The 134,784-nt window shown below is 41.7% G+C and overlaps 2 protein-coding genes across 2 annotated transcripts; one reads left to right on the top strand and one right to left on the bottom strand.

The window, feature by feature from the left end:
• The first annotated feature begins 26,348 nt into the window (after window positions 1–26,348).
• Window positions 26,349–59,423, top strand: CNOT10 (CCR4-NOT transcription complex subunit 10). The gene is made up of 19 exons (XM_048301243.1): window positions 26,349–26,533; window positions 32,103–32,194; window positions 34,851–35,012; window positions 35,519–35,669; window positions 36,673–36,818; window positions 38,257–38,343; window positions 39,050–39,133; window positions 39,872–39,989; window positions 40,859–41,008; window positions 42,627–42,829; window positions 45,425–45,546; window positions 46,157–46,333; window positions 48,949–49,029; window positions 53,731–53,844; window positions 55,194–55,324; window positions 56,096–56,131; window positions 56,233–56,360; window positions 57,598–57,673; window positions 59,133–59,423. The coding sequence occupies exons 1-19, from the start codon at window positions 26,512–26,514 to the stop codon at window positions 59,285–59,287; spliced, it is 2,235 nt and encodes a 744-aa protein (XP_048157200.1). The 5' UTR covers window positions 26,349–26,511; the 3' UTR covers window positions 59,288–59,423.
• An 8,210-nt stretch (window positions 59,424–67,633) lies between these two features.
• TRIM71 (tripartite motif containing 71) lies at window positions 67,634–124,270 on the bottom strand. The gene is made up of 4 exons (XM_048301229.1): window positions 123,173–124,270; window positions 82,587–82,754; window positions 72,999–73,133; window positions 67,634–70,342 (listed from the first exon to the last, which is right to left on the bottom strand). The coding sequence occupies exons 1-4, from the start codon at window positions 124,058–124,060 to the stop codon at window positions 68,891–68,893; spliced, it is 2,643 nt and encodes an 880-aa protein (XP_048157186.1). The 5' UTR covers window positions 124,061–124,270; the 3' UTR covers window positions 67,634–68,890.
• Between the last annotated feature and the right edge of the window lie 10,514 nt (window positions 124,271–134,784).

Here is a 134,784-nt window from a genome sequence, read left to right as displayed (position 1 = left end):
ATTAGCGACTTATGTGTGCCAGCAGTTTGTACTTTTATTTTTCTTGCTGCTGTGTTGATTTTATTTTTCCTGGAAAACACTAATTTTAAGTAGTATTTTTAAACAGGAAAAAAAAATCTGTTTTTTTTAGCCATGTGTTTCTCTTAACGGCTTTCTGTTGCTTTGCAACCCAAAAATATAGACATTTCTTTCACGTGCTTGTTGTTTTAGTAGCGATCGGATGTTGTAACATGTAGGTCACTATTCATGAAAGTGTATTTCGTTCAGGTTCTTCAGGTATAAAATAAGTGAAACCACGGTAGCCAAATGCTGAATTAGAGGTATCTGTCACAACAGATGCACAGTTATTGATCAGAAGTATGTTGTTGTGCACAGAATGTAGGTGCAGAAGACTGGCAAAGTTTTGGTGTTGATGCATTATCCGGTAAACAGGAACCACTGAATAGAGGAATGCTGCTGAAAAGCTGCCAAGAAAAAACACTTTCTGCATGACCCTGCAAGGCCTCCTTATGACCTGCTGCAAACTGCCCTCACCTATTATCTCTGGTATTTGTCACTGTTGGGTCAACTGATTTAAATTATGAAAATGACAGAAAAATTGGTTAATGGAATGGCTGAATAACACTTCCAATTTAGTGAGCTGAATCAGCTTGTGGAAAGTGTTTGACAAGTGGCCGAGCCCGTACAATAGGTGGGGAACAGAACTGACTAGAGAGTAAGGGGAGAAGAAAGGTAAAGTTTGATTTTGGAAAGAGTGGGATGGGAATGCCTTTTCAGTGACAGTAAACAGATCAGCTCAGCTGCAGGTTGAGCTGATGTTCTAAGAGAAAGGGAAAAACACACAAAGAGCCCCAACAGATTCTGGAATGCATTTCCTAAAAGAAACCACTTCTAAGAGTCCAAAGTTCAGCCACCTACTTCAATCAAAAGGGATAACATTGCTTTTAATATAGTATGAGAAATGGATTGCTATTTATCCTGGTGTATGGTTTTTAGATTTTTGTGAAACTTTTTTAAAAAGTGGAAAATCACAGAAATTTGATTAATTAGCTTTAAACACCTCACTTGCAGAGGCACTGAAAGTAACGAGAGTTTTAAACTACTTATGTTGCTTGTTATTTTAAATTATGTTCCTTATCATATTGTTCATATGTGAACTATATTCAATTGAGATATGTAAATAATATAACCCTTGGACATTTTTGAAACTAGAATATAGATGACAGAAGTAGTATTTAAATGTGTGAAAGTAGTAGAAAATAAAAGACTACAAGGAAAAATGATAATAAAAGCTTGTTGCTTCATGCTGCATTAGGAACATACTGATATTGAGCAAAGATGGTGCAATTTTCCTGCTTTTTTACTTTTATGGAGGCTAATGTTGCTATCTGGAAAAAAAAATCTGGTGATTATAAAACTAGCAAGGATTATTCACAGTGAAAGAGAGACCACCTCTTTTCTTTCTCCCCTCCTCCTTCCCCTGATATCCATTCATTCTGGAGTCTTTTTAAGGTGGCTTTCATTGCCTCATCCTCTTGCCGTGGAGGATTTTGCAGTGTACCTATGAAGGGATGTGTATAGTTAAAATTCCCTGAGGATTCACTTACCAGATTGTCACACATGAAGTTTTGATGATGGTTGTGTGATGTGTTTTTTCTACCTTTAGCAGAAGGCATCCCTCCCCCTCCTATTCTGCCCCTTCTGAATTTTATTTCTGTCTCAGGAGCTGCAGAGGAGAAAGTGAAAATGGAAATGCTTGGTCATCATACTCTCAGGTTAGGTTACAAAAAAATCAGGATGGAAGCAGAAACGTTGAGAGAAGCATGCCTTCATAAACTGCAGTGTGCTGATAGAGTATCTCAATTAAATTATTCATAGAGTTAGCTGTACAGCATGATAGTGATGCCTTGAGAGGTCTCCTAGAAACAGAAACTAGACAGGAGTAAAGGATTAAAAGAGGTATTTATTTGAAAGGCCTTCAGAGATACACCCTGGGGAGCCTGAAGCTATTCTCAAAATGGACCCCAAGATGCATCCCAGGTCACGAGTTCTTCACTCTTTTATAGGTTTGGTTCATTTGCATAGCAGGGTTAATTCTCCAATTAAAGCTTCAGTTTTCTCCACAGCTTACCCCCCTTTTCGAGGCTCTTTGGTTTATATTTTTGAGCTAGGACAGCCTTGGTGTCCTTGGAGAGCAGGCCCAGAGAGGCTTTGTTATGTCTACCTAGCACGAGAGAGCAGAAATTAACAGGCTACAAGAAACTTCGGAGTCACACACCAAGCAGTACAGAATTTGAAAAATATAAAGGTTAAAACCTAAGGCATCAATAGGAAGAGGAAATTTAGGAAAGCTGTAATGAAGCAACCGTAGGAAAGCAGGGGGGAAATCAGTAATACATTCTTTCCTTTCCTACCCTATGAAATAAGTTTCTGTCTAGCAAAATGATCTTGTGAATATATAGGAACAACCATTCCATGTAGCATTTTCCAAAATGTAGCTGTGAACAGGAATGGATGTCAATGATGCCTAGCAAACATAAAAGCCCCATTTTCTCCTACCTCATCCAACCTGTAGCTATTTAGCCAAGGACATGAAATATAAGGTCTTTCCTACCATCAAATTGTAAATTTTGAAGTAAACTTTAACTTTTTGATTTGATACTATGCTATACTCAGTGGCTGTTACACTTGCAGAGATAGGTATGACTATACAATACAAAGGTAATGAAGAAACAGGTCTGTCAACTATGATGAGAACATTTTTTCAGCTGACAATTGTTAGAACAGTTTTAACTGGAAACAGCACTGCCAACAGCTTAACTAGACACATGCTTAAGGGTAAACTGCAGCAGCATCTCACTGGTGAAATAATGTAATCTCCTAATACAGGCAAGGTCTCCATCCCTCTGTGAGCTGCCCTGGAGTGGTGCAGGCCCTGGGAGGGAGTCAGCTGTGTCAGCTGTGCTGTGCTGACCAAGGAGGCACCAACAGGGAAAGACACCTCCTGTGCACAGCTGGTTGGTGATCCCAGGAATGGAGTCTTGGTTTCTCTCACATTCTGTGCCTTTTCACTTTCTGATGTGTTTTGACTATGCTGTGCTTGTTCTTGACAGGGGGCTCCTTGTTGCCTGTCTCTCTTCACATAAAAACTTTTGTCTGAGTTAGCAGTGTATGAAATTCAAAAAGTAATGGTCCAGCTTCCCTGTCTGCATCTATTGTCAGTGGCCAAATACTGTAAAATTCGTTGCAAATTTAGAAGGCTTTTTTTTCATAAGCCTATGGAAATGAATTGTCGTAGTTCAATTACATTTAAAAAATGCATTTTGGGTTCTTAGAGAGACTTTTGCCTTTAAGGCAAAACTGGCTTCTTAGCAGTGTTGACCTTGTTGTTGAAATCAAAATTATAAAGGTCACTGTGCTCAATACATACTTGTAGTTTGCTGTGCAAAAAGCTTCCCTTTGAAAAGACAGAAATGAAGAAGCAGAATACATAAAATTTCCAAAAAGATGTTTTGTTGCCTTTGGCTGTAATGTATTTGAAAGTATAAAACAAAACCTTTAAAAGAGAAGGACTGGGTGATTTTTCATTATTTGCTGATCAGAATTTGTGTGCAGTTAATATTCAGAAAGCATTCATGAAGTTGGTAATGATTTCTGAACGTGGCTTTTTTCTCATATTAGCAGCCAGTCATCTGAAACTTAATCTTGAAAGTGAATTACTGATCTTGTTTACAACATTCAAGTTATTCTGTCAACAAATGAAAAAATACTGCATGGCTTCCCAGACTAGTTGGTTGCAATAGCACAATTTGCAAATGGATTACTTCAGCACAGAATTAATATTTTAATCTGTATGCTGAAATTTGTTAATATAAACTGTATAGATAGTACTTAAGAATGACGAACATGTCTCAGGAACCTTACTGGGATTAATCCATAAGAAATACTAGACTATGACCGGTTTTGTGAATCACATTTCTGTTTTCCATTTGACTAAGTATAAATCTCGTTATTCATCCAGTCATGGTTTGTGCTGATTGGTAATATAAGCTCTGCAGACCATGCAGCAATATACCACTTACTTCTAAATTTATTTTCAACATAGTGCCCTGTAAATTTTTAAGAATGTGCAGGGCTAACTAACTGTGAAGCAGTGTATTATGGTCTGCTACAAAGTAGACCAAAACTGTTTTATTTCACATAGACAATGTTTTATTTCTTTAATCTAAATTTGTTCCCAGAGCATCTTAAATGTATGTTTAAGTGCACCTTTAAATTTACTTGGAATCAGTGGGATTTAAAATGTGCTTTACATTTCTCATTGATGATTAAAAATATGTGCTTACTATGTATTTATAGGAGATAACTGTGGAGGGTCTGATCAGCCAAGATCTGAGTGCCCTTGTTTTCCATTGGGAGACCAGGTATATTCCCTCTCAAGGTGCATTCAGCTCTTTCAGGGCCATGTGGTGTAAGTACAATTGTTCCATTGGCTTGAGCAGGATAATTTCTTCAAAGAGAGAAATACCTTAGGTTGCTTGGTTTGTTTGTTTTGTTTTGTATGTTTGTTTGGTTGGTTCTTTAATACAATGCTGTTTATTCAGAAAAAATATACGTGAATGAATAATTTTTCAGATTACTGTAGAGGTAGTCAGCAGCAGGCACTTCCTTGTGTTTTATTTGCAATTCTGCTTTTTTGGTGAGTTCTTTACCACAGGGAACTGAATGACTGTTTCTCAAGTAGCTGTTTTTCTTTTTAGTGACTTTTTGGTTGCCAGATGGCATGGCTACTTGGATAGGCTAACATAAAACAAGGGTCTGTGTTTGTGGTGTGGTTGCTACTTCATTTATGTTGTCTCAAGGTATCTGTGAAGAATTTTGTGTTTGCTCTGTCTTCAGCAGGAATAATAACGTAAGATATCTTCCATTTACTGCAAAATAAGAGTGATAAATATGATTTCCTCATTTTTTCTCTTTCACAGCCTAGTCTTTGAAGCCCTACGGAGTTCAAAAATACATAAATGTACTTCCTTAAACTACTGGGTTAGAAATTACTATTTTAACTCAGTGGTATGTTGTTTCATATGTTGGAGGAGGATATTCTTTTCCATGTTACTCTTGCTGTGAATTATATCTTTGGTGAGGATGATGTCCTTTTCAATAAAATTGCCTGGTAAAATCACCCTCCTCCTCAGAACTGCATAAATGGATGACTTTGGTTAGTATAATCAAGTTATGAATGTATGACTAACCTGTACTGTACTCTCTGTGAATTGATAGAAAAACATAGCCCAAACAGAAAATAAACAAAGATTGGCAATATGAAGAACTGCCTTAGAATAGCCTTAAAATGTCTTAGGACGTCTAACAGAAAACCAAAACAAGTTATTAATATGATGAGAGGCGAAATACTGGCAATGAGACTTGAGAGTTCTTGCTTGAAAGCAAACCTAAAAGAAATAATATATTCAGTAAACAGAATTATGAAGGTTCTTTAGCATGGAAGGAGGCCTGATTGTTTGGGGGGGGTTTTGGCTTTTATTTAAGTCCTGGCGAGATCTATCCTTATGTTGTATTAAGAGATGTGATGCACAAAAACAATGAGCAGAACTGACTGCAGGGTGCCAAGAATATGTATTGTTGAGACACATTTTTAATATATAAGGCAACATATAAAGAATAGGGAGGGGGGTACCATGACATGAGTGGAGAACATCAGATCTCAGCATCAGGTATTTGTAGCTGTCCTTGAGATAAACAGAGCAATGGGACAGAGCTATCATGGCCCTTTGCCTGACTGGTTAAAAATAAACACTGTACACACTTCATATGCATCTCTCCCTTTAATGTGTGGGAGGAGAGAAAAATCCACACAGGAACAGATGCTCTGTTCTTGTCCCGTTCATGGCACCCTCCCAGATTCTTATCCCTGCCCTTTGCTCAGTGATGCTACACTCCAGGGAAAGGCCTCTGTTTAATTCTTAATCTCTGTATGATGGGAGCAGGTCTATGGATGTAGCTGAGGATTAACTGATTTTTTTTAATAAATTTATTTACTCATAAGAAAGGAATAAATCTTTCTTCTTGCAGATCATAAAAACAATTTCTCATTACTTTGGTAAGAATCCTGACAGGATAAAGAAAAAGGATCAAATCTTAATTCAGGGAAGTACTGTTCTATGAAACTGATGCACAGCAAGAATACCTGAATGAGTAAAAGTACCAAGGAAAGGAAAGAAAAATTCTTGGTTTATTCAACATTACATGTTTTCTAAGAAAATCAGGGGTTTTTCTTCCCCAAAAAGTTTATAGTTGTCTAGCCCTGTGTTTGTCATTGGGGGTTCCTGTGTTTGGTTTATTTTTTTTCTGTAAATTCTCTGCAAACTGCCAATGCAGCATCTATCTTTAAGATGAAAATTTGCTAACACTTGACTGTATGAATACAATTAAAGTATTTTAGCTAAGTACTCTGAAGGTTTCGAAATGAGTATTGATATTTATTGATGCAGTGTTCCATGTTTTGGAAAGAGATCAAGATCAGTTGAAGCATTTGTCTGGCTCACATCACATTAAATTCAGATTGCATCTGAAATCTCCAGTTGCTTTGTTTTGCCTTTGGACAGGCATTCAGAAGGTTAGTCAGGAATGTTAAGTCCATGTTGGATAGGTATATGGGCTCAGTGGGTGTGAGGCACATCGTGGGGCTAATTCTTCCCTTGACTTGAACTAAATCAAGTGAAACCCCTGTTAAGCCAGAGGAATTGCCACAAAGCAAAATGAGCATGAAAGGATAGTCAAGCACAGACCATTTCCTGCAGGCTGCTTCCTCGTATTCATTCATTTCTTCAATGTGTGAGGAACACAGAAGCCAGGTACAGTGGCAATAGGACATTAGGATGGCAGAATGGGAATGAGGAAGTACCACTGTCCTGCTTCCTTTGCTAAGCAAACATAGATCTTTTTAAGTACATAGTCTGATTTGAGATATGTGTTACAGATTTTCAAAATATGTGTTATAGTATAAATTACCTTAAGGTAAACGTTGTATGGTTTCTTATTGGGGTAAATACATATTGGCTGCATATTCAACTTCAGTAATATTTTGCTTCCTTTCATGAGAATAAATATGCATACACAGCTATGATGTGGTGATATTCAATAACTAAATGTAAATTTCTGCAGAAGGCCACACATTTAAAAGAAATAAAATCTTCATTTTAAATGTTTTTCAGTGTGTCCTTTCGCTTAAGCTACTTTCTTTCACAGCCCCTTTCTTACTCATCTATAAATCATGAATGCCCCTCATCCTCCCACCCACCAAGTCACTCTAGGCCATTAAGGTCCAGGAGCTTCTCATGTTGTGGCACTTTGGGACATGATTTATTGTCGTCAGTGTTAGGTAAATGGTTGGACACAGTGATCTTGGAAGTCTTTTCCCACAGAAGTGATTCTGTGATACTATGTTTCATTTGCTCTGTGATAAAGCTCTTCCTATGGTACCCCTGTGTTTCGGAGCCCTTTTATGCCCTCATATACTTTTTTAAGGTTTATGTTGATTTTGTGCTGGTCTTTCCTTCATGCTTGTGTCAGGATAGAATTCCTCTTGTCCCCAGTCCTAGACCCCTGCCCTTCCTGAATTCAGAAGAAGTGCTGATATGACAGTGAAGCACTCAGTGAGGTAAGTGGCAGACTTCCTGAAACTGTGTTCTCTGTGCAGTGTCTGTTAGTAGGAGTGACTTGCAGCAACAAATCTGCAGTGTGGAACAGAGCCAGAGAAACCATGAGGACTGAAAGATGTCCAGGTTACCTAAGCAAATTGGATTGTACAAGGGAAAGATTAGATTGTGAGAAACTAAGATAGACTGCTCTTAAAAAGTGCAGAACCATTGTCAAGTGTTCTGTCAATCTTTATTTCCTACTGTTTTAACTGCATTTCTTCCCTTCTCAGGCATCTCTTAGGAACTTGGTGATGGTGATGTCAGTTATCTGCCACTACTATATTAAGGAATTGTTTCTTCCTAAATGATAAGAAGTGATGTCATTCTCATAATAGAGTTGTCACTAAGCTTCAGAGTCATTGTAGTGACTCGTAGGGCTCAGCATTCCAGCAAAGCCGTCAGTGCAAACACTGAAAATCTTTTCAGTTTGCATGTCAAAGATTATCATAGACTTTGAGATGTATGGAAAAACTGGAGTCTGTTCTGTGGAAATTCTGCATTCCAGAAGGGCAAATCAGTACAGAGTTAGTGAGGAGAAAGAGCTTGGTGATCCATGGGATTAGAAGTGTACAGTATGAGACTAGGAGTGTAATTACACTACACAGGGAAGTATAGTATATAAATAATTGATCTAACCACCACTAAACTATCTCCAGAAGTGAATTAGTGCAGCCACGTTAGTTTGGCTCTGAATACAGGTTGAGGAGGATTGGCTGTCTTGGTGACAGGGCACATTGGCCTGAGAGGAATGTGCTAACCTCTCTGCACAGCTCTTGGGACCGGGGCATGCGGGTGTAGAATGTCTGCAGTGTCTGCACTGACTGGCCTGGTGTCACAGCCAGCTGGGACCTCTTCACATTGCATACCATGGTAGGAGAGATGTGCTGCAAAAGAGCTTGCCTCGATGAGCCAAGCTAAATGAGTATTAACAGATGATACGATTTCCTTCTCTGAATGTACCATCAGAGAGTTAAACCAAGGGGCTGTGTTAGTAGAAGAGCGTAAGTCATCAACTGACTAGGAATATACTGAGTCTAAAAATCAAAGAGAATTTTCTGTCGGGGGAGAGACACTTTGAGACTGCCGTCTGATCGAGTAGTTACAAAAGGGGCTTTGGTCAGTTTCCGAAAAAAATTAGGTGATACAACTGCAAGTGTAAGAGTTGAGTGCTTGCAGTGATTCTGGAGTTCCTTTTTAGTCCTATGTTCCTATGTCTCACAATTCTGTTCAAGCATCAGAGTCAACAATATGTCCTACTATTGAATCATCTGGGAAGAGCAGGGTCCTAATTATAACCTTGTGGAACAATATTCTGCTCTTACCTTTCATGTATCTCTTATCTACATTTATTTCAACTATATTTCAGTTAACACAGTTGAGGTGTTAGAGCAGTGGTTTTCCTGGTAGTCAGAGTATATAACTTTAAAAATGTGTAAGGGAATTAGGCTGCTTCAGTTGTAGTTAATGAAGCAACTTTGTTTTATTGTGATTATTTTTGAATAGCAGTGATAGAACCGGAGAGCTCTTGGCCAAATTTCTTGTAACAATATGCCAAACAATACACATTATGATTTCAGTCATTCTAGTCATGAGGACCTGAGAACTGCTGAATTCAGCCAAATGAAAAGTCTACCTAAGCTAGTTAGTAGATACTTATGGAAAAAATGTCTGGAGGCAGTCGTGCTTAGTGATTTTTCCATCATGTTCTTTGGGCCTTCAGTGACTAGGAGACTCTTTTGTTTAGTAGTTACTGCTGACCTACTGAATAGAACTGCTGAATCAATGAACTCATGATTCTTTTGATCCATGTACCATTTGTGCCTCTCAATATCTAATGAAAGTAAGTTTGGTTTATTATTACCAAAAAAAATGCATGCCTTCCAATATTTATATTGTGAAAACTAGTGAATAACTATTCCCAGCTCACCTTTTTAATAAAATTCATGATTTAGTACATTGCTCTCATTTCTTCTCTAGATATTTTTCTAATTCTATTATAACCTTTTTGATAATGGAATGACTGAAACTCCATATAGTATTCATGATGTGTCTGTGTCCTGAGTGTTTACAGGGCAGATTTTTTATGTTTTCTCTGTTAATTTTTAAATAAATCCCCGGTTTGTTTGTTCCTTTAAGCACCAGATATTTTCAGATTTCTTTCCTGGTGATACTGACAACCCATGTACATACATATACGTGTATTTTCTCTTCCCTTCTTGATGTGCATTGTGCTTAATGACACTGAATAGCCTCTGGCATTTTATCACCCATTCAGTATTGAACCACCTCCAAAGCTTTTCATAACCAGCCCTAGATTTCCTCAGCCTAATAGTTTTGTGTCATCTGATTTTTTTCCCTTTGTCTTATTATGGGTGTTCTTTTCCACATTGTTTATGAATATATTGAAGGCCGACATCTCTCAGTTGAACCTATGTTAGTGAATCCTGAAAGAGAATACAAGCAATATAAAATCTGACCTATAAAAATAATTCAGCCTTTTTTCTTCTTCCTAAAATGAATTTTACCATTTAAGTTTTATTATTTATTTATTACGTAAGTAGATTCACATTAATTCATGAAAGCAGTTCTGCTTTTCAAAGCATTTATAGGATAATGGAAATAGAAGACAACAGAAACTCACTGCTTTCTGTTAACTTAAATATCACAAGTGTTAACGTGAATGACTAACATTTTTATTTCATATTTCACTGCCTGGGATTCTGGCACATACTGACCTCAACATACAGTTGAGGGTGATTGTCAGGAAGGAACTATGTAAAAGAAACTGTTCTCTTTATTTTTTGAATGTTAGCATGTAAAGGTCGTCTTTGACTGTCTGCAATCTTCTATTGGCTTAATCCACTATACTTACTTATTAAGCTATGAATACCTGCAAATCCTTTAAAGGATTAACTGTATCTGCCTGCTAAGCTTTCCAAGGCAGTTAAAAATAACTGCAGGCTGATTCTACTGACACACTAAAAATTGGACCTGCTCTACATTTTGTGTTGTATTTGCTGCTGCTTTGACAGATGTGGTACAGTCTGGAGGTACTTAAACCTTCTATGAAGTTGGGTTGATCAAGTGCTCTCAATACCCCAGTTCTAACTAGGAGCTGTTTTCCCTTACAGCCCATAGAGGATCACCATTTGCTTTGTCTCGTGAAAAATGTCAGTGTCCAGGAACATACAAGGTAGAAAAAGAAATTCAGCTTAGTATCAATTCATGAAATGGAGGTGCCCTTCTCTGAAGAAAAGGCTGTGACTTACACAAGTGGTCTGCAGTCCTGTTTGATATGGTTTTTCTAGCTGCAGTCATTAACTTCAGAAAAGTCTCTTTTCCACATTTACGAAATTGTTATATTCTAATACAGTATGAGCATGTATGCTGGATGCTGCTAGGTATTATTAGGAAGGCAGCCAAAGAGATGAGATTCATCATAGTGGAAGCCTTACAGGGAATGCAGAGTTTCTCTCGATGCTCCAGAGAGTGCACAAGACAGCAGCACATTAAAATGTGTACTGACTACTTTTATTCCTGCTGGCTGTCAAGGAAGAAGGGTTGACCTTCACCACCTTCCTTGATCAAGGAAGTTAAATTGTGTACTATATAAAATGGAAACTTTGAGACAAGACTTTGCACTTTTCATTGTCTTTTGCCAGATATTTTCTCTTGGAAATCTTGTACTGGTAAAACAGAAATTCCTGGTTGCAAAAGGATATATACATGCTGGTGTTTTCTTTCTGTCAAAGGACAGAATGGGACAGTGATTCTTCGCTACAGTGATTCCTACCTTCCTTAACAGATTGCTTAGGTACCTGCACAAAAAAAGCAGAAGTTCAAGTGTGCATAACAGCTGAAACTGGTACTCGCACTTGTAAGAACTGAAGGAATGTAACATGGCATAAAGTTATTTTCCCCCCAAGTGATAGGCATCAGGCTAATTAATACTTAGCTGGGTGCATGAAACCTGCATTTGTTTCAAGCTAAAGGGGAATATTGAAAAACAAATGCAGTGAAATGTAGGTACTCAAAAGGGACAACTCTGTCAGCATTCCTTATAGTGAACTCCTGACTGTAAAGCAATATAAGGATATTGAATAATATGAACTTGGTTTGTGGCTTGCCAGCCATCTTGTCAGAATGTAAAGCACTGACACAAGTGCAGAAGGAATATTGGATTCATCAATGTGGATTCAGCCTTCAATCCCCAAAAATATTTTACACAGAAAGGCTGCTAGGATTCTTTAGCTTAGCTAGTTCAAGAGCTAAGTAGTTGCTGGTTAATTACTTAATTATTATGCTGTTTGGCAGTAGGAGGGCTGTAGATTTTCCTGCCCTTCTAAATATGTAAGCAAGCTGCACAACCCAAGCTGAAGGTTCTAGCTCGGACACAATAAGCAATATAACTCCATTAACATTAATATGTGCTAATTTATGTCTACAATACAGATTAAAATTTGTGCTGAGACAACTTCATACTGAACTATAACAGGAAATCACATTATCCTTTTACTATTTCTAGCTAAGGGAAGTCAACAAAAACTTGGGAGAGTTACATTTTAACCCCTTATTACAGTCAATGTCTGGCTGCATGTGGCCCTGGTCTGCCTGAGGAAGTGCCATGGGTGAGCAAATACATTGCTTGTGATACTTCAGTGTTCCTTAGAACTAATTGCAGAATTTCTACAGTGCCCTGTATTGTACTACTCAAGCAACAGACATACCAGGTAGATTGTATGGTTCTATTTATTTCAATACTAATTTTTCTAATTAGGCAAATATTGCTTAATGTTTGGTTTTATCTGAACTTCACAACGAACTGTCAAGTTAAATTTTACTCAACGCATATTTTTGGAGGGAGAAAATGGCCTTGTACAAATGCACTTCCTAACATAAACTATTTGGTGTTTTCTTGTGGAGAGAAAGTAGCATTCTCATGTTATAAAAGAGAAATCTTGTGGAACCCAAGCTTGTCAGATTTTTGCCAGAAACATGCTGGTTGCCTGCCAGCTCTCTACACATCCACTTGGCAGGTGACCCAGCCTTCCAAGAGCTGCAGCTGCCTCTGCGTCAGGGCTGGCAGCACTTGCAGGGCTGCAGGTTCCTGAGCAGGTGTCCAGATGGACTTTGTCCCAAAGGGTCCCCCGTCACCCTGGGGTGATGTGCTGCGCCTCCTGCCTCCTGGCAGGGCTGGAAGCTAAGGAACTTCCAGGCCTGGAAATGTTTTATCTTGTGCCAGCTTTTAGTAGTTCTTTAAGAAATTGTTTCATAAGTGGGCATCCTATTTCTGTCACTAAGGAAGGCCTTGTACCTTAAAACAGGGATGTGTGCTTTTAACACATCACTTTGTAGCAGGCCTGCTTCTGAGGAAGGTTCATGAAGAAATGACACAAAATGCAACAGCATGTCTAGAGGAATGTTGCTTTTCAAGTCGGAATTTGGCTTCTGACATAGCATTAGGTTTTGTTGAGGTTTTGTGCTTTCCTTTTATCTTAACGGACATTATTTTTTTTCCCTAATAATATCTAATCTTATTTGAGATTCAATCAGACATCAGCAATATCTTGTGGGCTAACATGTGATTTTTGAATCAGTTAAATATTCATGGTAGTTGATACAACCTTGGCATTAATAATGTGTTGTGAAAGAACTGTAAGAGTGAATAAAAGCTGCTAAGTTTTATGTTGGTGTGTACATGGTTATTGACCTTAGTAGTTTTTATCCTATCTTCTTAGGGCTGAGAAAAGTACAGTTAAACAGCATGGAGCAACTCTTTGTATAAAAGTGAGTGCCAGCTCAGGTTAATAAATAATAAAAGTATACAAAGCAATTTTTCTTTCTTTTCCTGATAATTCTTTAATATTTTACTGCATTTTGAATAGCTTGCTAGAAAACTTATCTTTCCTAATGGAGCTCTACTCCAAAAATAAATCAATTCCACAATAACAGGCAGGGTTGGAGAAGAACTACTTTTTCTGCTCCAGCTATTGCTTGTAGATTGCTACTAGATGCCATATAAATAAATAAATAAACAAATCTCAGCTTTATTGAAGCTAAATAATGATATTGAACGATACATGCAGATGTAATGAAGGACCTGTGATACACCAAATATTTTATAGACCATTGTCTGGAGATGACACCTCTTTTATGATTGCCCTCGAGGAAGTTTAATGAAGAATTTTTAATTAACATAATACAGTAGAGCATAAGAAAATCATGTAATTACTTTGGCAAATAGAAACAGTGATACTATAGAAGATGACATTCTGATAAAATTTGTCCAGCTTAGTAACTCTTTCAGCAAATTTTCTTAGTGATTTTACTTCATACCTTCATACTGCCCCACTAAAGGTAGTAAGCCCATTCCTGATGTTCCTACTGGGGTAGAGGAACAGTTTTAGAGTCTAGGTGGATAGTCTTTTGGCTTATACAATGTTATCTAACAGTGCAAGAACTGAAGGACCAAACACTGCCTTATTTAATGGAGCAACAGCCTGTCAAAATCAGTACAAAAGGCAGAAGCACTATAATTTAAAAAAAAAAAAAAAATTCCTCTCCTGTTTCTCAGCTAGTACAATACGTTGGAGTGGAGCTTAGTCTTGTGCATTTTCCAGATGCTTCCAAATAGCTGTCCAAAATGAAACCAAGCTGGATTGATTTGCCCCTGTGCTATTCCAGCTTTATGTGTATTGAAAGCACTGGGGGTCTGTTAATAATAAAATTAGAATGGAATAGAAATAACTCATACACACTGTTTCTTGCTGATGTGATGACAAGTAGTTTCTCTTTGATTTTATTACTCTCTTGCATTAGCCAATATAAAAATTTTGCCAACATGTTTTTCACAACACTTACAGATTATCAATAGCTGCCTAACTCCATTTCTGCTTACAAACTTAGTAGCAACATGCTTAAATAAAGCAGACTATGATGGTCACATCTTCAGCTACATCCTGGCATAGCTCCAACTGCATAGCTGTTGACTTCATGAGGATTTGGATATAAACTTAAAGTTAAGCCCATGCTTAACTGCTTTGTCAATCTGTCTCTCTCTCTCCCTGGTCCTACTGTCTTATAATGTCTCTGAAATTTAGCTCATGCTGACATATGAATGAATGTTCAGGTATTTCTGTACACTCTTTGTGTAGAGAAGCCATGTTTGATTTACTCTTGTTTCAAGCCTGAAGAAAAGACTGCATCCACTGTGACTTCCAGAGTGGGGTGTGTGTGTGTGTGTGTTATGATCCAGTTTCAAAGTTCTTAGAAATGCCTCTGCCCAAATTAAGGTGCAAACGAAACCATATGCCAGCGACAATAGTAAGGATTTTATTTAACAGTAAATATGAGAGAGAGGAAGAAAGAAAGAAGTAGAAGATAGGTGGGGGGACAGAAAGTGTGACAGGGACAGAATAAGGAAAAAAGCACCACTCCATGGATCCCAGCGACGTTCGTTGATCCTCTCCAGCTGGTCTCTTGGTGGTGAAGGTCCCCCCGGAAGGCACAGAGTCCCATGGGTGTACATGCTCAGGCTAGGCAGGCATGTCTGGCCATGTCCCCCTGGGGTGGGGTCAGTCTCTCACAGCAGACTCTGGGTCTGTTGCACCACATGCAGCCCTGTGGGGCCAAGCCTCTCACAGGAAAGTCCCGTGGATGTGGCCTGTGGGGTTGGGGGTTCCACAGCTGGGCCGGTTTGTGTAATCGGAGGATGGGTGTTTAGTGTCTCTCTCCAGAGGTTGCACCATGCACCCAAAATCTCCTCCTCCCCCTCGGTTGGGGGGAGTCTCTGTAAACCTGGCTTCTGTGAGCTGTGCTCTCCCCCACCCCAAACTCAACCGGGGATAGTTGCAGCTGGTAGCTTTGGCCTTTTGTGGATGCATACCTTTCCCTCAGCCTGAGATGACTGAACAATGTGTTTCCCTTTATCTAACCAGCAGTTTGACTTTCAGTTCAAAGTCCCACTCTTCAGGGAGGCTTCTTCGGCTGTAGCTTCTTTATAATGAGCAAAATTTTATATCAATGTTTGAGGTATGAACTATTTTCAGTCTCTGACTCTGTGTGTGTTTATCTGTTCTCTAAGACCACGTGTGGGCCTCTCATCCAACCAAAATTTCTGTAAGCAGGGAGGCTGCATTTCAGAATAAAACCTTCTTTGGGATTCGGTGCCAAAACTCATGCTCTTTGTAGCAGTTGTAAATTAAGTCCTCTTCTTTTTTTGGTTTTTGATTTAAATAATTTAGAGGTATCAATAACTTGATAAACACTTTTTTCATTGTATTTAAAAACATTTACAAAATACTACCTCAGTAATAGTAGCGAAGATTTAGAAAGTGAGTTGTAGAACAACTCCTATACAGCCCGAGATTATAATCTCATATACAAAACAAAAGGAAGTTATAATAAAATTATGACTGTAGCCAGTGGCTTCCATGAAGGGAGTAAGTTTTGCAAATAATTAATATGCTAAGAGATTTTACCAGAAGTGTAACCTTGTGATTATGTGATTTATGTGCGTTCTTCTCCAAAACAACATACCGCTACAATAAGGCTTAGTTGGGCATTTATACATGACCACATTAATGAATGACATTTAACTGTCTAGAGAGCTCTGGATATATTTAAACAAAAAGTTTTATAACTGCTTTAATTATTATGATAAATCAGTGCTGAGTGACAATATTGTCATAAATTAGAGGAAAAAAATATTTTATGCCCCCATTTCCTTAAGTTTTAGCTCCTAAAAACTTGGATGGCATGTCTATGTATGTCTTCATAGTTTAGTATTTGCTAGATATTCTGTAGTTTCCCCTGGCATATGTGTCCTGTAAGGCAAGGGACAACAGAATCAAGAAATAAACATCTGACCATGTCACAAATCCAATTAACGCTGACAAGGGCTAGTAAAGTCAAGTGAATAACAAAGCACTGCTGTCTGGAAGCAGCTTTGTAGACAGTAGGACACCAGCTGGACGAAGCAAAAGTACTTCAGGCATCTGAATTTTCTGCCTCCACTAAGACCATCTTATACCCCGGCGAGGTCACAGCGCTACAGCATTTTCAAGTGTCAGATCTCATCTCTTCACTGTTTCTAAGCGGCGGGGAGAAGGAGGGAAGCATTCCCCTCACAGAATGTAAAATATGTGCTAATGTCATTACAAGGTAATGCAGTGAAGCAGAAACTGCAGTTACCATTGCACATCCTCTCTTCAACCACCACCACAGCGCTGGGTTATGATAGAAACCTCCAGGAGATTTCAGTGCCACAATGCTCAGGCAGAAATCGTGGTGGTTTTCTAATCCTAGAACCTGTGCCTGTAAAAAGTAGCTTGCCTCATTCTAGCTCTTGACACATGTAGCTATCCTATGTCGCATTTAATGGAACTGAATGATTAAATGATTGCTTCACCAGTCTGCTGTGTTCATCCATGCTTGAGACTCAGCAATGTGGGGGAATTTCTCATCTGGAGTATAGCAGTATCAATCCAGAGACATTCGTTTGGCAAAGTTATTTTGGGTTTATCTTCAAAGGAGAATCCGTTCCCTGGCCGTCTGACTGGAAATTGAAATTCTTCACTGTGTGTTTCCAGATAGAAAGGAAATACGTGCTCCGTTTACTTTTTCCGTGCACCTCAAACAACACTGTGTTACCCTTGGAATCTTTTCTTGTGCTAAGCTATTTCCCTATCATGCAGTATCCTGAAGTAAAATGTTTTCCATTTACACTGGAGTAATGGAAGAAATCTTAGACCCATATACAATATTCAGTATTGCCACTGTTAATTGTCAACATTATTTGCAGCTCCCAATAGCCTACTTTTCTAGTAGCCAGAAGAGTCAAATACGTAGTTTATTAGCTTTAACATGTATGCTAAAACTAAAACAAACATCTATCCTCAACTTTGGGATGGAGGAAATAATGTTTGTTAGGAAACAACATGAGAATTGGGGCTAGCTCATATCTCACAGCTAGTTTGCAGCTGAAATTTCCCAGAACTTTTATAATCTTTCTATTTAATTGAAACTAAAATTACATTAACTTCAGCAAAATTTTCCAAAGGAAGATTTCTTTGGTTCAGAATGGGATTTCTGTGTTCTGGAAACCAGAAACAAATACACACAATGAGTCAGTGGTTAGGTTATTAAATTACTAGATTTAGAGCAGGAAACTGAAACTGTTTCCCCTCTTCTTATTCTATTCTATGCACTGCATCTTTTGAATCTTTTTCCAACCACAACTTAAAGAGATATTTGTTAATCTTGGAGTTAGTCCCATCTTTCTTGATACTGAGAATTTAGCATGGGATGAGATGGGTAAGTATAATGTCAGGATAGTCTCTGAAATCAGAAAAAGGAACAAGGAAGAATAAAAATATGTAGGATTGGTTCTACAGAAAATTAAAAATTAAATGTATCATCATGCTTGTACATTTTTCTAACTGCATTGAAACTTGATCTTCTTGCTACAACTTTGGACACAAATAGAATTTAGCAAATGGAGATATGCTGGAGAAGCAGCACAGGCATATGCTGACATATGATTACCATATGTCAGTCCACAGTGATTCTTGAGCTCCTGAGACATGTTTTGTTCTTTAAATAGTTTTCCATCTTTTTAACATTTTGGAGCACATTGACTATTTTCATTATGCTTTTTTCCTCCTTCCTTTGAAGCCCCATGCATTTACAACTGACTTAGATGAGGCAGGAAGGACAGATAGAAAGAAGCTAAAATAGCAAAAATTACTACTACAGTCAAATATATTTGGAACTTCAAGAGTCAACATGAATTATTGAAATGAAATAAAGTCTACATTAATCTTCATAAATAAAGAAAACATATGGGTTAGGATTTTTCTGTCCTGCATTCATTCAGGATCACATGCAGTATTTTATTCCTGGGATGGAACACAGCAAGTTAAAATTTAATAAAAAACCCTTTGTATTTAATGATGTATCATTAAAACCTGAGGTTTTGACTTGAACTGGAGACTGACTCAGAACCTCACAGACTCACACAGAGAACAATGGTAGCTGCCAACAGGGTATTTCCTCTTGCTCTTCACAACAAACAAACAAAAAAATGGGATATCTCTGTATGATCTGCATATGTGCAGTATGAAGGCATTTAGATGCAAGTTTTACAGAGGCCTACAATTTTGGGCAAATAATAGGTAAAACCCCCTCCTATTTCTTAAAAAAACAACTCCATCACTATAAACTTAACGTCTTTCAACAAATTGTGTGACGGTCTTATGTTTCTAAGTTCCTAAAAGTTTTGTAGGAAAAAATACTTTAAATTTACGCAAATGCCTGTGAGAGTTTAAAAAATTAAGGAAGAATAATGAGAACATATGTAAAAATTCTACTACACACTGTGAAGGTAGAAAAACTGTACTGAACGCATTTTTTTGGCTTTTGCACCATCTCATGCAGGCTCTATCAGCAAAATAATTTGTATCTTTAGTGCAAAAATTTGCTTTATACTTCTCAAGAGAGAAATAATCTATTCCTGAATGTCTGAAGAAATGCTGAGAATAACAACTACAATAGACAAGTCATTAGTAAGAATTTACTTTTTCAGTGCCTGGAGACGTAACATAATTTCCTAATAAGCTCCAGCCTCCTAGCTGTTGCAAACCAAAGACATTCAGTATTAGACTTTTCCTACAAAGTGTGCATATCAGCACAGGAAGAATCCTTAAGGCTGGCCTGGAAGAACCAACGTTTCCTCAAAGCTTTTGTTTCAACACAGGTATGTTTGTTTTCTAGTTCTGCATCTCAAAAAGGGTCAAGGCTCTGTAATGTAGAAGGACATAAAGTAGTGCTTGACACATTGGACATAAACACATATGTCATGGACACATTCTCCTATTATGAATAAATCAATTCCTGCTTGCACTAGAAGGCACTGATGTAATCACAAAATGTTTTAGAGATCTTTTACTCCTAACTGGGTAACACTGGAAATTTTGCCCCTCTGCAAATTATGGATTAGGCCTTAGTACACTTTCATTGAAATAAAGGTGCTTCTGTCAATTTGAGAGTTGAACTGGAAACCAAAGTTCTGTAATCTTTGTGCTAGCCTTCTCTACAGGAAGGTAAACAACCCAAAATGTATGGTGATTCATGAACAGTTCTCCTCCCACAACCTCTTTGTTTGCCAGAGTAATTGTAATTGGGTGTGCAGATTTCTTCTGGATGAGACCAGAAGAGAAAAATTAAGATTATATAAAACCCTATTTTGTTTCTTATCCTAGAAAAGCCTTACATGGCACAATTTGGATGATCTCTGGACTTAAACCCATTAACAGAAAAAAATAATGATGCTATTGTGAGAGCCAAATGAAGAGACAACTCATAATACCATATACAAGGAAAATCAGAGGAGATCTTGAATGAGCAAAGAGAAGGTACATGATGGAGTTATTTACCAGGTACTATAATGTGAGGAAAACCACAGCACCTCTTCTCAAAAAGGAATTACAGAAATTTATTGAGGATGCTGTGGTGTCATTCCTCTACATCCCTTATGCTCCACAGTTCCCTGTTTCTCAATGGTAGCCCCTTGCTCTCAGAAGTTTTGCACTCACTTATTCTCTTTCCACATCCCAATAGTGGTGACATCCTGTCTGTCTAAGCTTGTCTCCCAGGTTCAGCATCTCTATTTGACTGTGAAGAAAGTTGTCACAGTGGTAAACACTGTCAGAAAGATATCTCTTTTTTTTCTGTGTGAAAGCAAGGGGTAAGAAGGCCGTACTCAAGGTGTTTTCCTGGCACTGCTACAGTGCCTGGAGGGCAAGGGCTATTTCTCCTCCCCTGTGCCACCAAGCAAACCATGTTCCAGCATCAGAGTGAAGAGCAGCATATGAAACAAGTAAAACAGTGTCACTCAGAAACTGGAGGAGTGAGAAAAATTAGAGAGCTTCCTTCTGCCTATGAAGTTTTTATGTAGATAGTGGAGACTGGTGTGAAACATACCTAGGTGAGACAGGTGAAAGTGAAACTTGATGCTTCTTAGAAGTCCCATGGAAGTTTTGTGGGAGAGCTTTATGTCAGGGAGTTTCAAAATAGGTGATGATGATGTGTAGTATTGGGCCAATTCCCACCAGATGCAAAATAACTTCTGTGTGAGAATATATTGGAGATGTGAGGAACCTTAGCCCCTACAGTTTACAGCTGTCACTCTGCTCCTGCTGCTCTGAATGACTTGTTAAAGTAAGCACAGCCTCTGCTGGTTTATTCACTGTGCACAGACAGAACAAATACATGCAATGCACAATTGAAAAAAATACATTCCATAGCACTCTGAAAGTAAAAATACTGTATTTATATGAGATTCACAGCAGTATGTGTTATTGACTTTGAGAGACAGATTCAGAGAAAGAGGATTACCAAGCTGAGACTAATAGCTACATTCAACATACTTATGCTAGTTTTCACTGTAAACAAGAACTCCACTGGCCCAGCAGAAAAGTACCTGGGGGTGTTGGTTGACAGCCAGCTGAACATGAGCCAGCATGTGCTCAGGTGGACAAGAAAGCCAATGACATCCTGGCCTATAAAACGAATAGTGTAGCCAGCAAGATCAGGGCAGTGATCATCCCCCTGCGCTCGGCACCTCAAGTTCTGTGTTTAGTCTTGGGCACCTCACTGCAAGAAAGACATTGAGGGGCTGGAGCGTGTCCAGAGAAGGGCAATGAAGCTGGTGAAGGGTCTGGAGTACAAGTCCTATGAGGAGCAGATGAAGAAGCTGGGGATGTTTATCCTGGAGAAGAGGCGGCTCAGGGGGGACCTTATCACTCTGCAACCATCTGAAAGGGGGCTGTAGCCAGGTGGAGATCAGCCTCTTCTCCCAGGCAGCCAGTGACAGGGCAAGAGGAAATGGCCTCAAGCTGCACCAGGGGAGGTTCAGGTTGGACATCAGGAAGAATTTTTTCACTGAAAGGGTTGTCAAGCATTGGAATGACCTGTTGCTCCAGGTGCTGGAGTCACCATCTCGGAAGTGTTCAATAAACAGCTGGATGTGGCACTAAGTGTTGTGGTTTAGTTGACTTGGTGCTGTTTGGCCACATGTTGATCTTGGAGGTCTTTTCCAACCTTAATGACTCACTGTTAATGATCATTCCATATTTAAACATGCCTTGCTTTATTGTACAGTGCCACCTAGGGGGTAAAAGCCATTAAACTAAGTGGCAAAGGAGAGGGAGCTCTATTAATAACACAGAAAGCATTTCTTCTATTAAATTCTCTTTTGGAATATACTAGGCAAACAAAGTGCCGCTGAGATTTCCATACTGTGGAATCTGGCAAAAGAATTGTAACCTCCACAGTTCCCTTTGGAGCTGGCCATACTCTTCTCTCTCTTCCATAGTCTGGCAGTGATTGGGGATGCCACAAATCCTGATTTTCTCCTCTGCTAGCCAGGTCTTGCTGGTATGATCAGTGGAGAGGTTATCTACATCTCATTACGGCTGCAAGGCCAGGTAGGAGATTGCTGTATTGCTGGGTTTGGGTCTCCAAGGACTTAAAATAGAGCCTTGAAAAGTTTGCTTTGTGAGGCCAAATCAGAGAGAAAACCCTGGCCTACTTCTACTTATCTAGTCTGCTAAGGGAAGGCGGGACAAGGAGGGAATGAGACACTGGGACTACTCTATCTGAGAGCAGATAGGTCTTATTCCTCCTGAAATTTCCCCCACTCTCCTTGAAATTACAAATTACAGTTGGCTCCTTTGGGCTTCTAATGATTTAGCTTAGAAATGGGCTAAAGAAACCTAGAAAATCTGCCCATCGCTGTACCATGTTTGTTTTCTTCAGAATGAGATTTGTTTTAAAAGCCTGAATTGTGGTCATTTCTTTCCTGATAAACCAAAATTCCAGGACAGGTGATTTTTTAGGAGTAGGCTTTGGTTTTTTTCCCCCCCCCATTTTTTTATTCTGCCAAATGGTATTTGATTTTATTCTGTATCTTCCACAGCAGATGGCGTGCCTGCCTCCCTGAGACCAGAGATCCCAAGCAGAATGCAAATTATACAAGAAACTTGTATAACATAGAAACAATTGTGTAATATAAGAAACAATTATGCAAGAAACCTGCTCCTCTGTCCTTAGAGGAAAGTAGTGATGCTACCACAATATTTTTGAAGGAAAAATGTCAACATTTTTGATTGCATAACTGTGTGCTTGAATTGTAATAAAGGGAAGGTCTCTTCCTTTCCTTCAGTAACCTCAACACACATAAGCAATTGAGTATTAATTAGAAGAGATTTTATTTGTGTTAAGTTCCTTTTTAAGATCATCCATACTGAAAAAAAGGCCAGCTGACAAAAACTGCTTTGTCTGTCCCCTAGAAATGGAAAAAGAGAAATTATTTTGGAACTACAAGCCACAAACATGGCAAAATAATGATGGAAGTTATACCAAAGCTTGCTCTGTGTACCCCTCAGGTAAGCAAGTCCTGTGGCAAAATCATGGCATGATGGATAAAGCAAACTCTTACTACTGTCCTCTAGATGTCATGATGTGGAAGAGGAGCAGCTGGATACCAGGGCTGCCACACTTGTAGCTAAATAGGTTTTGACAAGATCGTTAAAGAAAAGCTACAGTAGGGAACAGCAAATTCACTGCGGTGCCCATCCTGATGTGACGTGCTCTGGAACGAGCAGGCTCCTGCTCAGGTACTGGCAATAAACACTGGACCAAGCCTGGGAGAGAGGGACACCTACATCCACATCAGGTCCACATCAGGCATTCCAGCTTGGTCACTCAGCATAGATTTTTGGTGACTTTCTTGTTTTGATAAAATCAGAGAGAACATGCAGTTACACTTGTAGCACAGTGCTCTTCCCTTTACAGGTTTTATTTCTTACCAAAACAGCATGGTTTTTACATATATGTGCACATATAAATAAATAGAATGGCAACATAAATAAATAATTACACTGTTAAATATATACACATTGGGAGGACTTTACTTACAACTTTACTTGCAGATATTTCCAAATACATACGGGTCTTGTCCAACAGCTCTTTCTTAGAAAAGAAGATACAACAAATCCAGAGACTTGGAACAAGGTATTTAAGAATAAGGATTGTGTGATTCTTTCATATATATGTGTCTAAAAGAAATTCTGAAGATCAGAGTTGAGTGAAGATGAATTGGAGAAGAGGTGATAAATAGTAAGTTATTAGACATAATTTGGAATATTCAGAACTTCAATTACAAAGCAGAAAGAATCATCCTGCTCTTCAAATTCCTGAAATAATATGATCAATTTCAGAATCCCTTACGTTACAGGGCCTGGCTCAATAAAAGCTGTGATTTAAAGGTGTTCAGAGCTGGTATGTGTTAAAGGGTGTTTCTTCCCAACTGTATCCCTGTGTTAAATCTTTCCTTACCTACAAACCCGACCTCTCTGAGGTGCCTGACAGCAGAGTTAGGGAGAACACTGTTGCTGGAAGCCACTGCAAGAAGACTGCTAAGAAATCGTGCTTCCACTAAATCCCTTTTGCTGTTGACTTCCCCAAGGACAAATTTCCTCCTTAAACCTTTCTCTAACGTGCAAGAGGCATGCCATAGGTGCAGTGTGCGTGAGACACTCTGGGCTCTCTTGACAAGTGTTGCCTGCTGGCAACAAGGCAAAAACCGTACAAGCTAAAATCTCTTAATCAGAACTGAGTGTATCTACACTTGCTGTCACAAGTAGGAAAACAAGGTGATGTTTAACAGGAATAAATTAGGAAGGAGTGGGGGAGGGGGAAATCTTGGAGAACCATGTCTGGAGAAATAATAGCAGTGTTCCCATATCAACAGATAACTGTTGACTATCACTGTGGAAGCAGTGTCTGACAGGAACCCCACAGTGACACAGAAGAAGCACACAGTGCACATCGGTGATGGCAATGAAGGGTAACTGACGCTGTGTCTCTGGAGCTTGACTTTAAGGGATGGAGACACAGGGAGCCTTTTGGTGCTTGAGGTGAGACACCTCTGGGATGCCTTCTAACCTCATCCCACCTCCCACTGTATAACTATGAGGGTTTGAAAGAGAACTCCCTGTCTGGCTCCTCTGCACTCATCCCCAGAGTCCATGCCCGAGAGTCAGAAGAAGAAGTGGCTGCTGAGCCTACCAAGATACATCTTAGCAAAGGTGAATACTTAAATACTATGTATAGCAGATCCAAGTAATCACACAATCACAGAATCCATTAGGTTGGAAAAGCCCTCTGAGATGGAGTCCAGCCTATGACCAAACACCACTGTGTCAGCCAGACCATGGCACTGAGTGCCATGTCCAGTCTTTCCTTAAACACCTCCAGGGGCAGCGACTCCACCACCTCCCTAGACAATCCATTCTAATGTTTAATTGCTCTTTCCATGAAGGATGCCTGACCTCCCCTGGCACAGCTTGAGGCTATGTCCTCTTGTCCTGTCACTGGCTGCCCAGGAAAAGAACCTGACCTTCACCTCACTATGCCCTCCTTTCAGGCACTTGCAGAGTGACAAGGTCACCCCTGAACCTCCTTTTCTCCAGGCTAAACAATCCCTCAGCCGCTCCTCATTATCCCTTAGACCCTTCACTACCTTCGCTGCCATTCTCTGGACCCACTCCAGCACCTTTATGTCCTTCTGGAATTGAGGGGCCTGGAACTGGACACAAGCATTTAAGAATCTTTAGTATTCATGACTATGCCAGTGCCATTTATCCCATGCCTATTACGTTAATGAGAAATATAATGATGACCATAACAAAGACTAATTAGGGTCTTCAGTCTGATGAGGGTTTTGTCCCTCTGCCCAGGCTTCGGGTCTCCAGTGCCCAAACAGCCACTTAGGAAGGAATGCGGGATGCAAGCACCAAACCTGCTTCGGGCATTTATCGCCATTAATTAGTATGGTGAGAAGCACCTTAACAACACTTTAGAGAGACGGTCTGAGGCCTGATAATCCACATAAACTACAGAACGTATTGAAGGGAAGCCTCCAGGTCACAGCTATTGCTCCGGAGAGGATCACATAATGCGTCAGGTTGGGACCACAGTGGGGTCAGCTGCTCCAACCCCCCTGCTCGAGCAGGGCCATCCCAGAGCACATGGCACAGGATTGTGTCCAGCTGGTTCTTGAATATCTCCAGTGAGGGAGACTCCACACCCTCTCTGGGCAACCTGTTCCAGTGCTTGGTCACCTGCACAGTAACGAAGTTCATCTCCATGTTCAGGTGAAACTTTCCATGGATGCGTTTCTGCCCGTTGCCTCTCGTCCTACTGGTTGGCACCACCGAACAGAGCCTGGTTCCATCCTCTTAGCACCCCACCTTTCGTTATTTACACACATTGATAAGGGCTGGCACGTCTGAAAGAGGCAGAACGGACAAAACCCGTTCGAGACAGCGGCCGGCAGCTGCCAGTGAGCTCCGTGCCGCAGGACGACCGGGCAGGACCGCCCGCCCGACCCTCACACGGCAGCACGGCGACCCCGCCCCGCTCACCTGCCCCTGCCCCCCGCGGCGTCCTGGCGTCACATCCGCGGTACCCCGGCAACGACCGGACGTCGCGGGCGCGCCGGGAACCCGGAAGCGGCGGGCGAATCGGGGCGGGCGGTGCACCGGCGGGGCGGGTCCGGCGCGCGCAGGGCAGCGGCGGCGGCGGCGGCAAAGTAGTGCCGGGGGCAGCGGGCGGTTGGTGGCGGCCGTCGGGCAGCGCCTGTGGCGTAGCGCAGCGCGCGGGGAACTCTCGGCAACTACCGGCGCGCTCGGGCTGCGCGGTCCCGCGCGGAGCTGCGTCCGAGGCGGAGATGGCGGCGGACAAGGCTGCGGGTGAGTGCGGACGGGGAGGCCGCGGCCCCGCCGTGCCCGCCCCGGGCCTGCGCCGCCCGGCGCGGAGGGACACGCGCCCGCGCGGGTGGCGGTGAGCGCTGGGAGGAACGGCCGCCTGCCCTGCTGTGTGCCGTGTCCTTCCGCCGGGGAGGTAGTGCCCCCCTGTCCGGCGGGCGCGGGGGCTGCTGTGAGGGCCCCTGTGGCACCTGCCGGGTCACCGGCTGGGCCGGGTGCGGACGGGGCCCTCTGTGCCCTCGGCAAGCGGCGCTGAGCTGTTGCCCCTTCCTGGCCGGGAAGGGCTCGGTGGGGAGGGCCCTGTGGACGTACTGGGGGGCGGGCGTTGTCTCCTAGAGCTTGATAACATCTACAAAAGTCGGACTTCTGGGTTAATTTGTTAAACTGGGGCATGCAGAAGGTATGAGGGAGGTTATAACTCTTGGTGGTGCTGCTTAATCGCTGGAGTTCAGACCGATTTCCGCAGGAGTGCTGCTTTGGTTTCAGGGGATGAGTGGGTCCTCACTGAACTCGGGCCTGGGAAGACACTGCAGAGAGAAATCACTGAGACTAAAAAATAAGCTGTATTCTGGTAAACAGACAGAATAAATCTCAAATACAGTTGCTGTGTAGCACTGATGAACTACTGGTTGTCCACCTCCTGTACAACTCCCCATCGTGCAAGAAGTCTTCATTGCAGGAAAGGTCATTCCATCAGATGGCAGCTCGCGGGGGAAGGAGAAGAGGACAATGTGGAGGAAAGGCTTACTTCTAGAATTGTATAATTCTACTTAATAGAAGTGTAGGATATCCTGTGTTGGAAGGGTCCGATAAAGATTAGCAAATTCCAGTTCCTGGCCCTACACAGGACATCTCTAAGAATCACACCATGTGCCTGTGAGAGTTTTTCATTTCTTGAACTCTGTCAGGCTTGGTGCCAAGTGGGGAACCCATCCCAGTGCCCAAACACCCTCTGAATGAAGAACCTTTTCCTAATATCCAACCTAAACCTCCCCTACACAGCTTCATGCCGTTCCCTCAGGTCCTGTTTCTGGTCACCTTTTTTTTCTAGTTGTTTTTATGTGGTGGGAGCATTATTTAAAATCACCTTAAGCAATTTTTTTTCTCTGGATGCTAAATATGAAACGCCTCAGTACCTGGAAAAAAATACAGGAAAAATAAGTATACTGTACTGAGTAATGTTTACTAAACTATCAAGTGTTTATTTATAAGAACTGTAAGTGACTGGTAAACTACAAGAAAAAAAATTGGCATCAAGTTTTTAATACTTTTTTTTGATGTTCTTTGAAGTGTTGATGGAACTTTTCAGTTTTACTTTCTTAAAAGTCTGTGCCAAATGAATCAAAGATGTGAGCTATGGCAAGATATTCTACATGCTGCACTTGCTCATAGCAGGGAGCTAGAGGTAGCTTTCCATTGAGAAGTGTTTGCTTTTCATTGCACAGCAAAGAAGCCTATTATACCTATACTGGTAGTGAAGGGCTTCCTACAAAAATTAAAATGTAAGTCTTGGTGCCACAAACTGTTATCTTGTAATGGCTGGACACTGCCTGGGCTTCATACCCTTCAAAATTCTTTTGGAGCAAGAGTCACGTGATAGATTCCTCTCCTTTCAAGAAAGAGATTTTCCCTCTGCCTGTACAGTTTGGAAATGAAAAATATTTCCAGAGATGCTCTGGTGTTTAACAGCACAGTTCATGCAAGATCTAATTCGCAGGGTGTAAGAACAAGAGAGCTCAGGAACAGCAGTCCTTGGAGAAACAGAGAGCAGGTATGAGAAGGATAATGATTGTAGTCGCTCTCAGGTGTCTTCAGGTACGTGTATGTGGAAGATGTGACTTTCTTGCTGCTTTTATGAAATTCTGGCAGCAAGCCCACAAGGAGAGCAATCTTCCTTTTCAGGTGGCAGTCTCATACTTTTCCTTGTTCTCCTCTCATAGAGCCAGTTTTCCTGAAGTTCTGCTGTCCACCATGATGTACCTTCTCCAGCAAGAGCATCTTCCTGCTTGTCCAAAGCAAACCAGCCTCCGTGACGTAGTGTTTCTGCAGCTCAGCCCCAGGATCGATAGCTAGGAAGATAATTCCTGGCTTGCTTCTTTAACTTCCAACTTAGTGCAGCAGCTTTCTCCAGGTCAAAATCTGAGCAGTTGATTTTTACATCCTTTTCCACGTTGCCCCTTTTGCCCCTCATCATGACCCTACACAAGTTTTAGTTTTAGAGTTGGTCTGTACTCGTGAAGGTTGGACAAATGAAAAGTTAAACAGGTTAAATACAAGTTACAGAGATAAATCAAGTTCTCTCGCTTGTGAAGTAGAGAATCTGCACTGCCCTGGATATTTCAGCTGATAATTTTGGCTGCTCTATGGATGGGAGCATGTTGGAGGTGACAGGTGTGATGTGTTACCCACACCACGTGCTTCTGCAAGAGTGCCAAAGGTCACAGGGGCCCAAGTGGGCAAGTGGCATGTTGTATCTTTTGCCAGGGAGCAATTTTCCTACCTGTTTCACTTTCAAATGCTTCAAAGAACATGGAGGTAACAGTTTTATTTGCAAGTACTGGGATAGCCATTTGCAGCCAAGAGAACAGGAGCACTTTCTCCTGCACCGCCATGTCAGTGGGATTGGTGGGAATTCTGTTCAGTACGTTGTGCCAGACAGCTTTCAGGTGACTCCTCTTGGAGGGATCTCTTGATAACAAAGATCAGCTGAAGCAGTAGATCCCAGTCTAAACAAGAATAGCAGTATTACATTAGACTGGAGTGGCTTTTAGGTCTTTAACAAGTTTCAGATGTGTTTGGACAAAAAGGGTAGAGAGTAGCCAAACTGGTTTTGTTGGGCTTTTTTCAAAGGAAGGAGCTACTCTGTGAACTACATCCACTGGACTTTAGTTTTGTTTTCTTGATAAGCTTCCAATTCAGGTTTCACAAACCTGCTTTGTTTACTGAGTGGTAGTAGGTGCAGTTAATCGGATTACAGGGACAGCTCTGGTTTTGCTTGATGTAGTCCCCAGTTTCATTTTATGTTTTGGGTTTGTTCGTGTTTTTTTTAATGTACCAACAAGGTTAGAGAGACGGGGAAATTTGAAGACCTGTCCTGATTTTTTCCTTAGCAATTACATCAACGAAGCTATGTAAATGTAGTTTTTACCTTAGTCAAGTGTCTCCTGGTTTATCTGTCACTTCATTGAAGACATTTTACTTCAGAATTCAGACTTCCTTTGAGACGCTGGTCCTACAAACCTGCATACAAAGGCAGTAATCCATGTGGTAGTTGATGGCTCTCTGCTAGATAAACCTGTATGTGAAGAACCTGATCAGACTGAGTGTTATCAGCTTCAAAAGCTTTAGAGTCTCAAGGCTTTGCACTGTGGTTACCTTTACTAGCACAATCTGACAGGCATGCTGAGCAAATAAAGCAGATAATGCCACTGTTAACATGAAAGTTTGAGGGAAGATGCATTTGCTTATTTGCTGCTGTTCTAGAGATCCCTGGAGAGTGAGAGCTTTCGGTTCATCTTTTTAATCACAAGGTTTAGAGCTGGAATCAGACCTATGCTATATTTAGCTTGAAGCAGAGGTGCTTCGTGTTTTTTCCTTTTCTGCTGTGGAAAGCCTTTGGCACATCAAAAATGTTCTGAGCTTTTTTGTGGTTTAAATTTCTCTTTTGCCTTTTCAAGGACAAGGCAGTGCAAGTGGTGTTGATCAATGCCTTATGCAATCAGATTTCATAGCAGGTGTAGGCCCCTGAGGATCCATCCCTCCAGAGTACTGAAATTGCGGAACCCTGAATTTTTATCTAAATGACAGTGGATTACTCTTGCGAGTGTAAGATTTGTTGAAGTTTTAAAATCTCATCTTTGTTGACATCTTAATGCAGGATGAAAGTCACAACCAAATATTTACAATTCTTGCTCAAATGTGTTATTGTAGGGGGCAGTAGTGTTACTGCAGGGGGAAGGAATCTCACTATTTCCCAGCAACAGGCACAAACTTAATAGATTAGTAAGTCTGTTTTGTTCTTACTGAGGATGTTAACTGATGAATCTTCTGAGGTTTGACTGTCCCTTACGACTGTTGTTTGTCCTATATTTGTAAATTTTCATGGTCAGTAGTAGAAGATCCAGATATATTGGTGATCATGAGGAATGGATTTTGCCAGGAGCTCACACCTAAGTGTTTTCATTTGTTCAAAGTGAAAACAAAATTAGCAGAGTTTGCATTACATCTCTGCATTATAGGGAAGACAAAGCAGACATTGAGTTTACAAAGCCTACATAGTCTATTAAGATAGCAAAATGTATATTAGAGCACATCTTCCATTGTGAAATTCAAGAAATAATCTTCTGCAGAAGTGGAAACCATTGCTGGTTTATAAAGTCTTTGTTTCAAAAACATGAAATGATTTCGGTATGTTCTAGCACATTAATTAATGCTCCTAGAAATACTCTGTCTGGTGTAGTGGTTGTGGGGTTGTTTTATTTTTCCTCAGTAGTTTGTGTTCAGCACAAGGAAGGGCTTAGTGGGGTTTTTTTTCAGCTTCTTTGACATGGCATGTCTGTACTGTGCTTTTTCATGCAACTTCACTGAATTCTTAATTACATGATGACAAAAGGATTTAGTAGACTTCTTTCTGAAAAATATGCTCAATAGTGACTGAAACAAATGATAGGATTCCTATGTAAAAAATTGAAGACAAAACCTTATTACATTGTTATACAAATGCATAAAGGGGCTACCATCATAGTTGCTACATGTTCTTGTCTTAATCTGGAAAAGGGTATAATAGAACTGGAGAAGATGGGGAATAAACTGTTCCTGCTCACAATTGGAAGAGAGGTGATTCAAAGGAAGATCTGTAAGATTTGGAGTGAGGCTGAAAAAGTGAACAGTCAGCATTTGCTTGTGCCTTGCAATATAGTCACCAGACAGCATTTGATGGAGTACCTTGAAGAATACAAAAGTATAGAGAGGTTTTTTAAAAAGTATATCAGGTCTGTCAATGATTATTAACAATGATGTTTCAATTGCAGCCTCTTATTTGGGGAGATATTCTTCCAAAGTCGGGAGCTGTGTGGAAGTTCTGGTCTTTACTCTGGCTTTTGTTGCACCCTGGAGTATCCCTTTCTTGCTGTTTAGGAAGCAGTATACAGGATTTTGTGTGGGTTTTCATCTAACCCGTTGTGGTACATATTTTATGATACATGGCCTTCACTGCTGACTTTTGAGGAAAATAAGAATCGTAGTGTATGATTGCAACTTTAAAGAGAAATCTAAAATGCATAGGTTGTCTGTTAACTTACAGGACTTTGGTTATTCAGTGAGCACTGTAATTTACATTTTATGGAGAGGAATTCACTAGGAGTACAGAATAACTTGGGATATTGTGGTAGGAGATGTAACTTGGGATATAGATAGTGTAGTAGAGACACTGCTACAGTTATCTGGAGAATTACTTACTGGCAGGAGGACCTTGAGAACTGGAAGAAACAAAGATTTCAAGCTGCACAGCTGTCACCACACTTGCAAACTTTGTTGTAACCTTCTGTCTTTACAGATCAAGGTACTGAGAAACATGAAGGAGCGGGTACTTCTGGGATTACTGATCAGGAAAAGGAGTTGTCGAGCAGTGCATTACAAGCTTTTCAAGTAAGACAAAGTCAAACTCTGAGACTTCTTAGTTACCACATTACTGCTAAATGGGCTTGTGTAATTGTTTTTCCTGTTTTCTTAATACAGTTGCAAATACATTGAGAGGATGTTTAAAAGTAGCACTAGTTATGTTATAAAGACAGCACATGCATTTTCTATCTGCTGTGATGCGAGAAGACTGAACAGGATACTTGAACCAGGAGCATTTTTAATCTTGATTCTCAAAACTTAGTAACCTTAAAAGCTATATGATGAGTTAATTGGAAGAAGCAGGCTGCTATTCTGCATCAGCGTTGGAAATGCATGATCTCTCTGAAGAGTTACTGACATCAAGCTAAAAACGTTGTGTTAGTGTTTAAAGGAACCACGTGTATTTAAAAAACAGCAATGAAACAAATCCTTTTGTGTTTTAGCATCATGCTATATTCTTTCACAAAGAAGTGTTGTATAATGCTCTGTCACTTTACATGAAAACGTATTTCTGAACGCATAACACCTATAGGCAGTATTTACTACTCGTTTTGTGTTTCTTGGAAGATTTTTTTTCTTGTGTGTTAAAGTTCAGGTACCAAGTCTTTCAGTTCCTTTCTTTCTTTGTATTGTCTCCTGATTTTATGTGGTGTGACAAGAAATGTAATTGCTTTTCCTTTCAGTTGTTGTATCTCTGTCTCCAAAAAGCCTTGATTTAAATTCAGTTTTGAATTTGTGAAATAGGTCAGGGAAGAATTTAAGTTCTGGCTTTTGAGATTCTTGCTTCAATGTTTCACTCATGTTGTTACATGGAGTGCACGCAGTTGGTTCTTACACTGACTACAGCTGATGTTGTTCACCGATGTCTTCTTGAAAGCTGTCTAGCTCAACTGCTCTTTTTCAATAACATTTTTGCTGTTGGCATTTGATCCTGAGAGCTGAAGACACATGAGAGAGTAATTTCTTTTCCACCTTGCCCACACATCTGAATGCCTAAAATACTTTTGATCTGCTAATGACTTCATCATTACTGGTCTAGTGTATCTGGTTTGTCTTGTAATGTTTTTTCTTGTTTTAAGAACTCTCTGAATTCATGGAGTGAGGTGGCAACAGATGTGAGCAGAATTAATTTGGTGCCTTGTTCGGGAATTTTCTTGTTGTTGAGTAGCTCCAAATAGCATTGTGGACTGCCTTGCCTGCTGCTTTATCATATTACACATCCAGTTTCAGTCTTGATAGAATTCCTATAAAAATGGGTATTATATTTTAGATCCTGTCTAGTAGAGTGGCATGAAGGACTGTTAGCTGATGAAGAACATCACAAAATAAGCTGAGCATTTAAAGGTTCAAGGTTTGTAGTCCAGCCATGGTTAGAAGCCTTGCTGCTGTGATCTGAAAGCTCCTGTTGAAGAGAAGCTCTAAGTGTGAGCACAGGAGGAGAATCACTGGGAGATGAACTGTCTCAGCTAAAAAGCATGCCAGCAGTTGAGTTGCAAGTCCCTGTGTTGTGCACATGATCACAAGGCAATCCATGCTGTTGATGCTTAGAGTTGTGAAAATGTGTCAATGTCCTGCTACATCTCTCTGTGTTGTAACTCTGCTTTCACGGGAGACTGAAGGAACTGGAATGGTTCTGTGGAAAGTAGCTGCAGAATGGCATCTTCCTTGGGAAGAGCAGAAGGACCCCAGAGCTCTTCTCTGTTGTATTCTGCCTTTAATATGAAGTTACTCAGGAGCCCAGGAGAAGCTCAGTGGAACAGCACCTGAAGAGGAGGAGTAAGTGGAGGGTGGTATTCAAGAGCTTAGCTTTTGGGTGTGAACCATTGACAGAGGTGGAAATGCATCTGCTTATCTGTCTGACCAGACTGGAAGTAACTCTGATATGGAAGAGGTGAATGTGATTATTCCTGTGTAGGAATTGAGCAGTTGAAAGTGAAGCATCATCTTAAGTGAAACATCAACTTGATGTAGTTGAAAGAGTCAGGAGTTCTCTTTCATTCCTTGATGTCACTAAATTTCTCCTGTACCAACACAGAAAAGACGAAAACTGAAAGCAGCAGAGGTGCGTGACTCTCAAGTCCTTGTTTATTCCTGAGGTCAAAGAAAGGGATTTTTCTATTAAATCACACCTCAGTGGAGCGTCGTGCTTGGCTCCTAGTTTCTGTTTAGGCATTCCTAGGTGATTGAATACTTCATCCAACAGCTAAAGCTTGTAAAAACGTTTTTTAAACCTACTCTGGGAAAGTGACACTTTCTTTTTGCAATCTCTCCTGAGCTAACTTCTATAGATCAAATTGTAAATCACTGTATATCCAGATCAACTGAAGAATGAGCATAAAATGTTGGGCTGGAACTTGTGTAAGCAACGGCAGCTGCTCAATGTTCATGAAATGGGGAAAAATTATGAAAACTGAGGAAACAGAATCTCAAAACTTAATATGATAAGAGAAATGAGAATAACGCTTTTCATGGAAACATCTGTTAATAATAATCAGCTACTTAATTTGTCCTTACTCCATCAAATTATTTTTGCAATTTGGATATGGCTTCAATATTTAGACTTGCTTCTCATCCATGTTAATCTGCATAAATAATGAAGTGTGTGTATAGACATTTAGTTCACTTGTTTTGATAAAGGAGACTGTATCTTCTAATGCATGTTTCTGGTATGTGCAATTTACAGGCTGGAAACTATGATGCTTGTTTACAACACCTAAATACCCTTCAAGACATAAACAAAGATGACTACAAAATAACTTTGAATACTGCTGTTGCAGAGTTCTGTAAAAGTAACCAGACTACCACAGACAATTTGAGACAAACCCTTAACCAACTGAAAAACCAGGTAATGCAACCATATTGACATGGTACTTGATTGTGAGTACTTTTAATGGTGGCAGAATCTTTCAGTGGAGTAGGAGTAAAACTTCTGTCCCTTGTCCCTTAGATTTAATAAAGTAAGAAAATAACATCACTTTTAAACATCTGAGGCAGTTTAATCTTGTAGGACAGTTTTTGTAGTTGTGTTTTTAACTATTGTTGAAATTGGTCTGAGATTATAACAATAGAAGGACCTGCTATGTTCTTTCAGTAGAAAGTTCCTTAACCTGGAATAGTTTGTGAAATAATAAAAAAGTGAAAATATTACTTTACTACTCAATTGACAACTTTCTATTTCATTGTATGTTTTTTTGCTGTGTTTATGTGCAACAACAATGAAGTTTATTAGGTCAGTAAATTATAATCTACCTCTAGAGAAATTCATAGCTTTGGAGTTGTTTTTTTTTAAATACCTGGTACTCTAAAATCATAGGTAATGAAAGTTTAATGAAATGAGTGGGGTTTTTTCAGGTTCACTCTGTTGTTGAAGAAATGGATGGTTTGGATGATGTTGAGAACAGTATGCTGTACTACAATCAAGCTGTTATCCTGTACCATCTGCGTCAGTATACTGAAGCTATATCAGTTGGGGAGAAGCTGTACCAGTTCATAGAGCCTTTTGGTATGTGGGCAGAAAGAAGAATCTTGTTCATGCAAGAACTACAGAAAGACAATTCAGTCCTTTTCACTATCAGACGAGTGATTTGTAATTTGTCTAATATGGTTTTAAGAAATTAGGTAGGGTTTGGAATGAAGAATATGTTTTACTTGTATCAAGGACAGCAAACGAATTTGGGGGAAGGTACTTCAGAGAGCTTTAGCAGACAAGTGCAATGAAACTGAAATGGATTTTTTCAACTTGAGAAGGTATTTATGTAAATAATACGGACAAGCGAATGAAATTATTTAAAATCTAATGTTTTGAGTCATCATGCAACTTCACAGGTGGGTGTCTGTTTTTCAGGGCACTCATTTTAAAATACCTGTATTAGGTAATACATAATTGTATGTGCTCATATCTGAATATGAAGTCTGCAGCTTTTATGAGCTATGATACCTTGTGCAGTGGAATTGCCATATTTGTATGAAATAATTTCATAGTCCTTGTTAAATTTTAGAAGTGAGAAGGCTGAAGGATATATGTATGTGTGTCTCAGTAAATGAAGTAAATGCTACTGTGTTTCTCCTTCAGTTCCTCCCAGTTTTCAACATGCATAATTGGGATTTACTCTGTGAAGTCAGCCAAGCGGAGATGTGCTTGTACAGAATCTTTTTGAGTTCTGTGGGATTCTACGTCTGCATATGGCTCTGTCTGTTCAGATGCTGCATCTTTGCTGCTGATCTGCTTAGACCAGTTCTCAAAACCTATGAACATGAAATACTTGTTAAGCTGTCTTTAGTCTGTGCTTTTTATGCTGATGCCATTTGAATGAATGAGCTTTCTTTTCAGTGTATGTACTTAGCTGTGGGTTGGAGATGGCTGCATTGTTTTTTCTTACATAATAGATTGATTTTTCTCATAATGTTGCATAGATGGTGCTTTATAGTAATTTTTTTTTCCAACCATGTTTGGAGGGATTGGTATTAGAGCTGCAAAATAATTTTTTCTTCTTTGCTTTTCACAGAAGAGAAGTTTGCCCAGGCTGTGTGCTTCTTGCTTGTAGACTTATACCTGTTAACTTACCAAGCTGAGAAAGCCTTGCATCTGCTTGCGGTTCTGGAAAAAATGATTTCACAGGGCAACAATAACAGCAAGAATGGAAAAAATGAGGTACGCTTAAAGTAATACAAATGCCACTAAATCTTTATCAGAAATATGTATTACTTTTTCTTCTTTTACTTTTTCATCTTGAATTCTTTTAACTCAGAATTTGAATTGAGACACAGGAGAGTGAGTATTCTTGTTCAGACTTAGTTGTTTATTATATCTTATCAGTAACACAGCTGCACAGAGAGTGCCTCTTTGTTGGAAGGGTGGAAAATGGCCATGAGTTTTACTTTTCCAAGCTTTTTAAAATCTAAACTAACCAGTAATGAGATATGTTTTTACTTACAATCCAATTACTAACTTTTCAAGTTCTGCAGTGCAGAACTTTTGACCCAATGACAGAACATTCAGGTTTGTGAAGAAGGAGAAGGAAGAAGACAAAAATCCACACCCAAAATCCTCCATGTTGTAACCTATTCTTACCTATATGTTCAAAACCTAATTTTCTACATTTCTACGTATTTCACCCAGTGACATAACTTTTAATTACACAGCAACAACCTCAGTGTTATCACACAATTTAGGAAACTTTTCCCAGGGTGTTGGATTGGATACAGTGTGTTTCTGAGGATCACTGCCTCTCAGCACTGAAAGGCTGAAATTCTCAGAATCCAGGGTTCCAACAGTATGCTTTAGCTCAATCCAAAATTAGTGTTTTAAGACTTTTGAATTATAAAACTATGTTAGATCACCTGTAACTTTAGACAGCAGCTTAAATATGTTAATAACTGAGTTAATTGTGTACAGCAGCTGTTTATTCCCTCTCTTTCACCCTTTTCTCTTTACTCCAGGGAGCTGTCTTTCTTCAGTCAGAGACGTTGGAAAGACAGTTGTCTCCAGAGTCAAATATTGTTTGTCTTTGCTTTATGACCATATGAGACCCTAAGTTTGAAAGGGAAGTCAGTGTCAGAGGAACTGCAATTGCATAGCATAGGATGGGAAATGAAGTATCTTTTTCATATAGTTTATGAAAGTATGAGGTATACTTTCAAATGGAATCTTTCATGTGCCTTTTGGAAAAATCAGTAGAATCTGTAGTGGTTTGGAAGTGAAGAGAGGGCATTTCAGTGTTTTCCTGTTGATGGAATGTCACACTTAAGATAAAACATTCTCTCTTTAAGTGTATAGTAATTCTACCAGTGAAAATATTAAAAAGGTACTCCAGAATGTGCATGTCATCCTTCTAGGCAAAAGAATTCTTCTTAACTGCAGAGCAACATAATGAAACACTAATGTTAGTACAGAATTCAGCTCTTCATAGGCTGGTGTGGTTTGTCGATTTTAATTGTTAAACTCATGTTAGTTTCTGGTGGGATGTGTGTATTTTGATATTAAATATTGTGAAATACTATTAAATACTTTTTTTTTTCATGTGAGTTGAATCTGTCAACTGAATTTAAAAGGTGACTAACAGTAAAACTTCCTTTTTTTTATTTGACAGTCAGGTAATAATACCAATAAAGATTCCTCAAATCAAAAATCTGAAGGTGGAGCTTTAATAGAAGTTGCTAAATCTAAGATACATCAGGTAAGGGTCTGCATATTATTTTTACAAGAACATTACTTCAAGGTTTTTTAAAATCTGAGCACCATCTCCTTCAAAACTAGTTCAGCCCAAATTATGATGCTTTCTCTCTCCTTGGTGTAAAACAAAACAATGAATTTATCTAAGTCTTCCTTTTTGTAAGATCCATGTACAGGAAAAACTGACCTAACAGCTCCCCCTCCCCCCCATTTCAGTACCTGCATCTTATAATAATTTCTTTACATGGCAGTTCTCTGCATTGAATTTGTCTGTTCAACCTCCAACAGTCTAAATCAGCTGAGGTTTTATTCTACTGTGCTGTTCTGTTGAAAAATATGGGAAGAATCAGAGTGGTTCCCTATTAGCATTTGCTTACTGTTGTTTTCAGTTTAGTAGGTAAATGTCTGGGATGAAGATGTTAGGTTATTTTAATCAGTTTGTGATTTTGAGTGCTCATATCTGTGTTTGAATATAAAGCAGCTGTTGGCCATTGAACAAAATGTTTATCTGCTTATTGTAAGTACAAACCATATAAATGTGGTGTTTTGAGTCTGAATAGAATTTTTAAATGAAGACTTTTTGAACACCTTTTTATTACCTATTTTAAAGACGTACATAAAATATTCTGCAGTAAATATCTAGATACAGTTTGTCTTGCAAACCTGCAGAAATTATTATATATTATTTAACAAATTTAATTATTTAACAGTATAAGGTGAGAGCCTATATCCAGATGAAGTCACTAAAAGCATGCAAAAGGGAGATCAAGTCTGTTATGAATACAGCTGGGAATGTAAGTATTCTTAAGACTATTGTTTTTCAAATATAGATACATTCTCTATCTTAAAACTGAATTTGCTAATGTTCTTTATGAAAAACCATCTAATTGAGGGTGAATGCATGAAGTAATGCTTTAGGTAGTCAGTTTGGTTTGTAATCTCTCTGCTGATGTAATCAATGTAGAATTTTCTTATTTGTGCTGTTTTCAGTTGCTAAAAAAATGCACTTTGTGGTGCCAAAATAACAGTGAAACACTACATAATAAACAGGCTCAGCATTCTTTATAATTGAAATGAAACAAGTTTTAGTTTACTATGGATGTTATGCATATTACAAACTTTGATGTAATTGGTGGTTTAAACCAGTTCATAAAAGATTAATTCTGGGATATGTGGGCATTTTTTGGCATTGTTTTTTTTCTTTTTGTTGACATTTTTGGGAGGCTTATGTCTTGCTGGAAAGCAAGTTTAACAGAAAACCTTCTAGATCATGAGGTCTCTATTGGCAGACCAGGAAGATTACAGCCTAGGAGGAGCTCTGCAGGGAGGGGAAGTGTGGGGAGGAAGGTATTAGAAGACAGGTTAGAGATCCTCTGCCTTTAGCCATTTCCATGACAGAGTTCTTGAAAGTATTATGGCCTAAACCCATTTATTTTTAAAGTGGCAGAAGAAGCAGATTTGTGAAGTGATTTAACACTAGCAGTAGAAATCATCAACCAAGAGATAACTAACTATTGTTTTCTCCTTCACAGTCAGCTCCTTCTCTCTTTCTTAAGAGCAATTTTGAATATTTGAGAGGCAATTACCGTAAAGCTGTCAAACTTTTAAACAGTGCCAACATTGCTGAACATCCAGGCTTCATGAAAACAGGTAAAATAAAAACCCTTCATCCTTGCAGGTACTTCAGTGTCTAGTATAATAGAACTAGTTGATAGGACTACTGTTTATATTAATTTTAAGGACATTAATGATGACTTAACAGAGTCAGCCCTGAAAGTCATGGGTTTATATGCTGGATGTGTTTCACCTTCCGTCTTATGCTCTTTCATATAACACTGTGGTGTTTTTCATTGAACTTTCTTCTACACAAGGCTGTGATTGTCCATAAAAATGAATTTGTGAAGGTGTGTTCTATTTGCAAGGCTCATAATTGAGTCTCTTAATCAAGAAATGAAACAAAAGGCAACTTACTAGATCTAGAACTGAGACCTTTCTGGCAATTTATGTGCTTAAAGTTCTCTTTATGACTTAAAATTTTATTGAAAACTTTACAGTCATGTCACTTTTTTGCATTACCTTTTTTGCACAATATAATGTTAACTTAGTGGTCTTCCTAGGCTATGACTGAAATAATGTCTGTTTAATTTGCTAATGGTCTGGTTATTTGGATTTTTAGGGTGGGTTTTTTTTTTCTTTTTTCTTTATTATCCATGTAAAACTTTAGTCACCAGCAGATAAGTGAAAAGTTTAAATTTTTGTCCTTTATTATTTAGAAAGAACCTCTTACAGTGTTACCTGAACATCATATATTTAGAAAGAAGAGTGCATTTCCCACTTGTATGGTTAGGTTGGTGCATATATATATACATATATGTATAACACCATCATCCATGAACATCTCACTGAAAAACATGTTTAATAGACTGCCATAATATGCTGACCCATGAGAGAGTGGTTGGAGCATTTCATGGGCTTAGCAACAACTTTCACTTTCTGAAAATGGTCTTTTGTTCTGTCAGGTGAATGCTTAAGGTGTATGTTCTGGAACAATCTTGGCTGCATCCACTTTGCAATGGGAAAGCACAATTTAGGAATTTTTTACTTTAAAAAAGCCTTGCAAGAGAATGATAATGCATGTGCACAGCTAGGAACGGGCAGCTCGGATCCAGGTAAGCAGGAGATTCAAACAGATGGTGGAAGAGGGGTGGGCAAATCAAGGAAACAGAGGACAGAAGGTTTGAGTAATTATCAGCAAAATTCCCCGTCTGTCCCTTTGTGGAGGACAGGGAAGAAGGGTGAGAACTTTGATGATAATCTGATGTAAGAATGTAGTTGTTGTTGCCAGAAATACATGGTGATGATTAAATATGTTCTTTATTTTTTTGCTTTTCTTGATGTACTGTGGTGCTGGGACAATTACTTCTCCCTCATTTGTAGACTTGGTCCATCAGTTAGGGAGGTATGGCAAAATAAAATTTTTGTGACCTATTTTGCATAGGTTATTTATAGTTCTGCTGACACTGTGTAGAACCATCAGGGCATGAAGGATGTGTTCTCCGTATTCTGGGTAACCAGGTCCCCTGTTTCCTTGTGGAGGGGGCCCCACATTTTCCCTAGTCTTCCAACATCAACATTTATCACCAACATACCTATAGAAGCTTTTGTTGTTGCTCTTGATGTCCCTGGTCAGATTTAATCCTGCCAAGACTTAGCTTTCCAACCTGATCCCTGGTTTCTCAGTTTCTCTGTATTCCTCCCAGGTTACTGGTCCTTGCTTCCACCCTTTGTAGGCTTTCTTTTTGTATTGAATTTGTCCAGGAGCTCCTGGCAAATACTTTCTGGCGTTTTTGCCTGGCTTCTTTGTTGGGATGCATCACTCCTGAGCTTGGAAGAGGTAATGCTTGAATATTAATCAGCTTTCTTGGGCTCCTCTTCCATTCAGGGCTTTATCCCGTGGTGTTGTACCAATCAGACCCCCAAAGATGCCAAAGTCTGCTCTCCTGAAGTCCAGTGTAGTGAGCTTGCTATGCATACTTCTTGCTGTCCTAAGGATCTTTAACTCCACTGTTTCACAGTCCTGACCAGCCCCTCCTTGTTGGTGAGAACAAGGTCCAGCATAGCACCTCTTCTCATTGGCTCCTCCAACACTTGGAAGTTATCATAAACACATTCCAGGAGTCTCCTGGATTGTTTATGCCCTTCTGTGTTGTCCCAGATAGCAGGACCAGGGCTTGTGAATGTGAGACCTCTCCTATCTGACCATAGAGGGCCTCATCACTCAGTCTTCATCATTTCTTGATGAAGTTATAGTTGTTTACATTTCTTGTTTTCTTTAATATCTACTTACTATCAGACATTTTACTGTTTTTTTCTATTTCTCCCCTGGACCTAAGTGCAGCCTTAGGTATTAATGTGAAGACAGAAAGCGTTTTATGCTTGTTAACAGCAAAGTGGTTTTCTTCTGCAATCTGTATTCTCTGGAATGTGTGTAGATGTGTATTCTCACAAATCTGGGATTCAGTATTCTTGTATAACACTTAGCTTGTGTGATAAGGAACATATGAGGTTAGTATTTAATATACTTCAATCTTTATTAAGAATACAATTAATTTGTCTTTGAAATCAGTTTTGATGTGAAAGGAATTTATTTACAGAGGGAGGCTAGTGGATTTCAGCAATGAAAGGGGGTTTTGGTAGCTTTGGGGTGTCTCTCACATCTTCTGTCTTCCTCAGAGTTTTGTGCTCTCCTGAGCTGCATATCCAATATGATGTAATCCTTTTCTGCAGGTAAAAAATTTTCGGGGAGACCCATGTGTACACTACTGACTAACAAACGATATGAGTTGCTCTATAACTGTGGAATTCAGCTCTTGCATATTGGGAGGCCCTTAGCTGCCTTTGAATGCCTGATTGAGGCAGTCCAGGTTTATCACTCAAACCCTCGTCTGTGGCTGAGAATAGCAGAATGCTGCATTGCTGCCAATAAAGGGGTAAGTAACTTTTGAAAATTCTTCTAAAGAATGGCATGTGGTTACAGAAAGGTAGAATTAATAGTTAAGCTGTTCATTTTGAAGCCCTGATGTAACACCTCTGTAAATCCAGATTAATTATTTTTTGTGTATATGTATTTTTATGTGTTTAATCTGGAGCTGCTACAGGTGAGGGGAACTCTTTGCATGTGATCTTTTTCTCTTCATGCAGCCAAAGCTCATCTAAAGTTTTATTGTTTCCTCACTCATTTGCCACTAAAGATGGAGAAGGATGAGACTTTGTAGTGCGGGTAGCTTGAAAGTGACAGAGGCTGTGGAAGCAGAGATCAGCCTTCTCTATCCTGAAGCTGTTGGGATCACGGCTGCTGGGGAGCTGAATCTCTAACTGCTAAGTCTTCACCTTCTCCTGGCAGAGTTGGTGGAAACCTGCTCATGGCAGGCATGTTGCATGTCCTCTGGGGCATCTTGTGTTCAGCCTGTTGATCTATATATGAATAGGATAAATACAAATGATAAAATTCAGAGGGCTGAGAACAGGATTATTTGCTCTTACAAGAAAATACTGCACCTAAATAGTACATCTGTGAAATTAAGATATACTTGATTCCCTGTAAAACTGTAATTCACCCCTTAAGTGTGGGGGAGTGATGATGTAATCTGTAATTGCATGATTCTATGCAGTTATTTCCACAGTATGCCCCTTTCACTCCTTACACAGGATGTGCAGGATGAATTGAACAAGTAGCTATATTTACTCTCTTTTTCTCCCCACCCCTGAATTCTCTGTTTTTCCTCTCTGGGGGGCCTCAGTGCATTTATTTACTGCATACTATCCAAATACTTCCAAATACAAAATTCAGAACTTCTCCCTTGGGAATTTGAATAGTACTCAATATTTTGGTATCTCTATTTCAGAAAACTTAAGATACTCACAACTTTATGGCAGAGGTTTGCTTCTATACCCATTTCAGAGGCAGAGCACTGAAGATTCAAGAGTGTTGGGTCAAAACTGGACTGACTGTGATTCTGTATGTGCTACTTGTTGTCTGATTGCCTGAGTTTTAGAAAGCACATCAAATGCAGGAAGAACAGCTTTCTTCATACTAATTTTGCAATTCTCTGTATCAATCCTATTGGGTTGAAGTCACACATAGATAAAGAAGACACATCTGATCATCTCTAGTGAAAAGCTGAGTATGAGAGAGTTGATTAGCTTAAGTTTTGTGGCAAAAACCCAAAGCTAGGATTCCATTTAGAAGGGCAGTATTTAGCAGTCTGGAAAAGCGAAATAACAGATCCTTATGGGGCACTTCCCTATTTACTGCAGACTAGGCAAAGTAGTAGATTATGCCAGGCTCCTGAGGTTTTCTTCCTGCTACAGTTAGGATGATGTGTGGTGTACCAGAGAACTTGAATTCATGTCAAAAAACCAGCTTGTTATTCCCTAAATTTGTAATCTTGGAAGCAAAAAATTAACTTTGGATGCCGTTAATATTAAAGGCAAAGAGGAAGTGTCTTTAAATTGTTAGATTTTCAACATGACAAGTGAGGCCTTAAAGCCAATAGTGTGTTTAATTTGACCTCACAACTCAATTTACAATAATATTCCTTTATATCTAAGTATGGATTCGTATTTATGCTCTGAACACCATGCAGAAAAGCAATTTCACTGAAATTCACTAATTTTCACCCACTTTAGTATTTTAGTTCATAAAATGTAAATGGAAGAAGATTCCCTTTTAAACACCTGCATTTCGAACACCTTTTTGGAAATATGCGCTTCATATCCAAACTCAGTGTATGTATTTTTTATGTGGCAGTAAATGCTACTATGTCAGTATTTTTACAATAGATTCCGATAAATTTTTTGAAAAGTGATAGCTATTGAAAGTCCAGATTTAGGATAAGTTTTTCCTTAAAACTGCAATTCTTTGTCACTGACTTAACTTACCAGTGAAGTTAAGGTGGCTCATGGTAAAACAGCCAAACAAAGCCCAGTAAATATGGTGTAGAAATAATTCTTGGGACTCACAATTAGGGTACTTTAAGTTTATTTGACCCACAGAATGCGTCTGCATACCCAAAAATCCATTAAACAAGTTAATTTAATGTATCTTTGCATATGTTGTTGTTCAGCTGTGTGCTCCCTATGGAACAGTTTGAGAGCAGCTTTTTCAAAGAGCATTTTGAGTGCTGTGTAAGCAAAGAGAGAAGATGGCAAGCGTTACAGTGCCAAGTCTGAATGTTATTTGGCAGATCAAATTATTTCTTTTTAGATATCCTGTCAGTTCTTTTAGTATGACTTGGTTCATTGTTCTTTTGCTTTCAAAACAGAGGAGAAACTAGGTCAGTAGGCTATCAGACAAGCTGTCAGAACTAATCTGTGCTTACACAGTCTGCAGTAAAACCCCTCTGCAACACAAAGACAATAGAAGATCCCTGATCCTTCGTTGTACTTTAGATTTAAAACTGTGTCCATTATTCTTATATTTTAGCAGGGTTCAAGGTCTTCTTTCAGCCTTCACTTATTTTGTCGAGCTCTCATTCAATAGCCTTGATATTTAAGCTCTTTTTTTTTTTCCTTTTTCCTTTTAGACATCAGAACAAGAGACTAAAGGTCTTCCCAGCAAAAAGGGAATTGTGCAATCTATAGTAGGTCAAGGCTACCACCGTAAGATAGTCCTAGCATCCCAGTCCATACAGAATGTTGTTTATAAGTGAGTATGTTTTCCATGGGTTATTTATTTGGTTTTTATACCTTTGTTAAGGATATATATCTGTTTATCAGAGGTTTTAAAACCGTTGTGGAATAACTGTTTATTCATGTAGTGAAGAGAGAGGCATGCTAAAATGCTTGGTCAGTCTTAAACATCATTTTGTGCCGCCTCTGTGATGGCCAGCAGAGGGCTTAACTGTGTGTTTATGGTAACTAAGATGAGCATTAAAGCTTAAAATTTATTTATCTGAAATTTATATTTTCAGATAGCTAAATCTGTCCTCTCTTTCTCACTTAAAATATATATTTTTTCACTTATCCACTTTAGAAAAATGCAGGAAGAATCTAGTCGCTCTGCCATAAAACTTCAGGAAGTGAAATTGTGAAATCAAGAAATTATGTGGTTGAATCTATTTGGGCATCATGGTGTATTTTCAATATGTAAAAATAACAAGATACTACGTCCTCATAAATTAAACTTGTTATATTAAAACATTATTTAACATTTTTAGGGTGAAATTTTCTCTGCATTCAGATATTTCTGGAGCTCTGCTTTTATTTTTAATGTAGTAGGACTGCTTCTTATTGGTCAACTTCTTTGTCTCTTTAAGTGATGGGCAGTCATCAGCAATACCTGTAGCCAGCATGGAGTTTGCAGCAATTTGCCTAAGAAATGCCTTGCTGCTGCTGCCAGAAGATCAACAGGAGCCAAAGCAGGAAAATGGATCTAAAACTAGTAATCAGCTGGGGGGAAATACAGAAAACAGTGAAAGCAGTGAAGCATGCAGGTAAACAGAATTGAATATAAACCTTTCTTTTTGTCCAGAGTAACCCTGGGCTGACAGTCTGTGTCTGCTACTTACCCTGTTTGGCTAGCAGAAAAATAGAACATATTTGTAAATTCTCTTAATAGTGTTGGACTATTCAAAGAAATAGTTTAGCTGCTTGTTTTAATTTAAGAATAAAATACTGAGTTGATTCCTGCTGTCCCTAAAAACTTTTATTAAATTAAACACTGAAATTATTTTTTCCCTTGGCCATCTTTTTTTCTGTGCTGCAAATGTTGTGTTTTCCCACACCCTCCTGCTGTGCATATTGGTATTTCTCTAATTGTAAGTGAAGTTTCACATGTTACAGTGATTTTGTGTGTGTGCGCACGTGCGCTGTGTACTTGATTCAATATATATATATATATATATATGAATGTCTGGCAACTCAGTTGTAAACATTTCCCCATGATCAAATTTGACATTCATCAGTCTTAGTATGTTTTGTTGTGTTTGCTTTAAAATGGGAATCTAGATTTAGAAAGTGAAGTAGGAAACCAGCATGGAGCTATTGCTTAATAAATCATATTTTGCAGAAAAGAGTTTAAGAAAAACTTTTTTTTGTCATTAAGGTTTCAGAAAACGTAATTTGCAGACAGTGCATGGTAAAGGAAGGTGGTTTAATTTATTGCATCATCTCATACATTCTGGACTTCCTTTTGAAGAGTAACTTTTGATCATAGTCTGCACTTTCATTAAAGACCATTTTGAGGGGAAATGTTACAATAACTCATCTGGAAAAAGTGTCTGTGGTAGAACTTGATCTACTTAGAGAGTAATGAAAAAACACGCTGGTTTTGTCAGACCTGAGTACAGATAAATGTTAAGAAGATAAGATCCATTTGTCAGAAGGCAGGATTTACTGCACACACACTGTGTTGTGTAGGCACAAGGTGCATCCTCATATGTTGTGGGGTTGCCTGCAGATGGACTGTGGCTAGGGGTTAGTGGCTGTTACTGTTACAACAATATTTGAAAGCTGTTCTCTGTAATTCTGTTTTTCCAATTACAATCTATCTTGTCAAGTGACCATATGACTTACAAAAGTTGGAGGGGGGAGGGGGTGGTTGTTGGGTTTTTTTTGTTTGGCTGTTTGCTTTCGGGTTTTTTTTTCCTTTTTTCTTTACTGAGGTTGGAGGTTGTGATCTAACTCCTCTGGCAAGTATATATGCAGCCCATTGAGATGAAGCTTCTCTGGTTTAAATGGGAGTTCAATTTTAAGCTTTTGGGGCTCACTGAGGGGCAGTGATGAAAACAGAATGGTGGCCCTTACTCAGACAAGACCTCCTTTTTTGTTTTGTGTTGGGGTGTTTTTTGTTTATTTTTGTAGGAGTGAGGAAAGGAAAACATGCCCTGTATGATCCTTTGCTACCTTCTGCTTTCAAAACCAGATGCTTCTTCAGCTGAAGAAAAGCTAAAGAAAGGACTCCCTCATATCTCCCAGTAGTCACTGCCAATTTCAAAATATCCACAACAAAGGAGGCTGTTCTTGAATTTGTGTGTCACATTCTGAAAGGTTCTCTAAGGATTTGTTCCTTCGGACAAGGGAACCTCTGTGAGGGAACAGTAGAACATACAAGGCATTTGAAGAAAATCACACTAATTAAACAGGATGGTTTTAAAGCAAATCCCACTAATTGAGCAAGCTGACTCTTAAGGCAGATTCTTCTCTTATTCACAAGAAAACAGCAAATACTTTCAGTGGCTAAGGGTATTTTTTTAATCTAATTTTTGGTAAAGGCATGAAGTATATACTCTACAGCAGTATTGAGTATGAATTTCCTTGGAGTTTTTTGCTCTTTGTTTTGAATGTTAGAGTTATCTTACCTATTTGTAATAGACAGATGTGAAACTGGTAAATTAAAAAGTTCTCGTTAAGTGGACAGACTCAGTTTCAATTCTGAATTTTCTTTTAAATCTTTTTTTAGACCTTGGTGTCTCTCACTACCAAGATACAGCCATTAGCTGTCTCTTCAATTTTCATTCCAGGAGATTCTTTCAGCTTATTGGAGGGTGAAGTTTCATACTTCTTAAATAGAATGAATACTCCCCAAATGCTCCCCCAAAAAACCAAGGTGCAATTTTAAGAAAGTGGAATTTTATTTGGAAAAAAAAAAGGACATTTTGTAATAAAGGGTAGCTAGAAGTCTAAAGGAAGCTGTAGCACTTTGTGGGTTATCTTTCTAGAATGTTTATGTAACTAGTTTTCAAGATGTCTAGAGAGAACTAGTTTACTGCTTTTCTTACAGGCTAAAAGAAGAGAAGCTACAAATGCAGCAAATTCTGTGTCCCTCCAGTTAAAAATGTTTATCCTACATTGAACTTCAAAAATAGCTCAAGGCTGTGAAGAATGGTGTGGGTTGTTTGGTCTGTCAGTCAAATCCTTTCCAGCAAGTGTCCCACTTCTTCCTTCTCAAATAGAATGGTTAGGATAAGAGCATGTGCCTCAATCTCTGAATAACTTCAATTCCCTCTATTTTAGGCTGCAGAATTTTTTATGTTCTTTTAAATAGAGTGAATAAATACACTGACCATTTTTAAATTACTTATTATAATAATACACTTTTTTATTCTAGCAATAAAAGTCATGAAGGGGATAAATTCATTGCAGCTCCTCCTTCTTCGCCTTTGAAGAAACAGGAATTAGAGAATTTAAGGCAAGTAAATAACATAAAATATTCACCACTAAATAAGCCTCTTCCTTAATTGTGATTCCTAGGTTTTTCTGTAGGCACTTGGGATGTTGAATTGTAACTGGTAATCTGTTTTTCAAATGTGTGTGCTTCCTTTCTTCTGAGCTTTGAATCTGAACAAATAGAAATCATCCAGAATTTCAATTTAGGTAGATCAGTCTGTTTGATCCCACTATTGTAAGTTTGGCATTACATATCGGGCAAAGCTGAAAATACCAAGTCCCGTAAGAGAAAGCTAGAAATCTGACAATGGCTGTTGACATTGGTAGAAAGGGATGGAAATTACTGTATGTACCTTTTCCTTTTAAAGCCATGATAAGGCTAGTTTGGAATTCAGTCCCCACATTATCTGCTTATTGGATGGGAAAAAAAATGAAAGTGGAAAGCAGCATAGCTGCTTTTACTGATGAGAATGGTGTTCCTTTCAGCCAGAATAAATCCATAGTTTGCATAAAATAGAAAGTAAAAATGCCTCTGTCCAGGCATTTGACTTCCTCCCAATGCAAAAACATAGGTAAAATTTCACTGTAGATTCCTTATGTGTTCTCAAAGATCCTTAAACTGCTTGTTCAGGAGTCTGAGTGTTCTCTAGATAGAATAACTCACTTGTGTGTAAATAAGTATCATATTGTCTGGAGCCTCTTTACTTTCCCCCAACAATTACCATTTACTGGCAATGTTACTTGTTTCAGGTGGCTTCCAGCCTGTTGAAAATCTCTTACTATAAAGCTTGCACCTGTTTAGAAAAAAGAAATCTGTTTTAAGTTTCCATTATGGGCAAAGCATACAGTAATTTCCTACTTGAACTCTTAGGTAAACACTCTGTTTCAGCCTAACCCCAGGTAACCTAGGTTTCATAATGACCAGCTTAACCTTTCCTTTGCTCCACTACGTGTAGCAAATCTTCTTGTACTCATTTAAAAGCACTTTAGGAGGAATCTGTGAGGCGACGTCAGTTATTTATTCTGAAGTGGTACAAGAGTGCGCTACTCCAAATGAAACATGCTGGATTGAAAACAGTGATGTGGGTTGCTTGTGGGTTTTGTGGGTTTTTTCTCCTCCTGACTGTTGAAAATGTGGCTGCCACATGTCAAAATTACGTGGTGTCACTTTGTGATTTTTTTTTTTTTAATACGTAGTCTTTTCTTTCACAATCATCTGTTGTTATCTACTGATGAAATCTGACAACATGTCAGGAAAAACCTAGCAGTTCAGCAAGCAGTGAGCTGCTTCTGGTAAAGAACTTCACTCATATAAGGAAAGGAAAAGCATTGATTTTTAAAAAAATTTTTTTTCTCTCCTACTACCTGCTTTGGTTTAATCTAGAGGACTACACATTCCTAGAAAGTGTTTCTGCTGAAACTACTTCTAAGCTTCTGAAGATATTTTTGAAAAGCAAAATACGTTACACTCAAATAGTAATCTTGTATATTTATATTGTAAATAGTGTGTTCCTGTAGCCTTGCTCACTAAGGAGCTAAGTGAGAAAATGGAAATTCTTGTCGAGTCGGGGAAAATGAAGAAAAAAAGATTCTGGATGTTGTCAAGGATTATCCTAAGGAATAAGTGTCTGTTCAGTTTTTTCCTGCTAAGTCACTGGACTGAAAAACCTGCTTCTAGAACTGAAAAGGGACTGTGAATGCTTTTCTTGGATGATTTTATACAGTTGCGCATCCTTGTAAGAGTTGAACATGCCTGACTTACCTTTGCCCCTGAACAGTTTTTAAAAGCTAAAAATATAATCTAGAAAAGGTTTACATGTCCTATATATTGCTTGGTGCTTGTACACAAATTGGTTGAGTGGACTATTGTCATAATAAGCAGTAATTCAACTGCAAGGTTTTAAAAGCAACATGCAGAAGTCTGAGGAGACCAATCTTTGCTAAGAATTTATGCATTGGAAGTAGAAACTCCAGATTTTTCTTCTGAGTTTGTTCTAAACAATTTTCCTTGCTGCTTCTTATCCTTGGACAAGCACGTTGTCCTGCTCTGCTCTCAGCCTCTGCTATGTTCTACACACCACAACCTAACACTGTTAGGATGCATCAAGAGTAAAGAAGTTCTGGTAGATCACAGTGCTACATTTGGAAAATTTTGTGGATTTTATTGTAGAAGTTGAGATGGACAGCAATAGACCTTGTTGTAGTCATTCTCCCTAGATTGAAGGTCTTTGTGTGAGAACCTTAATTTTTCCCCTCAAAGCAGATAAAGGAATAATTTGATCATTCATTTTCTCCACACCCAGTTTTGCCTCAGTTACCCATTTAAAGGTTGCAGCGGTCCGTTTGTCCCTGTCACAATACTAGAAACTTACAATGATTATCACTCACAGCTGTTTCACTCTCTTCTCCCTCACTCTTAGCCACTGTGTAGTTCTTCCCCATCTCCCCTTTGCTGGTGCTGAAGTTCCCTTTGGAGTAAGCTCAGTCTGCATTCTGTATTTCTTCATATTTTGTATTGTTTGCCTGTGTTGAAACATAAAAAGTAAATAGTTTGTATCCATTGTTGGGCTTAGCTATTTGAAATTTTTTCAGATTAGTGATGTTCTCTTGATGGTTTTGAAGTGTCATTTTTGGTGCCTTCATACTAAGTTTTGAAGAACTGGATTTGCTCTGACTTGCCATTTTCCTGAGAAATAAGGCAAGTCAGAAACGGAGTTTGGGTTCCATAAACTTGCAGTCTGTGTGGGCTGACAAATCTTGTTGCCTAAACCTACACAAGAGGCTGTTTGACATAATCTGGCAGTTTAAAAAAACATTTTTCTTTTTCCTAGTGCAAAGGCAGTTTTATTTAGGGCATGCGGAGGCTCGGTGATGCTGGAAGTCTGCCGTGCTCAAAGGCGACCTGTGGAGTTTTGTCAGAATCCTGACTGGGGTGAAAAACTAGTTTGTCTATTCCCTTGTGGTGCAATTCTTCTGCTCCGGTTGGCTGTCAGCTCTCCTGAGCATTTGGTTCAGCCAACTCAACAATGGATCCAAGTGCAAGAACACAACTGCAGGGGAAGAAACCTGTATGTTTTCCTCTTCAGATGGCTGTTGCGGAAGGCTTTTGCTAGCTCTTACGTGGCCCAAATAATGACTAGTCCTTAGAGCAGAGGAGTAGGTTTCATCCTGTTGTGTGATTGGAGCACGTCTTGTATTCGAATTTACACTTGCAGAAATAAAAATAGGCTTTAAGAAAGTTGTGGGAAGTGTAAGACACATTGCTGTAAAGGGCAGTAGCAACCAACTCCGCAGGCCCTGACTGAATACCTGTCTAAGGGTATTTTGCACTAAGGGTGACACTCAGCATCTCTACTGATTTAGAAGTGTACTTCCTTGAGGCAGAGACAAAAAGAGGTTAGTTAGAAGCAGGCTGTTACTACAAAAATTTTGTTTCCCCATTCCATCCCCCTCCCCAGTCACAACCTTTGAGAAATATTTTAGGTTTGGGACTTGAGCTGGGGAAGCTTTCCTCTCCCTCTCTCAACCTTTTGTATGTGTTCTGATTTGATGTGACATCTGGGCACGGTGGAGAGGAAGTGGGGGGTAGGGGGAAACACTGGAGAAGTTTCTTATCCTGCTTGTGCATAATTAAGGAGCATGCCTCCTGGGAAAGGGGAATAAAGGCACCCCAGGTCCTGCCATGAATTACATGACTTACTGCTGGACCGAAAGCGGGCTTGACAGTTGCCAGAAGGTTGGCGCAATAATAGCCCGCCGACCAGCGGGAGAGCTGACGGCTCTCCTCCCATCACTCCCAACGTGTGACCCCACTCAGAGCATCCACTTGTCCTCCCTGGAGAAGAACAGAGTCCTGCTCACAGCAGGGCATCATGGGCAGAGGCTTGTGCCCTGAGGACAAGGCAGCCTGCACTGAATGATGTTTTACCAAGTGGAAAATATCCCCAAGAACAGTGTTTGGTGAGGGGGGGGAGCTATTACAAAGTGTGAACCTTGGCCTAATGATGGCATCCTGACGTGGGGTTATTGTTTGAAGATGGAAAATGTGAGTAGTTCAGATTTCATTAGATGAACTGCCAGAGATTTTCTGGTTTTGGAAAGATAAGCAAGTCTGTGATGGCAACGAAATGCCATGGATCAGTCAGAGTCTTGGCACAGGGTTACAGCTCTCAACTGAACACAAAACTGGAAATGCCAAATTCTCCAGTGTTTATCTCCCTGTGTGCAGACATTGTACAATAGAAGAGTGAAATACATTACAGCTTAATTGATAGCTACTGTGTGTCTGTAGATTGTGTCTTACAGAAATCTAGAAATCTGCTACTCTTCTCTACAACAGAAGGTGAGGGCAGAGGAGTACAAGTGAGAGTCCAAGGCAAGACCAATAACAAGAGTGTGAGAAAGGGAAACTGTCCATGAGAAAAATGACACATGGTGAAGTCCATCTTTTTTTAGTCTGTTATTTATGATGAAAACTGCAAGATCTTACTGAGCACGGAATGGTGATCCTTGGTTTATACTGGTAGAACAATTGAGCCCATAAATAATGAACACTAACTCATTTACTTCATAGTTAGATGGGAAGTCATTATTGAAAGTTTGATTTATTTCTTTAGCACTAAACAAGAAAGAAAATTTAACAAGTGTATTTGGAATCACAGAATTCTCCATTTAACATAATGGCTTCTCCCCCTCCCCTTTTTTTTTGTCTGTTTCCTTCCAGGTGCTCGATCCTTGCGTGCAGTGCTTATGTGGCTCTGGCTTTGGGGGATAATCTTATGGCATTGAATCATGCAGATAAACTTCTACAGCAACCAAAGCTGTCAGGGTCTCTTAAGTAAGTCTGGTGGGGTCATTTCTTCTCCCTCAGCCCTGTTTTTTTGCTGGAGAGTTCTGAGTTGAAGCTTCCAGTGTCTGTAGTTGCTTGCCAATTCTGTATCTGATGCAAAGAATTGCTTGGCCTGCTCCTGTTCTTGTTGAAGCCCTGACTAAGTGTCCATTGACACGCAGGAACATGAATTCCCTCCTTTGTGCACGAATTCCACATAATTTGGAATCTATTGCTGCTTCTGTTGCTGTTTCTCCAGCTCTGGGTCCCATGCAGCAGCAGGACCATTAGGTCTCTCTTGTGATTCACTGTAGGGTTGCATGTGCTTGTGTTGGCCCAGCACAAGGGGCAGGGATGTGCAGCTGTGGGTAGCCAACATCAGCCCAAACCCACGCTGCTGAAAGGTCACTTATGAAACTACAGCCTCAGAGGGGAAGGTTTGCTCAGTCACTCAGGGTACCAGATCTTGTGTGTGCAGGACTTGTCACTTCAGCTGCGACTGCTGCTTATATAGGTTCCATTCTTCAGTTTCTCTTGTTCACCTCTCATTTGGCACTGTACTTTTTTGAAGGATATTCAAAGTGCATTCTTTTTCTACCCCCCAGTTCTCATACAGCTCTACAAATTCAAAAAAGGCAACTTTAGCCCCATCCTTCTGACTTTGTGCATTTAACACACAGGATAAAATATAGCAGAGGTTTTTACAGTACTAACAGTTTTCAAAACTGGTAATGTACTTGTGGAAAGCAAAGGTAACTCATGCTTATTTTTATATGCTGGCACCATGCTCTAAACTGGTCCATGCCAATTAAATTCTTTGGCTCCTGTTCTTGACACTACTTCAGGAGCTCATGCTTTTGCACAGTCACTGTATTAGCAGGATCTTTGAGGAGTTTGCAAGGTAACACATAATTTTGTGTTACCATTATGTAATGAAGGAAATGCTAAATGATAGGTTTTTTGCAAAGACAAAGAGGTGTGTATCTTGGTCCCAGGAAAATACATTTTTATTGAATGTAAAGTCATGTAACACTTTAAATTGTAGATATATTAATATTCTGGGGTAGCTTTTCTTAATTCTGTGAATAAAGCCACACCAAGGTACTTTCACTGTGGAATGGTAATTCCTGTGCATGGATGAATTGTCATTATTCAGGTGTTGTTTTTTTTAATAACTTTGGTGCCTAAAAGCAGTAAATGGTATTATGACAATACCTTATGAGCAAGTTAATTTCCATGCAAGTGTTCCCAGTAATAGTTCCCATGTGCTCACATTAAAAACTGCATTGCTTGACTCACATAACAAACTGTGGGGATTGCTGTGCTGACATTTGTACCCTAACCCTTCGCTGTTGTAGGTTTCTCGGGCATTTGTATGCAGCAGAAGCTCTCATCTCTCTAGACAGAATATCTGATGCCATCACTCACTTGAACCCTGAGAACGTCACTGATGTTTCCCTTGGGATCTCTTCAAATGAGCAGGATCAAGGTTAATGCATCCACACTTCATTATAACTGGTTATGCTTTCAGCTGCCTTCCTGCTGTAACTTTCTAGACACAAATATAATGATGATTAAGACATTTTGTTTTAAGACCTGTAGGTTATTGCAGGGTGGGGGAGAGTGTTGTTTGTGGGTTTGTTGTTGTGTTTTTATTTTCCTGGCTTCAGTTCCTACTTTGTGTTTTGTGTGTCTTTTCCCTGTTTGTCATTCCTCTGAAATGGTTAATTCTGTAGCATCAATAGGACTGTATATTGTGGTATTCTGACTTGTTTGAAGGAAACTTTGGAAAGCTGCTTTTGTTAAATGTGCTATTATGGTTAAGTTTGGGTTTCATACCATCTCTTTCACCTTTTTGGTCTTTAAACCAGGCTTTGCATTGGAATCTACCTTAGTGTGATACAGGACTGGGGAGAACTTAGTTAATCTGTATCTTAGTCTTCTTGGCGAGAGTGTGTATTCTGTAAGAGGAAAGTACTTCAGAACCCATCTGTATAGTGAAGTCTACAGAGCTCTGATTCCAGTGACATGTCTGCAGTTTAACTTCCCTATACTCATCTGCAAATCTAAAAGCACAACACTTGAAGATAGGAAGTCTTAAATGACATAAACTCTTGAGCAAACTGATCTGTTTTCCCTCTTTAATGTCAGACCATGAAGAAAGCAGAAAATTTGTATCTTTGTATTATTTTTGTAATAACCTTTAAAAAAGGTCACAGAATATGACAGGGTTTGTTTTTGGTGTTTTTTTTCTTTGCAGGGTCTGACAAAGGAGAGAATGAGGCAATGGAGTCTTGTAAGTACCAACCACTGTATTCAGCAGAGTACAAGAACTTACTTGGCCAGTTGGAATAGAAGTGTAAGAGAAAAAAGATTTTTACTTTTTTTTCATTGCAGCTGGCAAGCAGACACCACAGTGTTATCCCAGTTCGGTCACGTCTGCACGAACAATGATGTTATTTAACCTTGGAAGTGCTTACTGCTTGAGGAGTGAATATGACAAAGCTCGAAAGTGTCTTCATCAGGTATGAAAAACAAATCTCAAGGCACCTTTAGGGAGAAATGTACTTCCTTAAAAGTGCCATTTAGATCACAGCAAATTCAGGTGATTTCACAGCCCAAGTTTATTTGCAGACTCCTTATTTGCAGTCTCTATTAGAAACAAAATGAAGAATTCCAAATTTCTTACTTGTGTAAAAAGTTCAGTACCACTATATGCAGCATTTTCTTTTCCTTAGGTCATGTCAGAACAGTGGAAGGTGACTAAGGAAGCCTTTTCATATTTTCTAAGTTTGCTGGTTTATTTGGGTTTTTTTGTGGTCTTTTTAATGGTCTAGTAGTAATTGTTATATTTCAGAGAAGGCTTTTTCCCTAGTCATTTAATAACTCACCATCAGAACTATTGTCTTTAGAGCTGTGAGAACAAACTGCAGTTCTGTTCCTTGTCTGCCTTTTGTCCCAAGAATTCTCAAGTACTGCTTTTGAAATGCTGTCTCCACTTAGCCTGTGTCACATCAATTGGTCCTTCTCATGTCTGGGACCTGTCTCTTTCAGTCATGATGTTTCTTTTTGCAGCCATTCCTGTCTGTCAGGAAGACTACTTGGATGCATTGTTGAGCTACCAACTGAAACAGCAGCTTCCAAATTATTTCACAGTAGTTGTGCATGTGAACAGATTCAAATCCTTGAGGCTCTCAGCTACTTAGGGCAGTTGTCCGGTTCTTTTTCTTCCTGAGGCTTCTTATGATGAGGCAGGTGTCTGTGCTTGGGCTCTGTAACACCTGTGTAAAGCCCAAAGGAGTCCAAGGCCAGCCATGGATGTAAAATATAGTGGGGCTCTGCATCTACAATAAATTCATTGACTTCATAGCTGAAAAATGGTTGTATATGGAAAGCTAATGAATGATTGTTGTTAACTTTGATGCTGAACTCTGGAGCAGTGGAGGTTACCTTCACCTGTCACCTCACCAGGAAACCACACTAGTCTGGCCCAAGAATTACAGATCCATATGAACACAAGCACACAGCAGATGGTCCTGCTAATTAGTGTGAAACAATCTTGCTATGTAGAGAATCTTGTAGTCTCTCCTTGCATGCTTAAACCTGATGGAGTGTATTAGTTTGAAAAAATGTGATCTTAGTTAATGAATTGTTAGTTTTATTACCTGAGATGGTGGTAGCAATCTTGTCAAGGGGCACTTTGTTTGTGCTGGATCTTTCTCTTAAGCACTTTTTCTCCCCACCCTCTTCTTTTTCAATAAGGCTGCTTCACTGATCCACCCCAAAGAGATCCCTCCAGAGGCCATCCTGCTGGCTGTGTATCTTGAATTACAGAATGGTAAGTTGGGAAATGTTCCATCAACCTAAATTTGGGATACAAAGGGAGGAGGGCAGTAGTCATCATTCCTACTCCATATAGAGTTGTGCCAGTATTTTGAATGACACCCTTTAGGCCCTGCCTCGGCTCCATTTTACACTGCTGTGGATCCATGCATGTGCACCTTCACTTCCATAGTTTATTGCCATCCTGTTCTCACACACTCCAGACTTCCTAAACACTCATTTCCTGAGCTGAAGTTTTCTATACTTTGTGCAGAAGTCAGTGGTCTCAGATAGGCTCAGTGAAACCCTTGATGAGGTTTATACTAAAAAGAGGGTTTGGAAAGCTTTCTCCATTAAAAGGCAACCACAATCCAGGTTTCCCAAAGAAGCCTTGTCAAGGCCTGTGTAGCAAGTATGGCAGCAAAGCTTGTAATAATGATAACTGTCTCTTCCAGAATGCTTCCTTTTGAAGGTTCACTGTGTTTGTATGAGGGAAAAGCTCTGCATAATGGGAAACTGGAAAAGTTGCACTTGAATTCTGCAGTGTGAGCAGACCTCGTGCAGCTGCTGGTTGAAGCTGTCTCGGTTGTGGACCTGTGCCCCTTGAGGGGCACTTAATATCCAAGTGTTGTGAAATGTTCTGTGTGCCTGTTGCCCTTCAGTGATGTTGCATTGCAGGCAGGCAGAGGATTTGAGCATTTGCATTTGGAATTGAGACTTCTGTAAAGCTTTTCTTACGAAGATGTCTCTAAATTAGAATTTTGGGAACCTTTATTTCTGCAACAACGATGTACAGAGCAGAAGAGAGTAGGAAGTGGGATTTACATCCCTCACCTCCTTCCAAGTATATAACGGAAAGAGGCTAAAGACATTTTTTGTTCTATAAATGACAACAAAATGGTGCAGCTCCTCTGAAACGAAAACTTCAGTGGAAAAAAAGTATGAGGGAGGAACACTGTCCTCAGAACTCAGTGTCTTTTCTCCTGTAATTTTACAAGTTTAATTTTTAACGAAGAGTAAGTTTTCCATTTATATTGGTGGTTATTTGATGGGCCATACATACGGTTGAAAATCATATTTCTTTTAAAAACATGTTTTGTCCCCTTGGCATTTGCATTACTGCCTGCAATGTCACAGTGTGAGGGCATTTTGTGTGAGAGCTAGAGCCTCGCTGTGCAGCTGGGAGAGAGAAGAGGTGTCCTTTGGGAAATTAGAAGGTGCTTTGGCATCTTCCAGCTCTGAGGTAAAAGCGTGAGGTCTTCAGTTAAGGATAGGTGGACTCAATCAAAACTATTTTCTTCAAATTTACTGTTGTCTACTGCTTTTCCTGGCCATGTCAGCATTTCAGTAGAGAGGAAGGACTGCTGCTGTACCTGGCCTGGGCCCAGGGCTGGCTCATCAGCTCTGTCCCTGAACAGTAATTCATGTGTTATAAAATGGTATTTTGGGTTTTTTAATGGAAACTTGTCTTGTAGGTAACACGCAGCTGGCATTGCAGATCATCAAGAGGAACCAGCTGCTCCCTTCTGTGAAAACACTCTCTGACATGCGGAAAAAGCCTGTTTTCCAGCCAGTCCACTCACTCCAGCCCATTCAGATGCCAGCTTTCACCACTGTTCAAAGGAAGTGAGGTTGTGCTTTAACCTGCTGCTGCCCTGATCATGAGGGCTTGGGATTTTGTATATTTTTTTAACCTAGGACACCTGAATACCCAAATTGCTGGAGTGTGTTTGTTTATGTAAATTTTTAATAAAAGATGCAAACCATAAACTTGTTTGTAAAGGTTATTTCATGAATGATGGGAGGTTGGTAGCTGCTTTGAATGGGAGTGGTAGTTTATTTACCAAAAAAAAAGGTTATCCAAGTGTGTAATTCAGCTCTTTTTGAATAGAATAAGAGGGGAGAGCAGTGAGTGGAGAGAACCATTTACCTGAACTAAAGTCCTGCTGAAATAGCAGCTGAACTATGGTGTTGGCTGCTGTTTTGACACATATGAGCCATGCTCTTCCTCAAAGAAGAGGGAACCTGTTTCTGTTGGCCTTTTAGTTTGGTTTGGGTTTTTTTTTTCCTCTCCCTGGTTTTCCTTTGCCCAGCAGAAACATGTAATGGTGCAGGTACAGTGGAAATGTGTGCCTGGCTATAAGGAAAAAGTTGGGGTTTGTTTTGGCTTTTTTTTGTTTGGGTTTTTTTTGTGTTACTTGGTTTTTTTGTTTCGTTGCTTTTGGTTTCTTGGGGTTTTTTTTGTGTGTGGGTTATTTTTTTTGTTTGTTCATTTTGTTGTTGTTAGGTATGGGGTGTTTTTGGTGGGAGCTTTTTCCTTTTTTTTTTTTTTTTTTGGTTGGGTTTTGGCAGTTTTTAAATCTAGTTTCCACTGTAGAGGAATACTTTCTTTCAAAAAAAAAATTCTGCCTTTTACTCAAACGAAGATGGCAGCATACTGAAGGACCCTCCTCTGGGTTACTTAGTGGGAGCACAGGAGGGGAGGGGCCATCCTACCTTGGGACTTAATGCAGGCATAAGATAATTGGAGCCCAGCAAGGAGCCCAGCACTTCTCCTCACAGTCCCTCCAGGGCTGTTTTGTGCCGTTTCAGCTATCCTAATAATCTCCAGCACAGAGCTGAGCTTCCACCTTATCTCCCTGTGCTGCTGCTGTCGTACTTTGCCTCCAGCCAGCACCAAGGTCACTTTTCCAAGCAGCATTGGGCTGTGGGGCCTGCAGCTTCTGCTCTCAGTAACGTGAGCTTGAGGTAATGCAGTGTCCAGGAGAAGGCAGCAGCAGGACAGCCCTGGGTTTGTCTCTGCCATCTTGCAGAAACCAGCGGACAGAAACAACAGCAAGTGTATTAAAGTGCGAGTTGTGGAGTGTGTCTCCAGCAGGAAGCAGTCCAGCAGCAAGCTTGAGACCTGCACTCTCCCTCGTGTCAGGTAACTGCCTGCGCTGCTTTTCAGTCCTTTCAGAATAACAACCCCGTAGCTGCCTTTTCCAGGAACTTTTCTATCACTGCAGGAGGTGCAATGCACCCCTGGCCTCAGGTAGGGGCAAACAGTTTAGAAACATTAGGAATAAAAAACGTATCAGGAAAAAGTAGGTAGCCATCACCTTTCTGAAAGACGGAAGAAAGGGAGCGGATACATCCGTTACGTCAAAGTAGATTGACTGATTAAATACAAAAGGTTCGAGATGCTCCCTGTGTGGTCCCGGGCCCTGAATAGAGAAGATTCCTCCCCGCCCTTCCCCGCCCCCCCCCCAGGAATGCGGGGCATTCACATGCAAAAGATGCTCTCGCCGTGCCCGGGCTCGATGACGGATGCAGTTGTTTCCCAGATAAGGCACATCTTATCGCAGCCGCATTTGCACGTGAGCCGCAGCCTTCGGCCCCAGCTCTCCCTGCCCCTGCCTGCTCCTGTGCCCGGAGGCGGCTCAGCCCCCACAGCAGCTCTGCCGCTTCCCCCCTGCCCGTGGCGCTGTCTCGCACAGAGGGATGGATGAGTGCTGATGACGGCTTTCAGCTTCCATCGTTCACTATTAACAGAAAAGAAAAAATAAGTATCAAAACACATCAAGGGAGGCAGCAGCCAAGGACCTGGCTTCTCCCTCCAGTCCCTTTTCCCTCAGTTGCTTTTAGTCTCTGTTAAGAAAGAAGTGAAGGTCAAGTAAAACTGTGAACTGTCCTTTGATGGAAAAAGGGGCAGCATGAGCAGCCCAGGCTCAGCAGTGGGCTAAGTTAGTAAATGCAATAATGCTTATCAGTTTGGTTTGGGCCACTTCCTGAAGGAAAGGGCGCCTGTCCCTATCCCCCCACTCTCCCCTTACCTCCAGGATCTTCCTCTGGTGCCATGCACTGGCTCATATTCCCACAGCAGGAAAAAGAGGGTGCATTCCCTTTTTTCCCCCACCACCCACCATAAGCCTTGTCGCTACCTCAGCACTGTTCCTGCACCATGGTCCTGCACCACTGCTGTTCTCTCTCGTCAGAGCCTTTAGCTCCGCCCATGGCCCTGGTGCAAGAACAGCATTCAGTCAGCAGCGTCCTAAGCCAGCTCCTGGTGTTCAGTGAGCTGCTGGGTTCCTGCTGTCTTCAGGAAGAGGGCACACAGGAGCCAAGGGAATATAAAGTAATAGAGGAAGCTGGACAAGGTCACCTGGGCAGCCTTTGTCCCCACCTCCACAGGGCCTTCTCTCTCTCTCCCTCCCTCCCACTTGAAATGAGCTCTGTACTGCTGACCTGCTGCCAGCTGCTCCAGCAGGAAGAAAGCAATGGCCTGGTGAAGGATTTTGATGAATAGAGCACAGCATGGTGCTGAGAGCCCTACAGCTGTACAGGCCCAGAAGGCATCTTGGCTTTGAAAAGCTAAAGCAGCCAGCACTTCCAGAACCTGGAATCCACCTCCACTGCTACCCATACTGGGAATTCAGTCAGCGGCTTTAATTCTCAAACCTTCCTTAAAGAGCATCTTCCTATCTCACCATTTCTTTTTAAACATTTTCCAAGGTAGTGAAGAAAGAGGGCAGCTTTCCACTCACCCAGCTTTTGTTGACAACCTGCCCTGTAAGATGCCAGAGACACCTACTGAATGTTCTGGTGGCTTTGCTTTACACTGCCATGCATGAAAGAAGAAGCATTCTTTCAGTTGCCAAGGTGAAGGAATGGAAACCTAGAAATGGACCTGAAAAAGTTAAACCAGAAACTTTCTGGCAAAATACTGGAAAAAAAGCATGGCGTTTGAAACAGTGAGTTCAATATCACAACTCTTTCCTCCAGTCATGACAATGAGGAATTTTTTTTAACAGCACAGACAATGAAGAGGGGCTTTTTCTTTTTTGCATCCTCATAGAAGAGAAGACTTTTTCTGGGTAGTACAGAAACACACACACACACACAGAGTTGCCATGAAAAAACCTCACATTTATTTGATTAAACAAAAATAAAATAAACTGCATAGGAACATTTTAAAGTCCAGAGAGACACTGACTTTGTTTTAAGGCTGCCAGTAGCTGATACATCGTCTCCTTGCTACATCCTTCAGCCTTCCCTATGGACCACAAAGATACATTCAGAAGCCTCCATTAACACAAGGGTTCTAACATTTTTTTCACTTATTCTATGTAAAAGTTTGCACATAACCTGTCATGCTTTCTTCTCTGCAGTACTCAACATCTGACAAGTAAAAATTATATCACTTTTTGTCCAAGTAGAAATGTGATGCCCTTTTTGGAGCATGGCAATTCTTGTCACAGCCTGGCTCATTTTCAATTAGATACAAAAGCTCTGAGCAGCTCATTAAAAGCAGAGCACTGTCTGTCCTCCTGAGATACTTTATTATTGTTAGGAGAGCAGCATGATTAGTCAACTAAAGTAGAAAAGAAATAACAGAAGAGGAAACCAAAAAACCAAACCAACTCAAGATGCCCAACATCCAAAGAATGACAAGATCAGCCTGGATCCCAATGCAAACTTGCACCGAGGCAACGCCACTTATAAATCAGTAGTTAAAATTTTGTAAGATGGGGCATACATCTACAGCCAATTAAATGGGGGGGAGAGGAAAAAAAAGCATGTTTGACATTGGTTTCATGGGGCTGAGCTTCATTTTGTTCCAGGCTTGCAATTTCTATTTGAGTTAAATCTCAGGCAAGTGTTCAACACCCTCAGCTCCTCCAAGGACCTGTGCACGAAGTGAGCAGGGCATGACAGGTAATGCACAGTACAAACAAGAGTCACAGATGTAAGAAACCCCCACCAACTCAGGTGACTAAGCAAACCTTACAAACTAGTTAAAAAACTCCTAGTCATTTTAGGAAAAAAAAAACCAAAAAACAAACAACCAACCAAACCTAAAAACAAAACCCAGAAACAGGCATCTCTCCCTCTGAAGGAAAAACTACTACATTGTCTGAAAAGTACTCTACAAACCTATAAAAGGACTTTTTTTTTTTTAAACTAGTTTGGTAGTTCAAAAGGAAGTTACTTAACTACATCAGTACACAGACACTTAACATTCAGTCAGTAAGGCTCCATGAAAAGAGCTTAAAAAAATTATCTACCTGAGTTTGTAAGTTGATACAATCATTAATAGAAGGTCTAAGACCATGCAGGTACACAAAGCACTTTTAGAACCATTATTAGTTGAACAATGATGGAAAAAGATGCCAGTCTGGTTTGTTAACCCGTAAGATCACTTAGAGACATCAATGTACATTTCCCACCATAACATTTACCAAACCCAACACAGCCTATTGTTATTAGGGGTCTCCTGTACCCACTTCTGCCACCCCTTAATATGAACTGGGGAGGAAAAAGGATTTTTTTTTCCCCCCAATAGAGTAGTCTGAAAATGTGCTTCTGCAACTTTACTCCATAGGTACAACAGGGGGTATGTTGCACGTCACTACTAAACTTGCCTAAAACCCCAAGACACTGGTTTTAAACTGCCTCTCCTGAGTGTGTCTGAATCTAAGCTGCCCTCCAGGAGTAGGAACTTGATTGCTTTGTCATGGTGGAAAAAATCCCATTGAGTCAAGCAAGCTACTAATACAATCACCAAGTCAATAAAATAAAAAATCAGGACCTTATTCCCTTCAAGCATTTGGTATAGCATTGTGTTTACAGCAATCATAACACCAGTCTTCCCAAACAGGCCCCATTGGTAGGCATGCATAAAAGTTTTTCTCTCGTAGAGAGAAGACCTAAAGGTCTTACAGACATAAGAACACTGCAAATGAACATGAAATATGTCACGTCAGCCAGTAGTGTCATAATACTGAACAAAAGTTTACACTTCCATACCTCGTAGTGAAACCAGAACAAACTCAAAAGCATTTCAGGTCTCAGTCCAGTTTGCCTGAACATTTGGTTTTATTTACAGATTCTCTAGTGAGGGCAGCTTATTATCTCCATAGGCAGGCAGCAAAAACAAAAGCAAACAAAAGCAAGCAGTCACCACATAGTACACACTTAGTATCTCTTTCAATTAAAATGCTTTTCCAACAGGCAGGATGAATCCTCCCCCCAGGCAGATTCTCAGCTATTTCCCAAACCTGTCTGATGCTAAATTGAGGTAGATGATTTACTTCTGCAAATGGAGGTAGAACTTCAAGCAAAAGATAGTGGCATCTCTAGTTGTGCATTTTGTACCACAGCAAACGGTTTCAAACTCCCAAGAGACCAAAGGTACAATATTTGTCTAACGCAAGTACCAGTGTTCCTTTTTTATACAGTTCCAAACTGTTTGTCTAAATATCTCTACTTTAAAATACCCTATTACCTTTTTGGCACCATTTGGCTTACACTCCTTTAAAAAATAAACAAAACTTTGGCACAATATTTTTTTAAACTAGAACTGAACAAATAAATCTTATTATCAAAGTTATGGCAAGATGAGCCTATAAACCTGCTCTCTTCAGAAATTAATTTTGGTCTAACTGTAACATAACAAACTGGGCCCACTCTCCTTCAATTCCAAGGGAATGCCAAATCCAAGTGACTTGTTCTTTCTCCCAAGTTGGTTATGTCTGGCCCTAACATGCATTAGTTTTCAGGTGTTATCTTCCTTCCCTTGCTTTCTTTAAAAGTTTAAGGTTTATGGACTTCCTTAAATAAGTTATATTTAAAAGGTACTAAATAAAAAGGAGTGAGTTATCTGAAGGACCTGCATTATCAAGTACTGAATCTGCTTCAGCTTGCTACTAGAATTCCTGCTTAAATAATTCTAAGAAAGGACAAGATTGCTTTATATACCCAAACCAGCCACACTGATTGCTGATAACATTTTGTCAAGCAAAAGGTTTGCAGAGAGCCACTGGTTTAACACGGCATAGAGAAAATCCTTTGGGAGTTCTAGCAGAAGACAGCTCTGTCACCCACATTTGCTGTTCCCCAATGAAGAGGCACACACTCACTTCACCCTTCTCCAGGCCATTTCCCCTAGTTAAGAAGGTTACTCTGAATGCTTGTTTGGTTTGCAATCCAGCTTCCAAGCCTTGCTTTTCCTCTCTGCATGCATGCATGTTGTCATACTGGGGCATTAACCTGAGAACATGCATGGAAAAGCAGAGCAAGGTTTGAATCTCATTTAAGTATATTACTTTTTAATAGGCCCCTATGGGGCATCTGATGTTGGCATTGTATATTAGCACTACTTTTTTCATTGCATATAAAACACTCCATTTTATAAGCTACACTACCACTTTTCAATGAGACCAAGTGTGCTTAGCACTATTTATCACAAAGATAAGGAATTCTTTTGGGTAGCTAAATAGTAGTGTTTTTAAAACGAAAAAGCTCCCCAACACGAGGTCAAACACTCCAGGTTCAGTTTGCAAGCAAATCCCACTAAATTATGAGTTAAATAGACAGCAACTTAAAAAGAGTTCAAGTCATTCCTCTTCCTGACTGAGCTGGGCTGCGGGGTTGTGCAATGGCTCCATTCAAAACAGCAAAGGGCAGCTTCAGTGTCTGTCACCTTCCACACGGTGCAGGCTGGGGGGGCAAAACGTTCCTCCAGTTCAACACAATCCTGACTGCACACTTCACTTTTTTTTAATGCCTGGAAAAACAACTCCCTTCTAGCTGCAGAGAAGGGCAAACGCCACAAGCATTTAAGCACAAGAGCATTTCTAGGACACTTCAGCACTGTCAGCCACTCTGGTCAAAGTATTAAGAGACCTGCCATTTTCATTAAGATATGATAGGATAAATGCAAGGACACTGCAGACAAAACATTAAAGCTTTTAAAACCAATTTTCTTTGGTATCTACATCTTGCAGGCTATTAGTTTTCACAGCCCAAGTTGCAAATAATTCTTGGGCTGAACAATACAAAACAACCATGGACATCTGTCACAACTGTAGGCCACCCCCAAGAAGGGAGGCATGTATGCAGGCAGAACTTGCAAAACTTGAAGGTAAACTAGCGCGCTCTCATACACATTTTGTGTGGCCACAGAAATTTAATGACAGACATCTGTATAAAAGATTATCCTTTCAAGACTGTTTTTAAACCATGCCATCCTAAGATTAAGCCTAACTGAAACACACTGCTTTGAAGAGTCTGCTTCCTTGAGGCTTTGGCTGAAAGGGAGCACAGTTGTTTTATCCCATTTAACTTAGGTGGTTTTCCTCACCCTTCTTTTGAAAGAGGTTTTGCCATCTCATGAATCTTTCTTGTCTCTTTCTGGTCCTTTAGTTTAAGCCTCCTCTAAAGTGGCAGCTCTCTCTGTCTGCACACATCATCGGTATTTCTACAAAACCCAGAAAGTTAACACTCCTTGGAGGGGAAAAGCAGCAAGAAGGAAAGTGCACCTTGTGATTTCTCACAAACTTGTAAAGAGCCTTTCAACCTCAGGTCACTTTTGTGCATGGTGGCTGGCAGAGAGATGAACCCTTTCCTTGGAGGATGGTTAAGGCTCTTCAGACTTTTCAACAATGACCATGTTTACATTTCGGAGATCTCTTGCAAACAGTAAGGTAAATCCCATGGCACTTCCAAACCCAAGAGTACTGACACATGAGTTTTTGCATTGCAGAAGAGCCCTGTTTCCCACTTTAAACAATTCTCCTTTGCCAACACCAGAGGGTGAAGCTACAGGTCTGTAGAGACCATATCTGCATGAACAGCTAAACCGGAATGCAAGAAATCGAAGAATAAAACCAAATCCTCCCAGGGATTCAAAGTCACGTTTTGCTAAAGAGATCTCTATTCTCCCCAAAAGTTTCTGCTTCTCAGAACACCTGTTTTTATATCCCCTAAAGGGCAAACTTCCCCTGCCTCCAAGCTTTTAAGGATCATATACATTAATTTTACACAGAATTCTTTGGTACTGCCCTGGGAAAAAAGCAGCAAAGTTTCACCTCGATGCAGTTTGCCTTTAGCTGGTACTGGTAATTCTTCACTTGGATCTGTAGCCAGAGATCCTGCAGCAGGGAGTTACAGGCCCACCCCACCCACCCTAAAAGCTACAGAAGACATTCTCAAAATCTTCAGTCCAGCTCTTTGGGGAAGCCAGAAGATGAAAAAAAAAAACAAAACAAAACAAAACCTCATCACTGAGAGTTATTGCAATCCTCTCTAAACAAAAAAACCCAAACCAAAGCAAAACAACTGTTGACTTCTCCAAAACACACCCTGAATCTCCAAAGCTGTGCTTATTTCTTACTTTTGGAAAAAGGTACCACTTCTGTTCTAACAAAATCAAACGTTATTCCCTTAAAGTCACTCTACGGGGAGGGGCAAAAAACGCTAGTCATTTCAGAAAGAAAGTAAATCAAAAGGGCTTGATTTTCCCTGTTTCAGTGCTCCTTATAACCTCTTCTGTTTCCCAGATTAGGGGCACTGATAAAAAGAAACAGTAACTTTTTTCAAACTAATTTAGCTTTCAGGTGAAAAGGGGTAAAAATGAAATTCTCAACAACAGGATACATTAAAGGAAGCCTTGCTTTTTATCTTAACTTTACAATGACCGCACTAAGCCACTAAAACGAACAATTTGGTTTAAACTTAAAAGAATTTTTGTGCATTTTCATCAGCTTCACTTTGTGCTGTTAAATTACTGTGTTTTAGTAAAAAAATACAGAGAAATGCCAAAAAAGATGCAAACTTGCTCTTCCTGGTGAATGACTTCCACTCACTTTCACAAAACGTTCAAAGTTGTCTGGGAACAAGATGCTGTGCTCGCCAGTAAATCAAACACACTGAGGTATAAAAAGGAGAACGGGAAAAAGTTCTCTGCTGCAGCAGCAATAAAAAAAAAAAAAAAACCAAAAACAACAAAAAAACCAAACCAACAACAAATGTCCCTCCCTCCCATGTCCCCACCCACAGAACTGCAGAATGGTCAAGAACACAAATTCTCTACAAACACCTACTACCATTTTCTCCACTTAAAAAGTTACATAGCGCCTTTCCTGGCTTAGTCTAACAGAACTCACCACACAAACCACCTAATGTGCACAGCAACACTTGTTTGTGCATGAAACCCCATCGGGGGGAAAGAGGTAAAACGTTCTGAACTATGAGTATGTGGGGATGGGGAGGGGGCAAGAAACCGGGAAGGGAAGGGAGGACAATGAGGTAGATAGAATTCAATTTTACAGGCTCACTCCCTGCAGAAAAGGTAAGTACATTCATCTGTAAAAAAATTAAAGATGAGGTAGGTTTGAATTAACGTTGTATTTTTTTCATTTTCTCTTAGAAGAATTTCCCTGAGACAGTTTCTTCCTAATTCAAACACAGATTAGAAGACGAGAATTCGATTGTTTCCAAAGTCGACCACAACAATCATGCCATCAGGGGTGACAGCTATACCTGAAGGACGGTCCATCTGACCAAAGCCGCTTCCCTGAGTGCCAAATTTGCATAAAAAGCTACCATTGGACTCAAATATCTGCACCCGGTGGTTCCTGGAGTCGGCCACAATGATGCGCCCTTCCTGATCCACGGCCACTCCCTGCGGGCGCAGGAACTGGCCGTTCCCGGTGCCCTCGGAGCCCAGGAAGCGTGCTGACTGGCAATCTGGATGTATGACCAGGAGGCGATGGTTGTTGAAGTCCGTCACTACCAAGTGGCCCTCATGATTGAATGTCACACCTCTGGGGGAATCAAAGTGCTTCCAGAGTGCCCCTTCGAAGCCATACTTGTTAAGGAACACACCGTCGGGCCCAAACAGCTGAACACGATGGTTCCTCGTGTCAGAGACCAGGATCTTGCCCTCTGCGTTGACAGCCACATCCCATGGATAATTGAATTGCCCGTTCTTTGTTCCTTTCTCCCCAAACTTCAGAATGAACTGCCCCTCAAACGTGAAGATCTGGATGCGATGATTGTCCTTGTCGGCCACGACAATCCTACGCGAAATGTCACAGGCCACGCCGGCAGGGCGATCGAACTGGCCCGGCCGGGAGCCCAGCGTGCCAAACTTGTGATGGAAGGTCCCGCATGGCTTGAACACCTGGATGCGGTTGTTACTGCGGTCGGCGACAATGATGTAGCCTTCTTTGTCGACACTGACCCCCCAGGGGCGGCAGAGCTTGCCGTCGCTGTCTCCCTCACTGCCGAAGGACAGCCCCGGCAGCCCGATGCCGATGTAGCTGCGCCCAGACTTCACCACCACTTTGAAGGGGCTGTTCTCAATGTGTTGGTTGCACATCATCACGGACACCAGGTGCTCTCCCTCCAGCTGGGGACGGTAGCTGACCAGGTAGGTTCCGTTCTGCTGATCGCTGACGTCTGCCCCGAAAAGGTTTCCATCTGGGCCCATGACCACTGCAGAGATCATGTCACCCCCTGAAAGGCGAGGCTCCCCGTCGTGGTCGTAGCCGATCACGGTGAAAGAGGCCACCTTGCCCTGCAGCGCACGCTTGAGACCTTCCCCCGTGGCTTTGGTCAAGGGAGCAAAAGCCCCACTGCTGACGAAGCCCATAGATTTAATGGCCATATACAATGCCTGGTCAGGAGGGGTGAACATGATCCTGTCATCTTCCTGTGGCTGGAGAAGGCCTCTGACGTTCTTCAGCTCCTGCACCTGAGCCAGCATGCGGTCCCGAGCCAGAAGAATATCCATGGTACGACCCTCCTCCAGGACCTGCTGTACAGCACTAATGGTGTTATCCAGCTTGTTTAGGTTCTGACGTAACTTTTCAACTTGCAAGTAGAGTGACTTGGCCTTGACTTGGCGAATCTTTTCCACCTTGTAGGAAACGGGGGAGAGAAAAGCACACTTACATCAGGAAAGATAGACCAGAACACAGATTTCCTCCAGTCTCCCTTCTACATAAAAGCCAGTTGGAGAGTTGTTACGGCATGTTGACACACAGCTGCAGAACAAACATCCAAAAGCCACGATGTAGACAAGAAGAAACAAGGAAAACTAATTATTTATCCAAATGTAGGATTATTAGTCTCTCCTACCCTCCAGGCAAAACCATACATTCCTACCCTGCAGATCTGCTGCATCAGAGTGACATTCGAAAGCAAGAATCACTTGCTTACTTGTAATTATTTGCTTCCCCAAATGGTATTCTGTTTTCTAGTTGCAAGGTACTTGACAGATCATCCACAGGCACACCTCCATTTAGCCCCCAGGGAAGACAGAGGTTACTGCAGCCTCTCAAGAAGAGCAGAGGCTGAGGCTTCACTAACCAGAACTGAGACCAATTTCAGAAGGTGGGTTGTTGTCCCACAGAGCTGAGGCTGGGAGTCAGCATCAGCTAATGCACGTGGGCTCTTGTCATTCCCCTTCGCGCCAGAACTGTTTTCACGTGACTGGATAATAGCAGACATCTATCTCCAGGGATTTTTTAGGGTCCAATTATTTTAATAGCTTCTTGTAAATACTGGCGGTCATGCTGAGCTCGTGCTTTAAAACAGAATGCTTTGTAAACGTCACTTCAAATAACACAGAAGGTTGCTGCCAGTCCCTGCTTGAGGGACTGAAATTGGTGCAAAAATGGTTGTTTTGTAACTCATCTATATAAGCCTGTGTCTACCGTTACATGTGAAAAAGCACTTAGGACCATCTGACAAAGACACCTGCTTTGTAAAACTAATGTGACATGTACTTTTGCAACAATAAAGCGAAGACGTTTCCTGATGTCTGAATACCTGCTTGGCTGCAGAACAATAACTGAAATGCATTTTAATGAAGGAAGACTCAATGTCTGAACACCCCTCGGTTAGACACTGACTACATAACATATGTACAAACATGCTGTAAGTTCAGGTATGCAGGTTTTACCAAACTGTAAAAAAAGAATTGGAGATGCTTCTTCCAATAGATGTCCAAGACAAATTGATCTTAGGTCTCAGCTTAATCCTTAGACTCAGCTCTAGTATAAAAAAATTGTTTATTAGCATACTTGATCCAAGAGCTTGTTCGACTCTGTTTTGCTAAAATAATTTATCACCATATTTTCTTCTTAAAATAATGTTTTCTAACTTAAAGAGAACTTGCTCTCAGTGCAGATATTCCCAAAAAGTGCATTTGTACAGCACCATGGGATAAAAAGAGCTTAGGGGCAGCTCTTACTCCTCCTGTACTAGGAATACCTTAAAAGAGAAAGCTGCCAAGCTTCCTGGGGAAGGTTAACAGTGAAAAGTGAACTCATCTCCCTTGATCCAAAACCTCAGAAAAAGCAGCCTTCAGAGTACACTAACTATATAAAGTGCATTTTTAATCTTGTTAGTGACACTTACAAAAGAAAACAAAGCTTCTCTTGCAGGGGATGAGTCTCACTGTAGCTAGAGCAGTTCTATACAATAAACCTCTACCAGAGTGGTCATTTTGCTGGCAACAGATATTAAACCAGGAAATTACTGTTCCAATTCATGTTGCTGGAGAAGAGGGGAGAAACGCCCTAGCAGAATGGCACTGCTTCTGGGCAGCCTGTGCCTTGCCAAGCACACGTACGTGCCATCCTGCCCAGCTCTGCGGTACAGGCAGCAGCCACACAGCACCTGGTTTCCAGCTGCACTCTCTGGTGCCACTGCTTGTTATAGGAGCAGTCTCGGTTTACTCATAAACCTTTCCCATCTTGACCAAACATTATTGCTCCCTTTTAGCACTATAGCAGTCATGGGGTCATCGGACAAGTCAGCTTGACTTGGTGATCTAAAAGTCCTAATCCTACAGCTGAGAGTGTGTTCCTGTTCAATTCTACAAGTGGGATGCAAACGGCCAATCCAAACTAATCTGTGCTAAACAAGCAGAGAAAAGCCATGACCATTAAGTTACTTTTCTGGAATAAGAAACTTGCCTGTTACTTCCTTTCCTCCTCTCAAAATACCACACACGCATTGTGGCTGAAACGAGCCCATCAGTTCAGGATTGTGCAGATATTCTTGCTGGAGAGTACTCTTTTCTTGTACTAGTTCCAAAAAAATAATTAGAGGGAGGATGCTACCTTGATTGAGAGTAAAGGTTTTTAGGGATGGGGACAATGAAATTGGTCTCACAGAATTTCTGCTAGTCTTTCTAAAAAAAAAAAAAAAATGGATGGGATATACAGCTTTGCTCCTGTCCTTTATGAGAAGCAGATCGGGAAACTGATTATACTATGCACCTGATTCTAGAGCAGCACATTAAAGATATTTTGAAGACATTGTTTATGGAGCAGATCTCCTCTCAGGGCAGCTGCTGGGCCAGCAGGGGGAGCGCCCAGCCCACATGTGGGGCTGCACTGCTCTGAGAATGCAGCAGCCCCTGCAAAAACCCCACCAGCAGCTCCCATTAAGGAAACCTGCAGTTTTCCTTGGATATCAGAATCTGGCTGTGTAGTAGTTTAAGTATTTTTTCAGTTTGAAAATCACTTGTCAGCAGTACAAACCACAAATGTAAGGGTGCATACCTTCCAGAGCAGCTCACACTCCCGCTCTTCCAAGGCCTTCTTATGTCTAGTGGTCACTACTTTGACTTCAGACTGCACCACCTTCGCTTTCATCTCAACTTGCTCTGCCACAGCCTGGGCCTGTTCAATACTCAGCTAGGGAGAAAAACAGACAAACACACTTCAGGCTCGACCAAACCAATTAAAAATGCATCAGAGGACTGCTGCTTACATTTCACTACACCTTCAGGTGAAGGCATGAAGTGACAACTCTTAGTTTCTTACTAGGCCTTCACCCGTTTCATACATTGCAGCCTAAAAACTGACAGGATTGTTTACATACATCTATTACATGGAGTTTACACCTTCATTGTGCCTTGCACCAACACCACAGCACTAAATTCCCTGTGCAATTCCAGCAAGCAGCTGGTATGGTGAACAAGAGACTAGCACAGAAATTCACACTCCTGTTTTCTTACACGTAGAGAAGCCAATTTTTCTACTCCCTCAAAACGGTTCAGACTGTTGTTGTGTGATGGGTCCGCTCCTAGTAAGAAATGACAGTGTAGGGAATAGACTGCGTTGTCTATGTGTCTGAGCTGCACAGAAATACCCCTAACATCGCATAAAGTTAATCAATTTTAAAAGAAAAACCAAAAAAAAAAAGGTTATCAGTAAAAAGCATTCATATAGCTATTCACACCTTGGGTAGAGACCAAATTATTTTAACCTTGCAATGCTAGTATTTTAAAAACATTCTGTAGTAGCATTCTGCAGAATGCACACAGAAGGAGCATGTCTCTTTTCCCCCCTCAAATTAAAAATGGTTTCCTCAAAAAATCCTTCCTAAACTACTCCCAAGTTTCACAAAATATTACAGAAAGGGGCATAAAAACAAAGACCAGGCAAATCTGAAGGAATCACAGTTCCCAGTGGAAAAGGTTCAATAGCAATGGTTAACAATTTTTCAACACTTTTGTCATACAGTGAACCAGTAGATGAGCCTGTGAATCTCAAAGAGGTTAAAAAAAGACTAACTTATTAGTCACAAAATTCTAGAACAAAATGATGGCATGTGAAGGTATTCAGCCTAAAAAAGAGGGGTTCTTACCAATTTATACAAATACTTGAAGGGAGGGCACAGAGAGGGCAGAGCCAGAGTCATTCCAGTGGTGCTGTGTGACAGGACCAGAGGGAATGGGCACAAACTGAAACAGTGGTTCCCTCTGAGCATTAGGAAACACTTTTTTTTCTTCAGAAATGCAGGCTTATTGAAGTCAGCAAAAAAGTAATTTAAAGGCTTTATCATAGATTCAGAACCTTCTGGAAGATACCCTCAGTTTAATTCTACATATGAGGATGTACCAATCTAAGAACCACCTGATGCAACAATCTATTAACTACCCAATGTGACCCAGCATCATCTAGAAAGTCAGACAGTACTTTGTCATCTTTCACTCAATAGTTGTTAGTATTTTTGAATTCTCAGTTCAGCAGCTTCTAGTTTATGCCAACAGTTGGAATGCCAAAACATAAAACCTTAAATATAGTGTTACGTGGACATTTTCATTCCAGGTAAGTTATTTTAAGACAACTAGTCTGAATTAGACTTATTCTTTCAGGTCACATAAGAGATACTTTTCTGAAAGAAAAATGAGACTAACTTGGCTGGGTGATTGCTCTCTGGAGACAAGCTGAAGACAACCCTGAAAAAAATCGGACAAGACAACATTTCTATCTTTGCTCCAAAGAATTCTCCTGCAAACTGTTGGGGAAAACAGGAGTGCTACTTGACAGCCAGCCTGCAGCCCAGGACTCAGTAAGAGGAACAGGTCTTTCAGCTCTTCCTCTTTCATGAGCTCCCAGAGTCACCTTCACTACAGTTTTAACAGGGAATGTCTTCAAACTCATAGACAGCCTACATATCCCAGTCCCACTGGAGGCTGAACTGACCTGCCCTCTCACAAAGTTTCTGGCAGGCGAATTTGACAAAAAATGAAAATCTCATTGCAACACTTCACGAAACAGACATGAAGTCACAATTGGCCATGGATTAAGGCTTCATAAAAGCCAGTAAGCCTCAGACCTAGCTGGAAAACGTAACAATACTGTGCCTCTATCTCTTCTTTGCCATTCAAATACAGAACCTGCCCTACTGTAGGGAAAAAGCATGCATTTCTTCCAAAACAGACCTGGATTCCCATCAAGTACAGCAAAACACCTTCCTTCTCTAGCAAAGAGAAAGAGGTATCTCCTTGAGAAGTGTTAGGGAAACTATCCACTCATATTCCAATTTTAACAATGATGTCTGTGAAAGCATAAAAGCCTTGATTCACTTATTTTTGCTTTTTGTACAGCAGTACCAATTTAGAAGCATGATCTACATATATGCATCCCTTTTTAGACCTTAGAGATAGGAGCAATCCCAACTTTCCTCATTAACCCCCACTAAAACCAGAGTCCACCTTTCAAGAACTCCATTGTAGCAGGAGAGGTAGCAATTCCCTGTGGATGCTGTGATCTTTCAGCTGTAGGAACCAGTTATGGTAGGGCAAATAACAATAGCACAAGGTTGTCTACCGACTACACATCTCATCATCTGGATTTATTTTTACTTGCCCAAGTATGAACAGCTCAGATCAGTGGGGGATGCCCAAAATGCTAAGACTCTAATATCCAGGATACTGGTGAAGTTTTGGTAAAATTCAGAGGATCCTGCACTCTGCCCAAATAAGCTAGAACAGCCTGGGAAGGCTGACAGCATCAGACATGCATAGTTATGATGGGGGGAACAGCAATAGGCAAGTTATCTACATCTGAAGCAAAAGCCAAGAGCATTAAGCACAACTTTTGGGATTCTTCTTCACATGGAAAGCCCTTGTTCACTTTGATTACTCTAAGATGTCAGAGTTCTGCCACGAAAACTCACTCCTGCTGTTCTGCAGGCATTTCCTGTGCGGAACTTAGAGAGGTCAGCTTTTTAGGAAGCATGTTAAGCAGTAGCATTTCTTGTTCTGTTCAGACACCACATAATCTTTTTAACAACAAATACTTGTAAAGAAAAACAGCTTTTATGATGCTCTCTCCTCACGGTATGTCATAATTTTTCCAGCGCTAGTCAATTAGATGGTCAACCAGTTCATACACTTGGGAGACAGAAGACAAGGCCTGTGTTTAGCCAAGAATTATGCTGGGTTACTGAATTTGAGATGGAGAGCAACTGTTTTGTTTCCTGCTGTTGGACAATGCAGTACATAATTTAGTTGCTGCTGTACCTCTCCACTTCTGGCTTCTCAGGGGTCTGAAGATGGCCAATACCACTCCCCATTCTATTAGAGATGTCACCAGTGCCTTGTGTTTGTTAAAAACAAGTAAAGGACATTGCAGTGTATCTTTAAAACTGGTACTTCCAATTCCTCAAGAGCAAAATTGAAGTGCAACAGTCCTTGTGCAGGTGATACATTCCAGAGGGCCACCACACCAGGAAACTGCACACATAGCTTCCAGTGAGGCAGACAAACATGAAGGAAAGCAATGCAGACATCCATCACTAGCTATTGCTAGCAGCACATTTCGGTTTTGAGTAAAAGGTGAAGGGCAAAGTCGTATTGGAAACTGGGCATCCTTTGCAAGCTCCCTTTAGGTGGACACCTCTGTGAACTCCCTTTTATGTACGTTTCACCACCTGAGGGAAAAACTAGTCATGATCTTGCTACAGTGGCTACAGCAACTGATGGTGCAAAACGAACCTATGAGGAAACGTGCAAGAGTCAGAAGTAGCAAGGTAGCAGCATTACAGAACTTGGCCATGCTTCAGGGTATCTGCGCTGAATACAGAGGTGCCCAAATCAGGACTTGCCATTTTGTAGAATGGTAGCACTCAGCAATTTTTTGTATTTCCTGTCTTCTGTTGACCAGTAGGAACTAGAGCCTCAAGTCATAAAAAACTTTATATATAATTCCATGTTTACTTAACTTAAATATTCTTATGGAATATTTGATGTTCTAGACTCCCAAGTTTTCACTAGTGCTGCTTTTTTAAACGAAAAAAAATATGATCAAAAGCATACAATTCTCTGGGAGAAAGAAAAACTGCTACAAAGCTTGTGTTCTGAAGAGCAACTACAGAGGTGCTGATGCCCTCACTGCATGGTTTCCGCTGTCTGATACTCAAATTAAATCAATATGTCCACAGCTAGGTCCACACAGCACACAGATATTTGAAGATGCTAACTCAGCTCTCTGAAACAGCAGGGTCTGATAATCCAGATGCTGAGCCATGTTGTTAGATGCATGTTACACCAATTCAGTCCAGGAATTTATCCAACTGAACCAACTGCAGCCCAACACACCACAGTGGCAGCACCATGAGATGCATAAAGGCTGCTCATGGTAACTGTACTGCAACACATCAGTGCTGGCTTGCATGACCATATTTGAAAAGGTCTCTAGGATTTTTTTATTCCGTCCATCCATCCATCCAAAGATGGGAGGGAGGTATAATTTTTCAGGCATTAATTTCAATATTTAAGTTTCCCAATCTCAAGTTTTCCAATGAAGGTGCAAACCCTCTGGAGAGAAAATTCAAACTTAAAAGCAAATTTTGGTTCTACTGAGGAATTCTTCAGTATTTCAAGGGTGGATGGATCACAGGTATTGAATAAAGAGTATTAAACATACACTTTCCTACCTCAGTATGGAGAATTTATGCTTTAACCATTAAGGAACTTAAGACTAAGTTAACCCTACTTAGCGGGGAAAAAGCAGCTGAGATGCTTCTTCTCTGACAAACTCCTCTTTGGCTTTTACAAGCATAGTAAATACAAGAAGTCCTGAAGGAAACTTTTTGGTATGTCTCAAGTAAGCCCTCTTCCACCAAATGGAAGGTGTTCCAGCCATAAGTGGTTCGTTTTCAGTTCCTTAAGGTCACAAAAAGATACAGTGGGCTTGTTTCACTGAACTTTTCCAGTTACTTATCACTGTTTCAAAGCAGGATAAAACAACCAAGACATAACAGTTCGCTTTCTCCAGCATCAAGAACTGGATACAAACTTCCTAATGTTCTTACACTAGAAAAATGAACTGTAAGGCCCTACACAGTCACAGTGAAAGGTACTACAACTAACAACTTTAGTAGTGAATTTGCAGTAATACTGGTGCAGCCGTAGTACAAATCACAGTAGCTGGACCAATTTAAAGGCTTCAGTCTAATGCGTGTAAAACACTAAAACATTCTCACTTGAAGTTCCTCACAAAGGTAATTTTAAAAGAAGCTTTGATGGAGGGAGGGCTAGAGGCCAGGTCAACTCATGCCAGATACAACTAAACAATCATTTTGGTTTGTACTGCAAGGACAGACTTTTTGCCTACAGTTCTAGGCAGAACAGTAGTTTTGGACGGTGACACGTGTCAAATGCATCTTCCCCAATAACCATCTGCTTATATGCTGCACTGAGGAACTCACTGAAATACCACACAAAACAGTAACTACAAGTACAAAGAAATTCAGCCTCTTGACATAAATCCCAGCTTTAGAAAAAGCACAGTTGACTCCATTTTGTTGACAAAGCTTCATTTCTGATTCTCAAACCTGCAAGCCTGACTTCAAAGCCATCAACAAGGCTGCCTGAGCTAACTCAATGTGACAACCCCAAAACGATCCCTTGCAGCATAGCAGTGCCATCCTTCTCAGGTATCGACCTCCCAGCAGCACAGATCCATATGGCAACCCACAGGGAAGCTCCCACTGAAGGGCAGAGGCTCAGGGCAATAGATCAGCTTCCTCCTCTGGCCAGTCGAGTTCCTTACAGTAACCCCTCACCCCTCATAAAGGTGTTAATCTATTTCATACCACTTCCCCCACAAATCTGGGAGGGAAGCTCCTAAGCCTTTCATGACAGTAGATAAGAGAGCAGCTCCCGCTGTGTTCTACACATGGCCAGTCTCACTGGTGAGGTGGGGCAGTGAGAAGCTTGCATGGTCAAACACCCCAGCAAAACCAACTACAGGCTCAGCTGAGAAAGAATTTGTTTTCCAATAAACCCACTTTTTAAGACATCTGAGATGAATAAATTAAAATGTATTTTAACATGTCCACCTGGAAACTGACCCTAAATGAACAGGAGCACTCAGTGCTTTACTGTTATGCAAGTGCATTAGATTACATGCATACATACATACATATATACAGTTACACACGTATAGATGTATTTTAAGAACGTGACATTTTGAAGAAGCCATCTATCTTTCATCATAACAGATTTACGTTCAGTTTGTGACCTAGTCCTTGGAAAAAATTCTGAAAGAAGACAGCTAAGTGTGCACTTTCATGAGGTAAAACAAGGCAGCGAAACACGCTCCCCATGTAGAAAGGCAGCAGTCTTGATTCCTCCCACACCATTTATCCAGGGTCAACTTTGGCTTTCACATCACCCTGTGAATCAATCTGAGTCTCTGAAAAGACTGGAAAAGTATCCCAGCTAGGAGTATAGCTTTCCACTGAAATAAGGAACAGTCCTACCAGCAACCGAGTTGGATGTTTCTGCTCCATTCCCTGGCACCATCAACAGTCCTTGTAGCACTGCAGTCAACCAGCCAGGGAGCTGACCCAGCCAAAAAGTAAACCCACAGAAAGGCTACCCTTTCAGCTGGATTAGTTCACCACACAGGCACAAGTTCTCATGTTAGAGACAGGCTTAGAAATGCAGGCCAGGACCATCATAGCACAAGGAAGCAGGGAAAGCTGTCCATTGCTGCAGAAATTTCAAAAACAAAGTAAACCTCTTGCTCTTAGGCTTGCTATTTCTTGCAGAGGACTTCAACTTCCTTGAAAAGTGAGGTTTGGACTCTTCTGGAGTGACAGACTACATCAGGCTTCACTGGATCAAGAGGCTGAAATGTATCCCAACTCACAGCATTTTTTTAAAGTCTGAAAAACAATCTTTCCTCCAAAGCCACAGGAAGAGCTTAAATAAACATTTCTTCCTAAAAGCCTTCAACTTTGGTTAACCAGATACTCTCCAGCCAGTTGACTCATGGCTTGATTTCCTCTCTCCTGCAACGCCCTTCAAATTCCACCTTTTCCCATTTACTCTCAACTACCCCTCCTCATCCACCCTCAACATCTCCTGTCAGGGGAGCTATCACTTTCAGAGCCTATTAAGAAAGAGTTTCTAGTACAGCAGTAAGAATCAGTCTCACTAAGAAGTGCTACTACAAGGTATTACTTTGCAAGCCTCTTAGAGCTCCAGTCTTGTGTTCCTTATATTACAGCTTGTACTGGCATTTAATTCTATTCCCATACTCTTAAGAAAACCACTCAAGCAAATTTCTTTCAATTTAGAGACTACTTATTTTAGACTTTGTTTTAAATTCATGTTGACATGCTATCTCTTCCCTAGGATAAACATATAGCCATACTGTCCCCCAAGAACAAGGAAAGCTCTGCTCCTTGAAAACTTTTGAGTTGAGCACCTCTGTTTTTAACAGCATCACATGCTCTTCTAGTTGCTGCTGATGTTGCTCCAGGAGTAGCTGGCTTGAGCTGAACAATCTTCCCATTCCTCCACAAGTACAAACAGATTTCCAACCCCATCAGCTTTCTCACTGATCTGTTTGCTCACTACCCTTCTTCTGTGCCGTGCTCCAGGTTAAAAACCCCACTAAAGTAATGAAACAACTCAGCTCTTGAAAACATGGTTCATTTTACAGATCTTTACACAAGCTGCTCAGGTAATGCTTCCAAGACAGCCTCTTAACCTGGATGGGCTGTAGCCAGACCAGGGCAAAGCTGCACAAGCTAAGTTCAGTAGAGCTGCTTGTTCGAGTTACATGAGCATAGCCTGTGCCATGCAACTTTTACCTGCACCATCAAGTAACAATCAGCTGACCACAATGGCAGGAGCCTTCAGCTTAAAAGCCAGAGAAAAAAAGAGGAGGAATGAGAAAAGTGAACTCAGTGGGAACAAAATCAGGCACAAAAGCATTTATGCAATAGTAGCAGAGTGGTGCTCCATGATCTCCTGCTAGTTTCTACTCCAAAAAACAGTTCTTAGATGATTTAGCTGCACCAGTTAGATGATTAAGAGCCCTGAAGGTCAAAAGCAGTAATTTAATTACTAACAGGCAAGCCCTTGTCTAGGACAGGCTGGAGAAATTCAAAACACTGCACCAGTGATGGTCTTTAAACTAGTATAATTCCTTCCTTGTCAATTTGGGGATGTGTGAAACATTTCAGTATGGATACTGCTGAAGAGCTTTATAACCTAGTTTAAAACAAATCTTGGAAGATGCTATGTTTTCCAGGATTCTGTCTGAAGGTGGAGTTTAAAGTTAGCCATCCAGCTCCAAAAACTTGGTGTTTACTATGCTGGTGTAACAAATTAACATCAGAAGCAGAGGGGAGCTGTCAACTGTTTACTATCTATACCAATATAAACTATTATCATTCCACTGGTGCAAAGACTTAATGAGGGACTAATTATTTGTTCTTGTCTCACAGAAGTTTAATTCCCTCATTTACTCGAAACAAGCAGCACAGGAAGGACAATGAGCTTCTAATTTTTTATTTTAATTATTTTAATTAAATTAAAATTATTTTAATTTTATTTTAATTATTGTTATTTTAATTATTGTTTGTACCCTGCATGTGCCCGGAAAGCTCACCCAATTCACAAAGTAACTTTACTTCTTATCCATGACATTCTATAAATGTTTACTCAAAAAAACCAAAAAACCTTCGTAGTTAAAGCACATAGTGTTGAGTTTTGCAATACCAAACTCAAATTTGGAACATGACTCTAACAAAACCACGTGGCAGGAGGTGTGGAGTGAAGCTTCCCACTATGCTCTCCCCACCCAAAGCCTCTCTATCGACAAAACTACTGCTAATACCATAGCAAACCTACCACTAGGTATACTCAGCAAAAGTAAGCATCTACATATCACTGCAGTTTAGTTCCCTATGAAAATTCCTTCTCTAGTTTGAAGCACTGTGCTACCTTCTGTCCAGTTGTTGCCAGGTATTTCTATTTGCGCTATAAAACACAGCTGAGGTAGAACACAGTAGCAGGCAGAATGTGCATCTCTGTGTGCAGAGCAATCCTTGCATGGAGACAGCTCTAGATCCTCTGTACATGCACGTTAAGAAATTTCACACTAATCCAGCAGCTGATTAGTATTTTGTATTTGGTGGCAACCCTAGAGACAAGAAGATCCAAAGGTAGGTAGAGTGCTAGGTGCTATACAGGCAGGATGATGCTCAAAGTAAGTCTCAGTCGTAAAAACAAAACCAGGTTTGGCACTGCTATACAAGATCTGAGCTTTCTTGAAATGCTTCACACTCAAGTGCATTTGTACAGAGCTTCATATATATTGTGATTTACATCACAGGATTATGCTGCAAGAATGCAAAACTATATAGCAGCACTTTATTTTCAGCTCCACCGCCACTTCTGTCAGAGATCTGAGAAAACAGAAGGGGTGAGAAGACTGACAGCAGAAGCAGAAAGCTTTTTGCCTTGACACCTTGCCCTGTAACAGACAAGCTGGGGGGGGGAGGGGGGAGAAGAAGGAGGGGGAAATAAAGTACTTAAGTTGGGAGTATCTTACTTGAATAGCCTGTCGTCCTTGCTGAGCATCTGCCAGGAGCTGAATGGTGAGAGTCCTGGAATCCTGTAGGGCGTCTTGGAGGTAGATAAAGCTGTGACCCACATGTCGTCCCATGGTACATTCCCGACATATGGGGACAGAACAGGTATCACAGTAGAAATGCAGTACCTAGAAGGAAAAACAGAGATATTTCTCACTACATGAAAGCAGAATTAAAAAGAAAACAGAGCCAGGATGTTTAAAAAAAATATATCCAAAAGCTCAGCTATAGAGGAGATGGTTAGACGCAGTAGCAATAGGCAAAGACTTCACAATAGTTTCTCCACAGAGGAAGAGCTATCCTTCCCAGTAAACTCCAAACCATGCCCTAACAGTTAGATGGAAGTGTCATTGTTTTCTTTGCAATACAATACTAGGAAGAGTGTCCACATCAGCTCCTCTTTAAGAGCGGAAGCCATCTGCCAACACTTACAGATTGGAGATGGCATCTATGGCAAGTTTCAGGTGAAGACTTTTCCTGCAAATACAAACACCACATTCTCTTAAGTGGGTCATTCAATAATCAATACACTGGAGAACTGCAACACCAGCACACCCACTCCTCACAAGGGGAAAACAAACTATGCATGCTAAAAAACATCCTCTCATTTCAAAATATGCAAATTCCTTATGTTCAGGACAGCAACAATGTTCGGCAAAACTCTCCCCTGCCACTCCCAACAACAAAGCAAAAAACCTTTGCTATGACAGTGTTTTCTATGCTAGTGATGCTTGAGCTGGAAAACAAGACTGGAACTTTATCATGCCCATCAGAGCATTTGAATGCTACAGTGACCTGTGGGTAACCACTAAATCTCCGTTCTGTTCACAAAGCACTTCCAAACCCTATATTCAAATCACAATCTTACACCAAGATGTTAGCCTAGAAAGCTGGAGCCATTCATCACCCGTAGCCGCTCCCATTCCATCCACTAGAGGGAAGTAACACACAGAAATAGCAACTTTCGTGGAAGAGTGTTTTCTTAGAGGGGAGAAGAAATCAGCTGTCTTAGTTTTTGTTTCCAAAGATGCAAATGAAGGAGCACAACAGTCCAACACAAGAAAGTTCTGTATTCAAGTCTTACTCTTAACTACATACACTACTTTTCTTAGAGTGTAATAATAATAACAGAAAATCTGTATTACCATGGAAGAGTACAATGGCACGAGGTTTCATACCATGAACAACTTTTTCATCACCAGATATTTGAAGCCTACCTCACAGAAAGGAGCAAGAGTAGAACAAAGATTGGACAAGTGTTTGATATGCCTGTCTTCTCCCAGCTGTCATCCAGCCACTCCCGACTCCAGCTAACAGCTCGTGATATGGTGCATAACATCCCCCTTTCCCTTCTCCCTCAAAAGCAAGGGGAAGGACAGGACAGGTGATTCCCTTGGATTGCCTGAGCTGCATAAAGTGACATTTTAAGCTCCTTTAAGCACAACAGCTGAAGTGGTATATGGATTAATTTCTCAAAGGGGTATGTGTGTGTTCGTGTGCACATGTCAGATTTTACTAAAATCTGCCCTTTTCTTTTGAAACTAAGTTTTGCTGCAGGGAAACTGCAACAGACTTATATTTGCTTCTGTTCAAACACTAAATCCTCAAGCAGTGTCTCAGACTCCCATTTTTGTAAGTGAAAAAATGCCTTAGCTCTGAAATGCATTGTTCAAACACATCATCCTCCTCAGCTAGAGGGATCCTTGTCCTTACACTGCAGTTGTCTAAATATGTATACAATGTTCACTTGCACATACAGTTCTGTCATTTTTCTGTTGAAATTACAGGGAATGTTTATTACATGTTGCTAAATAACTCCACTTAAACAACTGAGAAGTTGAGAGAGAGAATGAAAACCAAGACAAGGTATCAAGTTAAGTCATATGAATCTGATATACTTTAAAAACATACAGCAGGGATTTGGGGCCTCAGTCAAGCAGAGCAGCTGAAAGGAAAATGGTGACCATATGAACAGAAGACCAGAAGCAAGTTAATTCTGTTACTAGTCCTCCACAACAGTCAATACCAGAAGGAAAAGCTCAGTCCACTCCTGCTACAAGGCAACAACTTCCACTGGGTAAAAGAGCCACCCAGCCTTTCAAGCCAAAGAAAAAACCAAGCTTAAACTGTTCAGTTACCTCTTGCCACCCACCAAAATGTGGCGGGAAACATCACTCCTGAATTTAGAATGAAGAGTGACGAGCCATATTCTCATTTTGGAAGATTACACAGGACACAGCGGGGGAAGGTCTTGGGTAAATACTACAGAGCCATTGATAAGGCCTTACTTGTTTCTTAGCCAAACAAACAAAAAAGGTAAAAACAACCTAGATTTAAAACTGAGAGCAAAAGAGTTAGCAGACTTGGGCAAAAAGCAGTAGATAGTGCTGTAATGATCTCCGTCATTACACTTTACCTTAAGTACACAGAGGAGACAAGCATGAACGCACAATCCCTAGTGCTCTCTGTGGGGAGGGAAGCTAGCCAGAGAACTGAAGGAGTCAGCCAGCTTCAAGATGAACTAGAAACTCCCCAGAAACTCCTTTCTGGACACAAAGACTACAGCAGAACCCCCAAAGTTGGCAGGGCTACAAGGGCAGTTCTCCTCCTGTGGTCAGTCTCACACACACATGTCAGCAGCACCCAGCAGGCTGTACATCAGCTCTACCCAGCAAAGGGAGCATGCTCCCAGAGAATAAAGCTGTGAAGTCCTCAGCTGCACAGGGCACAACAGTGAGGGAGGGGGGCTATGCCAGCTGGGCTGACGGGGCTTGGGCACAGCATCCAACCTGCCCGTGCTTGCAGCCACAGCCAGGAGTTTATTGTTAAGCTCAAGCCTGCTCACATCCCAGTCCCTAGGTCATGGCCACAAAGGTCACGTACTGCTAGATTAAGTTTCTATGCCTGTTTCTAAATAGAGTGGGGTCAGGGGGAGCCAGATCTCCCCTTTCCCCCCCATCCCTCAAACAAGCAACTCCCAGGAAAAAAAACTCATACTGAGGATAGGTGTAGGACAATGCACAGTTGTGTTCTCCTTTCAGAACTGATACACACAGCGCACCTAAAGCGCTGGCAGAGCCCCTCTTCCAGTTTCAGCAATGGGAGACGGCCACCCCACATTTCAGTTCACTGTTATTGTAGCATTGTAATGCTCCTTTCTTTGCTCATTATAGGACAAATAATAAGACTGGTCTGGAATAGGCAGGAGTAGTAGGAGAGAAGGGAAGAGTAACACTAAGTCTTCCTTAGTGGACACACCAGCTTACACTCAGGTAAAAAAAAAAAAATTCCACACCACCACCAAAAAACCCCAAAACCCCCACCAAAACAAAAAAGCAAAGCAGTACCTATAGGAAATTTTTAGGACTTTTCCCCCCTCTGAAGAGGCAGAGCATGATCCATCAAGCTGTAAATTAACTATTGTCCTGTTAATTTCACTATTTACCCAAAGATAGGAAAAACTGGTTTATAAGCAAACACCTTCAAACATTGCTGGTTTTTCCAAACCACACTAATGTTCTGATGGGCAGCAAGGAAAGCAGTACGAAAGCAGAGATTTTTCATTTCAAAGAAATTTATAATCTGTGTAAATTACATTTAATTAATTGTTTCTTTCTGTAGTAATTAACAAGTAATTAAGTACAAACAACACTTTTAAGACAAAAACTGGTGCCCTACAAACACCCTATCCAGTAAGGGGAAAAAGATTAATAAGCAAGTTTAGGAGCTTTTATTTCTTTTTTAAAACTGTTCCACTGCATTAATTAGTATTTTAGAATTTCCACCAGAATTAAATGAAGAGAGAAATCAGAAGGAAGAGGGGACTAGTTTTATAGATAGTTAAAAGTGATTTATTTTAAAATAAATCAGCTATGGGTTGATTATTTCCCAAACAGGAAATATTTCCTGAATTGGTGGCATACAATTTTAGACACAAAACAATAAAGGGAGCCTACTTCAATTTAAACAGAATCAGTGAACCATGTTACAGGGCTATTCATCTTTTACAGCCACAGCAGCCCAAGAAATACAACAGCAAGGCCATAAATGTGATTGCTTCAGGAAAGGCTGTACAGTGCACCGTAAAAACATTTTACAACAGCAGGAATTCCTGGGTGTCGCTCTCCCCATTTTTTGGTCCATCTGCTTTCAAAGGGGGCAGGGGGATGGGCGGAGATGTTGTTAAACGTCCCCCAGGACTGCACAGCAATCAATCATCATCTGATGAATGGCCACTAAAGTTAAACCCTGACCCCACTCCACAATTCCCACACCAGCCCTTCTCTCCTTACTGCTGACCAGCTTCCAGCGTGTCCCGTCCCAACCTCCCCCCACCTTCCAGCAGCCCTCACCAAAATTTCCCAAATACCAAGCCCAGACAAAAGCAATGGAATGTAGTAGGCACCATGACAGAGGAGAATTCAGCAGAAACAGCATCTGAGGAGACTTATCCTTACACTGTGTTTAAATAAATGTTCTCTCTGCAATACTCACAGTGCCGTCTCCTCCCAGCTTGCAAACACTTCATTTCTCTCATTTTCAGAGCACATGTGCATGCAAATGGACAATAAAGCATGGGGAATCTAATCACGTTCAAAATTTGTTTTCTGCCATGACATTTCAGTATCTTGCAAGGATTTTATTTAAGCCTACAGTGTTAAGAATTTGTACAAGGCAGCAGCACACAAGGCCACCTTATTCTTAAAATGCAAGTCTGATGCTCTAAAAATCTACCCTTTTACCTTAACCAACAATAAAAAACGTCTACAGACAAAACAGTAGCCTCTTAGTTTCTACATTTGGAAGAGTTTCAGTATGGCACTTGTAAGTTAATGAAGGTTGATTTTATGATTAAAAAAAAAAAAAAAAATTAAACTTACCATTTAAACTGACTTACCAGTCAGTTTAAAGTTTTCCATTACTAAAGGTGTTTTATTATCAAGTTCCCTTGACAGTAACTCAAACACCAGTGGCTTTGTTAGGTAGCGTGTAAGGCTTAGATGACCGAGTTTAGTATAAAGCAATTTTCCAAGGAATTTTGGTCCTATTTCCTCAGCACTGTTGTGGTTTTGGGGGGGTTTTTTTGGTTGTCTTGGTTTGGTGTTTTTTTGTTTTTTTGTTTTTTTTTTTTTGTTTGTTTGTTTGTTTGTTTTTTTTGTTTGTTTTTTTTTTTTTTTTTTTTTTTGGTGGGTTTTTTTTGTGTTTTTTTTTTTTTTGCTTCCCTCTCTCCCTGGAGAAAAAGCTGCTTCCCTGCATGCAGCAATTATTTCCTTTTTTTTGAAACAGCATACAAATGAACTAGTCATCCTGAGTGGTGTAGAGTTTGATACAGATAATTGTTGCCAAAATAGGTAATATTTTTACTCTGTAGGAAGCTAGTCCTTAGTTTCCACTTCAATGGCAATTCATGACAATTAACTTGCTTCACACCATGACGAAAGTTGTGTTTCGGGAACCTTAATTTGAAATTTGAGTGCTAAATAGAAAGACTGAAGACATGAGCAAGTCGCATGATACACATCAGAACTATGGGCATTTTCCCAGTACACCTTAAACGTTTTGCATTCAAATATACTTAAAACCCTCATGTTTCTCCCTACCAGTTAATGATCAAATTCCTCCTAGAACTTGTATTTCAACTTAATGCTCTGGTGTAGAAGAGACTGGCTTACCACCAATCTTCCTCACTGCATCCAGTGGTAATGGGAAATTGTACACCAGCTCCAGAAGGTCTCCACAGCAGACAAGAGTTACTTCTTGAATTTAGCTCAATGGTCTAATAACAAAATTTCTAGAGAAGCATGGGCACTTTGAAGTGTTACAGCCCTATCTCACACAGGGCATGCAGCATACACAGGTAGCTGCACCGAGTGGCAACAGTGAAATTAGTTTACTATTACCTTCCTTTGCTGCTTGCACGAACAGAGGTGGGTTTCGGTCTGTTCAGAAATTCATCAAGTGCAAGAGGATCACTCAGCCCCCTTCTGTTAAATTCACCTTGATTTCCTTACCCCACCTGGAATAATAAAAGCCCAGCTAGCAGATGACTTGGCTCATGCAAGTCTGTTTATAGGAAATAAAGCTGTAATTCCACACACTTTTTCCCCCAGCACTAGTGTTAATACCTTTCCTTCCCTAGATGCTCCACTGGGTTCTGCTCCTTGTTTCTCAGCCACACAGGTATCTCTTGGCCCAGCACATGAAGGTGAAGGCAGCTCACAAATAAAACCCCAAATGTGAAACCACATACAGCTCAAGGCTGTCATTTCACTCCACAGTTAAACTGACAGCTGCTCTGTGAGGAAGCCCTAAACCTCCCCTGCCTCCTTGCTCCTATCTCCCTCCCCTTCATACTCCTCCAGTCTCAGTGAAAAGATGTGGGAATCTTTACAAAAAGCATAAAATTCATTTTTGAATAAACTATTTTTATCAGCTGAGGCTGGGATCAGAAGATCAGTAGGAACAGCATAAGGAAGGGGGAAGAACCCATAATTAAGGGCATAGAGACATTTGCTGACAACTATCTGGTACTTTGCCAACCTCACAGCTGGAAATCAGTGTAAATCTTCTCATTGATAGCATTCGTCTCAAGTTCTAACTGGAAGAGAACAGTATCTAACTGGAGTTGAGTTAAACAGGCTGGTAAATCAAACAGACTACTATACTCTTAAAATTCCTAATGTTTACCTTCTTCCATCCTGCTGTGATATCATGAAGCCGGTAAAAACAGCTACATATTTTAGAGCGGTGACAGCATTGAGTCAGTCAAATCATCCAGATTAAAAGCAAAGTTTTTTGAAAGATGCAGAGCCACATTAATCACTTTTAGAACACCCAGTAGGTATTAACAGTCAGCTGGGAGTGGAGCAGAGACCATTTACTTTGTCTTTGCCAATACAAACAGCATTTGCAAATTTAAATGGATTTGGGGTAGAAGTGACAATCAAATTCCACTTCACTCTGAAGGCCACATGAGCACTGAAATGGTGCGACAACAGGCTGCCAACCGGCCAGGAGACAGGAAGTCACACCTTTGACAAAGCTGTTTTAAGGGTTTGCTGGCTCCAGCCTGCTATGAGATTGCATCCTCTGTGTTTTAAGTTAAAATCTTACAAATGAAACTTCATGTGATGACTGCAGCTTCTGGTTCTAGGCACTCACTTGGAACTGCAGCATCCCAAGCATTTCTCTCGGCAGCACCTCTGCCAGATGCACTACGCCCCCATTGATCCACTCTGATTATGGAGGGAGCACCACATCAGTCACTGGACTTTGCCCATCTCATCAGCTAACTTTCTAAAGCTCTTGGGTGCAAGGTAACTCAGGCAGCTGATCTAATGCACCACCTCAGAGATTCCAGTTATTGATAGACTGGAAAGGGCATCTCACTTCCAACTTAACTCGTTGGTTTAATTCTTCCTAAATAGGGATAAGCAAGGCTTAGTGCTCTTTTAATGTTAATACTGAGGTGATGCAGGTATAATTATCCCACAGTGGGCTATTGTTTAATTACTACCTAACAGCAAGTCTACATTCAGCAATTTTCCTTTAATAAGTTGTTTGGGGTAAAAAAAAAAAATATATATATATATATATGTTTTTTTTTTTTTTAAAGTCACAGCATCTATTTCAACACTGAAGCAGGTAAAGTAGCCAGTCTAGGGAAAGATGCAATGGTATCAGTAGCTAGTAGATTACTCAGCCCAAGATAAGTCACAGCTCTTTCATGGATTTCAATAGGGGAGACCAGCCTGTGCTTCAACATGCAACTCATTAGCTGTTTAAATGCAGCTTCTGTGCCAAATCTGCATGACATGAGTAGCAGCAGGGTGGTCTTGGCACAGGGGACAGTGGGTGGATCTAAATATTCAACAGCTCAAGTATGCAAGCTAATAGCCTGCTGTGGTAGCTGACAGAGTGGGTCAGGACACAGTTCTACTTTCAAGTCCATCTGTCCGAGGCACTGCTGTGAGTCCCTGCCAAGTCCTCCACTAAGAGTCAGTATACTCTTCAGCTCTCTGAAAACCAGAGTGTCTTAAAGTTCTGAGCCAAAGCTGGGCCATGATTTCAGTGATGCTGTAAACAGCAACAGGTTGACAACTTCTTTGCTATTGCACAAGGCACTTTGTATTTTAGAGAGAACCAAAACATTAACATCCCTACAAGCACCTTATGTAACGTCTTCCCTTTCCCACACAGCTCAGTGTAAGAGCATTTGAAATTCTTCCTTCTATGCACAGAAATGTTAGACTAAGAGTCAGGGTACTCTCAAGGCTCCTGTATTGTCTCTCTGACTATCACCACTACAGACCTCACCTCTTAAAATCCATATTCCTCAACCCCATGCTGTTCCTACACCACTGCACAGAACACTATCTCTGTTCAGGTCCTTGGCAACTGTTTGATCTTCACATGGAAATCTGACAGCAAGGATGCCATTAAATGTCTTGCAAATAAATAAAAAAGTTCTTGTCTCTTAATATACTGGAGACAAAACTTAATCTTTTTTGATTTGATGGGGGAAGGGAGTGGGAAGAGAAACAAACGACCCTAAAGCTCCCAGATTTCACTCAAGGGCAGCTAGTCCTCATGCCGAGGACAAACCAATTGGGAAACAACATGTTAAACAGATGGGCTGTGTGCCGTTTGACAGAGAGACTTCCCTGATCCCAACACAAACAGGGCGTGATAGGGTTGATTTTCTTAAACAGCTAGTCTGTAGTCAATCCACCACTACCTAACAAAATTCACTTTGATGCAACTGATTCCCATTAATTATTGTTAGAGGGCTTCTCTGGGGGGTCAGGAAGCCTATCAGACTAGACATCTTAAATTCATAATGCTCAACTGCTAGGGAAAAACTGAGTATGAGGAGAAACAACACATTTATCCAGATAAACTGCTGCTTTATCTATTCGAACTTTGTGATAGGTTCTACCTTGGTGGTTTTTTGGATTTTTTTTTTTAGTTTTATTTTGTGTGAGGATTTCGGGGTGTTGTGCTGGGGGCTTTTTTGTTTGGGTTTTTTTTTTTTGGTGGTGTTTTTTGGGTTTTTTTGTTTGTTTGTTTTGTTTTCTGTTGTTTAAGCAGTACTAGACATCTTGGTTCAGAAAAGTATTTCTTCAGAACACAAGTTTGGACTTATTCTTTCACACCATGTAATGCTTCAATTGTGTCGTCTAGTCCTCATTTGCAATAAGAGAAAAAAAAAGATTGAAAGCATGTATTTGAAAACTCCCACAGTTGAAGCACCACATGAGTAACCTCTAAGTCAAACTGCAGAAGCTAGAGAATACTGAAAAACTAAGTACTAGAAAACTAAGCAAGCACGAATTCTGAGCCCACTTTGCAGCGTTATTGTCTCCTTGCTCCCCCTTGCTTATGTGGCCTTACTGACAATCACAGGGGAAAAGCACAAGAACCCAGAGTCAAAACAATTAGTAGAGAACAGTGCTCAAAAAGTTATAAATTTCAGATAAAGTAGTTTTTACATGGAAGTAACATGAACATAAAACCAGCAATAGGCAACAGCTCAACATGTTTAATTTCTGACCTTCAAATGCACATATTTGGGGGGGGTTGTCTCCATACAGATTATTCGTTTAAGGTAATTTTAGTAACATTACATCATCTCTACATAATTTAAAAAAAGGTTCTCCATATACTTTTTTTAAAGGAGTATTTGTGTTAGGATGAAAGAAAAATGCATCAACTTGTAGACTAACCAATCTCAAAGTCCTTTTAACAAAGAGGGTTGTTAGCACACATTCAGCAAAGTGAAGCAATTCTGATATCTAACACCACCACTACTAGACTCTGGTAATTCCAGTTTGAGTAACAGCCTGGTAAGCAAAATAAGTCCACACAACTTGTACAAGACACTGTCCCTCCTCCCCTGCTTTCCAGTATCAGCTCTTCAGAGACTAACCCAGTATTATGGGAGTGAATATCCCTAAAGAGATAGCACAGCTGCTTGCAATGACTCTTACATATGCAAAACATTAAATACCTCTATCAGGTTTAAACTTAGCTTAAACTTCCATAGAATTGCTATGGTTCTGTTTCTATGTGGAGTAAAAGCAAATAACAATAAAAGAAATGTACCCAACTAGGGCATAAGCTGACCACCTGGGATACTATAGGAAGGAACTCCTCCTTCCCTACATTCTCAGTGGTAAACTATCCAGTTGGCCAAGTGAGTGAAGCCGACTGGGCAGGGTAGAAAGCGCCATCCTGTTCTCCTCTCCTTCTCCCCGTCCCACCCCAGCATTAGGCACTGGGTACTGCTGCAGCCCCGATATCTAATGGGAACAGCACAGTTCCGCTGCTCCTCCAACTTCTGCCTTGAATCTCTGTCTTCAGAGAAAAGCTGTAACATGAACAGCCATGGTACTGAACCCCCACAGCAGGAACTGTTAAATTTTTTCTTCTTTAATTGTGAAACAATCCATTCCTATTAAACAAGTCCAGTTACTACCAGTGCCATATGCACATCAAACTCAGGTCAAAGTGAATATGACCAACTATAGCCTTTTATTAGGAAATACAGGCAAGACGGTTGTCTGGGAAAACTGACATATAAACCCATTCCAAGTGTTTTATACTGCAATGTTTTTAGTTACTGCTTATGTGGAACAGCTTTTGTAGAAAGCACAAAAGCAGCACTGAATTGGCCCACTCTGTTCTTTGCCTCACCTCCTCTGCCTTACTCTGTCCCACACACTATTTTTACAACTATATACCCACATATGAAGTCCTTATAGAATAGGGCCTTTCAGGAAACTTCCTTCTTCACCAAAACAGCCAACATGAACATTTGGAAGGTATCTTCAAAAAGTATTCAAGTTCTACCCCTATACTATCGTACTTTTAAACACTCACACACCAAAAATATGCAAGTGTAAAATTTTTACTAGCTTAAGTGCACATGTTTCAGAACAGGAAGAAAGATTACAACATGTTGAGGTTTCATTTGGGATTCCTCATAAATGAGGAATCTTAATTAAGCAAAACCAAATTTGGATGGCATTAAAAGACAAAATTGGTTTGCTCCAGATCCAGGCAGTAGTCTCTGACAGTGTATTATTACAGTGTATTCCTTAGCTAACACCATCAAATTGTACCATCCATGTCAAAAATAATCATTATCTGCTCCCAGCATAGGGCTTGGCACATACGCTGGAGTATCTTATTCAGAGAAACAATGTTGTCCCTGAGGAGCAAAGCTTCGCTGCTTGTAGTAGAATGTCAGACTGCATTTGTCAGATTAATACGGTTGTTACAACTCCTCTTAATTTTAAGGAGGATTATACAAATCACATTTTATGAAAGACTCCTCATGGAAGTGTTATCCAATGGGTGCTAGTGCACTATTACTTCCAACTGAACTCTAGTATTTAATGTTTGTTTTGGAAGACCTAGCTGTCTTAACAGCCACAGGGCATTTCAATAATCATATAACAAACACTACTGCAGGTTACTCTTTAATCCCTCATGAGTGAATGAGTAAGTTCTTGCCCATCTATCATATAATTACACAGCTCTGTAGTTACTGCCAAAAAAGGTACTGTAAATCATAAAGGAAAGACATCTAAGAATAAGAAGAGCTGTTCCAGGAAGTCAAAAGTGTTTGCACAGAATTTTTTTTCTCTGTCGCCATGAACAACAGAAACTTTTTCTTAACAAGTCATTAACATAAAATGAGAGAATTTTTATTTATATATGAAAACGTATATTGTCCACCAGGACTTAAGTGTGTCTTTAGTTATCTCTGTTTACCTCACTGACAACAGAGCAAAAGCAAAACCTCCAAGTTTCAGAGCTCTGAATTAATTACCTACCCACCTCATACTTATTTCCAAGTGCTAAAATACAGGCACAAACAAGTTTAAACCCCCCCTTCCCCCAAGTGGTCTTTGCTGATTATGGGAACTTTTTTTAAAAATCCCTGAAAATGTACTTTCTGCAATTCTGTCATAGATTTAAGAGCTGCACAGTGTCCTACTCTAATAGTCTTTTTCCTCATGGGGAGGACTTCAGAATGCTTTCCTTCTGAATTTGAGAATGCTGGAAAGTCATAAGCTTTCCAGGATGAATATTCAATTAAGTGGAAATTGACAGCATGACCACTACTCCTTCAAACTGCAGGATAGATTGGAGGTGCTTACAGATAATAGCACTAATAACTCCACTTTGTCACTGTGCCATAGATGCCATTATTGAGTAGTAGCTTCAGTTTTGGGAGAACGAGGACAATCTTATATCCCAGTCAAGGTTTAAGTTATGATTGATAGGCACTATTTTAATCCATTCCATGGTGCTCCCACGGGGCAAGTATACAGTGTGGCATTCCTACAAACACCAAACCGATTCTGCTGTAGAGCATTACAGCTTTGGTCTAACCAAACTTTAGTGGTTTGATGCCACCCTGTCATGGTTCAGTGCTATATTTCAAGGACCCTTTTAAGAATTTAAAAGCATTCTGAATTTTTAAAATGCTTAAATACCTTGAATCCCTCAGTGAAAGCACCAGCCTTTTCAACAGCAGCATCCACTGTTTCACATTCCACCAGCTTTAGATGGCTTCTACATTGTGCAGGCAAGTTAGCCTTATCCTAAACTTTAACTGTAGCCTTGTTTAAAGCTTTAAATCAGGATAAATGTAAATATAGAAGGCTTGCTCAATCATCAGTGAAGGGAAGAAAAGCTATCCAGGCTGAACTAGAGGGGAAGATTTTAATGTGATTCACTTTACCAAAGGAAGAAAGAAGAGGGAAGGGGTGGCTAAGAAGGTTAAACCCTTGCCCAATTATTGAAAAGAAAAATACACATTAGTCTTAGTACAAAACAACAGAAAAATCCCTATCTTCACTGTCTTTTTATATAAAATTCTAAGGAAGAAGACGTTCTTAAAGTGCACCATAAACACCTAAATTAGGAACAGGCTATTTCTGACAAGGATCAGCAGGACTTTGATGCAGTTAAGGTACATGAACTAGCCAAAAGACTGGGTTAACACAAGGTATGGTCTCATACACCAGACACATATCATGAGGGAGGAAGTGGGTAGGCAAGGCAGAAGAAATTTTATTATCTTTGCACAATCAGCAGGTTGTGTTTTATGAATGCTCTTGTGTACACAAGTCTTGTGTGTTATGCCATGACCATTAATTTTTTACATATTGCCAAACTAGTCCTACATGTCCCCTGTTTGCTAAGAAGCAAGTATGAGGAGGTCATAGATTAGGTTTATTTTCTCTAAAAAGGAAAAAGCCTTTCTGCAGTCCAGGCAGAAGGACAAAACATGCTTAACCAGATTTCTAAGCATAAGACAATTAAAACTAGAGTCAACTCTGCTTGGTCAAATGAGTTTCAATTAAGCTACCTGCCTTCCTCCAGAGATTCTTTTATGTACTGTTTTCTCCCAAAGACAGTTATACTGAATTTAAAAAGAGGAAGGTCAGGCTTTTGGACAGCGCTGTCATGCAGCTCTCTCAGCAACTGTGCACATCACTAAGCACCGTGCTGGTTTCCTAAATTAGTTGTTAATTTATTTTAAGACACAAATGAGCACTGGGACAGTGCAATGGGTGTGTGTGATCAAGAGTGCAAGGGAGAATTTAAACTCCCGAAGCAAACACAATTACAGTTTCAGGAAAAGCTGCATTTCTACCTTTGTCCTCTACCAAAAGGTTAACTTGTTGCACCCCACACACCACCTTTGCTATCAGAGTAAGGGAGCAGCTTTCAGAGCCACACACAGGCAAGTACCTCTGGTAGCTTAGTGCCGAAAAAGACCTACTGCATCAGGAACATCACTTCCTGTAACACTGCTTTCAAGTAATAAGCAGACCCACTGATTCACTTCAGATTTAATGAGATTACAGCTTGAGGTGATTTGACTGGAAACCATAAAAGTTTTAGGAGCCCATCTGCTCTGCAAAACCAACCTCACACACGGGCCCGGGTATGAGCTGACCTTTGAGAGCTGCAGTGTAGTTAAGTCAGGAATCGAGTCCAATCGGTGCTTGTGTTGGGCACACAGACCGGGCAAAACAAGACATTTGCACTTTCAGGCAAAGAGGGCCTTCCATATGCATCAGTACTCAAGGGGGAGCTTCCATATGCATCAGTACTCAAGGGGGAGCTTCCCAAACAATCAGCAGTCTTTTCATTAAGAAAAGACGAATCACCTCAGGGTGCTTTCCCCACCATTATCACACCATTAACAGCAAATGCAAACTATACTGGCAATGGTCGCAAAATTACCGGTATTGCAAAAACCTAATGCAATATTCACATTGTGTATACACCAAAAATCCGTGACAAAACACTCTCGAGCAGTACTTTTTTTTTTTTTTTTCTTATAGGGGGAAAGAAAAAAAAGGAACTTCCCAGTCTCAATGAAGGGGTACGTCAGCACTGGTTTCCATCTCACTTTACACTTCTTTCAATTCCCTAACCCACAGCAAGCATGTGCATTTTCAACAACCAACTGGTTATTTTTTCTGTATTTCCCAGTATCAGATCAAACATTGACTTTTATTCCAGTGAAAAAAATAAATACTTCTTTTGAGAGATTAAGGGCAGAACAGAGGGGAAACAGCTACTGGTTTTACTCGGTTACTTTTTTACAGACACGTAAAAAAGCAGCATTTCACTAAGAGTGCTCTTAATGTACTTTAAATCTAGATGTGAATGTTGGGACAAATATTCACGTTTTGTTATTCTAAATCTGACCTTGTTAGTTGTGGAAGCATCAGTGTCATCAGACAGCTGTATTTTGTAGCATAAGAAGTAGGTGCTGTTATTTTTCCTTCCCCTTGCAGGCTGAGATGTTTTGTTGTTTTGTTCTCACTTCAGTAACAGGCCTCAATATGCAAGTTACATCTGGAAACAGACAAAAGCCAACTGCCCAGCAGTATTGGAAAATTAAAACATTGGGTCAGACTCAAACGGACTAGGAAGCCAAAGGTCAAAGCAGCATTAAATCATTAGTTTCCCAGCTGCCACCAAGGCATGGAGTTGACCTTTGATTTTGTAAGAAGTGGTCCAAGCAATTTTCTGGTGGCAATATGGGCAATCTGGCACAGTGGAATATTATCCTTGAAAGGGGTGGGTAGGAAGGAGGAGTTTAAGGTCTTGCAGGCAAAGATTAAACTAACTTTAATTTCTCTAAACCAAATTTACACTGTGAATCTGTAAGTGCAAATAATGACTATTAAATTATCAAGCTTTAAGGAGAAGACACTCCAGCATTTGAATCATTCAAGTATCTTTCAATCATATAGCAGTGAGAACAAGCAGAATTTAAGAATATAATTAACTGCAGAGAATACTAGAATATTGCATTTCTTTCCTGGAATGAGTTAAGTTTTCAGAAATTACATTTTAAAGCAGTTTACTTAGTTCTTTATTTTTAAAAACAATACATCTGAGAGAGCTCATGCTTCTTCAGATGAAGAAGGACCCAGAACAACGCTTTTAGTCTACCTGTATCCCCACTACTTTTTTACTGAGGCAGGAAAGACAGACAAAGTAAGAAACTGGCCTCTGCTTTCTTTCTCTAGCTTCCCTGATCTTAAACTTCATCTGCTATTGCCCTCTGCTAATAGTTTCTGACTGGTCCTTATAAACTGCTCAGCTGAATGTTGGCATTGTACGTGCAGAGTTCTGGTCTGGCTGCTTCCAAGTTCCTAGAAAGGGTTTGGTTTTATTGCTGCTTGGCAAAGGGCAGTACAGGTATCAAAGGGGCTTCCGACCAACCAAGGGGCATTTGAAGAGCACGTTTGAGCCTCCATTAGCAGCTGAGCACATGCACACACAGGGAAAGCCAGTTTGTGTGCAATCAGCTGTTTAGGTACTCCTACGTGGATTTAAGACATTTCAACGCCTATTTAAGCGACTTCAAGCAATTTCTTTAATCTAAAAGGGTCACACAACCCACACTTTATTGCAAGGGCAATACAATTATAAGCTGTTGTTTTCCTTTGTGACAACAGCACAAGTTTTCCAAATAGAACGTAGAGAGCTCCCCTCCTCATCCTATGTCAGGATTACTCACTGCCAGCTCTTCATGTGAGAAACTAAACTACAGCAGAGACTTTAGGCATGGACTGAGTTGTACACCCACAACCTCTGATGAGGAAGGGGGAGGAGGAATGTTTTCAGAGAACTGCAATTTGGCACTAACAACTTCAGTAAAATACCTCCCTGTGCTGTAAGCCACGTGGACGTGCTGGTCAGGGTTCTTTCATATGCAGTCACTATTTTCACCAGCAAGGTGAAAAGCACACCACCTTTACACGTACCTTAACGAATGAGGATGAGCAGAACCACCTCTCTTCCCACATCCTTTCTTTCTAGGAAAGGTTTGTGATCACGCAGACAATACAAACATAGCACATTTTGAACTATATGTAGATAAGACTGCTACATGCAGGTCACAGAGCTAACCAGTCTGTTAGACTTCTCTCTTCAAAGAGCATAGCATTCTAACACTCAAACGAGTAAAAGAATATTTAAATCTGCTTTAATAACACCTACTACCAATAGGACACTGAAAGACCACATTGGTAATTGCTTAGAGAAAGCAACTTCAAAATTCATCTACTTGGCAAATCAACACATACAGATGGCACCAATCTTAATCCTTTCTGCACCCAATTCAGGTAGCACTGAAGGAGCAAAACAAGTAACCAGAAGCCTTCTTGTACAGAAGACACACATTTCTCATCAAGACCATTCTGAGGAAAATAGAACTGGTTTTTTTTTTTTTTCCTTGGTTAGTGTTCTGGTTTACTCACACTAACACCAACTCCAATTCACTGCTGAGACACCATGGAAGTATTACCCTCACTTCATGCAGCCTGCACGTGCCCACTGTTTCCTAGACAGTGGATAGGTTCTACCACTGTACAATTTCCCTCCAAAAGAGAAAAATCAAAGCTTGCATCAGGTCTGCAAGCTACTTCAGTTAACTCTCATGGTTGTTGCTGTACTACCTTCCATGGTTCCAAGAGGAGTACAAGACCACAGAATGGTTTGGGTTGGAAGGGACCATAAAGACCACCTAGCTCCAATCCCCTTGCCATGAGCAGGGACACAACTTCCACTAGGACAGGTTGCTCAGGGCCCCATCCAACCAGGCCTTGAACACTGCAGGGATGGGGCATCCACAATTTCTCTGGGCAATCTGTCCCAGTGCATCACCACACTTTGAGTAAAGATGTACAAAGCTTAAAAGAGGCCTTACTAGAAATACCTATTCCTCACATCTCTAGTTTTAAAAAACAGTTCTCATACAAACAGGCCAGTTACCAAATTGCATTGGTTTCAGACTGGATAACAAGGCTATTTCTGGAATTGGGACACAGCTTCTGCCACAAAAACTTATAAGTTTTATTGTTTTAATATTAAAGTAGTGTTCAGCTACTTGGACACCTTCTTTCCTGAAAAGAGAGTTCTGTTTCTTGTTTGAGCTAGAAGTGAGACTTGACAATGCCCTAGAGTTCTTCAGGGGTTCAGGTGTACTCTCTGGACCAGAACAAGCAGCCAAATGCTGGACTAGCACTTCAGGTAGTCAGTCACGTGCCCTTCAGCAGAAGATGGCATGGGAGCGAAACAAGATGTGAACCACATATATGTGACTGACAGGCCCTGATTTTGCCTCAGCCCTATTCTGAGTGACATGTGAAAATGAAAAATATCATCTCTGCTTATACTAGAATAAAAAAAAAAAAATCTTCCATTAGATCTCAGTTCTCATCTGTGTAAATGGAACTGGAGCCAGGACTTCAGATTTACATCTTGCATCTTGGAACTATTCACAAGAAACTCCTGGAGAATCACCATTGTAATGGTTTTTCAGGTTTTTTTTGCAAGCATGTAGTCTCAGTGGTGAAAATGGTGGTATGTATGCCCACACAGCTGAAGCTTTAGAAACAAGTCAGTAGACTTTTCTGATTGAACAGGCTAATAACTGCCAAGACAGTCCATCAAGATAACACATAAAAAGAGAAGACTGTTATGCAACTACCCCCTTCCACACCCCAACTGAAGGGGCCCAATGGCAATTGATATCAACCAATGGCAGTAAGGGACCTTGTAGCCTTCCACAAGGAAGCTTGGGGAAAAGGAACACAGACCTTTGGAGCTGGACCAGGGGCAAACAAGAGGCCCCCTTCTGTGACTGCGCATTCCTCCTCATCTTTGCTACTGTCCCTTATCACTAGAGCCAGATGCTAGGGGAGCACAACAGCCAGCAGCAGCACCCAGGGACAATAGCCTAGATGTTCGGGTGTGGTGGCCAAGAGCAGCTAAAAACAACTACTTAATGCAAGGTCTTGGGCATGGCTGAAAGCACCCCCCCCACCCCACAGGATCTTCTGAGAGAAGAAGCAGGAAGAATGCGCGGCTCCCTCCACCCAGCCCCAGCCCTCCCCTGCATAGTGCCAGAGCTATCAGCTTGAACCTGCCTTCAGTGCAGGTGATTTGTTTTGCTCTATTGCCAAGCAGACAACAGGCCCACTTCCACCTCCACAGAGGTGTTCTTGTGAAAGGCCTTGCCTAACAACATTGCAAAAATGATGCCAGTAAAGACTAACATGGAGCTTTTTCTACTAGGAGGTATCCTCTATTATCTCTGAATTCTTGCCCCCAATTTCTTTGGGACACACACAAAGCAACAAAATGCTGGTTTGTGATGTGGCCTTTTTGCTTGCTCCTAACACACATCTCTGGGAAGTAAGACGACATTACTAGCCATCACAGTTTTGTTACAGTCCCACAACTCTACCTCAGGGCAGGAAACAAAATGGAATTTGGAGATTCCTCCAAAACCAGCAGTTAACAAAATCTAGTAATTCCCACAGCTTCAGGAACAAAGGGCTATTGTGTCTCATGCTCACATGCCATGGGCTTGGTGGATGGGCTAAGTCAGATCTCTCACTCTACAGGACTATTAATTTGCCACTAGAGCTTCCAATCAGTTCGCTTTTGATAGGACAACTATACCCAGTTTTAATTTCCAGCTCGTGGTCTACTTCTAGCTTTGCCATTTCTGCTATTAAGTAATCTGTGCATGTCAGTCACACGGCTCAGTGCCCTTTGGAGCCACTCCAAGCCTCAACTGAGGTACAAAGATGAATCCCCAGGTAGCCCAGAGTAGCACAAAGTACTCCTGGGAATGGGTACAGACATCTAGCATTCCTCTAATCTGAGCAAGGCCATTGCACCTAGAACAGCTTATCAGTCAGCATCACTGTTCAGAGATACAAGGCAGGTTAAATGATTTATTTCCAGGAGATGAAGTCTTAAGCAAGGGCTAGGAGTGGAAGACTACCTCTGACATACAGCCTCACAGAAAGAGGTTCTGTGAGAACAGGAAACAGACCTCTGCTTTTATCCCATTGCCTTTCTTCAGCTTAACTCTCTCCCTTGGAGCTGCTGTTAACACCTTAGAAAAGGAAGCACAAGCTGCAGCAGCCTTCTCAAAACCAGACCACACTTGGACACAAGTGGGCTGGAACAATTAGGTCATGCAGAAGTAAAATTTGAAGTCTAGAGAGGTCTACTCCTGTGAAGTCTGGCTCAGCTGCCAGCAAACGGTAGTAGGGGAATACAGGGGCCCGTGGGTGATTTGAACAGAACAAGTCCTCCTTTCTGTTACTGATATAATCTGGGACTGGCTGGCAGCAGACCATTGTACCCTAAAGTCAACAGCTCCCTTAAAGGCATAACAAAGATGTTGTCAGTAAAGACAAGCATGGAGCTTTCACTACTAGGAGGTACCCCACATGATCCCATAAATACCTTCCCCTCTGCTGGCATTAAAAAAAACTAGAGGGAAATTAAGAGTCAAATGCAGTATTCTTGATGCTGCCTTACCTATGATGGGAATACTGCAGATAAAGATTAATAAAGTGCTCTAATCTGGTAGATCAGTAGCTGAAAGCCTCAGCCAGGTAAAGTTTTAAATCTGACCTTTCTAAGCAGAGCTGATCTTGCAGGAAGTTGCATGCTCAAAAAAAGTAATTCCAGTGAAACAGAGGCACTCAAGATGCTTGAGATCTGGAGCTAATACATCTCAGGAAGGGATTTCTTTTCTTGGGAGAAGGGAGGAGTCAAGCAGGAAAAAAAGGAATAAAGCTTACTAAGAATGTTAACAGCAGACATTATATCTAATTTCTTTGCATTCCTTCCCCCCTCCTTTTCCTCCCGTTCTTTAAAAAACAGGAGCAAACTTGCGAGTTAAGGATTCTGATCAATGCAACATGTTAGGAAAAGAGAGCAGGAGGTCAAGAGGAAATGATTAATCCTGTGCAGAAGACTGGCAGGATGGGTCCTGGAATGGCTTACCAGAACAATGCCCCCACTAATAAGCAGGTCAAAAGACCCTTACAGTGAACAGAAGCCCCAGTTACACTGTACATTAATATTCTTCCCTTTACCCAAAGTTATATTTGTTCATTAAAGCCACATTCAAAAAAAACCCCAAGTACTGAATTAGAAGACAGGTGAAAAGTTGTAGTGCCAGACACAAGCAGGAAATCTGAAAGCTAAAGGATTACAACTTAACAAGTCAAAGTGTAAAGAGCTCCACTGTAAGCTGGTATTTACAGAAGGCCTTGGTAAACTGAGGAACAAGGCAAGAGCCCTCTATTAGATTTCACACTGACTTTGTGTTCAACTAATGCAGTAGACCAGTGTCTCTTCTGATAAAGACTGCTCTTCTGTTAGTGGTATAGTTAAAGGTGCTGAAGAAAAAAATCTAGGAAATTCACTGCAGGCAATACTTTGGACTTGAAGGTGCACATGGTTCAAGGTTTACTGCAAGAAAGAGTGGTTTAGTACTGTGGTCTCATGGTATCGAACAGAAGCTATTCAATCTGAAGAGACTCCAAATTCCAGTAATTATCCCAACCCACACCACTTCTCTAGTTTAGGCAGAATCACAAATCCCCAGGGCTGCACTGTGGATGCCGTTAGGGGAAGTCAGCTCTACTTCCAAAAAGATTCTGAACTTACATGAAGCATTTATCTGTTCTGTGATGCAGCATCCAGTACAACCTCAGACTTGAGTTCACAAATACACAGTAGAGGTTTCACAAGGGCTTCAAGGCTGACCCAAGCAAACCCACCTCTTCCAGAGCCACCCCCCTTTCAAGCATCCTCCCAGTTTAGACAAGCAAGCATCAGCACCAAGTAGTGCCACCACAGAACCAATCTGAAGACTACCCTGAAAACTTGTCCATGGTCTATAAAGGATTAAGTTGCTCATCAGTCAGCTCAGTTCGCTAATACAGCCTGTTGTGCTGATGTTGGGAAAGTGACAGGAGTACAGCTACAGGTGTAAAAGCTGGTGCTGATGTACCAGGCAGTGGCAGGAAGAGCCGGGCAGAGAGGAGAGGGGCCGGCGTGCCCCTCCTCCCCGGCACAGCAGCAGCAGCAGCAGCGTTGCCCTTCGCTCGCTGGGGCCACCGCAGAACCAGCGCCTGAAGGAGCTGAGTGGTGGGGAGGGAACGCCCTCCGGCAACAGCAGCAGCATCGCTGATTGCCTTTGTATCAGCAAACAGCCTCCATTTTGAGGAGCTGGAGGCATTCAGCCCAGGCTGGAGAGGCCAAACTTCAGCTTCCAGTGATGGCAGATTCATATTAGCGCTGACAGAGTATTGTTAATGCCCTCGGTGTTCCCCCCAGTTGCACACTACTCCTGTGTGCAGTGAATATTTATCCTCCCACCTCATGCCAGACGAACAGGGCTGCACACAGAGCTACGTATGGGCCAAGTGCGGGGTTTTGGCAGTGAGACCAATCCTGACAGCGTGATATGACAGAAACTCAAAAATTCCTCAGCTTTTAGCAAACTGAAAATTAAAGTAAGGGCTGATCATTAATACATTAATCTCCAGCTCCCCATTTTTTCTGCAGGGGAAAGACACAGGCTGTAAAATGGGACATGAATTTCATATCAGGGAGGTCTTTGGGCATTAGCAGGTCGTTTCAGACAGGGAACTCCACACCTCTCAAGAGAAGTCTGAAAACAAAGCTATAGCTTACTGAGAGTGTTTGGACTCAGAGGTCTCCACAGCTCTCTTGGCTGAAGACAAAATCTAGCTAGTGTACATGTCAGCTTGTGCCAACACTGTTAAACCCACAGGCACAGCCTATACCAGTTTGTGACCTCTCTAAGGTCTGCTGAGAGCCAACAGATGTCAGGCCACTAATTTTTATTAAATCGGTGAATTAAATTGAAATCTACCCCCTCAAAACTGGAAGAAATTGAGTCAGAGTTATTAAATTCACTTTTTGCAAATCTATTTTCCTATTTGATCCAGCTTTTCACAAGGAAACACATATCAAAAGTACTCCTTTTGTTCTAGGAGTAAGCTACCCATTCTACACCAAATCCTGCAGCATGTGTCATGAGAGACTGCTTTGAGGTAGAGACTGTCCTTACAACACATCTAAGAACCAAACTTCAGAATCTTTGTTCCAGAGCACAAGCTGAAGCCACCTCAGAGCTGGATAAGGTTCTATGCATCTCTGCACAGAACCGTAAGTCAGTCTGCAGCAACACGAGGTTAATGGAAATTAAAGCTCCAGTGAGCTGACCTGCTCCTTGTGTGTGAATACCCAGGACAGCCCCGTGCGGCTGGCTCAACATGCCAAACACAAGGATGTTAAAAAGCCAAATAATTGTTATCTGAAGCTCAGAGCACGTGCTGAGTTCAGCGCAAACATCCATTTTGCTCTGCCTCCCCACACAAAAGCCAGGAAAGTGGATTCCAAAGTTCAAGCACTAACTACAGAGGAAATGCTGAAATGAAACAGAAAATCTCACTCTAGCAACATTTTCACAAAAGTTAAAGGACTGGGTTCTTGGACACCCAAGTCACACCAGTAACATGCCAAATACTTAGGTTGCATCTCTTATATGCTTATTTTCATGACTAAAAACATCACAGCTAGCAATTAAATAGAGCTCATGCGTAAAACTATTCACTGCAGTATAAGCCTATTAAAAATGAAATGGCTAATAAGTTCTTAAACCAGTAAAAGTAGTAGCAACCATTATTTAATCAAGGGATAATAGGAACTCTTAAAAGAGCAATTTCTTCTGCTATTTGTTTCTCCTCTGTTCCCTGCAGTTCATTATAAAGATGCATTTTCCAGTGTGGGGGGTGGTAAAAGCACTACTAACCAAAAGTTAGCACCTCCAGCCAGACACGCATAGGTTGTGATGCAAAAACATCAGCATGTTCTCATGCACTAACACAGTCTCCTCTTATTTTGTGTGTAACAAGATATTGTCACATCGGCAAATCCATTTCAGCTATGGCTGAATTTTATGAACAGGATCAAGTTGCATGGCTTCCCCCCACCCAGCTGATGAACCTTTAAAAACCAGAACCACCACCCCACATTTTTGTAACTGCATTCTTGACTGGCAAAGACTGTCATTGTTCCAGCCTTAATCCTTCACTCTAAAAGTATCAGATGAGTCCCCCCAAAATAGGAACTACTCAGTCCTCCATCTGCCCCACATAATTACTCCTCTTTCCCTGACATTCACCATCTTTTTCACCACAAAACATCAAGCACTGCTTAGGTCCAAAATCAGTTTTTAATGCTGTCCCTTTTAATGCAAGTACAAAAGTTCAGTCTGCCATCAGTGTAAGTATTTATGGACTTGCAAACCTCCAAATTCCACCTAGAGTCACACTATTCTCTTTGAAACTTTTCCCAATGGCTGTCTCAAAGCAAGAGCCCATAAAGAGTTTATTTTATCCAACTAGAAGCTGTGTGAGGGGAATCAGCCTTGTGAACACCACCATATTTAACTCGTTAGACTTTTTTCAAATGTTTTGGATTTTGACCATTTCAGGGAGGGAGGGGAGAGGAGGCATTTACCAGCACCAGCCATGATTGATTTAAAAAGAGTTTAGAGAAACAGGCAGAAGCAAGTGCAGGGCTTCCTTTCAAATTTGAAAAGAAACATATCTTGTTGTTGGCCCTCCGGTCACAGTCAATGCTGTTTTTTCTTAGGACCATCTAAACAAGACAGATGTAGCCAGTATCCAGGCAGCAGCTGAAGCCTGAGCACTAGAAAGGCTCTCTGGGGTGGGGGATGGAGGGGAAAAGAGGCAGAAGAGAAGGAGGAAGCCATTTGGCTATAAAAAGGATCTTTCTTTCCTGTTGAAATGCAATGGTAAAGAGTGTCAAAATGGCTTAAGGGTGGGGAGGTCAAACATGTTTTGAGATGTTAAAAACTCTTAAGCTTTGTCAAAAAGGCTGAAAAAAATCCTTAAGGTAGGTTTTTGTTCTTCCATTCAAAATACTTAGCCATCATAATAGCCGCGAGCAATTCTGAAATTTCTATTCACTTTCATCACAAATTAGCCAAAACTATTCAGTTAACATTTTATCCTAATGAATCTGCCACTAGAGAAACACTTCTGAAAATTACTGTTTTCCAGTAATTTTTAGATACATCATATTTGCCAATCCTTCCTCCCTTCAGCAGGCCTCCATTTTAAAAATCCACCACTACTGCTTATACAGTGTGACTAACTCTGCACTAATGATGCTGAAAAACAGGCACTAAATAGTATTTTCATTAATGCCATAGCAGCAGCACAATACACCTTTAATCTGTATGCCATCAAAACTAAACACAACAGAGGGTTTTCTGCTAAACAAAAACATTTCAGTAACTTCCATACTATCAAATTACTTGTCATTTAAATCCAAGAATGACATTTCAGCAGTTCTAAACCTTGATTCATGAATCCAAACAAGAAGGCTTAAAGCTTGTATAGTAACTGTCACCCTTTTCTGTTACTTCACTAAAATCTACAAGAAGGAAGCATATAGCCTGCACAGTGAAGCTTTATTTGCTATGGCTACAGAAGGTCTTTAAAGCTCTGCAGCTTATTTTCCACTTTGTACTGCAGTAATACCAGAGTTTGTGTCTTTTTTTTTAATAAGGTATTTATTCGTATGAAATAAGAGCCACTGGAGTACTGACTGGCACCCCAGACACCCCTCCTCTCCTACTGATGAGGAAGCCAGGCTCTTCATTACTCTCTCTCTCAGGCCAGTCACTCAGGTTCTTCTCTATAAAGTCTCTCCCACAAGAGACTCCAAAACACCATCTCAGAAGTTATATTTGAAAGTTCATTCACAGGAAATTGGATTTACACCTGCCTCATTTTTGAGATGTGCACAGAACAGGGATACAACAGTGGAAAGCTGCTTCCCCACCATGACCTCCCACCCCCACACCTGAAGGGGCTGGGGTAGGGGATGTAGGAAGGAGACTACCTTTGAGAAAGGGTTTTGAGCTGCAACTTATGAACAGATGCTGGAAACCCAGATCCTTTATCACCATTATGGAGCTTAAGTTACACGTCAAGAAATTAATTCCCGTTGCTAATATAGGAGTCAGGATGTTGTTAGCATCCTGACAATCCCACTCAACCACTGAAGTCCTCTCATGTTCTGTAAGCACCTTGTCTCTCTCAAGTTTCCACATTCCACCAAAACTTGCTGCTTGAGGTGGGGATTGCACTAACTGGTATTACAGCTCTTTGGGCTATGGGTGTCACTGCTTTGCACCAGGATTCTCTACAGGAAAAGTTCTCTGAGAAATGGCACATCAGACTTCTCTCTCACATGGGCAGGTTTTAAGTAGGAGTTCTTCCCAGCACTCACTGGACTGGCTTGTTAGAGTAAAAGCCAGCGTTGGGGGTGTTCCTCAAGGCTCATTTAGTTTGTGGCAGGTTAACTGTTGAAGAAGTTACCCTTCCGTACCTGTTCTTGAGAATGAAGTTCACTGCACAACCAGACAAACAACACTGGATGTTTATAGAAAAAGACAAAGCTGGTTACAGCAAGAAAAGGCTTTCGGGTAGAAGCATAACTTCCCTCCTGACTGGGAAGTGTTATGGAATTAAGGGTTAACTATTATAACCCCCCACAATATAGGGAATCCTGAAGCTGCAATATTTTAGACTACTCCTCAAGCCAGCTTCACTAAAACTGATACTGGAAACATTGTCAGAACCTAACACAGCCTTTTTCCCCAAATGCAGAATTCAGCATTTGATCAACATAGTTTTGACCAAACCAAATAAAAAAAGATCAGTAGAAAATACTTTGTCAGTCCCTTTTAATGGCACAAAGGCTGAATCCCTTTTGTGCCAGACATTACTTTCAGATGCCAGCACTGCTGCCAAATTGTGTGGTCAGCTAATCTAGCAAGGGCAGAAGTCTACCTTAACTTAGTATATTTTTAAGGGATGTATACTGCAATGGGTCAGAGTTGAAAGTCACTTGACCAAGTAATACTCCATGTTTTTGTCCCAGGGTAGAATCCACAATTACTAGGGCTGCCATAAAAATCTCAAGTCTACAGTATGGTATATTAAGGCTTTCACTACACCACCTCCTAATTATTCAGAAACACTGCACCAGAAAACATCACAAGAAACAATAAGGTTGTTCAGAAAGGCCAGGATATTGCATAGCCAAGAGGTGGCAGTGTTTCTATCTGGTAAACAGGAAAAAGACTAATTGTTTATAGCATTCTATTTGGGTAGGAAGCCTAGTGGCATCAAAGTGATGGACTGCAAGAGGCAAAGTTTTTAAACTGCTTCTCTCCCCCTTTCAGCTGCAGCCCAGTTAAAACTGAATATCCTCTGCAGGCACTACAACCAGTTACTGGTCAAAGCAATTGCCTTAAGAAGCAGTAGTATACTACTACAAACATTCTAATTAGAGTAATTGAATGCATCTAGACAAGAAGGTGGCAGTATCTAATGCTTTAGTAGGCTCCTATAAATGAAAGCATTTTAAGACATTGTCTATGCAATCGTGGAGATATTTTTAATTGATAAGAATTTTCAGATTTATATTAAAAATTGTAGCTTAGACTTACCACAAAAAAAAAAAAAAAAAAGGGAAGAGTAACTGTATAAATCAGTACTTAAATTTCACTTGGCATTTAAGCTAGCCTAAGGAAATCCCAAGACTGCCTCACCTCTGAATTTTTAACGTGGTTATTGAACACTGGAAGATGAAGTTTCAGTTCACATGTTCAGTGCAAAGGTCACAAGCTCTGCAAGACCATGATCAGAAACATTCCAGGGCAGTGTTGCTTAATTCATGGCAACAGCTTTATTTAACAAAAGCACTCGAGGAATGGTTTCCCTCCGTAACTCCATATGGGATCAAACACGAAACAAGTCAGCTTACTCCAAGAAGTGGCTTCTTTGACCGCATGAGAGCTGGGTGTTTTGAGAATTTGTTTTGGCTGGTTTTGTTTCTTTTTGTTTGTTTAAACTTTGATTTACAAAGCTCTTTCATTCTGAAAGCATTTTCACCTAGTTTTAGCAGAAAAGGAGCCATGGCATACGTATTTGACAGGAATGTCTCCCCTGCCTGGAGAAAAACAGATACATGAAATGGGGAAAAACAACCCACACACCACGATACTCTGAGTCTTCCTGATCTAGGAAAGTATCTTCCAACAACAGCCATTCGCTCCTTAGCGAAGGACTAGCAACGGTTTTCCTGGGTTAGACAGGGGTTTCTGAAGAGGAGTTTCCTTTCTTCGATAATAAGTGTAGCATTTTATATCATTTCACATCATGCTGCTCAAAAAACTTGTGCTACTTTATTAGAGTATGTGCATCCAAAACAAGTTACTAGATTTAGAGCTGTGTCAGTCACCTTTGATTACTTCCCCTTACTACCTCCCTCCTTCAGCAAGGGTTTACATAGCTGTCTGTCAAAGTATCTTTGCCACAGGAGCCAAATGGAAAACTGCCCATCTACATCCAAAATCTGAACCTACTAACACAGGTGTCAACTATTTCTTTACACACACCTTGAGGAAAATTATTACCAGGAAGCTTTGGAGTAAAATCATATGCCACTACATATAATGAGATAATTGTTCTCAAAGGGAAGAATAAACTGCAAAAAAGTGACAATAGGATAGAGTTATAATGAGGGAGGTACTCATTATCCCAAGTAGTTTGTTTGCTTTCCATCCCCAGATAAGCCATATACAAATCTATCTGAATTCTGCAATAAGGTTAACACTGTGTTCTCATATGCTGAGGAATACCTGGATGAAACAAACAAGATTTCCCAAGACAGCATTCCATGTCAGTGAGTCTCTCACCTGCTGATAGCACATTTGGATAGCATAAAATAATCTCAGCTGGGAAGTATCACTATTCTATTTTTTATTTTGGTCTTTGTTTTGACATGCAACACTTCCTCTTTCCAATCTATCCCCTAGCTAGTGAAAAGTGTTTCCTTTTATGCTTCCTCCCTGGATGGTGTTAAAATGAATTTAAAATTCAAACAGTAAACACATTGATGAAAATACTATGTTCTCCTGTAGACAAGATGATATTGAATTTCATGGATTGTATGATATTTTCAGTTGAGACCATGATTTTTTCTGTTGCTTATATTAGAAAACTAATATTAAAATAATGTAAGACAGGACACTGTCAAGGCTTCCCCGTGATAATTTAAAAATTAAAGCAGAAGGACACACTGTAGACCAGCTACTCTAAAATAAATACTAAACACCTTTTCTTTCTTTTTTCCTGAAACAGTTGTATTGAACATTGGCGAAGACAAAACAGCAGTTCTGACAGGGTACTGGTCCAATACATTATTCCTAGATTGATTAACTGTCAAGATTTATATTTCATTTAGGAGAAAATAAGTTGGTCTTACTATGCTAGCCAAACCCTCATAAATACTATATAAAAATGTTTACATACACACACTGACACTATATAATGAAGGCAAATGAATGGCAACAGATAAAGTGTATTACTGCGAGGAATGAACACTTGTGACTTGCACTAGCAAAAACCACAACAATTTAAAAGTTGTTTAAATTTAAGAGATGCTTAGTCACAAGAATGCTTTATAATGACATGCACAACTATGGCTTTCACCAAAAATTCTTTCAAAGCATCCATGTTATTCAACTTCAAAGTATAAGGCAGAGCTAAGGAAGGAAATGAGATGAACAGGTTTGGACAAGAGAAAGGGACCTTCCATACATCTTTGGTCCACACCATTGAGGAGTTTCATCAGCTGAAGCTCCTTAGCAGCCCCTGTTCTCTGCTGACTGGCATAGGCTGGCATTAAGAACAGGTATCAGAAGTGATATCACATACAGAATAAAAATGCTATGAATTGTATTTACAAGGATGTTAACTGAAAGGTGTGACTTCACTCTAAGAAACTGGTTGCCAAATGAGGCAGCTGAGTAACTCCTCCTCAAAGTTCTGCAGCTAGACAAGCACTTGGAAACCAATTAAAATAAAGCTATAAGTAGTTTAACACCCTAAATAACTTCTACAACTATAAAAATGATGGTACTCTTTGAAGAAAAATAAGTTAATTGCTTGCATCTAAGGACTGAGATATGAAAATGAAACTATTAATTTTAAAAATGGCTCAAGTTGATTTTTTTTGTTGCAGTTTGTGAAAGTAAGCTCATGTTAACACCTGCACTTTTAAATTATGGTTCTCCTATTTGTTCTCTCAGTGTATAAAATTTTTTGGCATCATTGCTGAAAGACCAAGATAGGAGCACTAGTAAAGACTATCAGTAATCACGTACTACTTGAACTCGCTTCACTGGCTCAGGAAAGGACTGACAAGGAAGCGTTCCAGTGAAAGAAGAGCCTCTGGATCTAAGCCAAGCCCAAGTATGCCACTACAAGCTCAAGTGGCCAGCCACAGAATCCAACTACTCCAGTCTTTGCAAAGACATGCTGACCTTACCTATATCCAAGTCAATGCCAAAGTCTCCTACAAGGGGAAACGAAATGTACACGTTATATTAATTGTAACTGCAGTGCTTCAGAACTTCCAGCAAAATCTCTCTAGTAGTTCTCTAGAAGATGTAGCTGCCTAAATCATAGAGAATTTTCAATTATTACTAGAAGGTATCAACATGCACTAACCATGTACCAATATGTAACAATATATGCAATGAAGGTGTACAACTGCTCCCTGGAAATATTATTTGAAGAATAAGCCACTTGGAATGAGGGGCCCACATGTACCCCTTCAGGTTCGGAGGAACATTGCCTTAGAGATTTACCACTTGTTTTGGTAAGGGACAAAGAAATTGGGCTGACTTGACACAGCTGCTACTGAGGAAGAGTTCAGATTCAGAGGTACATAATGAACTACTTTTGACAAGATGCAAAGATGGGATAATAACACCTTTGCCAGAAAAGCAATAACATGAAGATAAAGTCTGTTTTGACAAGACAACTGTCTAAAACTTAGGAAGTTTATCAAATTTGTATGCATTGGGAAGTGCATACAAACAGAAAAAGCACCTCTCAGGAGTGTCTGGAGGCTTGGAGTGGACAGCCCTCCAGCAAATTGCCAGCTACGCAGTAAAAGCCAGCTCAAGACACTTCAGCCTTGCTTCCACTTAGCCCAGCCTACTTAGATTGCCCGCTATGAACCTCCCTATGAACTGTCCCACCAACCACCACTCAGGGTAATTCATGCTTCATGGGCAGAAAGCTCAAGGGCCATACATTAGTTATCTAGCAAGAAGCTCAGAGCCCTTGAAAAAATTAGTAATGCTAGAAGAGAGCAAGAGCTACCATGAAATATTGTCAATTAGAATACATGTTGTCTAGAACAGAGAAAAAAACCAGCACTTTCATGCTAAGAAAGGGCATGTAGTACCTTTTGGAACTCTGTCAACAGCCACCATTTATAACTCTAATCCAATTCTTAATTCTAATCTTATCAATGCTTTCATGATATTGGGGGAGGCAGGGATTATTACATCCACCCCCTCACTGAAAATTATATTAAGTACAAGAGGGGAAGAAGCAAGGAGCGTATTAAATTTTACTCCCATTACCATCTTAGTACATACAAGAGCAGCACTAGAAAGACTGGGACCTCAGTGTTCTAGGAATTCTTTTGTACTTCATCCTTTCCAATTCCCTGATGTTTTGTTATTGTTGCTAGTTTGGTTGTTATTTCTTTCAGGGTAGAATCCACTCCAGACCACTGCCTGATCTTTCCAGTACCAATTTTTTTATTATAATAATTTTGTCTTTTTTTTCTTCCATAAACTGTCCCTCCTTTCTTCCCAAAATATCTGCCCATCCATTTAAAAGCCTTTTAACAAAAGTTAACACCAAATATATCCTATTGGGACACAGTTGCAACACTGTAGCTGCTTCTCCAGTAACTACCCTGGGGAAATTATTTTCCATTATTTTAGTCTAGTATTCAATTCAACTAAGCTCTTTTGTATCATTATCTGCACAATAATGTCCACAACTTGCAAGCACTTCAGTGGGAGAAACAACCATTTTCATTTTCCCCTACAAATAACCACTTCTCTGAAGGGAGACTGGTTCTCACAACAACTTTAGCTGGCTTGCTGATCAGTCACCAATTAAAGAAAATCTGGTTTCCAATTTGCTCATCTAGCCACAAAAGCCGTGTTTGGGACACTCAGCCGGCTCATTCGGCAACCGGTTTCTTAACAGAGAAGCCATGCCTTTCTCAAGTAACATCCTTGTATGGATCAAGTATTCTTGAAATTTGAGTGACTTTGTCTAGCAGGCTGCAGACCCCCTTCACGCTCCAACTTCAATGTATTAAATCTCCAGTGCCTTTGGGCACACCATATATAGCGGTGGGGGCGGGGTGTGCTGCAGGGGGCTGGAATTTAACCCTTTACCAGCCCTGCTTTTAAAGGAAAAAAGAAGGCTTGGAGGCATGATGCTCCTTCTTTCCATGCCCTAAGAAAGTTCTTACTCAAAGTAACAGACCCACTTTGCCTCACAGATACATGCACTTACTAAAACATCCAGGAACTATATAGTTGACTTCCAAAGCACAGCAAGACACAGCAGCAGCAAGACCCCAGGAGCTACCTGATCACATTCCCTTACACCCTCCACCACCTGACATGGCATTATTCAAGGTTACAGAAGACCAGCAATAGTAACCTTGTCAGGCAACCAGTACTGACTGACTCACTGGTGATTCACAGAGCACACTACCAACCCTGACAAGACAGCAGCATTTCTCTACTCCCTGATGCAGCACCAGGTTGGATTACAAAGCTTAAGGGCATCCATAATGCAGACAGCTTTCAAGCTTTGCTTGCACCCAATATTTAAGGCTAGGGATTTTTATTTTCTACAATAAGATGACAGTGTGAATAGCTGAGTAAAAAGAACCACTGAAGTGAAGAGGGAGGGAAAAGGGGACGATTTGAAGTTTGATAGCTGACATTTTACCCTAAATAATAGTTTGCCTTTTGTTAACCAAGAGGAGCTGAACAAAAGGCTGTATAAAATTAGTTTTTTAGCATATGTCAGCTACTCTGGACAGCAAGTACCTACACATTCAAAGAGAATCCACAAAACCCAAGACAACATGGGACATGGAGAAGATACAATAACAAGCTCCAGTACTACCATCCGAGAATCCTGCTGAAGTTTGATTGCTGAATTTGAGATCCCTGCCAGCCTTTTAATCCAGACAAACACAGCGTTTGGTAGCTCTGCACATTCACAATACCTTGCCCAGCAAAAGAAAGTATTTACAGTAGATGGTAGTCCATAACAACACTGACTAGCCACAAAATGTATGGGGTGGGCATGTAATACAAACGAACAACTGAAAAAGATAAGGTTTAGCAAACTTGACGGAACACCTTTAAATATTTTGGTTATGCATGAAGACTAACCAACATTAGAGTGAAAATGATACAACACAAGTTTAGCTATTACCTTTAGCTCACTAAAGAACCCTTCTTCCCCACAACACAAATTCAGAGCATTTGCTATTCTCACATTCCTGGAAAGCACTGGTATGAGAGCAGCCTCGGTGATTGCTTGTGTGATCTTTGGAGATAATACTGTAGTAACAAACAGGAGTAAAACATACCTGCTGAGGTGACAGCAGTAGCCTTTGGCTGGGTTAATCTGTCCACTTCAGAGATGAATTTAAGACAATTCACGTGTTTCTTCAGTAGAGATCATTTCCTCTATAGCAGTCAAGGCACACCTCAGAGTCCCCAGAATTTTAAGTGTTCAACTCTGAAAAGTGACTTGCACCCACTGCCAGCCCAACAGGTTTAGAGCTTGTCTCAAGTCACTTCCCTGCTCCTGGGAGGTAATCCATTTTCTCCAAGTCAGCACCAGTGCAGAGGCATACAGCACAAAGCATGCAGAACCATAAAACAATAAGCATTTGAAGTTTCCAGTTCAAGTCTTAGTCACTTCAAAAATATTTCAACCACGTATGAAGGAAACTGCTAACTAGTCATCATCCTATCCAACAAGTTCACCATCTGGGGTTTTAGAAATGCATATTACACACTCAAGAGAAATAACAGGAATGGAGCTCTTATTTCTTAGAGCTTAACATGTAACTATGAATTAATTCTTGTGTCAGTATTGCACACATATCCAAGATGCCTGAGCAACACAGAACATATATTCATGAGCCTCATCCGTGAGTACTGTGTTTTATTCCTTTTCATACTGTGCTATACAGCTAGAGCATTCAAAGCGGGCCAACATTTTTAGTTGCTAAAAAAAGATTAGCAGCTATGGACTCTAAACCTGAAAAGAATTTATTTTGTTGAGGGTTGATAGCAGAGGAAGAAACAAGTAGCTTAGAGTCAAAAGAACTTTAGAAAAGAAGCACACTACTGTCTTAGCCACATAAAATTTCTCTTCTTTAAGATGTTAGGGCAAAGATAAAATAATGTCTGAGGTGACATTACATAGTAAAGAAGGTTTTGTACTCAAGGTAGAAGTTGGCAGATAGTATTGCTCCAATTCCTTAACAGGGTTTTCTTCCATTTCTGTGACTTGATTTGGATGCACAAGCTTAATTTGTTACAAGGACCAAACCCATCCCACCCACTGAGCCCTTCTTCAAGCACAGCCAGGGAAAGGAGAAGACAACCCAGGGAAGGAGCTGCAGCTGAGCCTGTGAGGAGAACAGCTGAAACAAAGTCAATATGCCTAATATATTTTAGGATCAGGGACATCCATTCCTTACATTAACCAGTACTTGAACTGCCAAGCAGTAGCCAGTCCCATTCCCATCCAGTATTTCCACACTTTAATTTAAGACTTCAAATGATAGGTTAAAAGCATTAGTAAAAATTATGTACTACGTAATTATGATCCAAGATTATATTTGTAACTGCTCTACTGAAAGTGGATTACAGCTGAAGACAATAAACCTCTTCTGTGAAATCTTATCTGTGGTAACATTGGTCTTGCATTCAGTGCATTGTTCATGCAGCTTAAGATCTATGCCCTCAACACATCATGATTCTTTGTCTCATGGAAAGACACCAACAACTTTGCAGGAAGGAAGGGAGTATGAGAGGAAAACTAGGAAGAGACTGGGTCAAGACAGTATTGAAAGAGGAATGATACCTCCTCTACTTTAAAACAGAGGAACTAAGTAGTTTTCCTTTAAGGAAGCATGGTCTAGAAAGCATGTTTACATGCTCTGAAGATTTAGCTGAAAGGAAAAACTGCTACACATGAGATGCAAGATTTCATCACTAAATGGAAGCAAAAATTCAGCTAGACCTTCTCTCCCATTTACAAGATGCTTCAAGAAATCACTTTTAAACAAAACTGTAATTAAAAAATTACAGGTATACAGTAGACTAGTTTCATGCCTATTTATTGTATGCACATCTCCAGTTGTATGTTCTCAGAAAAAGTCACTATTAACCTCAGAGGTCTATGCTGCAGCCTGCAAGCATTAATATCCTTACATACAGCAACACTCTTGGTTTTACAAATACATGCTCTCAGTAAAAATAGTCCATGAAAGGTGCCTGAACATCCAAGGCATTTCTGCTTCTTCCAGTTTTTACTCACTGGAAATTGTCTGAAGTCATGTTTAATTAAGCCAGTAGTGTAACAATATCATTATCACCAGGAGAAAAACCTGACAACTTTGCTGCGTTTACCCTAAAATGTTGAGTGGGTTTCAACACCAGTCACAGCACAGCAGGGGGGGTTTGGATTCTGTCCAGTATGGTATCAAAGCTGTTTTAAAACCCAAAGTTTTCATTCTCTTACTAAAGAGAAGGAGTTAAATAAAAAGACTTCTGCATGCAGGGAAGAGCCAGGACCTACAGATGTGATGGAGGCATCTAAAGGGAAGGTAAGGCAGGGTAATCCAAGAGGTTTAACAGCTGATAGCTGAACAGTATTTGTAAATTTAAAAATATTGTGAATTTAGAGATTATTCCAATCCCTTATCATCCTAAGGATGTTAAATCCACATTCCATAAATCACATATGAACAAAATAACTCACTACCCTGCTTTCTTCATCAGGAAAAAATTAAAAAGGAAAACACAACTGTCAGTAACCTAATCTGAAGCACTGCCTTCAGATGGGCACCTGTATGTGCATTTGACATCAGAAAAGACACAGTAAGTATGGTAAATGAAGGCTGCATGAGTACAAAGAACTACATGCAGTTTCTTACGTACCCTGGAAATACGAATTTCTCTATCTTGTGCACAAGGATCACATTTTAAGATGACTGCCTCAGGATGCACTCTTAAAATCCTTAATCATTTTGTTAGGCGGCAAAACCCTTAATCATTAGAAAGAGAAACAGCAAGAGCCTGTATCACACACTGCAGTTTCACATAAATAACCCTTGAGCAAGAGATGGAGAACTGGAACTGGGAACACAGGCATACTCCCTCTGCATCAGCCAAGTGCTTTGGCGAGACGTGTGGGTGGATGGCACTGGGAGCACCTCGGAGCAAAGCTCAGCATTTGGCAGTATGGAAAGCCATTACACAAAAGCAACCCCGTTTAACCTACCATTCCTGTCTAAGGACTCTATTCCTCCTCTCCCCTCATACCAGTTCAGCCTGCAGTTAAAATAAACTTTTACCAGTGGTAGAAAAGGGGAAAAAAGTTTTCTGTCATGTTAAGTGAGTTAAATTGGCTCACAGAAGCATCTCCTGAGTGCACACAGCCTAGCCTGGTGAGAACAGAAGAGGAAGTGAGATCCCCTATTCTGAGTAGCCGTGAGATGTTAAGACAGCTTGCTCCCTATTGTGAAACCACAGCTTTACCCTACATTAGAGCAGCTTAGACAAATTCAATCAGCAAATTTAGCCAAGGTACCAGATAAGTAGCTTTCAGTTCAACTGACAGATACGCAGTTGAATGTTTTCCCCTATACATGCACAATCCTCCAAAAATTGCATTTTTTACAGTCTGTAAGACAGTAAGAAGGAATGCATTTTATTTGTAATCTAAAAAGGTAAGAAATCCAGGAATATATGCAGCCCCAGAATTCAACATAGCAATCTAATTTTACTGAGTCTCCATGGGGCTCCAATAGCCCCATGAACCACTGCAACTCACTGAAAATGGCAAAAAACTTCGGAGTTTGTAAAGTAATCTGATCAGTTAAGAACCTGACCAAAGACAGAACTGATGCAAGGAAAATGAAGGAACAGTGTGTCTAAGGGCAGGGGAGAAAGACCTTTAAAATCCTTTCTTGCAATGGAGGGAGCTGTGGCGCTACAGGGTTTTGTCTTGTATGTTTTGGTAGTCCATGAACCACTCCTAAAATGGAATCTGTAGAGCAATATGAGAACTAGAAGGGTCACACACTGTTAAGATGACTGAATTTGGCAACTCCACACTTTCCCTAGAAAGTGTTAGAAGTCTGTTATTGAAGTGTTTGGACCATCCGCCACTGTTATCATGAAATGATATTAAAGCACACAGCAGCTGAGCTCTGGCATAAATGAAACCCCAGTTATTTAACTTGCAACTTGTGGCATTTTCCACTTTCTGCAAACTCACTTGAATCCAGAGAGTTTATCAGTACAAGCCAAGTGTCCTATAGCTGTTCCAACATTTTCTAAGAGCGTGGTTTCGTTTGCAGACTATTAAGACTTCCAAGAAAAGAAAAATAGAGGTGCTCTTTCAGTCACATGAAACAATCAAGAACACATTGACATATCAGGTAGGATATTTGATTTAATTATGGGTAAAACTAAAGTAAAATCTTTTTCAAGTCCTATTCTAGTTGATTTTATAGTAATAACATCTAGTTGCTACAGTAGCATTGATAGTTCTGTCCATACAACAAACACTGCCAGACAAAAGAAAATTATCAGGGTTGCAACACCTTTACTTTTGTAGAATGCTTTGAAACATCTGAGATTAAGCATTTCCCCTGCTGCCATGATAGCATTTTACATCAGACTGTGAGGTTCCCAGCGGTAAACCACCAGACTGGGTTTCAACAGCAGCTCTGTGACAAAGAATTGGCTTTTGCTTCCCCCCCCCCCCCCCAACACTTTTATTCACTTTCTTTCATGCATCACTGTAGTATCTGCAGGCATTGCTGCCCTAAAAGCAGTGTTCGGGGTTCTCTTTAATGTTTGCCACTATTGTAACAGTCAATATTCTCTGTTACAGAGACTGCTACATACTCATAGCACACAACCAGAGTCAACAGCTCAACTGAGACCAGAACCATCTCGACTAAAAAGACACTATGCCAGACATCCCAGTTAAGAGCTGAAATCTGCATTTCTCTGCATTAAGAGGATGAGCAACTACACTGATCTTGTCTGGCAAATGTGTATGTGTAGTCTTGTTTTGAGACTTGGAACACCCAGTAAGTAACCACCCACGGTGCTATTTCCCTTCTCACTTGAGGGAGTCTCAAAACGGAGGTGGAATGAGGAAAAATTATGGGGAATGGACAGTGATTCCCAGAAGGAGGGACGGAAACACCAGAGAGGAACAGGACCAAAGGTAACAAATGAGTAGCAATATTAGGACAGGAGCATCATGTTCTAGGCAAGGAGGCACAGAATAAGGGAACCAGCAACTTTTGTGCAGAAAACCCTCAGAGATGGGGTCAAACTCCTTATAACTGATCTCAAACAAGGTGAGGAGGACATACCCTGGCAAAGGAGAACTCTGCATTTAAGAGAACTACTCTTCCAGCAGCTTACAGATGAGATCTGCCTATGCCTGCATGAATTAATCTGAGGGAATATCCTGCTCACCAGCTTTTCTCACATACTGAGCAGAACCAGAGTTTTTAACTACTAATATTACGGCTACCATTCCTGCCTTGCATTTTAGGTTTGTTTTTACACTATTAGCCAAACAAAGTACTTAAGTGATGCACTAAGTACTCTCCTGGAAGGCTGCCTTTCTATTATCGTGCCTTTTATGAGGCTGTAAATAGCATTCTTAAACAAGCAATAACCCTCACAGTTTTGCAGCCACCCTTTCTCAGAAAAAAACTTGTACACCTCACCCATATTTTTAGCCAAAGCAAGAAAGATTTACAGGATAAACTGTTCCTAACAGTCAGTCTCTCCCAAACAATTCCCCTTGAGTGAATAATAAATACTTGCAAATACTGATCAGGCACAACTGCATTAAGGAGCCACCAAAATGCACTAATCAAGAACAGTAGTAGATCATTAATTTGCAGAATAAAAGCCTTTCTCAACAGGAGCTGAAGGCTTGAAAATGCTTACTTGTTTTAAAACAATTTCTAGGTCTACAGGATACAGGAACACCCAAACCCAATCCTTTAAGAGGTGTACTCTTTTCAGAGTACACTGTTGAAAGTAAAATTATTTATGTAAAATAAATTAAGCTTTTTCAGAAGTTACTTCTAGAAAAGCTGTACACTTTAAGCAAGGCTAGAATACCTTTGTTCCACTTGCAATTTAAGCTTTTAAGTCCACAAAATACCTTGGAGCTCCTATCCCAGCTACTCTTTTACTAAATGATGGAGAATATATCACATTAGAAGCTGGATATTCTATGCTATGGCCAAAAGCCCTCAACTGTTTTATTTTACACACTTCAAAAAGAAGTGTGTAAAACTACTCGCCCTACTGAGAACACAAAAACTAGAAGCTTTCTAGCCTGTACCACAAGACCAAAGTTATACTCCAAAATGAATGCAGAAAGATGGCTTTTTTTAGCGTCTTAAGAACATCATGCCTTATTTCAGTCTAGCATTCAGTATTACACGTGTGCTTTAGGAAGCCCACTCTTAGGGAGATACCGAGATACCACAAAGAGCTGTAAACAGCCCAGCTGCCATAACGTTTCTGGGTTGGTTTGGGTTTTTTTGTTAAAAACTTGATTGTTCCTCAAGCACACTTCATGTCTCCCAAATGTCATTTTAAGGTCTTTTTTTTTCCACAGAATTCATACATTCTGTCCTCTGACACTAGCAACTTCAAGAAACACAAAACCTGACCTTTCTGGAACTATTTCATAGCTATGACAACATGAGAGGAGATAGAAAAAGCGTCCCTGAAAACTGAAGGCATCACCACATTTCCCTAGGCTAAATGCCTTCATGTATCAGTTAAGCAAGCATCCCACAGGAAACTCTTGTACTACCCCTGTCCTCAGGCAGGTTTTCCCTGAAGCCCCTTGTTGTGCTGTCCAATTTCATCCTGGGAGGAAACTACCTCCAACGCTGGTTACTGGAAAATTCCAGCAAAATCCCCCTGCGCTGACCCCCAGAGCAAAAGGGGAAAGTCAGCAGATCGCCATTTTCCAGCTTCAAACGAAAAATCAAGTTTCAAACTATCACAGCAAGAAACTATCCCAGTGAAACTTAAGACACTTTCAGTACATTTTGAAGAAGCCACTGCCTCTTAAGATCTATGAAACAATACTTAGGGTCACCAGAATCAAAACTTGCAAAGCCAAAGCGTTTTAAATTAACACCGCATAAAGCAAGTTCCTGTTTTTGCATCAGTAGATGTTTGCCACCACAGAAGTAGACAAAATGTTGACCAAGGGCAGGAGATGTAGCTGGCATATGCAAGCGTGAATATATCTCCTAACTTTTTTGCTACCTTTTATTTATTTATAAATAAATAATCAAAAAGGTGTCCTTTTCTCAACACAGTTATCTTCCTTCCCTATTTATTCGTTTTTCTTTCTCTAGTGGGTTACACACCGAACACGGCTGTACAAAGACTCCACAAAACAGTTTAACTCAGCATTGGGGCTCTGGGGGGCCCCAAACCTTTTTCTCTTGCATCTCCACGAGCCCGAGGAGCTCCCTCTGAGGGGCACAGCGCCCGCAGCAGCCCAATGCCCCCACTACAACCCGCTCACGGGCAGACCGGGGCTCCGCCAGCCGCCTCCGGGGACAGCGTGTCCCGCACCTCGCGGAAGGGCCCCCGGCTCACCTCCTCCTCCTCCTCCTCCTCCTCCTCCTCCCGGGCGGCGGCGCCTCGCCGCACGCCCTCCCCCGGTGTGCCAGCGGCTCCCGCGCCCCGCACCGGCCCTGCCCCCCGTCCCCAGCCCCGCGGGGCGGCAGAAGCGCCGCGGCCGGTCCCCGGCGATGCGGGCGGGGGCCCTCTGGCGCCGGCCAGGGGAGGGAGCGCGGCCGCCCCTTCCCTCCCTCCCTCGCCGCGCACCGCGCTCACCTCGTCGTCGTGGTGCTGGCAGTAGCTGGCCCGGTCGGGGAAGACGGAGAGGATGTTGTACGGCGAGGCGGGGTAGGGCGGGCTGAGGGCGAGCGGCGCGGCGGGACCGGCGGCGGCGGAGCCGGCGGCGAAGCGCTCGATGAAGTGGTCCTTGGTGAGGCGGACGCGCTGGTGCGCCCGCACGCAGTTGTCGCACAGGTGCTCCTGGCAGTCGAGGCAGCGGGAGCTGGCGGCGTTGCCCTCGTCGCAGGAGCTGCAGCGGGGCTCGCCCTGCCGGCTGTGGGGCCGCCGCAGCAGGAGCGCCGCCGAGCCGCCGCCGCCGCCCGAGGAGGACGACGACGACGTCGAGGAGGGCGCGGCCGAGGCTGCGGCGGCGGGCGAGGAGCCGGCGGCGCGGGGCGGCCCCGGCGGCGGGCGGCCGTGGTGCCGGTTGTTGCCGCCGCCGCCGCCCCCGCCAGCGCTCGAGCCCGCGGCGGGGCCGGCCCCGGCGGCGCGGCCGTTCTTCTGCTCGTCGGCGGCGGCGGCCACGACGACGACGTCCAGCAGGTTGCTGAGGAGGAAGTTGGAGGAGGGCAGCGCGTCCATGCCCGAGGGCTCCGAGATCACCACCTTCTGGTCGCAGATGGGGCAGCGCAGCTTGAGCGCGTCCCCCGCGCCGGGGTGCCGCTGCGCCTCCAGGCACTGGCGGCAGAAGGCGTGCAGGCAGGGCAAGACGTGGAGCCGCCGCGGCGGGCCCCCGCAGGAGGAGCCGCCGCCACCCCCGGAGGAGCTGGAGGTCTGCGAGGAGGACGAGGAGGTGGAGGAATTGGACGAGAGGGGAGCCGGCGAGCCGCACATCTCCTTGCACAGCGGGCAGATCTGGAAGTCGGACTCGGGAAACGAAGCCATTTGCGACGGGCCTGACTCCCCGATGGGGGGCAAAAACGTGTCTCTCCTTCCTCAAAAAAAAAAACAATTAAAAAAAAAAAAAAGCGTGGGCGGAAAAACAGAGGCGCGGGGAGAAGGTAGTTCTGCGAGCAGCTTACGAGCAAGCTGGCATCGATCAGTCGTTTTGCCAAGTGGGATCGATGGGCCGGTTTTGCAAATACGGTGTCATCGATCCGGCGGTCTGCAGGGAGCTGGGTCCTCTCGTACCTCGCTGCTGCCGGGCTGGCTGCTGCAGGGAGGGGGGAGTATTTTTGGTATCAAGGTGTAGCTGTCCCGTTCTCCCTCAGCAAATGGATCCTCTCTTCCCTCTCATGTACTTAACCCCCGATCCCCCGTTGCATTAGACAAATTGCATCGATTCTCGGATCGGTCAATACCTCACACAGTCTTCTCATCTCCCCCTCGGGTCAGCAGTTTGACAACGTGGTTTGGTTACTTGTCTTCTTCCTAAACGGAAAGTGCATGGGCGCCGACCGCCCGATCCCCGCCGCAGCCAGCGGGGACCGAACTCCGTCCGCGGGGGCTCGGCTCCGGTTCCCACGGCCTTAGAACCGGGTCGGGGCGGCAGTGCAAGTCCCTCTCGGCCGGGCGGGTGGGGGGCAGCAGGGGCTTAACTCAAGTTTCGCTCTTTCTTCTTGGGGCGTTGGGTTTTTTCCTCTTTTCCTTTAAACCTGTGCTTGTCGGGGGGGAAGGGGAAATTTCGTTTCAGTTCCCCCCTCCACTTTTGCAATCCAGAGCAGCTCTAGGAGAGAGAGAGGCACTGAAACACAGTGGCCAGGCAGACTTCTCCGGCTCCAGTCTTCCCCCGCCGACGCCTGCTCCACCACCGCATGACTGGGGGGGTGGGGATGGAGGGCGGCGTTGGTACCCACCCCACCGGCAGAGACTCACGCTGGCGGGACGCGGAGGAGAAGGAGGAGATGGGAAGAATAAAAGGGCTCCGAGGGCGGCCAAGAAGGGCAGTCCTCTCTCTCGCCTCTCCGAGTCCCGACTCCCGCCGGACGCCTTCCTTTACGCGGGGCTTCCCGCGGAGGGCAGCGCCGAGCCCGCAGCAGCCCCGCCACACGCGGTACCCGGCGGCTCGGGCGGCTGCTGCCGGTCAGTGCCGCGGGCTCGGCGCGGCTCGCAGAGGCTGCGGCGGCCGGGCAGAGGAGCAGCGGCAGGTCCCCGCCGGCCGCCCTGAATTATTCATGGAGGGTGTATTATATTCGCTCGCACAAATTGGAGCCGCTGTGCAATGCTATCCGAGAGCGCTACGCTCGCCCCCTCCTCCTCCTCCTCTCCGGTTCTCGCTCGCTCTGAGCCCCTGCAGCGCCTAGGATCACATTTCCTTTGTCATCTCGCCTCTTCGCGTGGTGTTTTATTGAGAAAACAAAAATAATATAAAACCCGGAGAAGAGGCGAGAGGAGGGGCGAGGGGGGGAAAGCAGCGATAACCAAAACGCCCGCCTCCCCCGCGATCTGCCGAGCCGGAGCCCACCGGCCCCGGGGGGTGAATTAGCAGGAATTACTCACTGATGCGGCAGCACCGTCCCAGGCGGCGTGGGATCCGGGGAGAGCCATCGCGCCGGGCGCCTTCCCCGCCTGGCGGGGTGCGGAGGGCGGCCCCGGGGGGGGGGGGGGGGGCGGGGGGCGCGGGGCTGGCGGCGGCGCTGGCTCCGGCCCCGCTGCGGCCGCCGGCACTGGGGCGGCGCGGCGTGCGGGAGCCTTTTAAGCTCCGACGGCGCGGGCTGACTTCCGCCCGGCTGCGGGGGGCGGCCGGGGGGCGGCGGCGGCGGGCAGGAAACATTCGCCCTCCTCCGGCCCGACCTGCCCCCATCCGCCCGCATCCAGCCCCCTCCGCCCACCCCCATTTTTTAATACCGCCGGTTTCAGCGCCGGGGACCCCCCTCCCACCGTGGGTCTGAAGCGCGGGGGTTCGGGCGGTCGCCAGACCCTCGCGCCCTTTTTGGGTCTGGGATGCGAGCGGGGCTTCGGGGCCGTTCTTTGAAAGCACCGAGGCGTTAATGCAGCTTTAAACATTAAGTCTCTCGAGTAATTGTTTTCTGACGCCCGGTCTAGGGGTGACCGGCTCCTCTCCGCGCTCTTGCGGTTGCCGCCGGGTCTGCCATGCCCGGGCGGGCGAGCCCGGGGGGGTTCGCTGCTGGGCAGGGGCAGGCGCTTCCTCTCCTTGAAAGTGACGCGATGAATTTAGCAAAAATTAGCGGGGATGCCATTTGCGCTGCTGCGAGACCACACTTCAATAAAAATTCGCAACAATCATTTTGTTTCTAATGAAACGCCGCGCCACCAGCAACGTATGGGTGGAAAGTTTTGGCTCTGCAGCACGACCGAGTGGCCACTGTCTTGGTTAGCGGGGCTTGTGGTAGCAAGAGAGGACGCGTGGCATTGCACCCTCAACAAGGAAACTGGGAATGCTGAGAAATTTTACAACGTGGAACTGGCTTAGGGATTGGAAAGTCAACAAAACAGGAAAAGGAATAAAAATGGGTAAATATACAGATTAGTGAATGAAAGCATCTGTAAATAAGCAGAATAAACTCAAATTACTGTTCAGTAATCATAATAAATTTTCAGAACCACCACGGAACAGGAAAACTGGTTATTAAAACATATTCATTTATGTTTCTCCTTTGTTTAGACCTTAGATGTACAAACAACTAATGTTATTTAGGCCTTAGACACGCAAATAACGCTAACTTAAATTGTCTACTTAAAAATGCCTTTTGTCTTCTACTGACAGGTACTAAACACAGCTCAAGCCATGCCTGTGGAGAGCTCTCTCCAAAAGCCCTTCAGAGAACTGAGAAACTCAGGAGTGCTAACATCCGTATGCAAGACCAAGCAATGGGAATCGCTGATGAAGTCCATGGGGCAACACACGTGCATTAAGTTGTAAACAAGCATGAATATTTATTATGCCCCTCAGTAGTATATTCTACTGAGAACTTGCCTTATGTATCACTGAAGGATTTGGCTCTGGGGCTGTGTTCTTTATATTACAAATCCATATTTTCCCATTTGAGCATGCAGGTGAAATCCACCACAGCTTTGACTATCAGGTTAAAAAATCATTGAGCCTTGCCCCAGTTCTGTTTATTTGTCCTGTGGTTGCCGCAAAGAGTTATGATGCTTCAGAGCTTGTCCTTTCCCCGATGAAGTCAGTTAGTTGTGAAAAGCGGGAACTCCCCGAGCAGCAAGCGCATGGTTGATCTGTTTGGGTCTCCCAGATAACGCTTTGCACCAGTTCCCTCAATAGAAACTGTCATCTTTTGTGTTCAGAAATATTTTAATTGGTCAGAAATTCCCAGATGTGTGTCTCCAGGCATATCTGACACCCCTGCCTCCCTCAGTGACAGCTGTTTGCTTTCCAGCAAACCGGCTGAAGGGGGCAATTCTGCACGTCGATGCTCCAAATGGTCCTTAACAGGCTCACGATGCTACCTAGGTGCTATGGAAGGTCTTTTTTGCTGACAGGATCCACTGTGTTTGTGCCAAAGCTCCCAAGGCTCGTTCACAGCTTACACCCTCCCCGAGCTTGTAAAAGGCTATAAGCAATTCACTGTCCCTGAACAGTAGGTCCTTATTCTCCAGCTGTCACCCTCATATTGGAGAACCTCTGTCTTGCTGAATCAAAGTCCTCCTTTTCTTCTCCCTCCACCACCACCACCGAAGGAATGCAACATTTTGAGACTTCCTCCAATTGTGGATGGCTTTCTGTCTCCACTATGAGAAATGCTGAAACAAAGCTAAAGGGAACACACCGGTATTATAATCCTTCTGAAACACTGGCTGCTGGAGCACTTGTGTGCTCAACTACACAGCAGATAGCACCGTGCATTTTTCTGCTTAGTGCATTGACTCAATGGTTTTCGATTCAATTAACTTGTTCTGCTATAAAAACACCCTCAGCTCTCCTCAGACCGAGGCCTCAGTATATTTCATTTGTTTTCTAAGCTGACAAACAAGTGAGTGAATAACAGCGTGGGGGCGATAGGTGAAGTGCGGGAGGCTTCTCATTCCTTGTTGGACAGCAGGATGAGAACTTATTTTTATGATTTTCGCCTGGGAAGCTAGTGCTTCACATTTTCCCTTTTTGTTTCTTAAAAACAAAAGAACAATAGCTATCCTGGTTAGCCGGGCTATTGTCCCTCTGTGCCAAATAAATGAAATCTCCCTGCTTACGTGAGTGTCTGAGACATTTCTCTGCATTCTGCTGGTTCTCCTTTGTGTCGCCCTGCTGAGGTTTCTCGCATTTTATCCCCTTTTTTTCCAGTCTTTTTCAACCCATTTCTCTCATCTTTCTTTTGTCCTCCATTCATACGCTGTTGCTGGTCTGAATTTGAAACGATGTGGTTTGTACTAAAGGCAAGCCCATCTTTTAAACCGTGTTGAAATCATAACTGTGTCATGATCACATCAGAACTGTGTTAAAACATTAACCATTAAAACATCCTAACAATGCTAAAACTTGGGCATGACTGGCCAGATCTTCAGACACACTTAACAAGAATCAAAATAACTCTGAAGATCCAGGCCAGCTTCTACTAGTTGAAAAATCTCTATTTGGCAACATTTGTCTGTCCTTGACTAACTGCCCAGCCACTGCAGCTAAAGGATGCATTAAAAATTCTTTTTTTTTTTTCTTTTTTCCCCTTAAATTTTAGTGGAAAGTAGGACATTAGGGCAGAAGACTGCACCTGAGTCATTCTCTAGCATCTGCTTAGAATATCGGGATGTGATTTCCACTTGGAAGCTCCGTTTTCTTGAAGTAAAGCATCTGCTTTCTGCCAGCAGCACTACAGAACAAACAGAATGGTGTTCCTGCCAAAAGCAATACAGCTGGAAAACCCAGGGGTCTGGAGGTTAAAAGATTTGTTAAAGAGAACCAGGTAGAGTAATCGTGAGTTTGGGGACATTTTACTGTAATTTTAGAGGCAAACATTCACAGAAAGAGCTCTCCCCTGTACTGCCTGTGTGAAGTGGTTCAGCAGTCTGGTGCGGGTTGCCCTGCTGTGCTGAGCACCGGCAGTGTTGCAAGCCCAGAGCTCAGCAGGTCTTGTGAGCAGGAGTCACTGAGAAGCTGCTGCAAGTCCCTGAACATGCACAGGTAATGACAAACAGAGAGGTCTGAGCTCCTGTTATCGTTGGTGCTGTTTCGCACCTAAGGACCCAGAAAACATTTCCAACTCCCATATTGCTATACCACAGACATAAAAAGCCAAGAGAGTGGTTCATCGCTTCAAATTCTGCACAGTCTTTTCTAGGGATTACCAAGATCTAAAATTCTCCCTGATGCACCAGAGAATCCCCTTCCTTGTTTAGCTGTTCACAAAGAGACAAGAGACACAGCATTACAGCCTGCTTGGATCTTTGCCTCCCCTGCTCAAGAATTCATCTAGTAAATCAGTGTACAAAAAGAGCACTTCCAACAGGTCTATCACAAGGAAAGTCTTTAGCAAGATCTTGATGCTGGTGTAGCCTTCAGAGATTCCACAAATAGCGCCAGATAAATGAAAGAGGAAGGTTTTGTTGTTGGTTTTAACTCGCTGTTAGTGACTTATTCATTATACTCAGAGGAATATCCATCTTTTTTTTTTTGTTTTCACCACAACTGTTATCCATGCACAACTGTGCCACTTAAGTTCAGCCACTTTAGCTCTGATTTGTGCTGGTTTTTTTTCTCCTTCCCTCATTTTTCCTCTTGCGAGCACAAACTTCTAAATTTGCCTCAGATTCCAAATTTGCCATGCCTGCTCCTGCACACTGACTCTCGCTCAACCATATATCTGTCATTGGATCCATTAGTAAGTACAGTAGTAAGCTCAACTTTCTGCATGTGTTGCTGAGCTTCCTGTATGGTATGCTGGATCTTGAGCAGGGTGGAGGCTTGGGGAGCAAAGAAGCAGTAAGTGTTGTCCCCATGGTATAAATCATTGGAAACTGGCTTGCTCAGCATATTAATTCAAGCTCTTGACACCCCCTCCTCCACCCATCTATCTCCTCTACAGCAGGGTCACCTTGAGTTTAAAGATGTGCTTGTTAGGGTGTGATGGGATCCAGAGGGGAGCAGAGAGAGCCTCCTCTATGCACATGTGCAAGTGAAATCTATGGATCTTGTTGGTAGGCATTTTGCATCTCTACAGACTTCAAGGGCTGGCTTGAGCAGCAGAGACCTTGCACTCAAATAGCTGACATTACTTTTAACCCCAGAGGCACTACCGGGTTTAGTCTATTCCCAGAAAAAGCAAACACCTACTGTCTTGCTTTACAGCACTAAGCTCTGCAGGCAACTGATGCAAGGATGTCGTTTTTCAATGTGCTATAGAAAGTTTTGGGTTTTTTCACTTTATTGTAATGTCTCCAAGAGCACCTTTATGTTTAGGCCTTGCTCTAGCTTTCCTACTGCACAGTGGGCATTTGAGACAAAACTAAATGACCTTTCTTTTCTTTTTTTCTTTTTCCCATGCATTCTGATTAATTTCTTCTTTTCAGAAATTCTGGCTGAAAATCATCCATTTCTAACCACATAGTGGGATTTAGCATCACAAGGACTTTTAGCACCTTTACCTCCCAATGACTGCATCTCTAAAACCAGTTTCCTCTTCCAGACTTCTCAAATCTCTCTCTATTCACCATCTGTTCAATCAGATTTCTTGTTAGACTAAGTACCTGTGTTGGCTTTAATCTTTGATGATGACAGCTCAACTATTGCCCCCCAAGGATGGGCTCAAGGCCAAAAGATGCAAATGTCTGGTTCTTCTCACCCTGATTCTGTTCTAAACAGCTTTCAAATGCAATGCCTACCATTAAGAATGGTCTAAATCCATGTCTCAATCACAAGAAGTGACTTCACTGACTGGGTGTGAAAACTGATGCTGGAGTAGTCTTAAAGGTTCTCAAACTCACCTTCAACAAAATGTCCCATCAGATCACTTTTCCCTTTCAGGAGAAGCTTGGCAAAACAGACATACCTTGCAAACATGCTCTGCAGGTCAAGAAATGCAAGCTCTGAGCAGCTGGAGGTAGAAAGCAGGTGCCAACATTATGGGCTAATAACTGCAAAAGTTTTGTTGTTAGCCTCCTGTTTCCTGACACTGCTTCTGCTCTGATACCTCACTCCGCATTTATCCTCTCTGCACAGCTAACTTGGCTGTAACTCAAAAGTTCACCTTACCTTCACTCCTGTTCACGTCCACAAGATCCTTTTACTCGGCTGGGGAAGTGCTTCTAACAGCAAGAGGTGGTGTACGCTGACGCTTAAGGGAGAGTGGCTTGTCAGCTGGTAATGCTTCCCCACAGCTGTGTAAACTCTGGGAGCAGGCAGCTGTTCCCCTTCAGATCTGGCGGTGGGAGCTGGGAAGCCTGGCACCCTCAGCTATTCATTACCAGCCCCCAAACTGGGACATGTGAGTGTCCCCTAGCACGCTGCAGCACTGCCATGGCTGACCTTGTGCCGGGAAGGGTGAAGTGCTTGTGCAGTTGTGTTCAGAGGGACAACAGTACCTCCCATCTCTTTGGATGGTTGTGAAGGTCGCCTACATCTTCTACATCTTAAGGCCATCTGCATCCAAGCACTGCCTCTCCCCTTCTGCCTCCTCAGCATTATTCCCTGGGGAGTGTGGACAGACCTATTCTCCCTCAGGGCCATGCAGTGTAATTCCCTGAGCACTGGCAAACTGTGACCCTCATCCAGTGGCATGCTCTCCCAGACGATTTCGTGTAACATGCAGCACTAATCCTAACCCACATTAGGGTGCTGCTCTCTCCTGAAGTCACTCTGATCAAGACAGGTATAAATTGAATGCTGAGAGAGAAAAGCGGTGCTATTTCTGCATTGTCCTTAGCAGGAAACATGCTTGGAGCTAATTGGACCTGAAATGTTTAGGGTTTATATGTTGAAACCACCGCTGGTCAGGGACAGTACATACAAAGGTAATGTGCTCCTTTATGAGAGTGAATGAATGAGCAAGCAGCCAGGCAGGGTGCTAATCAAACTTTCTGGTTCATATGAGTTTTTATTGTGGTTATAATTGTGTTTCCTGTAGGGAAAGCTGTAAGGTGGACTCTGTGGAAGCTTCTGCTACCTTGCAGTATGCCATTCCTCCAGGCTCAGGTTACTGGTTGAAGCTGCTGTGTAGTCACGGGACATGCAAGAGGTTGGAGTCTCCTGTCTTGGCTGGAGTCTCCTATCTTGGCTTCTCTGCAAAGACTCTGGGAACAAGAAGTGACCTGTGAAGAGGTTATTCCCCTCCTCACTGCTCCATCAGGGAGCTTAGAAGGGAGAAGTTCTTGGCCTGGCTGGCTCTCTCTGGCAGTGGGAGCAGGCAGCTGCCTCCTCTCCTACATGAGACCCCAATGGCATCCCTACAGTCCTTCATAAAAGTGGACCTACAAAAACAGCTGATGAGTTGCGTCACAGCCCAAAGCCCCTGTCGCATGCCACTGGGAAAAAAGGCAGCTAAAACTCTTTGGGTGAGAGTCTCCTCCCAGAAAATGAGCCCAAGGAGCCGCACGTTTCTTGGAGGCTATTAAATGTCCCTTTGCACGTGCCTCCTCGCTGTGCACAGAAGGGCCCTGCGCCTGCCGGTGTAAAGCCTTCCCAGTATACCTCCACCACAGCAGCTATAAATAGGCTGGGGGATAAGACAAAGGGAAGTTTTCTTGAAATGGAGGATACCACAGGTCCTGTTTGCAGGAGCGGGAACTTTATAGGGTAGGCAGCCATTCAGGGAAGTTTTAAAGCTGTTGATTTGGCTGACGCTGTAGGTCTTAGAGAGGGGAATGCTGTCACTCTGAGGATTTTTTCCCTTTTTTGCTGTGCTAAAGCAGGGAGGGTGTTGTCTCTCCTTTCAAATAAAACCCACGTACATTTTATGGTGATGGATGTCTGCTGGGAAGAGAAGTTTGTATATCTTGTGTTCACTAGCTGCAGAGCAGTGGAGTGGTGCTGAGCCAGACAACCCCTTTCGTGAACCACTGCCTGGCAGTACAGATGCTCCTTTATTTAAATAAAAGCAGCCGGGGGGCTTGTGTGGTCTCTGCATGCAGACCCTACCCTTCCAGGGAGTTTCACAACTACAGGTCTCTGGATGCTACTGCAAGCTGGAGAAGTAAAAATAAGGAAGAAGGGAGCGAGCCTCAGGAAGCCAAATCAAATGGCGGTAGCAGCATCTCAGGAAGCTCGCCCAAGGTGGTGGGGTGCAGGGCAGGTGAAGAAGATCAGAAGTGTAGGAAATCAGGGAAACAGATGTGGCGATGCCAGGCTTTGGGGAGGGAGCTCCCGAGATGCAGGGCCAGCATTCCCATGCGTTCCCATCTGGCGGTGAAGGAAATTATGTAAAGTGGAGGGGCCAGGGGCCCCCTCTCTTTTTTTTTTTTTCTTCCAATTCTTTTCTCCCTTCACTTCCCATGATGCAATTAAACAGCCATTGCTGACATCATCATGTATGCACGCTGAATGCAGGCATTGTGTCTCGGCTGCAGTGCTGTACTATATATAGATTAGTTGCCAATCTCTGCTATGTATCAGCAGGGAAGACACCCAAGGAATTAAGAGAGCAGTTGCACTGTAGGACTCCTGGCTTTTGTCCCGTGGCCTCAAGACACGATGGACTATACAGTGGAACTAGAAAAAATCAAAGATAAGTGATTTGGAGACCAAGCCAGGAAACTTTTGACTGATTGATTTGCAGCAGTGGTAGGAAACAGTCTTCTAGGTTGTGATGCATGAAGCAGAAAGACAATCTGACTGCTAGCATGTTGCTAGCTTCTTTTATGTGAAAATAAGTGGTTAGTCAGTAATCTCCCCTCACCAGACTCCATGCCAGGCAATATTAGATAGCCTGCTTCCTTGGCCTTGGGCAGATGAAGGAAAAACATCCTCCTGGGAATTGTTTTGGCCTTGTGGGCACTTGAGGGGACAGAGCTAATGAACTCCCCTCTGTGAGTGGTAAATGCACCCTGCAGTCCCCTGTGCACAGACCAAGCAGAGCAGCCAGTGCCTGTCCTGCCATTGCCAGTGGCGTGAGAGGGTGAGCACCCAGAGAGGACCACTGCTCTCTCTGCTGCCACTACATCAGGGAATCTCTTCCACAATGAGCCTGTTCAAGTGACCTTGCCAGCACTAGGTTAGGGAAATTTGGTCCTGTGCATTTCCAGTGGTAGCATTTTCTTTCGCAGCCAGACAGCTCCGTCAGCTCCTTCTCCCTCCCACCCAGCCCTTTGGCAGGAGGTGACAGGAGGTGGCTGAGCCAATCTAACAGCTCAACACATCAGAAAGGGGCAAGTCCTGCTCCTTCCCTCCAGCTCAACACATCAGAAAGGGGCAAGTCCTGCTCCTTCCCTCCAGCTTCTGCTCTTTGCTGCTCATCTGTGGACACCCCAGGCAGCTGACAGCAGGGTCTGATGAGTGCTTGAGCAGAGGAGGTGGTGGGATGGGGACCTGGAGCACGAGGGGGTCGGGGTCCTTGGAGGTAAGTAAACCTTCCCTGTTCAGCAGTGAGCTGTTAGATTGACTCAGACAACAGACAATTTGAGGGTGTAAATTGACCCTGAAAGGAAAGCTTTGATGTTAAGAGGCTTTTTTCTTTCTTGTTGACTTCACTCCAGGCCAAATTCCAACTGAACTGTGGCCATAGCAGCTTTCTCAACCATTTCATGGAGTCCCATACCACAGTGATGAG

Source organism: Corvus hawaiiensis, chromosome 1 (assembly GCF_020740725.1).
Source record: "Corvus hawaiiensis isolate bCorHaw1 chromosome 1, bCorHaw1.pri.cur, whole genome shotgun sequence".
Lineage (NCBI taxonomy): Eukaryota > Metazoa > Chordata > Aves > Passeriformes > Corvidae > Corvus > Corvus hawaiiensis.
This window is presented reverse-complemented; position numbering and strand designations above follow the sequence as displayed.

What these genes read in the sequence shown, in the direction of transcription:
- TRIM71 (XM_048301229.1), bottom strand. Translation starts at nt 124,060, where the DNA reads ATGGCTTCGTTTCCCGAGTCCGACTTCCAGATCTGCCCGCTGTGCAAG. An exon ending in GCCAGCACCACGACGACGAG is followed by an intron (nt 82,755 to 123,172) that starts GTGAGCGCGGTG and finishes TTTTCCTTCTAG; the next exon opens with GTACTGCATTTCTACTGTGA. An exon ending in AAGGACGACAGGCTATTCAA is followed by an intron (nt 73,134 to 82,586) that starts GTAAGATACTCC and finishes TTTTCTCCCTAG; the next exon opens with CTGAGTATTGAACAGGCCCA.
- CNOT10 (XM_048301243.1), top strand. Translation starts at nt 26,512, where the DNA reads ATGGCGGCGGACAAGGCTGCGG. An exon ending in GCAAGAATGGAAAAAATGAG is followed by an intron (nt 36,819 to 38,256) that starts GTACGCTTAAAG and finishes TTTATTTGACAG; the next exon opens with TCAGGTAATAATACCAATAA. An exon ending in GTATCTTGAATTACAGAATG is followed by an intron (nt 57,674 to 59,132) that starts GTAAGTTGGGAA and finishes CTTGTCTTGTAG; the next exon opens with GTAACACGCAGCTGGCATTG.